This window comes from Choloepus didactylus, chromosome 5 (assembly GCF_015220235.1).
Source record: "Choloepus didactylus isolate mChoDid1 chromosome 5, mChoDid1.pri, whole genome shotgun sequence".
NCBI lineage: Eukaryota > Metazoa > Chordata > Mammalia > Pilosa > Megalonychidae > Choloepus > Choloepus didactylus.
The window spans coordinates 51393637-51537266 of NC_051311.1; the positions used below are offsets into that span (position 1 = coordinate 51393637).

The 143630-nt window shown below is 37.8% G+C and overlaps 2 protein-coding genes, 1 non-coding gene and 1 pseudogene across 12 annotated transcripts; 1 reads left to right on the forward strand and 3 right to left on the reverse strand.

Annotated features, from left to right (window-relative positions):
* Positions 1-32371: 32371 nt before the first annotated feature.
* Positions 32372-33098, forward strand: LOC119535297 (annotated as a pseudogene).
* A 5388-nt stretch (positions 33099-38486) lies between these two features.
* Positions 38487-112034, reverse strand: LOC119534028 (putative RNA-binding protein Luc7-like 2). Of its 10 annotated transcripts, XM_037836049.1 has the most exons (13): positions 112016-112034; positions 111577-111882; positions 108544-108627; positions 97677-97747; positions 95993-96087; positions 77374-77472; positions 73868-73978; positions 66330-66473; positions 53756-53932; positions 51783-51874; positions 48482-48511; positions 43481-43672; positions 38487-39799 (listed from the first exon to the last, which is right to left on the reverse strand). In XM_037836049.1, the coding sequence occupies exons 3-13, from the start codon at positions 108579-108581 to the stop codon at positions 39622-39624; spliced, it is 1227 nt and encodes a 408-aa protein (XP_037691977.1). In that variant the 5' UTR covers positions 108582-108627; positions 111577-111882; positions 112016-112034; the 3' UTR covers positions 38487-39621. The 10 variants fall into 10 exon arrangements, with proteins under 10 accessions (XP_037691977.1, XP_037691976.1, XP_037691980.1 ...); XM_037836048.1 differs by lacking the exon at positions 112016-112034 and having other exon boundaries at positions 111577-111987; XM_037836052.1 differs by lacking the exons at positions 108544-108627; positions 112016-112034 and having other exon boundaries at positions 111577-111987.
* Positions 112035-116263: 4229 nt separating this feature from the next.
* On the reverse strand, positions 116264-119789 carry FMC1 (formation of mitochondrial complex V assembly factor 1 homolog). Its single transcript, XM_037836058.1, has 2 exons — positions 119594-119789; positions 116264-116625 (listed from the first exon to the last, which is right to left on the reverse strand). The coding sequence occupies exons 1-2, from the start codon at positions 119729-119731 to the stop codon at positions 116422-116424; spliced, it is 342 nt and encodes a 113-aa protein (XP_037691986.1). The 5' UTR covers positions 119732-119789; the 3' UTR covers positions 116264-116421.
* Positions 119790-120333: 544 nt separating this feature from the next.
* On the reverse strand, positions 120334-120406 carry TRNAR-CCU. Its single transcript has one exon. It is a non-coding gene; the product is annotated as a tRNA-Arg (tRNA).
* Positions 120407-143630: the final 23224 nt, after the last annotated feature.

Below are 143630 nucleotides of genomic sequence, written 5' to 3' on the forward strand. Positions count from 1 at the left end.
AATGTCCACGCCCAGTTTTGTGGTGTGTGCCTGTTATTTGTGAAGCACTTCCGTCACACTGGGTTGTCTGGGGCAGTTCTGGGCTATGGGGCTGGCGATGGGCAGGAGTGTTTCCTGTCCACCAGGATGGTGGCTGTGAGCGGACACCCCCCTTTTCTTGGGAAGTTGTGGTGTTTAGTGAATTTTCTCAGCCACTGGATTATTGCGTTTTGTCTCAGAGCTCTCCTAGTTCTGCTCTTGACTTGACCTGCCCAAATAGTAAGTCTTTGAAGCTTTCTGTATTGGCTTCTTAGAGTAATTGTTGTAGAAAAAGAAAAAAGGATTAAAAAAAAAAAAAAAAAAACGGGCCCTCCTCAGAGATCTAATGGGTTATTGAAATGCTAATAGACAAAGCAACCAGGGCCATTAAGGAAAGGTCCACAGGGCAGAGAGATCAGCTTTTCTTCGGGATTTGCATATGCGCCTCAGGGCCCTTCCCCTTTCTATGTTCACCAGAACTCCAAAAATCCTCCGCTTTTATTTTGGAGTTTTTCGTGTTGTTTTTTTTCTATGCCTGTCTCCTCTCTGCTGGGCTGGCTGCTCTCAGATTCTCTGGTGTCTGGTCTCAGTCTATCTATGGTTGGAGTCTGTATCAGTAGAATGAGTTTCCGATAAGGGCTGCCACTGCACTTCTCCCTTCTCCTTCCCGGAGCTGACAGCCCCTCCTCCCACGGGACTGAGCCTGGCAGGGAGGGGCGCGGGTCCCCTGGCCGCAAAAACTTACAGATTTCGCTGATCTCAGCAGTTCCACGTTTTCATGAGTGTTGTATGAAGTATGCCCAAAGTCAGATTGCTCTGTGGTGTCCAGTCCACGCAGTTCCTGGCTTTCTACCTACTTTCCTGGAGGAGTAACTAAAACATACAGCTCACCAGTCTGCCATCTTGCCCCGCCTCCCCATTTGTTTTTTCAAGCTTACGAATTCTTCCTTATGATCACCTAGTGTGTTCTCTATATCCTTTATCTCTTTTGTCATATTCTCTCTCACCTCGTTTATTCGATTTAAAAGATCTGTTTGAATATCTATAATTAGTTATTTCAAGTCCTGAATCTTGGTTGAAATGTTAGTTTCTTCCTTTGGCTGGGCCTTATCTTCCCATTTCCTGATGTGGCTTGTGATTTTTTGGCTGGTGTCTAGGCATCTGATTTTCTTGACTGGTTTAGTCTGGAGGTTGTTGTCTCTCTTTTGCCTAAGTTTTTCTTGTTGGTTGACTTTGATCTCTACCTTTTCTTTTTTCTCTCCTTGGCCAGTTGTCAGATTGGCTCTGCCCCCAGTCTTCTCCCCCAAATCAGGCACCCACTCTTGCCTGCCACAGGGATGGGAGGTAGGCACTGGGCACCTCAGCAGGTTCACTGAGTGTGGTAATACAAACCTACTGGCTTCCAGTGATGCTGTGTTTTCCACTGGCTAGCAAGACAAGGGTTTGATTTGGGTCCCTGCTTTAATCATTGGGTCTTCCCTATTTCTTGGCCAAAACAGGGCAGGGTTTCCATACAGGGCATATAGGCCTGCTTCTCTGTTCCTAAGGGATGTCCAGCAAATGGCATTGTTCCAGTCCTCAGAGGCTGGTCTGCCTTGGAACTAGGTCACTGACTGCTGCCTCTTTTGGGAATGGGGGAAGGGCTTTTGGACCCAGGGCTGGAAACACGTCTCTGTCCATGTTTTCTCAGTCTCTTTATCCCTCTGTGATCTGGGCCTTGAAATATCATCCCCTGTCCATCAGGTCTTCAAACAGTGAGGGTATTTTTCACTGCTGTGAGATTTTAAAATCTGTATCTCTGGTGGGAGGGGTCCTGTCTGTCGCTTCTGTGCCTTTCTCGCACAGAGACCGAGTGAGGGGGAGGGGAGAGGACCAGCAAGTCTGGGACAGAAATTTCTTCTCTTTCTTTAATTTGGCATTTGCAAGGTGTTACTCCAATCTGTATCCTCCTCCAGTGTTTTAAACAATTCAGAATTGTCCCTTTTTTTCATGGAATCTCTGGAGAGAAGTTTTCAGTAGCTGTTTACGTCACCATGATGATATCACTCTTATGATTTTTTATATTTCTTCAGGATTCATGGTAATGACCCCTCTCTGATTTTGTTTATTCGGATCTTCTCTTCTTGACTTTGTCATTCTAGCTAAGGGTTTGTCAATCTTGTTGATCTCAAAGAACCAACTTTTGATTTTATTTATTCTCTCTTTTTTTTTTTTTTTCCTGTTCTCTAGCTCATTTATTTCTGCTTTAATCTTTGTTATTTCTTTTCTTCTACTTGCTTTAGGGTTGGTTTGCTGTTAATTCTCTAGCATCTTCAGTTGTTCTGGTAGGTCTTAAATGGTTTTAGCTCTTCATTTTTAATGTATGCGTTTAGAGCTATAAATTTTCCTCTCTGCACCACCTTCACTGCATCTCATAGGTTTTGATATGTTGTGTTCTCATTTTCATTTGTCTCCAAGTATTTGCTGATTTCTCTTGCAGTTTCTTATTTGACCCACTGATTGTTTAAGAGTGTGTTGTTTAATCTCCATACATTTGTGAAAGATCTGGTTCTTTGGTGGTTGTTGATTTCCAGTTTTATTCCATTATGTTCAGAGAAAGTGCCTCGAGTAATTTCAGTCTTTTAAAGTTCATTTAAACTTTGTTTTTGCCCCAGCGTATGATCTTTCCTGAAGAATGTTCCATGAGCACTAGAGAAGAATATATAGCCTTGTTTTTGGGGATGCAATGATCTATATATGTCTTTTAGGTCTAATTCATTTATCACAGTGTTTAGGTTCTCTATTTCCTTATTGGTCCTCTGTCTGGTTGTTCTATCTATGGAGGAGAGTGGTGTGTTGAAGTCTCCAAATTGTTATTGTAGAAACATCTATTTCTTCCTTCGGTTTGCCAATGTTTGTGTCATATACTTTGTAGCTTCTTGATTGGGTGCATAAACATTATGATTGTTATTTCTTCTTGCTTAATTGTCCCTTTTATTAATATATAGTGTCCTTCCTTGTCTCTTATGACATCATTGCCTTTAAAGTCTATTTTGTCTGATGTTAGTATAGCTACCCTTGCTTTCTTTTGGTTGCAGCTTGTGTGGAATATTTTTTCCATCCTTTCACTTTCAATCTATTTGTATCCTTGGGTCTAAGATGAGTCTCTTGTAAACAGCATATTGATGGATCATACTTTTGATCCATTCTGTTTCTTTTAATTCAGGAGTTTAGTCCATTCACATTCACAGTTATTACTGTAAAGGCAGTACTTAAACCAACCATCTTATCCTTTGGTTTTTGTTTGACAGATCTATTTTTCCCTCTCTTTTTATCGTTTAAATTACCTTTACTAATACTCTTCAACTCTGTGCCACTCTCCAGACCTCTCTCTCCACTTTTTTAAATTCACCCAACAGAATTCCCTTTAGTATTTCTTGCAGGGCAGGGCTCTTTTTAACAAATTCTCTCAGCATTTGTTTGCATGTAAAAATTTTAAATTCTTCCTCATTTTTTTTTTAACTTTTATGATTTTTGTTGTTTTTTTAAACAATAAATTAAATTCAGTTTTATTGAGATATATTCACATACCATACAGTCATCCATGGTTTACAATCAGCTGTGCACAGTGCCATCATATAGTTGTGCATTCATCACCCCAATCTGTTTTTGAACATTTTCCTTACACCAGAAAGAATCAGAATAAGAATAAAAAATAAAAGGAAAAAAGAACACCCAAATCATCACCCCCATCCCACCCTATTTTTCATTTAGTTTTTGTCCCCATTTTTCTACTTATCCATCCATACACTGGATAAAGGGAGTGTGATCCACAAGGTTTTTACAATCATACTGTCGCCCCTTGTAAGCTACATTGTTATATAATTGTCTGCAAGAGTCAAGGCTACTGGGTTGGAGTTGGATAGTTTCAGGTATTTACTTCTAGCTACTCCAATACATTAAAACCTCAAACGGATTATCTATATAGTGTGTAAGAATGCCCACCAGAGTGACCTCTCGACTCCATTTGAAATCTCTCAGCCACTGAAACTTTATTTGTTTCATTTTGCATCCCCATTTGGGTCAAGAAGATGTTCTCAGTCCCATGATGCTATGTCCAGATTCATCTCCAAGAGTCATATCCTGCATTGCCAAGGAGATTTACACCCCTGGGAGTCAGGTCCCACATAGAGGGGATGACAGTGAGTTCACCTGCCGAGGTGGCTTAGTTAGAGAGGGCCACATCTGAGCAACAAAGAGGCACTCGGGGAGATTCTTAGGCACAGTTATAAGCAGGTTTAGCCTCTCCTTTGCAGTAATGAGCTTCATAAGGGCAAGCCCCAAGATAGAGGGCTTGGCACATCAACCCACCAGTCCTCAATGTTTGTGAGAACATCAGCAACAATCCAAGTGAGGAAGTCCAAGACTTCCTCATCCCAGCTCCTCAGGGGGGCCCTGCATATATATTTTTATTCTCCCCTAAATTACTTTGGGATGTTTCGCTATTTCACTCTAACCTATACAAACCTACATATCTCACTTCCTATTCAAAGTTCATGTAATTGTGGCGTTTGAACAAACTGACTGTAGAAGTTATATTGTTTAGAAAATATAGATCCTGCACCAAATAAAGATCTCTTCCCTTGGTCTCACATGGAAGTTGAAGTTTTAACACACAGTCAGTTTCAACCTTTACACTTTGGCGATATTTGCCCTAGTCCTAACCAGATCTGCTTCATTCATATTTCTAATTGAAGTCTGGGCTCTTTTTCAGCTTTTTTTATTTTAACAGTTGCTGTAAGTGCTAATACTGACATTCATATCTTCTGAGCTGTAGCTCTGAGTTTCAGTTGTCACACAGATACCCAGTGTTCCAGAGACCAATCCAGTTATACACAAAAGGATCAGCGTCTCAGAGTTTGGAGATAGCCATTACAATTCAGGAACAGATTTGACTGCTATAAGAGCTTACAATCTAGAGACCATTATAATAATCATTCCCCTGTTAGGCTGTGCCCTAAGATTCAATTCTGAGTTTACACATTGTAGTTAGTCCATATTGATGAGATATGAAAGTGTTTGCCTTTGTTTCTGGAGAACTTCACTCAAAATGCTGTCTTTAGGATCCATTCACCTTGTTGAGTGTATCACAGCTTCACCCCTTCTCGTAGTTGCTCAATATTCCATTGCATGCATACACCACAGTTCACCATTCTGTTCCTCAGTCAATGTACCCTTAGGCCACCTCCACCCATTGCAAATCATGAATACTGCCTCCATAAACACCAGCGTGCAAATGTTCATTCATGTCTCTGCTTTCAGATCTTCCAAGTACATACCCCATAATGAGGCTGTAGGACCTTATGGCCCTGTGCCAGTTTGAATGTATTGTGTCCCCCAGAATGCCATTATCTTTGATGTAATCTTGTGTGGGCAGACGTATCAGTGTTGATTAGATTGTAATTTTTTTTAATTTTTTTTTATTTTGAAATAAATTCAAAGTTACATGAATAGTTGCAAAAACAATACTAGCCCCATACACAGAATTCCATCATACCCTGACCCCCCCCAATAGCTCAATCCACCAACTTTAACATGCTGTCACATCGCTATTTCTTTCCCTCCCTCCCTCCCCCCCATCTATTATCCATCATATATTTCTCTGTCTTCTGAACATATGAGAGTTAGCTGCACACATCCTTGAACATACACTATAATTCACGTATACACTTCCCATGAACAAGAACATTCTTTTATGTAATTCCATTAAGCGCAGCTAAGAAGTTTAAGAGATTCAACAATGATACAATGCTTACGTTCTATATTTCCTTTTCCTTATGTCTCAACTGTGTCCCTTCGAGCCACCTTCCTCCACCCTCCAATCCCATCCAAGTTCATCCTTAGCATTCAATTGTCGTCTAGTTAGACTGTCTTTTTTTTTCTTTTTTCAACTGTGGAATCATATATACAGCCTAAATCTTCCCATTCCACCCCCTCCCTAGCCTTCCATTAGTGGGATTAATCACATTTAGAATGTTGTAATGCTCTTTCCCACCATCCATTGCTAGAAATTTCCCTTCACCTCAAACAGCAACCCTACACTCCTTTCTTAACTCCCCATTGCCCCTTCCCCCATTTCTCTTAACCCATACTCTACTTTTCATCTCTATATTTATATTCTCTGATAATTTCTTTGTGTTTACTGTGGGGCTTTAAAATTAACCTCTTAAATCCCTATCAATCTTGTTTTTCTTTGATACCACCTTCACTTCAATAGGGCACATGAACTATGTTCCTATACTCCTTCATTCCCCCACCTTAGTTGTCTAAAATTACATATTTTACATTGAGTTCAAAACCACTGATTTGTCCTTAGAGTTTGTGTATTTTTTATCATGTAGGAAGTAAATAGTGGAGATATAGTTCAAAAATTATTGACTTCTATTTGTATTCCATTGTGTTTGGAGAATGTTCTTTGGGTATATTCATTTTTTTTTTTTTTTTTTTTTTATTTCTTGAGGCTTGTTTTATGTCCCAGCTTATGGTCCCTCCTGGAGAAAGATCTGTGATCACTAGAGAAAGATGAGTGTCCTGGTGATTTGGGATGTAAGGTACTATATATGTCTGTTAAAATTCTCTATATCTCTTTCTCCTTTCTTTGTCTCTCTGTTGGTAGGGCTTCCTTTAGAATCTGATGTAGGGCAGGTCTTTTATTGGCAAAATCTCTCAGCATTTGTTTGTGAAAAATTTAAGCTCTCCCTCAAATTTGGAGGAGAGTTTTGCTGGATAAAGTATTCTTGGCTGGAAATTTTTCTCTCTCAGGATTTTAAATACGTCATGCCAACGTCTTCTCGCCTCCATAGTGGCCACTGAGTAGTCACTACTTAGTCTTATGTTGTTTCCTTTGTATGTAGTGAATTGCTTTTCTCTTGCTGCTTTCAGAACTTGCTCCTTCTTTTCAGTATTTGACAGTCTGATCAGAATATGTCTTGGGGTGGGTTTATTTGGATTTATTCTTTTTGGAGTTCGCTGGGCATTTTTGCTTTGTGTGTTTATATTGTGTAGAAGGTTGGGGAAGTTTTCCCCAATAATTTCTTTGAATACTCTTTCTAGACCTTTACCTTTCTCTCTTCCCTTTCTGGGACACCAATCAGTCTTAAGTTTGGATGTTTTATTTTATCTATCATATCCCTGAGATCCATTTCAATTTTTTCGATTTTTTCCTCCATTCTTTCTTTTGTTCTTTCATTTTCTGTTCTGTGGATTTCTAGGACACTGAGATGTTGTTCAGCTTCCTCTAGTCTTGTATTGTGAATATCCAGAATCATTTTAATTTGGCCAACATTTTCTTTTATTTCCATAAGATCTTCTATTTTTTTATTTTCTCTTGCAATGTCTTCTTTATGCTCTTATAGGGTCTTCTTTATGGCACTTATGTCCTGGGCCATGGTCCTCTTGATGTCCTTTAAATCCTTTGCCATGTTTTTGTTCTTCGATTGTAGTTCTTTGATTAATTGTGCAAGATACAATGTTTCTTCCAAAATCCTGATTTGTGTGTTGGGAGCTGGATTCTCCATATCATCTGGTTTTATCATATGCATTAAGATTTTCTGTTGTTTTTGGCCTCTTGGCATTTGTTTTGCTTGATAGGGTTTGTATTAGTTAGGGTTCTCCTTGGAAACAGAATCAATGAGAGATGTCTCTGATTATCAAATTGTAAAAGTGACTCACGCAACTGCGGGAGCGCACGAGTCCAAATTCTGCAGAGCCGTCAACAAGCTGTCAACTCCAAGGAAGACATCCGACGAACTCCTCGGGAAATGAACCGACAACTTTGACGAACTCCTCAGGAAACGAACCGGCAACTTCGACGAGCTCCCCAGGAAATGCTTCACTGAGCAGCCGAAGAAGAAGTGAAGGTTCTCTAACCGTCCGGCTTATAAGCCTCCAACTGATCACCCGGACCAAATCCAGCCAATTGCATTCTCTCACTGTGGAAGCACACCCCTTGATGAGTCATCAGTCAGCTGCAGTCAATCGACTGATGATCTGACAAACCAGCCTGTTGGTTTATTAACCAGCCTCAAATATCCTCACAGCAATCGTCAGGCCAGTGCCCGCTTGACCAGACAGCTAGGCCACCTAGCCAAGTTGACACATGAACCCAACCATCACAGGGTTCTTTCAAGTTGTATCAAAAAAAAAGGATATTGATCTAATTTTTCAGAGACACAGTTTGGTGACGTACACTTTCTCTAACTAACCAGCAGATGGCGTCTGTGAGTCACCTATATCCCTCAAGTCAGTTCTTAACCTTTTTTCTGCGGTGTGGGGAAATGATTCTTGTGGGTTCAGTTGGAGAGCTCAGTTTGGGTGTGTTGCTTGTGCCATCCGCCCTGACTGTGGGGCGTGTGTACGGGTGGCCAGGGAGGAAGGGCAGTTCTACTGTTCAAATCTCCCAGGTTCCAGGAGATTCAAGGCCTCCGCAAGAGTCTAAGCCTTCATTTCAGTTCAGCCCCAGACCCTCTCTCTCTCACTGTCCCACAAACCACCAGACTTGGCATAGTGCCCCTGGGTTCTCTGAGTAGGTCCCCCCTCCCAGCCGCGATCCTCCCTCAGCCGAGGGAATACCGTGCTATGTCATCAGTATGCACCGTCCCTCAAGGGAAGCCCTGGGCCACCAGGCTGTGCCGCAGGGCTCTCAGCTCGTTTCAGAATGCAGACTGTCTGAGGCTGTCTTTACTGCAACGCCTTGCAGGCTGACAACAGCTGAGGTTTTCTCCACAGAGAGAGAACGAGGGACAGAAAAACTCCCAGGTTCACCCGTCAGCCAGGGATAGTACCCAATTGTCTGGGCTCCCTATCCTGAGACAGATATGTCCCCCAATTCTCCCGAGGTCAGTTGTCACCAAAAGCCTCTGTCTGCTTGTTGAGGATTCGCTGTCTGTATTGAGCAGTTAATATTAAAACCTCACTTGGAGCTAGGCTGAGAGAGTGCACGGCGTGGCTTCCATGAGGGAGGGGCTCTTGGCTCTAAGTTCTCAGCTCTCAGCGTGGGTCCGCAGTTTTACTTACAGATTTTATGCTGTGATCTTGGGCATTCCTCCCAATTCATGACGGTGGATGTTTAGTGTACAGTCACGTTTGTCTCCCCACTACCATTCCAGGTTATTTACTGGTTTTTTGTTCATTTATGAATTGTTCTGGGGGAGACTGTCTTCCACTTCTTTCTATGACGCCGTCTTCCCAGAATCCTCTAGATTGTAATTCTTTGAGTGTTTCCATGGAGATGTAACTTGCCCAACTGTAGGTGATAACTTTGGATAATTTCCATGGAGGCATGGTCCCGGCCCATGCTTGATTGGTTTACTAGAGCACTATATAAGCTCAGACAGAAGGAGCAAGCTTGCTACAGCCAAGAGGGACACTTTGAAGAATGCACAGGAGCTGAGAGAGAAGCTGCAGCTGAGAGACAGTTTGAAGATAGCCGTTGAAAGCAGACTTTCGCTCTGGAGAAGCCAAGAGAGGAAAAATACCCCAAGAGCAACTAAGTGACATTTTTGAGGAACTGCAGCCTAGAGAGGAACGTCCTGGGAGAAAGCCATTTTGAAACTGGAACTCTGGAGCAGACACCAGCCACGTGCCTTCCCAGCTAACAGAGGTTTTCCAGACACCATTGTCCATCCTCCAGTGAAGGTACCTGATTGTTGATTACTTACCTTGGACACTTTGTGGCCTTCAGACTGTAACTGTGTAACCAAATAAACCCCCTTTATAAAAGCCAATCCATTTCTGGTGTTTTGCATCCTGGCAGCATTAGCAAACTAGAACAGGCCCCCACATACTTAGCTTCTTGTGAAACCACCACACTGACCTCCAGAAAGGGTACACTATTCTGCCTCCTCATCAACAGTAAATGGTACATCCCTCTCTCCATGTTTTCTCCAGCACTTTTACCTCTATTTATATATTTTCCTATAATTTTATAGAGATATATTCGCATACCATACAATTATTCACAGTGTACAGTCAGTTAACAGTATCATCATATAGTTGTACATTCATCACCACAGTCAGCACTTGAACATATTGATTACCACAAAAAAGAGGTTTTTTTTAAGCGAATAATAAAAAAAAAAATGTTATAAAATACGCTACAACAGTAAGGATAGAAAACAACACCACTACCAAGAATCTCATATACCTCCCTTATATCCCTCTCTCATACACTCTTAGCTTTGGTATATCACCTTTGTTACATTTAATGGAAGCATATTAAAATGTTACTGTTGACCATAGACTCCAGTTTGCTTTGATTGTTTTTTCCCAAATACCATCCCTTTTTCAACACTCTACATGGTTGACATTCATTTGTTCTCCCGCATGAAAAAACATTTTTGTATGTGTACGTTTAGTGACAGTCATTGGCCACTCCAGTTTTTGCCAAGTTATATTATCCTAGTCTTTATTATCTGTCTTTACCTCTGGTGTCATTCATTCCCCTATCCTACCTCTTTCGGCTTTACTCACAGACATCTTTGTTCAATGTACTCACAATACTGTGCTACCACCACACAGCATTATGCTATCTATTTCTGGATCTATACAGTCAATCCTGCTGAACATTCTGTAGTCCTTCAGCATCAAATGCCCAATCTCTACCCTCTTTCTATCTCCTGGTAGCCTGTGTTATCGGCTTTTAACTCTCAAAGTTTGCTCATTATTGTTAGTTCATATTAGTGAGACCGTACAGTATTTTTTTCTGGCTAACTTCACAGAACATAATGTCCTCAAGGTTCATCCATGTTATTATATGTTCCATGTTTTGTTCTGTCTTACAGCTGCATAATATTCCATCATGTGTGTATACCAGTTTGTTTGTCCACTCATCCGTTGATGGGCATTTGGGCTGTTTCCATCTCTTGGCAATTGTGAATAATGCCACAATAAATATCAGTTTACAAATGTCTGTTTGTGTCTTAACTTTCAGTTCCTCTGAGTATATACCTAGCAATGGAATAGCTATGTCATATAGCAAATCTATACTTAGCTTCTTAAGGAACTGTCACACTGTCTTCCAGAGTCGTTGCACCATTCTACATTCCCACCAACAATGAATAAGTGTGCCTCTTTCTCCACATCCTCTCCAGCACTTGTAATTTTCTGTTTTTTGAATAATGGCCATTCTGGTAGGTGTGAGATGATATCACGTTGTAGTTTTGATTTGCATTGCCCTAATAGCTGGGGAAGTTGAACATTTTTTCATGTTTTTGAGTCATTTGTGTTTCCTCTTCAGGAAAGTATCAGTCCAAGTTTTTTGCCCATTTTTTAATTGGACTGTCTTTTTGTTGTTGAGTTGTAGGATCCCTTTATATATTTGGGATATTAAACTCTTATCTGATATTTGGTTTCCAAATATCATCTCCCATTGCGTAGGCTGCCTTTTACTTTTCTGACAAAATTTTGAGGAGATCCCATTTGTGTCTTTGTTCTTTGGTTGCTCGCGTCTTGGGTGTGAGGTTTAGGAAACCACTTCTTATCACAAGATCTTTACGATATTGCCCTACATTTTCTTCTAAGAGTCTTATGGTCTTAGAGCTAACATTTAGGTCTTTGATCCATTTTGAGTTAATTTTTATATAAGTTATGAGATAGGAGTCCTCTTTCATTCTTTTGGAAATGGATATTCAGTTCTCCAAACACCATTTATTGAAGAGGCTACTCTGTCCCAGTTGATTTGGCTTTACTGCCTTATGAAAGATCAATTGTCCATAGATGCAAGGGTCTATTTCTGAACACTGAATTCAATTCCATTGCTCGGTATATCTATCCTTATGCCAGTACATTGCTGTTTTGACCACTATAGCTTGTAATATGTTTCAAAGTCAGGTAGTGTGAGACCTCCCACTTTGTTCCTCTTTCTCAAGATATTTTTGGCTATTTGGGACACCTTGCCCTTCCAAATAAATTTGATTATTCGTTTTTCTATTTCTGCAAAGTCAGTTGGGATTTCAATTGGTATTACATTGACTCTATAAATCAGTTCAGGTAAAATTGCCACCTTAACTATAGTCTTCCAATCCATGAACATGGTATGTTCTTCCATTTTGTCAGGTCCTGTTTGATTTCTTTTAGCAATTTCTTGTGGTTTTCTGTGTATAGATCTTTCATGGTCTTGGTTAAGTTTATTCCTAAGTGCTTTATTCTTTTGGTTGCTATTGAAAATGGAATTTTTTTCTTGATTTCCTCCTCTTGTCGCACATCACCTGTGTACAGAAACACTACAGATTTTTGCATGTTGACCTTGTAGCCTGCCACTTTGCTGTATTCATTGACTAGTTCTAGTAGCTTTGGTGTAGATTTTTCTGGATTTTCTACACATAGAGTCATGTCATCTGCAAACAGTGAAAGTTTTATATCTTCCTCTCCAATATGGATGCCTTTTATTTCTTTTTCTTGCCTAATTGCTATAGCTAGAACTTCCAGCACAATACTGAATAACAATGGTGACAGTGGGCATCCCTGTCTTCTTCCTGATCCTAGAAGGAAAGCTTTCAGTCCTTCCCCATTGAGGATGATGTTAGCTGTGAGTTTTTCACAATTGCCTTTTTCATATTGAGAAAGTTCCCTTCTATTCCTATACTTTGAAGTGTTTTCATCAAGAAAGGATATTGAATTTTGTCAAGTGCCTTTTCTATATTGATCAAGATGATCATGTGGTTCTTCCACTTTGATTTATTAGTGTGGTGTATTACATCAATTGATTTTCTTGTGTTGAAACAGCTTTGCATACCTGCAACAAACCCCACCCGGTCGTGGTGTATAATTCTTCCAGTGTGCTGCTGGATTCGATTTGCAAGTATTTTGTTGAAGATTTTTGCATCTATATTCACTAAAGAGATTGTTCTGTAATTTTCTTTTTTTGTAGTATCTTTGTTTGATTTTGGTATTAGGGTGATGTTGGCTTCATAGAATGAGTTAGGTAGCTTTCCCTCTTCAATTTTTTGGACAAGTTTGAGCAGGCTTGGTACTAATTCTTTCTTGAATGCTTGGTAGAATTCACATGTGAAGCTATCTGGTCCTGGACTTTTCTTTTTTGGGAGTTTTTTGATGACTGACTCAATCTCTTTACTTTGATTGGTTTGTTGAGATCATCTGTTTCTTCTTGAATCAATGTTGGTTTTTTATGCTTTTCTAGGAAGTTGTCCATTTCATCTAAGTTGTCTAGTTTATTAACATATAGTTGCTCATAGTATCTTCTCATTATCTCCTTTATTTCTGCAGGGTCAGTAGGTATGTCTCCTTTCCCAATTCTGATTGTATTTATTTGCATCCACTCTTTTTCTTTTTGTTAACCTAGCTAGCAGGCCATCAAGTTTTATTGATTTTCTCAAGAAACTGACTTCTGGTTTTGTTGATTCTCTCTGTTGTTTTCCTGTCCTCAATTTCATTTGTTTCTGCTCTAATCTTTGTTATTTCTTCCCTCCTGTTTGCTTTAGAGTTAGTTTGCTGTTCTTTCTCTAGTTCCTCCAGGTGAGCAGTTAATTCTTCAATTTTTGCTCTCTCTTCTCTTTTAATATAGGCATTTAGAGCAATAAATTTCCCTCTCAACACCACCTTTGCTACATCCCATAAGTTTTTTTATCTGTATGATTCATTCTTTTTTTTTAATTTAATAAATTTTATTTTGAAATAAATTCAATCTTACAGGAACAGTTGCAAAAACAGTACAAACCCCATACATAGAACTCCATCATACCCCAACCCCCTCCCCTGATACCCCAATCCACCACCTTTAACATCCTGTCACACCACCGTTTCTTTCTTTCCCTCCCTTGCTCCCTCCCTCCCTCCCTCCCTATCTATCATCCATCATCTATTGCTCTGTACTCTGAACATATGAGAGCAAGCTGCACATATCTTTGAACAAACAATATAATTCACATATACCTTTCCCATGGACAAGAACATTCTTTTATGCAATCTCATTAAGCGCAGCTAAGTTCAAGAAATTCAACATTGATATAAAGCTTACATTCTATATTTGCTTTTTTTTTTTTTCTTGTGTCCCATCTGTGTCCCTTTGAGCCTCCTCTCCTCCATCCTCAGATTCCATCCAGGATCATCCTTGGCATTTAATTGTCATCTATTTAACTGTCTTCTTCTTTTTTTTTTTTTTTAATTGTAGAAACATTTATATAGCCTAAATATTCCCATTTCACCCCCTCCCTAGCATTCCATTAGTGGAATTAATCACATTTAGAATGTTGCAATGCTATCACCTTCCCACCATCCATTTCTAGAAGTTTCCCTTCACCCCAAACAGAAACCCTACTCTTATTTCTTAACTCCCCATTGCCCCTTCCCCCACTTCTCAGAACCCCTACTCTACTTTTCATCTCTATGGTCATATTTTCTGATACTTTCTTTGTGTTTACCATGGGGCTTAAATTTAACATCTTAAATCTATAACAATCTTGTTTTTCTTTGATACCAACTTAACTTCAATAGGACACATAAACTATGTTCCTATACTCCATCATTCCCCCACCTTTATGTAGTTCTTGTCAAAAATTACATATTTTACATTGAGTCCAAAACCACTGATTTATCATTACAGTTTATGTATTTTAGTTCCTGTAGGAAGTAAATAGTGGAGTTATAAGTCAAAAATACAGTAGTATTGGTATTTATATTTACCATGTGATCTTTATTGGAAATCTTTATTTCTTCATGTAGTTTCAGTCAACTGTTTAGTGTCCCTTCCTTTCAGCCTGCTCAACTCCCTTTAGTATTTCTTATAGGACTGATTACTGGTGATGAAGTCCCTCAGCTTTTGAATATCTGGGAATGTTTTCATCTCCCCCTCATTTTTAATCTCCAGGTGTTTGTGAATTCTCCAAGTCTCTGATGGTTATTGACTTCTATTTGTATTCCATTGTGGTCAGAGAATGTGCTTCAAACAAATTCATTTTTTTTATTTTATTTTATTGAGGCTTGTTTTTATGTCCCAGCATACAATCCATTCTGGAGAAAGATCCGTGATCACTAGAGAAGAATGTGTGTCCCGGTAACCTGGGATGTAATATTCTATATATGTCTGTTAAAATCCTCAATATCTCTCTCTCTTTTCTTTGTTTCTCTGTTGGTAGGGCTCCCTTTAGTATCTGAAGTAGGGCAGGTCTTTTATTAGCAAAGTCTCTCGGAATTTGTTTGTGAAAAATTTAAGCTCTCAAATTTGAAGGAGAGTTTTGCTGGATAAAGTATTCTTGGCTGGAAATTTTTCTCTCTCAGAATTTTAAATATGTCATGCCACTGCCTTCTTGCCTCCATGGTGGCCACTGAGTAGTCACTACTTAGCCTTATATTGTTTCCTTTGTGGTGAATTGCTTTTCTCTCGCTGCTTTCAGAACTTGCTCCTTCTCTTCAGTATTTGACAGTCTGATCAGAATATGTCTTGGAGTGGGTTTATTTGGATTTATTCTATTTGGAGTTTGCTGGGCATTTATGCTTTGTGTATTTATATTGTGTAGAAGGTTTGGGAAGTTTTCCCCAACAATTTGTTTGAATACTCTTTCTAGACCTTTATCCTTCTCTTCCCCTTCTGGGACACCAATGAGTCTTAAATTTGGATGTTTTATTTTATCTATCATATCCCTGAGATCCATTTTGATTTTTTTTTATTTTTTTCCCCACTCTTTCTTTTGTTCTTTCATTTTCTGTTCTGTGGTCCTCAAGGAGGCTGAGTTGTTGTTCAGCTTCCTCTAATCTTGTATTATGAGTATCCAGAGTCTTTTTAATTTGGCCTACAGTTTCTTTAATTTCCATAAGATCTTCTATTTTTTTTATTTATTCTTGCAATATCTTCTTTATGCTCTTCTAGGGTCTTTATGTCTTTTATATCCTATGCCATGCTCTTCTTCATGTCCTTTATATCCTGTGCCATGCTCTCATTGCATGTCTGCAGTTCTTTGATTAATTGTGCCAAGTATTGTGTGTCTTCTGATCTTTTGATTTGGGTGTTTGGGTTTGGGTTCTCCATATTGTCTGGTTTTATCATATGCTTTCAGATTTTCTGTTGTTTTTGGCCTCTTGGCATCTGCTTTACTTGATCTTTAATTTGTCAAAATTGCAGCTTGGTGGCCTACACTTTCTCTAACTAACCAGCAGATGGCATCCATGAGTCACCTATTCCCCTCAAGTCAGTTCTTCCCAACTTTGTCTTTGTGGTGTGTGGGATCTGATACTTGTGGGGTCCGATTGGTGCACTTAATTTGGATGTGTTGTCGGTACTGTCCACCCTGAATGAGGGGTGTGTGTCTGAGCAGTTAGGGAGGAAGGGTAGCTTTAATAATCAAACCTCCCAGGTGTTCCCGGAGATTTAAGGCTGTTCTCTGCCGCTGCTGACCCAAAAGTCCTTGGTATTGATGTAGGTTCCCTGGGATTTCCGAGTGGAACCCCCTTCCCTGCTGTGCTCTTCCAGGACCTCTGCTGAGGGAAGAAGGTTGTGCCACATCACAAGTGCACGCCAGCCTCCAGGGAAGCCCTGGGACGCTGGGCTGTGCAGGGGCGTTCCCAGCCCACTTCAAAGAAGGTTGAATGGGACATGTTAACTTCCCCCTTTCCACACAGCTCCACCCTCCCAGCTCTGGGACAATCAGCCGTGGGTGTATTAAAGGCCACTGTCCATGGCGGATATTGTGGCATGTGTGCGATGCTGTGGGAAAGACTCCCTGTCACACTGGGTTTCTTGGTGCAGCTCTGTGCTGTGGGTTCGGCCCCGGGCAGGAGTGCCCCCGCCTGCCGGGGAGATGGCTGGAAGTCATGCGTTTTTTTCTCCTTTTGGCTCCTCTTTACTCCCCTGGGCCCGAGACAATCAGCAGTGGGTGTGGGAGGGGGTATCCTCCACGCCGGACACCGAGGTGTTAGCAAAGCCCACTCCCAACGTATCTGCAGCTGCTCCCGGGCTTTTTTTTTTTTTTTTTTTTAAAGAACTAGTCCATCTCCAAATGTCAACCCACCGTTTCCCCATACTGCAGCATGACCGAGGGACTTTCAGCCGACTCACTCACTCGTTTCAGAATGCAGACTCCTGGTTTCACCAAATGCATGGTCTCTGTAGATTTAGCAGACCTTGTCTGGCTGGTGCTACTCTGAAAGTGGTGTTCTGGGCCACTTTCTGGTTTTTACCTAGTATTTTTCATGGAGGTATTTTTTTGCCCTGTCTCACCTAGCCGCCATCTTAGGTTCTCCTCCCATAAGTTTTGATATGTTGTGTTTTCATTGTCATTTGCCTCAAGGTATTTACTAAATTCTCTTGTAATCTCTTCCTTTACCCACTGGTTTTCTAAAAGGGTGTTGTTTAGCCTCTACATATTTGTGAATTTTCCAACCTTCTGCCTGTTATTATTTATTTCCAACTTCATTCTGTTATGTTCTGAGAAAGTGTTTTGTATCTTATCAGTATTTTTAAATTTGTTGAGACTTGCTTTGTGACCCAATATGTGGTCTGTCCTAGAGAATGTTCCATGAGCACTTGAGAAAAAAGTGTATCCTGCTGTTGTTGAGTGTAGTGTTCTATAAATCTCTGTCAAGTCTAGTTCATTTATTGTACTATTCAGCATCTCCATTTCTTTATTGATTCTCTGTCTATATGTTCTCTCCATTGATGAGAGTGGTGTATTGAGGTCTCTGTTCTAGTTTGCTAATGCTGCCAGAAATAATTTGGCTTTTATAAAGGGGGTTTATTTGGTTACACAGTTACAGTCTTAAGGCCATAAGGTGTCCAAGGTAACACATCAACAATTGGGTACCTTCACTGGGGGATGGCCAGTGGCATCTGGAAAACCTCTGTTAGCTGGAAAGGCACGTGGCTAGTGTCTGCTCCGGAGTTCTGGTATCAAAATGGCATTCCCCAAAATGTCAGTGTCATCTTCCAACGACTGTCTTCAAAATGTGTCTATCAGCTGCACTACTCTCTCGGCTCCTGTGCATTCTTCAAAGTGCCCTGTTGGCTGTAGCAAGCTCACTTCTTCTGTCTGAGCTTATATAGTGCTCTAGTAAACTAATGAAGGCCCACACTGAAATGGTGGGGCCACACCTCCATGGAAATTATCTAATCAGAGTTATCACCTGCAGTTGGGTGGGGCACATCTCCATGGGAACACTCAAAAGAATTACAATCTAATCAACACTAATATGTCTGCCCACACAAGATTGCATCAAAGATAATGGTGTTTAGGAGGACATAATACCTTCAAACTGGCATAGTCTCCAACTATTATTGTAAAGGTATCTACTTCTCTTTTCAATGTTCTCAGTGTTTGCCTCATGAATTTTGGGGCACTCTGGCTTGATGCATAAATATTTATGATTGTTACCTTTTCTTGATGAATTGACCCTTTTATTAATATATAGTGTCCTTCTTTGTCTCTTTTAATTGTTTTACTTTTGAAGTCTAATTTGTATGATATTAATGTAGCTACTCCCACTTTTTTCTGGTTATTGTTTGCATGAAATATCTTTTCCCAACCTTTCACTTTGAGTCTGTTTTTGTCCTTGTGTCTAAATTGAGTTTCTTGTAGACAGCATATAGATGGGTCCTGTTTTTTTAATCCATTCTGCCAGCCTGTGTCTTTTATTGGGGAGTTTAATCCATTAACATTTAGTAGTAGTACTGTAAGAGCAGAACTTTCTTCTACCATTGTCTTTGGATTTTATATGTCATATCTTATTTTTTCCTCTCTCTCCTTTTCCCCTTCCTGATAATCTTCATCTCTACAATCTTCTCCATCCCTCTCTCTCCTGTCTTTTCCTATCAGTCTGTAGCACTTCTTTAGTATTTCTTGTAAGTGCTGACCTCTTATTCACAAACTCTCTCAGTGTCTTTTTGTCTGAAAATATTTTAATCTCATCCTCTTTTTTTTTAAATTCAGTTTTATTGAGATATATTCACATACCCTACAGTCATCCATGGTGTACAATCAGCTGTTCACAGTACTATACTATAGTTGTGCATTCATCACCCTCATCCATTTTTGAACATTTTCCTTACACTAGAAAGAATCAGAATCAAAATAAAAAATAAAAATAAAACACCCAAATCACCCTCCCCATGCAACCCTATTTTTCATTCAGGTTTTTTCCTCATTTTTCTACTCATCTATCCATAACACTGGATAAAGGGAGTTCTATCCACAGGGTTTTCACAGTCACTCTGTCACCCCTTGTATGCTACATTGCTATGCAATCATCTTCAAGAGTCGAGGCTACTGGGTTGGAGTTTGGTAGTTTCAGATATTAACTTCTAGCTATTCAAATATATTAAAACCTAAAAAGTGTTATCTATATAGTGTATAAGAATGTCCACCAGAGTGACCTCTCGACTTGTTTGAAATCTCTCAGCCACTGAAGCTTTATTTCGTTTCATTTTACATCCCCCTTTTGGTCAATAAGATGTTCTCAAGCCCACAATGCCAGGTCCAGATTCATCCCTGGGAGTCATATCCTGTGTTGCCAGGGAGATTTACACCCTTGGGAGTCAGGTCCCACCTAGAGGAGAGGACAGCAAGATCACCTGCCAAGGTGGCTTAGTTAGAGAGAGAGTCACCCTCATTTTTGTAGGACAGTTTTGCCTGATATAGAATTCTTGTTGGCAGTTTTTCTCTTTCAGTATCTTAAATATATCATGCCACTGTCTTCTCACCTCCCTGGTTTCTGCAGAGAAATCTGTACATAGGCTTATTGAGCTTCTCTTATATGTGATGGATTGCTTTTTTCTTGCTGCTTTCAGAATTCTCTCTTTGTCTTTGACATTGGACAGTCTGATCAGTAAGTGTCTTGGAATCAGTCTATTGGGATCTATTCTGTTCGGGGTATATTGTACTTCTTGAATCTGTAATTTTCTTTGTTTCATAAAAGTTGGGAAATTTTCAGTGAATATTTCTTCTGTTATTATTTCTGCCCCTTTCCCCCTCTCTTCTCCTTCTGGGATACCCATAACATGTATATTCATGCACTTCATGTTGTTACTCAGCTCCCTAAGACCCTCCTCATATTTTTCCATTTTTTTCACCATATGTTCTTTTGTGTGTATGAATTCAAATGTCTTGTCTTCCAGTTCACTGATCCTTTCTTTTGCCTGTTCAAGTCTACTGTTGGGTCTCTCCATTGTGTTTTTCATTCCCCTAAGTTCTGCCAGTTGTTTTTTCAAGTTTACAAATTCTTCTCTATGGTCATCCAGTGTCTTCTTTATATCCTTCATCTCTTTTGCCATATCTTCCCTCAGCTCATTGACTTGATTTAACATTAGTTGCCTCAACTCCTGTATCTTGGTTGAACTATTAGTTTGTTCCTTTGGCTGATACATATTTTATTTCCTAGTATGGCTCGTTATCTTAAGTTGTCTAGACATCTGATTTTCTTGATTAGTTTATTCTGGAGCTCATTTTCACTCTTTTACCTAGGTGTTTCTTGTTGGTTGGCTTTGTTCTCTAAGCTTTATTGTTCAGTTCAACTTATTCTAGAGCTCTAACTTAGGTTCTATTTAGGTGGTCAGAATTTTTTACCACTTGTTTTTCTGTTTCTTGCCCTGTCTCTATGTAGCCATTTTGTTAGAGGATCTCCTCAGATATGGTTGATCCCAGTCAGGTTTACCCAGTCTAGAGAGGCCCAGGACTCATGAGGAGGATATGGAGTTTCCGTGAGAATGAGATCCCCCTGTGAGGCCTCTAGACTTAGTGCTTTTCCTAACCTGTCCAGCAGGTGGCACTTGCCAGTCTGCAGTTCCCCCACAAGTGTAAGGCGTGAAGTGCCTTTAATTCTCTGCAGACTCTGAGCCTGTCAGAGGTATGGCTGGCTGAAGCTGGTTTCTGAATTCCAGCCCCTGGGGTCTGAGTTCCAGAAGCAGGGCTGCCAATTGAGCTGGACCTTCCTCCACTCTCCCAATCCTAGGAATTCCGGCTGTCTCCCAGGGGTTCTATTCCCTTCTCCCCTCTCCTCTTTGGGGGAACTCCAGCTTAATTCCTTTTTCAGCCTGAATTGCCAATTAAAGACTAGGGTGGAGACTTTCTTCAGAAGTGAATCTGAAATTCACAGGAGTTCTGGGTAATATGTCTCCCCCCAAGACTAGCCTAGACCTTCAACTTGGGCTGTCTGATAGAAAATAACCACGTATTTTACTTTTAAATTAGAAAAAGAAAAGAAAAAAAAAAAAGAAAAAAGGAAAAATAGTCCCTTTTTAAAATCTTTCCCCAGCCTGGAAGTTTTGTCAGTGTCAGAATAGAGTATTTAAAGCTGTGCTTTGGGCTATTATCTTGATAATTACTCTCTAACAGCTTCAATTCCACCCTTGTGGGGGGGGGCAGGGGCTATAGAAGTGTAAAAAGTTAAGGATTCAGTGAGAAAGGAGAAGGGACAAGATGTAGGAAAGAAAAAAAAAAAGAGCATTTTCAGAGCCAGGGAATGGGTGCCCACTTTTATGTGCCCCCCCCATTCCCAGAGCCCAGCCCTTCTCTGGCACCCCCAGCTCCAAAAATTAGTTAATTAATTTGTTAATTAATTCTGCAGTTGAGGCTGGGTTGAGCCCCCCTTCTTGCCCTCAGCAGATTGTTGGTTTTTTTTTTTTTTTCCCTTTCAGGAAGCCACCTGTAAGACAGTCTGTGAGGTCTGGGTGAGGAGAGGCTCCAGAAGCCTGGTCAGAGGAACTTACAAAGTTTGCTGCAATCTCAGCTTTTCCACTAGTTCCAAACTTGTGTATGATGTGTGACTGGTCCCTGGAGACCCTGAAAACCCTCCCTCATTTTTGAAGGATAGCTTTGCTGGATAAAGAAATCTTAGTTGGCAATTTTTCTCTCTCAGAATCTTAAATATGTCATACTCCTGCCTTCTTGCCTCCATGGTGCCTGTTGAGTAGTCAGTACTTAGTCTTATGTGGTTTCCCTTGTATGTGGTGAATCTCTTCTCTCTTGCTGGACTTTCTCCTTCTCTTCAGCATTTTACTATCTGATTAGTATATGTCTCAGTGGGTCTATTTTGATTTGTTCTATTTGGAGTTCATTGTGCTTCTTTGATGTGCATATTTATGTCTTTCATAAGGATTGGAAAATTTTCCCTATCTCCTCAAATATTTTCCTAGCCCTTTGCTCTTCTCTTCCCCTTATGGGACAGCAATGATTCTTGTATTTTTCCACTGCATGTTGTCCATTATTTCCCTGAGATCCATTTCACATTTTTTTATCTTTTTCACCACTGTTCTTTTGTGCATTTGCATTCAATTGCTTATTCCTCTAGTTCATTTATTCTTTCTTCTGCCTTTTCAAATCTGCTGTTGTGTGTCTCTAGTACTTTTTTAATGTGATCTACAGTATCTTCTTTATGCTCTTCTAGTGTCTTCTTGATGTCCTTTATGTCTTCAGCCAACCCATTGAAGTTGTTCTGGAGATTTGTAAGTCCTTTGATTAGTTGTTCCTAGTTTTGTGTCTCCTCCAGCTTTTTAATCTGGTCATTTGGCTTGGCTGTATCTTCTTGGATCTTCAAATGCTTTGTGATTTTCTGTTGATTTCATTGCATCTGCTTATCTTAATAAGGTTGTTTTGGAAGACGCAAGTGTATTTTGACATCTGTATAAAATTTGGCAGAACTGCTATTTGCCAGGGTGCACTTTTCCTGTCTCCCCAGAAGATGGCACTCTTGGGTCACCTCTTCCCCTCTAGCCTGCTTTTCCCTGCCTGCAGCTGCATGCTGGGCTGGGTCAAAACCAGGTGGCAGTCCAGTCAGCCCAGCAGTTCTTCATAAGTACTGGAGACTTCCAGCCCCAGGGGTTGGGGTGAGTGGTGGGCACTGTGCAGTTCAGCAAAGAATCACTTAAGGACACAATGGGTCTGGTGATTCCCAGGGCCCCAAGTGGATCAGTCTTGGGCTTTGGGGCTGCGAGTTTCACCTTCTCTGGCCTTAGCCAGCTCAGAGGTGTGTTTTAGTTGGCCCACAAGGTCCCTGCCTGCCATGTGCCTGCAGCCTTGGGGTTGGGGAGGGGGCTTCTGGTACTTCCATGTGGCACCCACCCTTATCCCTGCCTCTCCACCCGTGTACACTGCAGGCCTCGATTGAGAAGGGAGATAGCCAGCTTAACGTAGATGTCTCTCTAACCTGCTGATTGTTGAGTTGGCTCTGCTCAGCTCTGCTTCTCCTCTTCTCCCTTTGGGAGGGCCCCCCAGTCCTTCCCAAAGCTAGGCCCATGCAGTGGCTTGCCTCAGAACTGAGGGGTTCAGGTACTGCATGCTGCTCTTCCATGGCCAACCCAAGTCCTCTGGCTCCCGAGTTCCCTCACGGAAGCTTCCAGCTGTAGGGCTGAGAAGGGTTATCACCCCAGCTGGATGATGAACTGGGAGTACGGGAATGCAGAGCTCCTCCCTCTTTTACTCTGGACTGCACGTAGCTTCCAGTCCTGGCGGCAGTCCCTGTTGAATAAACTACCCCACCTTGTCAGTCATAATTTATCTGCTTTTTCATCCAGGTCCCCACTATTTATTGTCGAGATCCTTCTCTGGCCACTCATATTCCTAGAACCATTGTGCCAGTTGTTTTCTGCTCCCTAGTTATTCCACCAGGGAGAAGTTTGCTCTGCCTCTCCTATTCTGCTATCTTCTGCATTTAATTTTATGTATTTAAAAATGGTATTCTGAGATCACCAGACTGCCCTTGGTCCACATTTGCTCTCTTGGAGATTTCATCCCATCTCATGGCTTTAAATACAATCAATAAGCAAATAATTCTAGAAATGCTATATTTGGCCTGGACCTGTCTCCTGAACAGCAGATTTTCATGTCCATCTATGTATTCAGCATTTCCACTTGAATATTTAATAGCTATCTCAAATTTAAAATGTGCAAAGCTGCATTCCTAATTTCATGTCCACTCGCTGCAAGGCTGCTACCATCACTTCTCACTGGACTTACTGCAGCAGCCTCTCTCTCCTCCCTTCCGCCCTATCCCTCTACAGTCTCATTTCAGCATCCAGAGTGATCCTGGTAAAATACATGTCAAATCATGTCTCCTCCTTCAAACCTCCCAGTGTTTTCCTTTCTTGGAGCAAAATGCGAAGTCCTTACGTTGACCTACAAATCCCTGTAGGATCTAGTCCTGCTGCTACATGTCTGATCTCATGTCCTCCCACTCTTCCCTGTCATCACTCCTCTTCAGGTGTTTTTCAAACACAGGAAGCACATGCCTAACTTGGGGCTTTTGTACCTGCTGTTCCACTTACTGGAATGCTCTCCGGTTATATGTGCACATGCCTCCCTCCCTCACTTCCTTAGATACGCACTCAGAACTGCTACTTTCTTAGTGAGGCCTTCCCTGGTCATCCTTCCTAAAATAGTGTCCCAACCCCATCCTGGCACTTCCTGTCCTTACCCTGCTTCATTCTCCTCCATCCCCCTCATGACCCTCTTTAAAACTATATGTGTTAGGAGTTCCCCCAGAGAACCTCTTGTTGCTCAGAAGTGGCCTCTCTCTATATAAGCCCACTCGGCAGGTGAACTCACTGCCCTCCCCCCGACGTGTATCCCCCCGGCAACACGGAAAATGATTCTTGGAGATGAGCCTAGACCCAACACTGTGGGATTGAGAGGATCTTCTTGACCAAAAAGAGGAGGAGAGATGAAACAAAATAAGGTTCCAGTGGCTGAGAGATTCCAAATGGAGTCAAGAGGTCACTCTGGAGGGTATTCTTATGCACTATATAGATATCACCTTTTAGTTTTTAGTGTTTGAATGGCTACAGAGAAATACCTGAGGCTGTCAAACTGCAATCCAGTGACCTTGATTCTTGAAGACTATTGTATAACTATGTAGCTTGCACAGTGTGACTGTGTGACTGAAAACCTTGTGGCTCACACTCCCTTTATCCAGTGTATGGACAGATGTGGAAAAATGGGGACAAAAATTAGATGAAGAATAGGGTGGGATGGAGGGGATGGAAAGATTTAGGTGTTCTTTTTTGCTTTTATTTTTATTTTGGAGTAAGGAAAAGGTTCAAAAATTGATTCTGGTGATGAACACACAGCTGTATGATGGTGCTGTGAATGGACTGTACACTGTGGATGACTGTAGAATGTGTGAATATATCTCAATTAAACAGTATTTAAAAAAAGTAAATGAACAATGGGAGGAGAAGGGGAATGGGATGTTTTGAATGTTCTTTTTGTACTTTAATTTTTATTTTACTTTTGGAGTAATTAAAATGTTCAGGTTTGTTTATGGTGATGAAAGCACAACTATATGACAATACTGTGAACAACTGATTGTACACTTTGAATGATTGTATGTTATGTGATTATATCTCAATAAAATTGCATAAAAAACCATATGCATGCTTGTTCATTTGCAAGCTCCGTGAGGACAGGATTTGTCTGCAAACTGCTCCATCCTTAGTGCCTCTAATAGTGCCTGGTCCGTAGGAAGTGTGTCATTAGTATTAGCGGAGAGAGAGAGAGAGAGAAGGAAGAAAGCTTCTGGAATCACTTTATTTTAGAAGAATTGGGCCTCTTGTGTACAGTGTTTTACTTTGTGATTCAATCTAAAATTTAATAAGGGAGTTTTACCCATTTACATTTATGTTTTGAGATAAACTATGTTTTGTTTTAGTTCTGTCTTCATGTTTTATGTTATACATGATGTTTTTATAGCTTCAAATATTTCACTTTTTGGTCTGTGTTTTCTTTGTGGTGATATGTCTTATAATTTGGAAGTTTTCTGTCACTGTAGTAGTGGTTGCTTTTATGTTTATGCAATTCCAAAGTCTAATCCTTTAAGCAGTATCTTTTAACTCCTTACTATTAGGAATGATGAAATGAGCATAATTCTACTTCCTCCTCTACGCCTTGTTTTTTGCTACTTAATTTTATTTGGTTGTATTATTTTTCTTATTAATCTTTATAACTACACTGCTAGTACTTAATTTATCAGTTTTAAATGATTTCTTTTGATCCCTGGCTATAAAAAATGAGACTGTGCATACTTACAGTACCTGTCACCTTTTTTCCCCTTCCTACCATTATTTATACCATTTCTATATTGCCAGAGTTTGTGACTTTTAACTTCTGTCTGTAACAATAATCCTCATGTTTGTTTTCATCTAAGTCCTTCAGTGAATAGATCCATTGGTCACCTACAATCCTTTTCCTGTAGTTTCTCCATTTTATCTCCTGCTTACCTGAAGTTCATTCTTGGATAGCTTATTCTGGAAGGTCTCATGAAAACTGTATTCTCTGAGTTTGCACATAATACATTTGTGTTTGTATGTGTTCACACATACATGTATTTTTACATTTGTCAGAAAAATACTTGAACTATAATTGGCTGTGTATAACATTCTTGGGTTATACTTCCTTTCCTTGAGGAATTTGGGGCCAATGCTCTACTATCTTCTAGCTACTGTATAAAAGTCTGAGGGTAGCCCAATTATTTTTTCCTTTAGAGATGACTTGATGTCTGGATGTCTGAAGGCTTCTTTTCTTTACTGTGAATTCTAATAACTTCATTGGACTATGTCACAGTGTTGATCATACCTTGTCATTTTTCCTGGGCCTTCATGTACACCTTTCTGGTATGTAGATTCAAGTCCTTTTATTTTTAGAAAGCTCTCTTGGCGTATTTCTTTAACTCTTTTCTTCTGTTACATTGTTTTTATTTTCCTCTCCAGGAATAGTAATTAGATGTATGTTTTACTTCTTTGATCTTTCATGTCTACCATTTTCTCTCAACTCTTTTAAAACTTTTCTTTGTTCATTTTTATCACTTTTCTCAGTCCTGGTGTATTTTGTTTTTGTTGCTCTTCCTTTTTATGGCTTCAGTATTACTTATTTTCAGTTGTGCTGCATCCATCATGGACTTGGTTCCTCTGATAGTTTTATTTCCATCTTCATGTTCGCCTCCTTACCTTGTCTCACTTTTTCTTTTCTGAGTTCTTGTACTTCTGCCTTGATTTCATTTTTTTAAATTTTTAAGTAACTTTTTAATTGATGTATAACATACATGCAGAGAAGTTACAAATCATAAATGCACAGCTCAATGAATTTTCATCCATGTAACCAGCCACTAGATCAAGAAATAAACTAACCAGCACCCCAGAAAGTCCCCCTTGTGCTGCCTCTCATTCACTGCTTCCCTCCAAGGATAACCATTATCTTGAATTCTAACACCATAGATTAGTTTTGCTTTTTCTTGAGTGTATAAATGGAATTATATAGTACATGTTCTTTTGTGCCTGGCTTCTTTTACTCAGCAGAATGTTTTCAAGATTCTTTCCTGTTGTTGCATGTATCTGTAATTTGCTCTTTGTTATTGTTGAATTTTATGTTGTATGAATATGACACAATTTATTCACCCGCTCTGCTGTTGATGGAGATTTGGTTTGTTTCCAGTTCAGTTATTATGAAAGTGCTGTGATGGACATGTCTTTTGGTGAACATATCTGTGCATTTTAGCTGGGTATATACAGAGGAGTGGAATTTTTGGGTCATAGGATGTGTGTAGGTTGAAGTTTAGTAAAGTGTTAAATGATTTTCCAATGTGGATATACCAACTTACGCTCACACTAGCAGTGCGTGAGTGTTCCAGTTGCACCACATCCTCACCAACACTTGGTGCTTTTTCAATTAGCCATCCTGATGAGTGTATAGTGGTATTGCATTGTGATTTGCATTTTCCTGATGGCCAGCCAGTGAGATTGCTTTTTAAACTTTTTCATAACAGTTGATTGCTTAGTGTGTGTTTTGACTTCCTGACCATGTTGGGTAAAAATTTTTACCTCCTTCTAGGCAGCATTTTACTGATGGTGTGCACTTAAGATTTGGCTTTGAGTGAGGTGAGTGGATCACCTATTTGTATGGAATTGATGGTGAGAAGAGGCCAGGGCCACCTTCCAGGCAGCAGAAATTCTTAAGACAGAGATTTGTGTGAGTGGATTCCTTTAGCCTTCACTTCTCCCCAGCAACAGAGTTCACCAGGTGCAGGGCTGCTCCTGAGGGACAGTTGCTCCCTCCCCTAGCCTCACCAGCAGATTGTGTCCTGCTAATAAAGCTGGTCTGTGCATTGTTCACTGTTCAGCCTTATCTCCTCTGCTCATTTCTGCTGCCTACCTGGATCTGGGCAAGTCTACACCTCAGCAGCCTGTTATGGTTTGTTCCCTCAGATGTGGCACTTAACTCTGCAGAACTATGTTCCACTGCACTGGCTTTGTCTCAGCTCTAACCATCTCCCTCGCCCCTGTTTAATGTTTACATCATTTGGCATCCCTTCCTCATATTTGGTGATTATGGGTTTCACATGTCTTCTAGTTTCATCAGTGCTAGAGTTTGCATTTCTATTTCTTATTCTCCTTGCTGCTTTTGGGTAGTATTGGAGAGGAGAAGCAGAGAAAGCTGCTTTACTCTGACATTTTTAAACTGGAAGTCATCTACAGTGCACTTCAGCCTGTCTGACCAGACAGCATCAGTTTGGAGAGCAGTAGACAGGAGAGAGACCTATCAGTAGATAAATCTAGAGATGCTGATATACTTGTAAACAAATCTGGATAGTTCACAGTTTTCAGTAGAGAAGTATACAGACTGCAAGATGAGAGCCACTAAATAAAGGTAGCAGTATTAAAATAGAACCTGTCACAGTGCCTGCTATCCCCAACATCAACATCCCTTCCCTGGGTCGAGGCATGGATCCTGAGGGTGCCAGCTGTTCACATGCTACCCCTCAGGGACTACTTCAGAATTGCCACAATGCCTGGAATTGGGAAGAAGGCAGGGAACTACTCAGTGTCTGCAGGAAGGGTGCTTGAGCAAAGACAGGAAAAGGGAATCTCGGGCACAGTTTGGGGTCTCCAGGAGTGTCTCTTTGCTGCCCTCAGGATGACAACAGAATCCCAACATGGCCACAAGGCATCCTTACCATATGGCCTCATCCACATTTCAAACGTCATCTCTCCCTACTCTGCCCGCTGTCCCCTCTGGCTCACTCCCCTCAGGTCCATGTGGAATTATGTCTGTTCAGTGGTCAAGTTGTGTGTTTCCCTCCTCTAGCCATGGTGAGGCCTCTGTCTGACACCCCAGAAAGTTCCCTGAGACTCCTTCCCCATCAAAGTCCTTCATGTCTCTTAGGACTGACCAGCTTTATCTGCTCCTCAGCCACCTGGTGGCATATGGCCACCAACAGCTCTCAACTTACATGTCCTTTAGTCAAGAACAGCCAACCCAAGCTGGAAATTCCTAGTCACAAGGAAGGATTTCTGATTGTCCTAGGTGGGCTCAGGTGTCCATCTCTGGACCAATGAACTATAGACAGGAGTGGGCTCATTGTTATTAATATGGAAATGTACATATTGCACTAAAATATGACTGTGGGGCAGGGGGGGGGGGGTCCCCTGAAAAGGACAATCAGTGAAGGGTAGGAAAAACAAGAGGAGTCAGATGTGTATTCTTATCCCCGTTTGATAGGTGAGACTCAAAGAAGATAAGAAATTTGCATTATAGAGTTGTGATTAAAATAGCAGGTCCTGCAAAAGGTTTGCACAGAAATTTCACCAAAAAATGTACAAAAAGCAAATAAGTAAATGAAAAAATGTTCATCATTTTCAGTTGTTAGGAAATGCAAATTTAAACCACCGTGGCATACCCACTAGCTTGTCTGAAAGTAAAAAGATTGATAATGAAAAATATTGTTGTGCCAGTTTGGATATATTATGTCCCCCCAAACGCCATGTACTTTGATGCAATCTTGTGGGGGCAGATGTATTTGTGTTGATTAGATTGGAATCCTATGATTGAGTGTTTCTATGGAGATGTGACTCAATCAACCGTGAGTGAAACATTTGATTGGATAATTTCCATGGAGGTGTTACCGTGGGTGTTAATTGGATCACTGGAGTCGTATAAAGGAGTTCACAGACAGAAAGACTGCAGAGCAACTGAGAGTGACATTTTGGAGAGAGCTGGAGCCAAGAGAGACATTTTGAAGAATGTACAGGAGCTGAGAGAGGAGCTGAAATGCAACCTGGGAGCAAGCAGATGCCAGCCACGTGCCTTCCGAGCTAATAGAGATTTTCCGGATGCCAATGGCCTTTCTCCAGTGAAGGTACCCTATTGTTGATGCCTTACTTTGGACGCTAGGGCCTTAAGATCGTAACTTTGTAACCAGATAACACCCCTTTATAAAAGCCAATCCATTTCTGGTATTTTGCATAAATGGCAGCATTAGCAAACCGGAACAATCAGTGAAGCTGTGGAACAACTGGAACTCTTACACGTCACTGGTGGGAATGCAAAATGGCACATCCTCTTTGGAAAACAGTTTGATAAGTTCTTATAAAGTTAAACATATGCTTACCATACAACCTACCAGTCCTGCTCCTAGGTATTTACCTAAAAGAAATGAAAACACACACCTACTCCAATACTGGTACTTGAATGTTCATAGCAGCCTTATTCAGTTGCCAAACCTGGACACAACCCAAATGTTCATCAGTTGATGAATAAACAAACTGTGGTCCATTCTTACAGTGGATTACTGCTGACAAAAATCTGCATATTTGTCGTTCCATTTTTATAACATTCTAGAAAAGACAAAACTAGTGATAGAAGGTAGAAGAGTGGTTGCCAGGAGCCAGAAGTGTGAGGGGAGGATTGACTGGGAAGGGGGACAGGAGAACTGTTTGGGAGATAGAACTGTTCTATATCATGATTGTGGTGGTGGTTACACAACTGTGTATTTGTCATAACTTGTACACTTAAAACTGGTGAATTTTACAGCATGCAATTTATACCTTAATAAAGCAACTCTTTAAAAAAGAGGAAGCCATTGTCATTTTTAGGCACATCTCCTATAAGTTTGCCTTTGAATCAACTAAAAAAAATAAGGTTGCAAGCCCTGGATCAGACCTGCATTCAAATTCCCACCCCATCATGTCCTTGAGTACATTTTTGACATCTTTAAACCTCAGCAGTCTCATCTCAACATCTACCTCATAGGATTGTTGGGAAGGTTAAGAGACAATGAAGATGGTCCCTTAGCACTGGGACAATCACTTAGTGTGCCCTCAGTAAATATTGGTTATTCTTACTGCCCAAGGTCACACAACTGATAAGTGGCAGGGCTCAAACCGAGGTCTGTCTGCCCCCCAGCCCTAGGTCCTCCACAACAGTATATTGCCTTGCTAATGCCCCCTTGCTCTAATCCTATGCTCCCCAAGCAAACGTGTGATGATAATTTGGCTTCCCTTGTAGGAACACAATGTGCTGATCAACAAACAAGTATATTTGGTTCTATTTATAATTCAGGTAGAAAATTGACATTTGATTTTATATGTGTGTGTGTGTGTGTGTGTGTGTGTGTGTGTGTGTGTGTTTGTGTTTGTATGGACAACCACCAAGAAAACCAGAAATAGACGGCAAGTCTGTTTTGATAGGCAGACCAAGTGAGCAGCGAGCAGAAGGGCACAGATGCAGGCAAGGGATCCAGGTGGCTCAGTGAGTGAGGGAAAGCATTGCTCACCACAGCAGGCAGTTCGCTAGGATAAGTGGCCTGCAAAGGGGGTCTGGCTGCTTACACTCCCAGCCAGGGAAGAAGGATGGCCCAGTGGCTGGGCCTGCAATTATGAGCAGAAGTGCATATCACTAGTAGAGGACCAAAAAGAGAGAGAACCGTGATCATAAACTGGTTCTGTATCTGATCAGGCAAAGGACCAGGGAACTGTGGCCACATCTAACCTCTGATAAGGGCAAAGCGTGAATACTAAACATTTAGGTCCTGAGTTGTAAGGAGCACACCTGACAAGCACTAACAGTCTTAGAAACACTCTGGTGTTTCTCCTGGCTGTCATCTTATGCCAACTCTAAAATTAACCACAGATCTCAATGGTATGTTTGACTCACTTCAAAGCCTTTCTCAGACAGGCTGGATTCACATCAGGAGCCCTTCAGCTCCTCCCAGTTTCAGGGCCCTGTATCGGGTGCACTACACATGTGAAGGTTAGTACCCCAGCTCCAGGTGCTCCTTAGAATTGCCTGCGGAAGTTAAAAAATATCGATGCCCAGTCTCCTTCCTAGATGCAAGAATCAGAATCTTGGTAAGGGAAGGGTAAGGAGTGGTGAGTGTGGTACTGGGGCCTGGAAATCCACAAATTTTTAGCTTCACTTGGTGAGAAAGGGGAATGAGAGCAAACTTTTAAACTGCCATACTAGGAAGCTTTTACTGTCCAAAGTTAGCAAACCAAGAATAGCAGTATAAACATATTATTTAGAAATATGAAGAGAAATACTAGAAGCAGCAGCAAAAACATTTGAAGTGGTTGCCTTAAAACTAACAGATGGTGGATGGGAGGCGGAACATGGGGGGCGGCCCACAGCACCTGCCCGTCCGTTACCCGACCAGGACCGAGTGGCACCCAGCGTGGCACCCAGCTTCACAGTGGGCAGATGACCACCTGCGCCTTGTCCAGAACATCAGCACTGGAACAGCCGTAGCTGGAATAATGTTCCTTCTAAGTGTTCGAATGATAAGCCACGTGGTGGTGTGCTGGTTAAGTTGGCCGGAGTAGAACTCACTGACGCTGGGAAGGTATGGTTACAAAATGAGTAAAACTTTCCCAACTGCTGTGGTTCCAACTTCTTGGAAAGGAGAACTCAACACTCTTTTGCTACCTTTTAGTGAAAAGGGGTAAATATTTTAATGTGAATCTGAATGAAGAAATTTTGAGAAGGGGCCTGGGCAAAACTGTTCTTGTTAAAGGGCTAAATTATGATTCTGAAATCTGTTGGACAATTCAAAGAAACTTACTTACAGCTGAATTAAACAGCCTTAAAAAAAGGAGAAGGAATATGGAAGGAAGAATCTGAAAAAAAATTTTTTTGAAGAAATTCAAAGATATCTGGAAAGAAATACTGAAAAAAGACAGTTATATAATAAAAGCTGGATCAGATTTCAACTTGAATAAAGAAAGGCATTATGACAGATTTAAAAGGACTTACAAAACACTGAAAGACAACATGAATTAATTCTTAATACCGAAGTTCAGAGAATGTAAGAATCATGTACACTTTCGTAGAAAAGTGTAAAATGTTCTGAGGTCTGGAAGTGACTTAGTCTGAAAAGAATCAAGTATTTAAATATATGGATATTTTTTATTGAGCCAGAATGGACATTTCCTCAGATGATCAAAGTTGTGTTCTAATGATGTTTAAATATTTAAAAGATTATTATAAGTAACATAAGCCTTTACATATTGTGGTTAATGTAAATTTTCTATGCTTTTAGGAAAAAAGAGATAGTATAAAAGTTACCAAGTTGAAGGACTTACATATGTACTCCTAATGTTTTGAACAGAGAGTATAAACATTGGCCATTATGTTATTTTAGTTATTTTGGGCAGCCGTGTTATTTTTTGTTTACAGAGTTTTTTATTTTTACAGTTATATTGAGTATTTATAATAAAGTTACTCTTTATACTTCATGTCTGAGGCCTCATCTCTCCCAACTGCTTATCTGCTTGTGAATTTGAGACAATGCTGTAAGAGAAGGGCACCTTAAACCATTCTTAGTAATAAAGTAATAAAGCAGAGACGCTGAAATGTTTGTGTGGTATGAAATTGCTGACTTCGCTCTCTCAAACTGGTATCATTCTAGGTTTACACACACACACACACACATATATATAGATGTAGAGAGAGAGAGGTATGATTTTTCTCTACATGGAAGCAATATTATAAAAAACATATCCTTAATTTATTTTTATTAAAAATAAGATATCTGAAATATAAAAAACAAGAAAACTAATGGTAAAAGAAGTTGGAATAGTGATTTGGGGGAGGGGAATATTAACTGGGAAGGGATTCCAGGGGGGGTTCTAGGGTGCTGGAAATGGTCTGTATCTTGATCTGGGTGGTAGATGGGATGTATATATACATATGTAAAAATTCATTAAGCTTTACAGTTAAGACTGTGTACTTTATGGTATATATAATTCAAAAATTCTAAAAATGTTTACCCCTGTGGAACAGGAATAGGTTATAGAGGACTTTTTAAAATATACACATACACCCTTTAATACCATTAACTTGAAACTGTATTTACATACTCTTTTGATAAAAATAGAAATTAGATTTTTTTTAAATGGTCCACAATAGATTTTCATGTACAGCATGGGTTGAGAACTACTAACTTCAGAAATTATTCCTGTGACTGTCTTTGTTTAGGTTAAATCCTCACAAGTTTCAGCCTATCTTTCAGAGTACGTCTTTACCTATCTACAAAACCGAAGTTGGAAGAGATAAGTTACACAGCAGGTGATTGATTCTGCATGGAATTCCTCTGGGTAATTTTTCTAGTCTCTTTTCCCACCAGGCACTGCCAGCTGTTATTATTTGAAAATCCCATCTAATAATGTTGCCACCAGCAATGGCTTGTTTCCTGGAGCTTTTGAGACCAGCCCTCTGATGCAGGCTGCCTCATTGCCCAGCAGCTCAGAACAGGCTTCAGAGCAGCACTTCTGGAGATTTTGTTTCTAGTAGAATCCCCTGTGCCAAGCACACACAACCCACCCTCCACCTGAGATTCTGATTCAGTAGGTGTGAGGTTGGGGACCCAAGTTAGGTTTTACCAGCTTTCCTAGTGATTCTGATCCAGAAGCCACATTTTGGGATATTGCCACTAGGTAAATAACTTTTAAAAAGAAAAATCAACCTATTGAAGTATAATTTGCACAAAATAAAATGCACCCACGTCAAGAGTGCCTTTTGATAAATGGGGGCACCTGTGTACCACTGCCAACAAGAAATAATATGGATTATTTCCAACACCTAGCTCTCATGTCCCTTTGAGACCAAGCCTCCCTCCTCCGAGACCTCCAGCTTTGTGTCTCTATAGTCTTACTGTTCAGGATTCCATGTACTTTTGTGTTTGTTTTTTTTTTTGTTGTTTAGTGTTTTAAAATTTGTTCATGTTGCTGTATGTATCAGCAGTTCCTTCCTTTGCAGGGCTCTATCACATTGATCTACACTCTAGTTGATTTATTTCTGCTGTCTCCAGTTTTTGTCTATTATGAAGAAAGCTGCTATGAATATTCAAATACAAGTCTTTGGGCAGATTTTAAATTTTTAGGGACTAGGAGTGGCATTACTGGGTCATATGGTAAGAATGTTTCCTTTACAAGAAACTGCCGAACTGTTTTCCAAAGCAGCAATCCTATTTTATAACTGCACCAGCCAAGTATGAGTTCCAGTTGCTCCACATCAACCTTTTTACCTTTAGCAAATCTAGTGGTTGTATAGTGGTATCTCAGTGTGGTTTCATTTGCATTTTCCTCATGACTAATGATGTCATTCATCTTTTTATGTCCTCTTTGGCTGTTCATATAGTGACTTTGTAATTCTGATACAGATGGTTCAGAGGCCATACTTTGAGAAGCCCTGCTGAAAAAGACCCATATTCCACCAGGATAGAGCATTTTACTGACGATTTAAATGGAAAAATTTAAGAAACCTTCCAGCTTTATTTTATGGCAAATTTCAAAATAGAGGAAAGTTGAATGACACAATGAACATCCATATGCCCTCTACCTAGATATAACAGTTGTTAACATTTTGCCACATTTGTTCTTTATTTATATGTCATGTATATAGTCGTTGAACTATTTGAAAATGTTGCAGACATCAAGACACCTTACTCCTAAATACTTCAAGATGCATCACCTAGTCATAAGGATATTCTTCTGAGTAATTGCAGTTCCACCATTACACTTAATAATTTCATACTCAGTTCATATTCTAATTTCCCCAGTTGTTCCACTAATATCTTTTAAACAAAGATGTATTCAATGCTCAAGCAAGCATTGTACGGATTCTCTCTTTAGTCTCTTAACTTACAATGTTTTTTGCTTCATGACATTGACTTTTTGGAGACCAGGTCAGTTGTACTGTAGAATGCCACATATTCTAGATGTCTCACACTATGCATAAACACTTTTGACAGGAATACTTCCTGAGTGATACTGGGAACTCTGTATTTCATCACCTACTAGATTTCAAGTAAAATTTATCAAATTTTCTGAAAAATTCTCAGGGAACAAAAAACTATGACTCATATAACCCCAATTTGGATAAATATGGGCTTCTTATGTGTTATTCTCAGCTTTAGGGATAGTGTAAAAATAAAACGAGACTATATGAAAGAGTTTGGAAACAGTGCACTACTATACAAAGGCCAAGTTATTCTATCTTCATTCATTTGGGCCTTTCATTTTGTTCCCTTTATGGACATTTCTGCTGGTCCCTCTTTGACTTTCCCAGCCCAGAACATACCTGTCACAGTATGCCATGCCAGGAAGAACCTCAGACTTACGAGATGTAGGCTGACTCACTCATGACTTCTGGTTAGTTACCTGGCATCACCCAGTTTCCTCCTCTGTAAATGGATGTGATGCTGATGGGATGTCTTCCTTGCCAGTACTACAGGATTGTTGTTCAAATCAATTCCAAGAGTCTCAAAACCTTATTTTCAGCTAAGCCCTACTATACCATGCAAGCCATTAGCTTGGTCTTATCCCCAGATGTACCTGGAGGCTCAGAACCTCCAATTCCCTGATGTCTCTGCTGCTACCTAGAGAACATGCAGAGGCACCTCACAGTTCAGAGACATCTCCTCATGCTGGCCTCGGTGCTCCACAAGCCCCGGCTCACACTGGACTTGAGTACTGCTCTTCTGGTAGACCCCTGCCAGGTCTTCCCCAAGTGGTTCCTGCCATCAAAAGCCTCTTCTCTTAGACCTCTCCAAGAGTCTCCAGTCTTCCATAATCAGCTAATTACTGAATAAGGACATGTTTAAATATTTTAACAACTGGTGTAGTCATACTAGTACACATTAACTGAATATCTACCTTGGATGTATTTTGGTATTTTTAAAATTATGTAATATTTACTCAGGTTTTAAAAATTGAGAAATCTATCAACATTTCTCATTTTAATAACTGTCACCAGCATTAAAAAAAAACTTATACAATGAAACAAGGGCCATTATTTAAAATTACCATTTCAAAAGGAGAATTTACCACAGTGATAAGTGTTCATTTAAATTTGGCTCTCTCTGGCTTAAAGGACTAATGCTGAAAGCTACTTTTAAATATTCTGTAAAAATGGAATTTGGATTCTCTTAAAATGCACCTTGGAAAAGAAAAAGATAAATAAACCTTGGTTTTAGGCTTAATAATCAGAGTTGGAAAGTCTCTCTAAAGATTTAAAGAACTCAGAAACAAAGTTTTTTTTTTAGTTTCAGTTGAACAGGTCAGCAAAATTATCTTTAGGGGGTAATGGCTGGTGAAAGCAAAATGAAGGGCTTGTTGAAGGGAAATACTCAGCATGGCATCTTCAATCTATCTCCAGAGGATCAAATAATGTTTTTGCAAACACATGACTAAGCTTGCGTATACTTTCTAGCAGTCACCACATAACACCAAAGTACCAAAAACTGTGTGTGTAGGAGAGAGAGATTGAGATATTTAGGGTTATTCTAACACAACGGTTAGCCCTGTCACAAGGATAATTTAAAAATGGAGATTTACTCCAAAATTTAAATACTAAAAGCAATACATGTGAGAGCATTCATTTAAAGCACCATGCAGTGGAAGTGGTCTACTGTGGTGGTCTTGGAAAGATGGTCCACACTGGCTATCAATAACTTGGCTGGTAGTCAGGCAGCCTATACTACCTGCATATCACAACTGCAATAACAACTAATAATACAGACACTGTGATTTTTCTCATTTATATATTAGGCAGAGAATATTCAGTTATAATTGTACACTTATAATGCTAGGATGTATTTTTCAATCATGATCTGGAACTAGAACTCTAAACCAGCTGTATCACTAACTATAATGGGTCAGCTCCCAGGTATCTTCCCTGCATTTCCCTGATCTTACCCTCTCCCCGTGTATCCCACCCACGGTATTAAATCCAAAATGCTTGTAATTTTCATTTCTAGGAGAACAGACCACCAGGAACAAAGTGTATACAAAAAAGTTTTTCAGCAACCAAAAGTAAAGGAAGGGAGAAGGTTAATAGGCCACTAACAAACACAGATGAGTCTCTTAAACTCTGTATAAACTAGACTGTATAGAACCAAATATGGCAGAAAATCTTCAGTTAATGAGGCATAACTTACTAAACTGGGAAATTAATAACTGTCCCTTTTAGGTGTAAATCTGATGTGAGTTTCCCTTTCTCTCTGAGGTCCGCATTCCACATTCCTTTGGCATGTCAAATGTGTCAAATTTTGGGAAGCAGAGACAGAAATCGCTGTTGAAAAGTGATCTTAGTTCATTATACTCACAGACACTAATTTCACTACTGAATGTATTTTTGTTCTCAACATTATTTTATAGTCACATGTGATACCTGCCAACTACTGTTTAAAACGTTAGTCGGTAGACAGCTCTTGCAGAAACAGTCTCATTCTGTTGGTTACACTGTTTTTATTGCAGTGTGCTGAAAGAGAAGAAAAACAAAACAAAAACCCAAAGTCTTCAACAGGTCCAGTCCTAGCAGTTGTTAGACAGCCTTGAAGCAGCCGGAACATGGTCAGTATAGGGCCCAGACAGAGCAAGAGTTCATCTGGAATCTTTGCATGTATATATTTATTTCCTTTGGTGCCTTGCACATTAAGGCACTATTAATGATATAACAGAATAGAGGAAATGCCCACAGCAAACAGTTCTAGTCACAATTTACTAGACAGTTACAGTTTAATGATGGTGATGGTGATTGTTTCATTTTATTATTATTTTTTACAATAAGGGTGTAGCCTTTATACTCCACACACACAAAATATAACAAGTGCTTATGAAAGCCCCTGCCCCCACCCCCTCAAAACATCCTGAACATAGCAATTCTATAGAACAGAAAAAATCAAGACGTTTGATTTCAAAATGCCAATAAAAAAGCAAAATATGTAATACAACAGCTTTTTGACTTTTAACTCTAAAGAGGCACCATTAAACAAAAAAGAAAAAAATTATCCAACACAAATTTCTCCAGCACACATTCCAGTATAAATGCTTTGAACTGTAATCAGCTAGTAATTAATAATGGGAATAGGACCTTAGAACAGAAGTTATATTGCTTCCCTGCCCCCTTCCTCTTAAAATTGGAGGGTGGAGGTATTAGGGATATACAAGTCAAAGGAAAAAAGAATTAAAAAGAAAAATTCCCAAAGCTACTGCTGTTTGGACTAGAAAGGAAGACAGCATTTTACAAATATTCATAAAAACCCAAGGCAAGTAACACAATTCATTCACTATCACTACTACTAGAAAGAATAATCAGAGATCGGCATCTTATTATATAAAACTGTACTTGTGAACAGAGACTCCTTTCAGAATTGTATTACAAGGTCACCAGACACTATGGATGTAGTTTTAGGCTTCATCAAGGAAAACAGGTTCAGTTCAGATCAAGTTAGATTTTGTGTATTTAGCCTAGCTGGATCGTGTCTGGAACTGCTCACTGTGTCACCCTGAACAGCTGTAAACTAAACAATAGTATGTATCTCCATAGGAAGCTTAAGGATTGAGGATATGCACATGGCTAATTAGATCTCCCCTGCTTCGCGCTCTTCAGAGCTCCTCCTGTCTTCTGATCTGCCATTAGCGCTCTCATAGGACCGCTTCTTATCTTTTCGATCTCTGTCACGAGGTGATCTGTCTCTTGAACTCCTGTCTCTGTCACGTGATGCTAAGTCTTGGTCTCTGAATCTTTCTTTTGAGGATCTGAAAAATATTAATTTGAGGAGCAAAATATGTTGGGAAACCCAAAATCTAAATGAAAGAATAGGATAAATATCAAGTTACTGGTAGCTGAAGATACAGAGAGGATACAGCCAAGAAAGAGAAGATTCAATTTTCTAACAGAAAAGAGCCCTAACATATTTGATAAGGCACTAAAACAAGGAGATGGGTGAAAACAAATAGCTAAGGGTGAAAATGCAACAAGCTAAAATGATGATTTATAGGATAATCCTGATTATCTCACAGGCAACTATAAAACAACTCCAATTCATAAAAATATATTTAATAGAAAATAATATATAGTCAATAACTTAAAAAAGTGAAAAGTATCAAATAGAATGTCAATTCCAAGTTGGACAGAAATCAATGACTTAGAACAGGGGTCAGCAAACTGGGTCAGATAGTAAATACTTCAGGTGTTACAGGTCACTTACAGCCTTTATGGCTGGCATATTCTTCTTTGTTCTTTTTCTCTTTTTTTAACAACTCTTTGAAAAATGGAAAAACCATCTACAGCTCATTCGCTGTACAAAAACAGACCGCTGGCTGGATTTGGCCTACTGGCAATAGTTTGGCAACACCTGACTTAAAGAACTACTCTATTTAATGATAGAGCTTTAAATAATCATTATTCAATAATCTGCTTTACTTCTCCTGTGTTAGCTCACCCAACCAACAGGAAAAAAAAAAAAAAAAATCAGAATGGGAGACAGAGAAGGATGACCACACTATAATAAATCTCAATTAACCATAACTATTTCCTAATTCTGCCTTCTCAATTCCCAAACCTGACTTCAATAAAAAAGGCAAATAACAAAACAAACTCATATTAAAAATTCAGTCAGAAGGCATACCAGAGAACATTATGAGATAAGAATAAATATGGAATCTTCTGTACTTTCAGCATCTAAAATGAATGAGTAACATGTTACATGTATTTGATTCTTTACAGGTGACACAGTACTTTTACATAATTAACTCACTTAACCCATGGTCAAATTTAGGATCTGCAGCACTGCCAAGAACTTGAATAAATAATGCTCTCATCTTCTAAGACAGGAAATCATACTACTGCACTGTTTTATAAGTACAGTTATGGCAGGTTAAAACCAAAATAATTGTCATATTTTGAGCATTCCAGTTAATTAAGTAATTAAGTTATTCTAGTTAACTAACAGACTTAATTTAAAAGAATCAACCAGTGGAAGTCTGGTTACACTAGCCCTATCTGTAGGCTCTGTAGGGATGGAATACGAAGAGACGATACAGATGATACCTAAGAATAAGTACACTAAATACTAAGTCCCAAAGGTTGGTTGTTTTTCAGTTAATATAATATGAGATGAGCATCAACCAATATTTTATAAGGGATTACAAGATCTGATATATTATGCTAAGCAGTTTCCATGTACTATTTCATATTTCAAACTATCCATAATCTAATGAAGTGAAAGGTGGGATAATTAAAATAATTGGTCAAGGCCACTGAATCCAAGTATACTGAAGTCTGCAATATACATGTCTGAATAGAGCAAAAGGTAGGAAAATAAAAATGGTTCTCATTAACCAATAGTAACTGTTGCCACAGAAAGGTCACAAAGACAATCTACTTATATCAAAGACTGGTAATTTCAAAGCAGGGGCAGGAAAACAAGAAAACATAATTATAAGCCAAATTGGAACTTTTACCTTGAAAAATTAAACCCAAATATGCAGAAGTAACGACTTCATGTGTAATAAAATGTAGGCTGTAACAGCAATTATGTGCTAATTTTTGGTAAAACTAAAAAGAATGATGCTTTAAAAGAGAATAATCTAAAAATCAAAAGATGAGAAATGCTCGAGTAAAACGAAACTTTTAATAGTTTTACAAAAATAATCCCCATTAAGAACATGCTAAAAAATCAGATGTTATGGTTGTCACATTTATGGTGGAAAAATTTCCTATGCGACTTTATAAATGCAGAACGAGGCATCAGAGACTAAGACTAAGATAACAGAATCTCAGAAGATGAGGGGACTTGACCACCCCCCCATCCGTTCATCCCCACCAGCAGTAAAGACATGTAAGAGTTCACAGATAGCAGAAACAATGACAGTTGGGCAGGCAAGAGAAACTGTCCAGACCTTCCATCACCATAGCATGATGATTCTCAAATTTATTGTGCATGTAACACTCAGGAAGAACTTCTTAAAAATGCATTTTTCTATGTAATTTATTGAGGGCGACCTCCAAAATTTGCAGTTTTAAGAGTGTGTAGCAAGTGGCCTATAAACCACTTCGAGGAACTCTGTCCCTTACAATTTCTCTCGTTCTCTGGTTTTGCTTAAGATACTCACTCTATCTGGGATATCTTTTTCCTACCTGTTTTTACCTATGCAAATTATACCCATTTTATTCAAATTTTGTCTACTACTGAAACCATTTTTTATTACGCTGGTGTTTCCCTCATCTAAACAAACAGCTCTATCATTTATAAAATACAGTTCAGCATTATAATATGTGGTATTACACCAATCTAATTATTGTCAGAGGTGTATGTTAGTCTTGTGTTCTAACTCATACAGTAAACTCCTTGGAGCAACTTGAGTAAGTTCGCTCAAACATGTTACACTTCTTTATTTTTCATGAGTCCTAATACAATAGAAAATTCTTACTGATTTAAGTCACCTTAAAGACTATTTTGAACAAGGTAAGAATATAAGAAATAAATAAAATATTGACTAAGTGCCTATGAACCAACTAAATTGTGAATGATTTCAGGGAATGGCTATTTCAGGGTCAAAAAAGAAAAAAGGTTTTTAACAGTTTTCTGTGTATTCTACTGTGGGCTTTATATGGTAGGTAATATATAAAAAATGTAAGAAAAACAGATAGTAGGTACTCAAAAAAAAAAAAGTTTACCATTTATATTCTTGAGATATGCTTGAGAAGAGTTGTCAAGAAAAAAAACAATTTATCCATGGTTTACATTCCATAGAAAGTATCTGGCTTCAGGGCTATCATGTGACCTGAGAAGTTTTGGGAGCGTGGTCTCTACACATTGAGTGTAACATGCCACCATATTCAAATCCTTTGTCTATTCTGAGTACATATTCAGGTCCCTAAAAATATCTCCCCCTGTGTCTGTCCTGTTTGCACCTTTAAGTCCTCTCTCTCATCATGTCAAGGAAGCATGTAGCTTCCTTAATATTCTGAATCTGCCCTACACCAAGCTAATGGTATGTAACAATGCATACAAGAATATGCTAGAACTAGAATGTGTCTGCTCTGAAAAAGTGCACCAGTTCAAATAAGTTTGGAGAAAAATAAGTCAAACAAAGATAAACAGTTAATGAAAGGACTTCTCAGAACCCTTCATTTGCTTATACTGAAAAACCTCTAAGAGTACTGTTATTTAGAATTATTTGCCCATAGAGCACTTTTTCCCAAGAAACACCAAGCAGAGAAAAGCAGCAATAACCTTTACACATAACGATTCCATCATCTTACTCTGACTCATGGGTATCTTATTTCTGAGGTACCTATACAATCAGGGGAACAAACATCACACGCACAAATGTGTACATTATTACTAGACGCAAGTTTCAAACCAGTAATATTCCAACTCTAAAATATATTATAAAAGTAGTTTCACATCCTTTCAATCGATACATCAATACCTCCTCTTGGATCGTTCTCTGCTCCTATCTCTAGAACTATGCCGACTTCTCTGGTGGCTGCGGCTACGGCTGCGACTGCTAGAGCGGGATCTGTGACGATGACGTTTCTCACGAGATTTGGATCGAGTTCTTCTCTTCCGTTCCCGTGACATGGAGCGAGACCGATGTCTACGGTGCTCTCTGGACCTGGATCTAAAAAAAAGACAAAGATTTGATTTGAATGAATGCCCAGTTTTGTTTTAAGCTTTTTCAGCACTACATTTCTCATTTAGTAAAGCCTTTTCTTTAGAAAGAAATTATCTCTTGGTTGGTTTACTTAATGCAAACTCTATACCATATTAGCTAAATCTACACTAAAATAAATGGCTGGTACATAATTACATACTCAAATTTCAAACTAGAAACTAAATACTTATTCTTACAGGTCCATCAGTACACTGTATAAATTTGTATCAGGAATTTTAAAGGAAGTGAAGGAAACAATCTGTACCACTACTATATGCCAGGCATTACCTAGACACTTTATGAATTTGATTTCATCTAAATGTATCAGATTTTTAGCATCACATACTTGAGAAATAAAGCATGCCCCGACAGACACTGACAGAAGGGAGGAGAGGGATGAGAAAGAATACTGTTTAGGAGAGGACTGTTCCTTCCATTGGAACAACTGTTAAACAGGCAGCAACTGTCTCAAACAGCTACTTGGAAACTCTGGAGGCCAGAAGAACACTGTACAAACACACCTAGGGAACAGCATGAGGAAGAGGCTGATAAATTACAGTGAAGTTCAGTAACTGCTCGTTCTGCCTGGTGGCTACCGACATCTGTCCCCCACTCTTGTGGCAGGCCACCATGGGGTCCAGTACCTGGCTAGCTTGCTGTGACAAAAAGGCACATAAACATCCTCTTCAACAAAGACCGGGGGGGGCGCACGGCTGGTCTCTGATCACAGCTTTTTATTAGTGAATTCAGGTCTGGTGGGGGAGCTCTGAGAGCAGCCATTGTTTCAAACTGTTCAGAGAAGGGCAGTGACAGTGGAGACTCAAGGACCCTGCACTTCTTCAGGTCTGTGGAGGACAGTTAGCTGAAGAGCTGCATTTGCTGGGCAGACCAAGAAAGCTCAGCTTTAAAGTCCTTGATTTTCTTCCTCCTCAAGTACTATGGAGCCAGTCTGCAACCCCGTTTTGGCTGGAAAGTCCTCTTTAGTGTGCTGCTTCTCCCAGAATTTGCCCTCCAGGCAAGAACAGCTTGAGACAATGAAAGGAGTGTAAAAAAGTATAGTGGCTGAAAATTAGGGGCAAAGGATTGCCAGCTTCCAAAACCCAGAAGAGGGAGGTCTGTCTTCTGAGAAAGAGCAGGAACAACCAAACTCTGGTACGCAGGGGAACTCCAAAACAATTAACAAGCAAAAGCCCATAGAACTACCAAATAACCTGGCAATCCCACTACTAGCTATCTGCACACTTATGTTCATAGTGGCATTTTTCAAAACTGCCAAAAAGATGGCATCAACCCCAGTGCCCATCAACCAATGAATGGATAAAATGTGGTAAATACAATGGAATTCTTACTCAGCTGTGAAAAGAAATGAAGTCCTGATACATGAGACAACATGGATGAACTTTGAAAACATCATGTTGTGTGAAATAAGCCAGATACTAAAGGATAAATATTGTATTATCTCACTGACTTGAAATAATTAGATTTAGCACACCCACAGAGTCAGAATAAAGAATAAAGGTTACCTGGGGATGGGGTGGGGATAAGGAATGTGAAGTTATTAAAATGTACAGGATTATCCTATTTGGAATGATGGAAACTTTTTGGTAATGAATGGAAGTGACTGTAGCACAATATTGGGAATGTTATGTACCGAAATATATATCTGAACATGATTAAAAGGGGAAATGTTAGATTGTATATATGGTAACATAACAGTTTGGCAGTTCCTCAGAAAGCTAACTATAGAACTGCTGTAAGACCTGACAATCCCACTACTAGGTACATACCCAAAAGAACTGAAAGCAGGGATTCAAACAGATACTTGCACATCGATGTTCATAAGGGCATTATTCACAATTGCCAAAAGATGGAATCAACACAACTGTCTATCAGCTGATGAATGGATAAACAAAATGTGGCATATACATACAGTGGAATATTATTCAGCATTAAAAAGGAATGAAGTTCTGATTCATTTATGTGACAACATGGATGAACTTCGAAGACATTATGTTAAGTGAAATAAGCCAGACACAAAAAGACAAATATTGTATGATCCTACTGATATGAAGTAATTTGAATAGGCAAACTCAGAGTCAGAATCTAGAATATAGGTTTCTAGGGGCTGTGTTGGGGGTGTAGAATATGTAGTTAATGCTTAATTTGTACAGAATTTCTCTTTAGGTTGATTGTAAAGTTTTGGAAATGGACGGTGGTGATGGTAGCACAACATCTTGAGTGTAATTAACAGCACTGAATTATACATGTGAATTTGGCTAAAAGGGGTAAATTTTAGGTCATATATATGTTACTTGAATAAAAGTTAAAAGCTAAAACATAGGACTACACAACACAGTGAACCCTATTGCAAATGATGGACAAATATAAAAATGTTCCTTCACAAATAATGACAAATTACCACACTAATGCAAGTTATTAATAATAGGGTGGTATACCGGGGTGTGTGTGTGTGTGATAATAATACACTCTAAACTATGGACTACAGTTATTAGTACAATTATAATATTCTTTTACCAATTATAACAAAGGTACCACACTAATGCTAAGTGTTAATAATAGAAGGGATAAATGGGACTCTATTAAAATATTTTTGCATGATTTTTCTGTTTTGTAAGCCAACAACTTCTCTAATTAAAAATAAATAAATAAAATAAATAAAAAGGGGTAGGCTCTTGTGGCCCCCTAGCCAGCCACTCCACTACCCCCACTCACCAGCTCGGTGCAGAGCTAGCTACACTCCTAGTGTGGATCCCTGGTACCAGCTCTGGGGGCAGCAAGTAACCCTTGTGCACGTAGGTCTGGACCAATCCATTTGGTGGTAGCCTGAGGGTCTTGCATGTAGAAGACGGCTCACTGAGCTCTCCTACAGTATGCTACAGAAGAGCAGTCAAGCCATGCTGCCTGGGGCAAGGGACTGTTGACTGTACGACATAAAGTGCAGTATCTGGGATGGTGAGGAAACTGTTTCTTAGGGAAGAGGAAACATTCAGAACCAAGGAAACAGGAATTCCTAGGGCCACACAAAAATGCCCAAGACAAGACCAGTGCGCACAAAGGATCAGGGAGGCCCCTAGTGTGTGGGCCAGAAGCTATTCTCTAAACATATTATATGGATAAGCTCTGAAGCAACTGCACTCACACAAGTCAATCTGCAAAGACTGGTAAAGCTGTTTTCTTTTTTTCCTCTCTCTTTTTGGTTAGCCCTTGGCATTCAAGGAAAGCTACATACAACTTAAGAACAGATGCCTCAGATTCCAAATTCTAGCAGTAACACATTAGAATATCAAAATGCCCAGTTTCAACAAAAAGTTTCAAGACATACAAAGAATCAGGACACTAAGGCTCAGACAAACAAGAATAAAGCATCAGAAACCATCAATTAGTAGGGTCAGACCTAGGACATTCCAGACAAAGATCTTAAAAAATGTTCCTAAATATGGTCAAAGAGCTAAAGGAAAACATGGACAAAGAATGAAAGGAAATGAGGAAAACACAAAGAGAATATCAAAAGAGATGGAAATTATGAAAACAGAGCTGAAGACCACAATAATAAAAATTAAACACTCCCTAGATGGGTTCAACAGCAGATTGAAAAAGTCAGAAAAAAAGATAAAACAATTGAAATCATCCAGTCTGAGGAGCAGAAAGAAGAAAAAATGAAGAAAAGTGAACAGAGCCTGAGGAACTCGTGAAACACCATCAGTGTACCAATATATGCGTTATGGGAGTCCCAGAAGGAGAAGAGAGAAATAAAGGCTAAAAACTTCCCAAATTTAACAAAAGACATGACTATCCACATCCAAGATGTTCAATGAACTCCAAAGCAGATAAACTCAAACAGATCCCTGTTATAATCAAATTGCCAAAGGCCAAAGATAAAGAAGGAATTCTGAAAGCAGCAAGAAAAAATTAACATGTCATGTACAAGGAAACCTCAGTAAGATTAAGTGCTGATTTCTCAGAAACCATGTAGGCAAGAAAGCAGTGGGAAGACATTTAAAGCAAAAAAACAGGGATGAGCATGGCATGTAAAGAATTGAAAAAGGATGGCCAAGTATCCCCGCCTTTCATGGAAAGAAAGAAATTACTAGTAAAATTTGTAAAGAAAGCCTTCAAAAACCCTACAAATATTAATGTCAAAAGAAAGAATTAAAAGAGCATACAGTCTTTTACTACATCCTTGCTATGTTTTGTTCTTATTCTTTAAGGCTATAAGTGCTACTTTGAAAGCGTTTTTAAATAATTAAATAAGAAGTACAAAGAGATAGGACAGTAATAAACACATAGAAAATCAAGATTGGGGCATATACTAAAATATTTCTGTTTCCATTAACAACCCACCATGGATCTGTCATTCATAAATCCATCCAACTAATTTAACCTACTTATATTTTTAGCAGGTACAATCTCTTAGAATTTGTTCCTGACATCTACCACCCCAAAATAAATAATCCTGTCACATATTTACACTGAACTTCCAAAAAAGGATTTTACAAAATATTTTGAAATATTCTTAATGTTTTCTTTATACCACCCAGGACATACCTGTATATAACTTTACTGGTAAAACTAAATTGAGGTTCACAAGTCCCTTCTGAACAGTTTCTCCTAAAAGGACATTGCTCAAACTTGAACTGTAAAAGAAATGAGTACTAATCTATTAATACTCATTAATTTTAAAAATATTTAATCTATAAAAACTACCTTTAGCAAACACTACTTCACTACTTATACCTATCTTGGATAAAGCCTTACCTTTTGGGATTCTTGCTATGTGATCGGGACCTAAAAAAGGAATAATATCTATTTTTAAAAAGGTGAGAAAACTGTAACGTGCTGTTAAAATTTAATTCTTCCTGGTTTTTTATTTTATATTAATTTTATAAATATAAGGCACAAATTCTACAGACTTCCCCACATTAGGTCCTTCTCTTTGGCGTATGAGTTTCCTTAGGATATATGACTCTCAAAAAAGAATATGCTCCCAGGAAACAAAAACATAGTTCATCATCATTCACTAATTCTCCAGAAACATACTGCCAACCTGGTTAAATCCTGTTATTCATTTCTCTGTCATTTTTTACATTCCCTTCTGGGAACAGTGTGACTAGCCTCTTAGTTGCATGCACTTGGGAACTTAACTCCATACTACACTCCCTAGAACATCCACCTCAATCTTTTTTTTTTAACACTATTTATTTATGATTAGCACGTTTACAGTCTAGAATTTTGTATTTTGTAAAAACATCCCATGTGGGTTTTTTTTTGTTTTGTTTTTATCTAGAGAAGTTGTATGTTTACAGAAAAATCATGCATGAAATACAGTTACTGTATACCACCCTATAGTTAACACCTTTCATTAGTGTAGTACATTTGTACAATTTATGAAAGTACATTTGTATAATGACACTATTAACTATGGCCCATCATTTACAATAGGGTTTATTGTGTTGTATGGTCCTATGCCAACTCAATCTTACAACATCTATGTTGTAACATGAAATGCAACACTCTTATATAAAAGCTCTCTGCACATATTCCAGTACATAGTTAATGCTTAATAAATGGTTACAGTTAATGTTACCGTTACTGGGAAGCAATACAGATTTTTTTGTGGAGACTACATAATAGCATGGCCGAAAGCAGTTTTAGACTCAGCCAAATAAGAGTTTTAACTCTGGCTTGCCACTCACTACCTGTCTGACCTGGGTAGGTTACATACCCTCTCCTCAGCTTAGTCATTTGTGAAAGAGGGATAGTAATATAAATTTCACAAGGGTGCTATAAGGATTAGATGAACTAAATAGGCAATTTCCTTAGCACAGTGCCTGGTACATAATAAGCATTCAGTAAGGGATGATAATTTTCATTATCCTTTTTGATACCACAGTTGGAATCCCATCTTGTATAATTTTGTATAGTTTGTAATTTCATCTTCCATACTTAGTTACATTTCCACAAGTTCAAAGGCAGATAAAAAAATAGATTAAAAAATGTTTTTAAACATTTCTGAAATAGGACTACATCTTATAACCAATGTTAAAAGATATTTGCCAATTGGCAAGCAGAGTAAGATATGATGTACCTTCTCATCACCTACCAATGCAAACAAACTCCAGCAAAATTTTTTTTTCTCATTTGTCGTTTCAGTTGAATAGGTTGTATTATGTAATCAAGGCACTACATGTAGTTGAATTTTCATGTAAATTTCATTTATATTGTCTTTAATGTTAACAATACTTGGCAGTATTCCCAATGTACACAAAAGAGCATGGAGATGAAGTGCAGAGGTAAAAGTTTATGATAAATAAAGTACATATATATCAATGGAGGAATACTAGCACTTCCCCTAAAAAGGGAAGATATCCACATGAAGCTATAACTCATTTTGTCACTGACAATGCAAAAAGATTATCTATTACAAACCATGCAATACAAATGAACTGAGTTTAAACTTCTTGAAATAGAGTGAGCATAACACATTTAAGCTTAAAGAAGTTGACAAAACCATATTGGTAAAGGGCTTCAATTAACTGAGGCACAACATCTGCTAACTCTGAATAGAAAGTATTTATATTTCAGAGATGTATAATACGATCAAGGGAACACTAGATATAACAAATATGGGAGCTGTATATATGTTACTAGAATAAAAACATAAAACAAAAACATACAACTGCCAACACAGTGGGCCCTAATATAAATGATGAACTATAGTTAATAATACAATTATAAAATGTTTCATGAATTATAAAAAATAACCACAATGTTTCATGAATTATAACAAATGACCACACTAATGCAAATACAGAGTGGGAACTCTGTATTTTATATATGATTTTTCTATAAACCTAAAACTAAAATAAAAAAAAAAAAACAAAAAACAAATACAGGTAAACCCTTTGCAGCATGCCTGTCCATCCTAAAGTTGCTAAAATAAAGTTACGACAAGTCATAAAGTATGCTGCCACCACGATGCTATGTAATTTTAGTTGCCAATGGGTTAAAGCAACTAGGAAGCTTCAAACATTCTAAATATGAAGAAATATGATTTTATTAAGTGATGAGTACTAATGTATAAAGAAAAAAAATTTTATACATTTAGCTATTCTTAAATTAACAATTTCTTATGACTGGTAGATCCTAGAATTGAGGAAATATAAAATTAAAGTTCAATGTAAAATAACCTTTTTATCGCAAGCATAAAACATCATAAAATAAAAACAGTTCTATGCTAACTTGGTACAAATCTAGCTCATTATAAAAATAAGACTAAAAAAGGGTGTGCCAGTTTGTATACTTATGTCCCCCAGAAAAGCCACATGCTTTAATGCATTCTTGTGGGGGCAGAGGTATTAGGGTGGACTGGGCTGGAACCTATTGGTTCAGTGGCCATGGAGATGTGACCCACCCAACTGTAGGTGATAACTGTGATTGGATAACTTCCATGGAGTGTGGCCCCGCCCAGTGTGGGCTCTCTCATAGGGAGCTGGATCTGAGACAGACATTTTCAAAACGGCCATTGGAAGCTGATGTAGACATTTTGGAAAATGCCATTTTGAAACACCACCTGGGAGCAAGCAGACACCAACCACATGCCTTCCCAGCTAACAAAGGTTTTCCGGGTGCCAATGGCTCGTCTCCAGTGACGGTACCCTTTGTTGATGGACACTATGGCCTTAAGACTGTAACTGTGTAACCAAATAAATCCCCTTTTACAAAAGCCAATCCATTTCTAGTGTTTTGCATTCTGGCAGCATTAGCAAACTAGAACAAAGGGCCTTGTTAAAAATCTTGAAAGACATAAAGATATGAAGCCATCTTTATTCAATCTTCCACAAATTTGAACAACTTTGAGCTAAATGACCTTAAGTGAATAATAATTCTTTAAGCATTGTTTCACGTTAATCTTTTAAACAAGTAAACAGAAATTTCCCATGTCCCACAACAGACTGATTAACACGTAAAATCTCCTATCAATCATATCCTTTAACCGTCTTAGAACCGGGATTATTCAACTGCAAATACCTGGACTACTCAATTAATTATGCCATACCTTCTCAACTTCTCCCTTTCTTCTCTTTCCCTTTCTTCTCTTCGTTTCAGACGTTCCTGGTTTCTTTTCTCCTGCTTCTCAGCTACAACTCTCTTAAAAAACAAAAACAGTCCAAATAACAGATGAGGAGCAAATTTCTTAGATCCATTCTCAAAGAGACCTACCCTAAACTTTATATCTCATATTGCCAATATAGTACAAGAATCACTAATATTTAATAATAATTCAATTTGAAACTGTGCCAGGAATAATCATCAGATTTACAAGTCTGTGGTTTCCAAAATCTTTCTTTTTTGAAAAATTTGTAAATCATCATGTTTCTCCATGATTTCTTTCTTCTTCTTTTTTTTAATTGAATATCTTTACATTACTCATCAAACCATACACTGGATAAAGGGGGTGTCAGTCACAAGGTTATTACAATTATACATCACAAGATAAAAGCCATCTAGTTATACAACCATTACCAAAGGTGAAGGCTACTGGATTACCGTTCAACAATTACAAACATGTCTTTCTGGCTAATCTAATATACTAGAAACTAAGAAGAAATATAGTATATAATGATTCCGTAGTCATAATCATTTGTTAAATCCTAACTTCTCAGTTACAACTCTTCCCTCATTCAGGGATATCTGGGCAATGACCAGTCTAGGTTCTTCATGCTGAAAAGGGGTGTCGACATTAAGGGATAGAGGAATGAAACTACTTGATGTTCTTGGAGAGACTGGTACCTTTGGGTTTCAGGGCTCATTCTCCATAATTCCCTAATATTTCAAATCACTTCTAGATTTTCCTCCCCTGAATGTTTTTTAGTATTGTTCTGTATTTTTAAAAGAACATCAGCCATTATAAATCACTACAAATTCCAATACCCTATGATCTTTAATATGGAAATATCCGTCACTTTCAATTACTGTCCTGATGCTGCTTTAAAAAAAGCCAATAAAATGCTAAAGAGTTGTTACTAGGTCTTTAGCTGCAAACATTCTTTTTTGGTTTTAAGTTAAAGCCCAACAACCATTTGCTATAGCGAAACTCATTTTGCCATTTTTAAAAAACCTACTCAAGCTCATTCTAGCAAATCAGGGACTAGGCATTATAAAACTGAGAACTCACTGTTAACTGCAAATATGGAGATGAACCTGGATGTTTCTGCTTCCACATTATTTTAAATGTCAAATTATGGATCTTGGGTTTAGTCCAGTGATGATAATTGCATTAAAAAATGACAATTTATCCAGTGTTTCCCATCTGTAAACCAGTCCTCAATTCATGACAAAAGTCTGGAGTACCATACTTTTCAAACTAGTTCAAACTATTTAAAGGTAAATTGATTATATCCACTTACTCTGCCTTATGTTATCTCTTCAAAAATGCCCTCATATTTTTTTGTTTATCCCCACAAAAAAAACTCAGCAGATAAGTAAGAACTTCTGTGTTGCCCTTCTCACAGTGGCCTATATATTTGTGACAGTGATTTTCCTTTTTTTATAGGTTTCATCTTAAGTCCTTCATGAAATGAGTATAGGAACATAAAATTAAACTAGAGGTTCCATGAGCCTGCTATTTAGAGAAAAATAGTAGAATATTTCAAATGACTCAACATGTCAAATAAATAGGAATAGTGATATTAACTTTATTGAAAATATAACAATGGGAATTTTAGGGAACTTTGTATGAAAGATTTAGTTTAAAATCCAGTTTGATGGATTCCTAATTCAATATCATATCCAACATAAAATGCTACCTGCTAAAACAAGAGGACAGTATTTAAAAGTCTACTTTCTCTGACATCCACTGAACCAGCTGGCATATCCATCTGCAATCCAATAGTATTCGGTATAAAGAGTTAAAAGATACTAAATATAACTGAGTAAGTCAAGAATACTGTACAAAAACAAAATTAATAAAGATTGAAAGAACAAGTGATTAAATAGGATAAAGCAAGGACTAGAAATTTACCAATGTACCTTTAGTTCTTCAAGTTTCTCTCTTATTTCAATAAATCCCAGGTGCAGTTTACCCCCAAAATGATCAGCCAGTCGCCTATCATTATCATGAAGACCTAAATAGGCAGAGCACACTTCACAGACTCGAAGTTTCTGCTGTTGGAAACTGGAAGCTGGCATAGAATTCCGATAGACTTCCTAGACAAGTGAAAAGTGAGAAAAATATTGATCACATAAACCTCATCAAAAACCACACAATTAAGCAAAATACACTATGTTTATAGCAAAATTGTTTTCTAATGAATATACAAAAGCATGACTATATTTGTCATAAAAATTACAATATCCCTTCACTCCCACTGTCTATCCTTGGGACCGTTACACTAGAAGGGAAAGATCATAGCCTCAAATATCTTTTGCTGACAAAGTACCATAACAATTCTGTGACACAGAACATAACTTTCTGAAAAGTTTTTCTCAGGGCTATAAAGTGTTCAGTTTCTTGTAAGTTTTGTTAAAAATGAGGTGCAGTAGCCCCCCATATTATATATCCGTGAAGGATAATGGAATAAAAAATCACCCATGCTCGCAGAGAAAGAATGCCTTTCTTCTGTACACAAATAAGACAAGAGATAGGTAAGTGCTTTACTGAGTACTCAACCATTTTATTTATGTTAACTTCATTAATACAACAATAAAAATGCATGGTTATGCCTACTGTCCCCTTTTTCCTTACTATCAGATTCCTGATTTTTAAAGCAACAACATGCCCAGTTAAAACAGTACATTTCCAAGCTCCTGGTAGCTTCAGCTAAGAGCAAGTGGAAATTATGGGATATAATTGTTATTTCTCCTTTTTTTTCATTTAACTTTTCTTTCTTTTTTAATTTGTTTTCTTTATATTTTCATATTTTGTTTTTGGATATAATTTACTAGAAAGTTCTTTAAAAGGGAGTCAACAGACTCAGACAAAAGTCACCAATATAACTTGTGGGACAAAGTTTGATGAGAAACAGACTATTTCCATAGCCTCAAAGAGTTGATACCAATATACTTATTAAACTTCACAGTGGAAAAATAGGCAACATTACCAGATATGGGATAAACCAATATTATGTGCCTCCTGATAAGACACAACATCACTTCTGTGGCATTCCTGCCAAAAATCTGAGAGGAAATATCAAACAAATCAAAACTCAATGACATTCTCAAGATAACTAGCATATAATACTTTTCAAAGCCGTCAAGGTCATGTCAGACAAACACAGACTGAGGAATAGTCCCAAATTAAAGGAGACTAAGGACCCACAGATGCTGAAAGAACCAGAACCTGAAAGCAACGAAACCTGGGAGAGAAGGACCAGCAGACCCTGGCCATGTGCCTTCCCATGTGACAAAGGAACCCCAGATGCTAGAGGCCTTTCTTCAGAGAAGGTATCATCCTGTTGATGACTTAACTGGGACATGTGCATGGCCTTAGAACTGTAAATTTATAAACTAATAAAACCCCATTGTAAAAGCCAACCCATTTCTAGTATACTGAATTCCAGCAGCTTTAGCAAATCAAAACAATGAGTCAACTAAATTTTTGCTTTTTATTCTTCCTGTTCTTCCTATCTTTGCAGAGAGGTAAGGCTTAAGGCTGAGCAGCAGTATTAGTACTATGAATTGATAAGTATAAAGACGAAATCACACAGTAAGGATGGATTAATGTAAAGCTAGAAGTAACCTGTATCCTAGATGGCACCATAGAGCTGATGAACCAGCCCAGGGCTCCTTATTCATGATTATTTATTAAATGAGAAAGCAAAACTCTTTTTTGGTTAAGCCATTATAAGATAGATACACCATTATCGGCAGGTGAATACAATCGGTAATGACCAAATAAATTTTTTAATGCACAGTCCAAAGTAAGAATCCCTAAGTTAATATCCCATGATGATACATGACAAGCTACAGATATTAAGCTAGTGTGTAATATTAGTAAATCTTTAAGTACACATATATAAAGACTCATGAAAACTGCAAATAAATGGAAAAAAAGTTAACAATGCTCACTGACCATACCTGAAAGTCTAGGGGAGAAATAAAGTACTTTGCATTTTAAATTCTTAGTGTTTTTATTTCTGGGTTGACATGAATGACTACATGGTATACCTTGTACCAACCTATTACTCTTCTTATAGACAGGCATGCAGTTAAATTTTGCTCTCTTATTTTTTTGAATCTGCCTTTTAACTGGAACATGTAGATAATTTACATCTAACATGATTACTGATAAACTGAATTTAAATCTAGAAAACTGCTATTTGTTTTCTATCTGTCCCATCTCTTTTTCTCCCGCCTATTTTTTGGACTGAATTATTTTTAGGATTCCTTTTTTTTCCTATAATTAGTACACCTCTGTTTTTTCTCTAGTGACTTATCTAGGGTTTACAGTTTACAGCTTTAACCTGGAATGACACTTCCTGATTTTAAAACTTATTACAAAGCTACAGTAATCAAAACAGCCTGGTACTGGCAAAAGGACAGCTATACACACAGACACAGCAATGGAATCAAAATGAATGTTCAGAAATAAACCTTCACATCTATGGCCAGTTTATGTTTGACAAGGGTGTCAAGTCTACTCAGTGGAGAAAGAATAGTCTCATCAAGAAATGTTGCTGGGGAAATTGGCTATCCACATGGAAAAGAATGAAGGTGGACCCCTACTTCACACCATATAAAGAAACCAACTCAAAATGATCAAAGAGCTCAATATAAGAGCCAGATATATAAAACTCCTAGAAGAAAAAACAGGGAAACATGTTCAGGACCTTATTTTAGGCAACGGTTTCTGAGACTTTACATCAAAAGCACGAGTAACAAAAAACTTCATCAAAATTAAAACCTGTGCATCAAAGGATAAGTAAAAAGACACCCTACAGAAAGGAGAAAATATGTGGAAACCACATTTTTGCTCAAGGTTTAATACGTAAAATATATAAAGAAATTCTACAACTCAAGAACAAAGACAATTCAATTTTTAAAATGGTCAAAATATTTGAACATAAATTTCTCCAAAGAAGACATACAAATGGCCAATAAGCACACGGAAAGACCCGTGACATTAGCCATTAAGGAAATGCAAATTAAAACCACAATGAGGGCTCCTTGCTCCTCTCCGTTTCCATCTGCTTGTGCAGTGCCAGCCACATTCCTGAGATACAATGGTAAATAAAAGTGAGGGTAAATGAATTTAGCTGTATTGGGTGCCTGGTAACCAGGGCTGCTTTTCAGTCCAGCAAAATGTCGCTATTGCTATCAAAGAGTCCTTCACTGACTTCAACTGCATGGTCTCTACATGTTCATTACGATTCCACAATGGCAAGTTCACAGACATCATCAAGGCTGAAAATGGGAAGCTTGTCCTCCACGGGAAGCCCATCTCCATTCTCCAGGAGATCTCACCAACATCAAATAGAGTGTAGAGTGATGCTGGTGTTGAATATGTTGTGGAGCCCACTGGTAATCTTCGTTACCTTGGAGAAGGTTGGGCTCATTTGAAGGGTGGAGCCAAGAGGCATCATTTTTGCCCCTTCTTCGTATGTCCCCATGTTTGTGATGGGCATGACTCGTGACTCATGAATCATGAGTAGTATGCAATATCCTCAAGATTGTCACGAATGCTTCCTGCGCCACAAAGTGCCTAGCCCTCCTGGCCAAAGTCATTCATGACAACTTTGGCATTTTGGAGGGATTCATAGCAACAGTCCACACCATCACTACCACTCAAAAGACTCTGTATGGCCCCTCCAGAAAACTGGTTTGACAGCCATGGAGCTTCTTAGAACATCAATGCTACATCTACTGGTGCTGCCAAAGCAGTGGGCAAGGACATATCTGAGCTAAATGGGAACATCACTGGCATGGCCTTCCGTGTCCCCATCCCCAATGTGTCTGTCATGGATCTGACCTGTCATTTGGAGAAAATGGCCAAATAAAATGACATCAAAAAAGTGGTGAAGCAGGCATCAGTGGGCCCCTTAATGGGCATCTCTGACAGCAGTGAGGACCAGGTTGTCTCCTGCAACTTTAATAGTGACACCCATTCTTCCACTCATTTCCTGGTATTTGGCTACAGCAACAGGGTAGTGGATCTTATGGGCCACATGAATTCCAAAGAGTGAGAGTCCCCTGGGCCACCAGTCTCAGCAAGAGCACAAGAGGAAGAGAGAGGCACTCAGCTGCTGGGGAGCCCTTGCCTCAACTCTATTACCTAACAATGAGAATCTCCCCTGATACAGTTTTCATCTCAGGTACCTAAAGAAGGTAATGGCCTTAGAAAGCAAAGAAGTGGAAAATTCATAAATATATGGAGGTTGAACAACACATTCTTAATCAGTGGGTCAAAGAAAATTGCAAGATAAATCAATAAATATCTAGAGACAAATGAAAATGAGAACACAACATATCAAAATTTATGGGATGCAGCAAAGGCAGTGCTGAAAGGGAAATCTGTAGTCCTCAACACCTACAAAAAATTGTTCATAAGATTAAAAGTGGTAAAGACAATGTAAAAATTAACATTTTAAAACTGACATACACCATTTTACAATATTTTGAGTAGTTAACTGCCTCTGATTTCAACTCAAGAAAATAAATTTTTCTTGTTGTTTTTGCTAATGTAATCAGTTTTTGTAATGGCACCAACAGAAGAAAGGATGCTTATTATTCAAATAAAAACAAAAACAAAAGAGATGAGAGGGAAGACACTACTACTGACCCCACACAAATAAAAAAAGATCTTAACAGGATACTATTAACTGTGTGCCAACAAATTAGACAACTTAGCTGAAATGGACAATTTCCTAGAGACACACTGTAGAAGAAACAGAAGACCTCAACAAACCAATCACAAGTAAACACATTGAATCTGTCATCAAAAACCTCCCAACAAAGGAAAGACAAGGACCATACATACGGCTTCACAAGAAGTATGAATACCAATCCTGCTCAAACTCTTCCAAAAAACAGAAGAGGAGGGAACACTACCTCATTGATTCTACGAAGCCAACATTACCTAATACCAAAGCCAGATAAAGATACTATGCCAAAAGAAAATTACAGACCAATTTCTCTAACGATATAGATGCACAAAATCCTCAAGAAAATACTAGCAAATCAAATCCAACAGCACATTAATAAACTTATACACCATGATGAAGTGAGTTTTATTCCAGGTGTGAAAGCATGGTTCAAAACAAGAAAATCAGTTAATGTAATATACCACATTAACAAATTAAATGGAAAAAAACAGATGATCATCTCAATTGATGCAGAAAAGGCATCTGACAAAATCCAGCATCCTTTCCCGATAAAAACACTGCAAAAGATAGGAATAGAAGGAAACTTCTTCAACATGATAAAGGGCATTTATGAAAAACCCATAGCTAACATCATACTCAATGGTTAAAGACTGAAACCTTTGCGTCTAAGATTGGGAACAAAGCAAGGATGCCCAATGTCACCACTGCTATTCAACATTGTGCTAGAGCAATCAGGCAAGAAAAAGAAAAGGCATCCTAATTGGAAAAGAAAAAATAAAACTTCCACTATTTGCAGATGACATGATCCTATATTGACAAAATCTCAAAAAATCTACAACAATGCTAGCTAGAACTAATGAATGAGTTCAGCAAACTGGCCAGATAGAAGACCAACATGCAAAAATCAGTAGAGTTTGTATACGCTAGAAATGAGCAATCTCATTTGCACACTGACGTTCACAGCAGCATTATTCACAATTGCCAAAAGAAGGAAACAACCACAAGTGTCCATCAACCGATGAATGGCTAAACAAAATGTAGTATATACACATGATGGAAAATTATGCAGCTGTAAGAAGAAATGAAGTCAAGAAGCATGTGACTACATGGATGAACCTTGAGGATATATGTTGAGTGATATTAAGTCAGATACAAAAGGACAAATATTGTATGACCTCACTAATATGAGCTAAATATAACTAGCAAACTCATGGTGTTAATATCAACAACACAGGTCACCAGAAGAGAGAATGAGGGCAGAGAAAGGGGAGCTGATGCTTAATTTGTGCAGATTATGTAATAAGGCTGATTGTAAATGTTTGGAAAAGGATAGACGTGATGGTGGCACATTATAATGAACGTAATTAACAGTCATGACATGTGGGTGCAACTGTGGTTGAAATGGTTAAGTTTAGCGTCATCTATATGACTAGAAGGAAAGCCAGAGGGTGAAACATGGGACTATGTATCATTTGAACCCTCTGTACTCTAGGAAAAAATGTTCTAGAATTGACTGTGGTGATAAATGCAGAATTCTGTGAATTTACTAGAAGACACTGGTTGTACACTTTAGATAGACTGTACGGTATGTGAATTTACCTCAATAAAACTGCTTTAAAAAACACACACACAAACGAGCTATCATTTTACACGTACTAGAATAGCCATTATTAAACAAAGAGAAAACTACAAGTGTTGGAGAGGATATGGAGAAACAGGAACACTTATTCACTGCTGGTGGGAATGTAGAATGGTACAGCCACTGTGGAAGACAGTTTGGCTTTTCCTCAGGAAGCTAAGTATAGAACTGCCATATGATCCGGTGATCCTGCTACTAGGTATATACTCAGAACTGAAAGCAGGGACGTGAACAGACATTTGCACAACGATGCTCATAGCGGCATTATTCACAATTGTGAAAGGATGGAAACAACTCAAGTTTTCATTAATGGATGAATGGATAAACAAAATGTGATATATACATATGATGGAATATTATTCAGCTGTATGAAGGAATGAAGTCCTGATGTAAATGACAACATGAATGAAACCTGAGGACATTATGTTGAGTGAAATAAACCAGATACAAAAGGACAAATCCTTATATGAACTAATTTTAATGAGCAAATTCCAGTTAAGATCCAGAGTATAGGTTACCAAGAGATAGAATGAGAGGAGAGAACTGGGAGCTGATGCGTAATTTGTGCAGAATTTTTAATTAGGCTAAATGTAAATGTATGGAAATAGACAGAGGTGATGACAGTATATGATGAGTGTAACTAACAGCACTGAATTATGGGAATATGCTAAAAGGGGAAGTTTAAGGTCATGTATGTCACTAGCAGGGAAGCTAGAGGATGAAACATGGTACTTTATAACACAGTGAATAGTATAAATATAAGAATAGTATAAATATAAGAATAGTCTTCCACAAACTAGAACAAATACATGTCACTATTATGGGCTGTTAATAATGTGGTAAATGGGAAAAAATACATCTAATGCAAACTATGGATTATAGCTAACAGTAATAGAATATTCTTCCATCAACTGTAACAAACATACCACACAAATGCCAAGTGTCAACAGTAGTGGGGTATAAGGATGTGCTGGTTTGAATGTTATGTATCCCAAAAAAGACTATGTTCTTTTAATCCACTCTTGTGGGGACAGACCTATTGTGGGTGGAACCTTTTGATCAGATTGCATCTGTGCAGGTGTGACCCTGCCCACTCAAGGTGGGTCTTAATAGCCTTGCTGGAGTCCTCTATGAGATGATAAAAAGCAGAGACATTTTGAAGATAGCTGAGAGAAGCAGCTAAGATATGTAATCCAGAGTTTGCCCCCAGGAAAAGCTAAGAAAGAAGATAAGACAGAAGCCCAGAAACATTTTGGAGAAAGCCCCCAGAAACCAGAAGCTAAACCTGGGAGAAGACCAGCAGACTTCGGCCATGTGCCTTCCCATGAGACAGAGGAACCCCAGATGCGATTGGCCTTTCTTCAGAGAAGGTATCATCCTGTTTATGTCTTAACTGGGACATTTTCATGGCCTTACAACTGTAAATTTGTGAACTAATAAACCCCCATTGTAAAAGCCAATCCATCTCTGATACACTGCATTTCAACAGCTTTAGCAAACCAAAACAAAGGGGTATGGTGCTTTCCTTTTCGGAGTAATGAAAATATTCTAAAATCGACTGTGGTGATGAAAGCACAACTCTGTGATTATACTGAGAGCCAATGATTGTACACACTGGATGGATTGTATGGTGAGTGAATAAAACTACTTTTTAAAAAAGGATAATCAAACACTATGAACAACTTTATGCCAATAAATTCAACAACTTACAACCTAGAGATTTTGTGAAAAACAAATTTCTAAAAGTGACTCAAAATGAAATTTAAAAAAAAACCCTATGACTATTAAAGTGACTTAATTCTTAACTAAACAACTTTCCCATAAAGAAAACTGCAGTTCTAGATGCCCCACTGGTGAATTCTATCAAACATTTAAGGAAGAAATAATACCAATCCTATTTTAAAAAAAAATTTTTTTTTTTCAGAAAAGAGAGGCAAAAAGACTTACCAACTTATTATATGAACTAGCATTATCTTGATACCAAAATCTAAGACAAAGTCCTTAGATGAGTAAGTTATTAAGAATGGCTGGGAATAACATGCACTATGTTTTCCTTCAACTTTTTTCTTTCTGTGAAAAATATCTCACATGTACCAAGTCAATCTTTTCTTTCAAAAGAAGAGAATACTCTATGGAATATAATATGTCTCAGGGTCCTCATCATAACACTGGCATTATATTGATAACTGTGAGGAACAGAAAGCATAGTGTTTTTCTGCCCCTTCTCCCTTCCTTTGCTAAAGATCAACACTAATATTAAGGGACAGTAAAAGTGGGACGATCAAAGAGGTACCAAAATGGCTTCCATCTACTTTGCTTTTCCCTACAAGTCTGAAAAACAGAAGCTGGTACCACAACATAGAGGAAGGAAAAAGAGGAGACACCCTGATGGTTAAGTTCATGTGTCAGCTTGGCCAGGTGATGGTGTCCAGTTGTTTGGTCAAGCAAGCACTGGCCTGATTGTTACTGTGAGGACATTTTTAGGCTTTAATTCTTCAATAAGTTGAATGTATCTATGGCTGACTACATCTACAATTAACTGAGGAGGCTGCCTTCAACAATAAAAAGAAGTCTCATCCAATCAGTTGAAGGCCTTAAAGGAATTGTGAGGATTTCAGCCATCAGAAGGGAGAATTTTCATCTCTTCCTCAGCCAGCCAGCTTCTGGGGAATTCATTGAAAACCTTCAACAGAGTTCCCAGATTGCAATCTGCCCTAAAGAATTTAGACTTGCCATCCCCACAATTGCATGAGACAATTTCTATTTAAAAAAATCCCAAATATTTAAGTAATATATATATCCTGTATATATATCTTGTTGGTTATGTTTCCCTAGAGAACCCCAACTAATATAGATTTTGGTACCAGGAGAGTGGGGTGCTGCTATTGCAAATACCAAAAAATGTAGAAACAGCTTTGGAATTGGATAATGGGTAGAGGCTGGAAGAATTGTCGGGTACTTGACAGAAAAAGCATAGTTTGCTTTGAAAAGACTGTTGGTAGAAACATGGATGCTAAAGGAACTTCTGATGAGGCCTTAGAAGGGAAAGATGAATGTATTATTCGAAACTGGAAAAAGGTGATCTTTGTTTTAAAGTGGCAGAGAACTTGGCAAAATTGAGTTCTGATGTTGGATGGAAGGCAGAAATTGAAAGTGATGAACTTGGCTATTTAGCTGACAAGATTTCCAAGCTAAGTGAAGAAACTGCAGCCAAGTTTCTCCTTGCAGCATATAGTAAAATGTGAGAGGAAAAAGACAAGCTGAGAACTGAACACCTGGGTACAAACAGATGAAAAGCTCAAGTTTCCAGAAAGGAAGTTCCCAGAGAATAATGATCCATGTGAGGGTTTAACTGAATATGAAACCAGTCAGCCATTTCCACAGAAGTCAAAATTGGAAATGGAGATATCTAGGAAGGATCTGTGGTAAGTTCTTTTGTCTGATGGTGTGCCGGTCTGAATGTATTATGTCCCCCAAACGCCAGTATCTTTTATGTGGGCAGACCTATCAGTGTTAATTAGATTGTAACATGGAATGTGCCCCACCCACCGGTGGGTGATAACCCTGATGAGATCATTTCCATGGAGGTGTGGCCACACCCATTCAGGGTGGGCCTTGATCAGTGCAGCCATATAAATGGGCTGACAAACAGAAGGAACTCAGTGCAGCTGCAGCTGAAAGCGACATCTTGAAGAGGAGCTACAGACAAGAGGGACATTTTGAAGAATGCACTGGAACTGAGAGGAGCTTCAGTTTACAGAGACATTTTGGAGATGGCCTTTGAAAGCCAACTTTTGCTCCAGAGAAGCTAAGAGAGGACAAATGCCCCAAGAGGAACTGAGAGTGACATTTTGGAGAGAAGCTGAAGCCTAGAGAGGAACGTCCTGGGAAAAAGCCATTTTGAAACCAGAACTCTGGAGCAGACGCCAGCCACATGCCTTCCCAGCTAAAAGAGGTTTTCCGGACACCAATGGCCATCCTCCAGTGAAGGTACCCGATTGTTGATGCATTACCTTGAATACTTCATGGCCTTAAGACTGTAACTGTGTAACCAAATAAACCCCTTTTATAAAAGCCAATCCATCTCTGGTGTTTTGCATTCCGGCAGCATTAGCAAACTAGAACAGATGGTTTGGACCCCTGTGAATTACATGTAAAGCCAACCCTTTTTGGTGTGTAATTTTTGTGAATGGAGCACCACTGCCAGCCTGGACTAAATGGGACAGAGAAGGGACAAATCAAAGGAAAAATCATTTCAAGCGCAGAACCATGGAAGCTAAGGCCTGGACCAAAGACATCTTCTTAGACTAAGAGAGCAGGTCCACCCACATGTGTGGAGAGGGTGAATCTGTCCCAGTACTCAGAGACAGTGGAGTTTCCACCCAATTGTTCAAGAAGAATGCTTTGACTCCAGTGCTCAGAGAAGTCCCCAGTGGAGCCTGCGTCCTGGGGACTGTGAAACTTCTGGCCACCATCCTGATGCTGGGAGAGGGTAGAATCTTCAACCCAGTGTTCAGGGAGAGCATGGCCACTGCTCAAGCACTTGGAAGGAGTGGGGCTACCACTCTATCAAGCCTGGAAGACAAAACACTGTTCCACAGCTGATTCTCAGATCTTGAATTTTAATGGAGTTTGCTCTGCTGGATTTTGGAATTGTCTGGGATCTGGATCCTTGTTTTCCTTCCAATTTCTCACTATGGGAATAGGAGTGTTTATCCTATGCCCTTCCCTCCATTGTATATCAGAAGCAGATAACTTGTTCTTTTAAGTTTCACAGGTCTACAGATGGAGCGGAATTGTGTCCCAGGACAGATTACAGACATAACCGATTTTGATGACACTGTACTAAGCATTGTTTCTGAAATGACTTAAGGCTATTGTGATGGAATGAATGTATTTTAGGTACAGAAAGAACATGTCTTTTTGGGGGTCCAGAGGGGAAGATGTGATGGTTTGAATCTGTACGTACCCCAGAAAACATTTCTTAAATCCAATCCATTCCTGTGGGTGTAAGCCCATTATAAGTAGGACCTTTTGATGAGGTTACCTCAAGGCCTAGCCCAATCAGGATGGGTCTTAATCCTATTACCAGAGTCATTTATAAGCAGAAAGAAATTCAGAGAAAGCCATGGAAGCAAGAAGCTGAATTTCAACAGAACTCTGAAGAGAACAGAGGCCAGGAGAGGTCACTATGTGTACTGCCATGTGACAGAGGAGCCACAGACCAAGGATCATCAGCAGCCAGCCCCAGAACACAAGTCTTTGGGGAAAAAGCATCACCTTGATGTCTTGATTTGGATTTTCTTTTTACTCTTGAAACCATAAGCTAATAAATCCCCACTGTCTAAGCCAGCCCACTGCAAGGCATTTGCTTTAGCAGCCTAGGAAACTAAAATACACTTCAAAGTAGTTTGAGTGGCAGTGCTTTCCCTCCTTGATTTGACCCTGCCACAACAGACCCTTGCCCTTTTAACAGCCAAAATACATTGGTGAGAGGTTAAAAAATACAATAATAGAAAAGGAAGGGGATACCAGGGTTGAGAGGAAAAAATGCATAACAGAATCACAAGCTGAGATAATTTCAGGAGCCTCATGTAGGTTACCATAAAGCAGGCCAGGTACGACACAGGAACATAGGAGACTAAGGCAAAGAGGAGAAAACAAACTCCTCCAAAGGCATTCAGTTTTCTAAAAAACATCAGATAGGCCAAACAAAATACGACTTTGCTCACAGCAGATCAGATTTTAACCTTTGTTGTGGAAGAACAATGAGAGGAGGTCCCCAACGTGCTAGCAAATTGTACTGAGGTTGGAAGGGAAGGGAGAATGTCATAGCTGCATGAGGGTACAGTGGGAAGTAACGTATCATAATGACCACGTATATGCTCTGTGTATGTTTATGTATGTGTAAATGACTGTTTAGTTAATATCATTTACCAGGTATACATTTCAACAGACCAATGGCTCCAAATTTCAAAAAAAACAACTAATTTTAGAACACAACTCAATTTGACAAAGACCATTTAAATATTTTTCAATTGTTTTAAAACCCCTTTAATAACTTTTCAATAACCTTGAGAGTTAAATATATTTTCAAGAAGTACAGATACTAAGACTTATATATTACCATTCAAAATGTGTTTACCTCTGCTTCTCTTTTCTTTGCCCTTGCTTTCTCTACTTCATCCATTACTTTCTGGGATTCTTCCACATTCCCTTCAGCTCCTAGTTGCTCCACTTTGGCTAATAATTTACCAATTTCTTCATTTAGCTCATGAACACGTTCTGCCTACAGAGAAACACAAAAGAAGATCATGAATAAAAACAGAATGGGTATCAAAGTTCAAAGTATTTCAGAAATGCTCAGGAAAGACTTACGTTTTCTAAGCAATATGAGAATAAATAATTCTTTCTGAACATATCCTAAATGAACTGATGTTCTGAGTCAGGCCTGACTTCATCTCAGTGAAATCAGATACTGTATACTACTGATCCCAATATAATTGTTACTTTCCAGCCTCTCCTTAGGCAGTGTATTCCAAGTGTAAAATATACTTTTTTTCCATGATCTGGTTCTCTGTATCTTTCCTCTTCTGCTGTTTCCCCAGCTCACAACATAATCTGTAGTTATATTTAGTTTCCCAAACTTACTCTGCCGTTTTTTGCCTCTGTGACTTTACATATTCTTCTTTCCTCCTGCCATCTCTTGCCTCTTCTGCCTGCCTAATAAATGTCTACTCATTCAACAAGATCCAGTTCAAGTCTTCTCTGTGAAGCACTCTTGAACAATCACATCCTATCCCCACTTTAACACATAAGTAGAGATCGTCATCCTTTGTGCCACCTCTGTATGTTTTATGACAATTATTTGCATATGTATCATGCTACTTTAAGGACTATCTACATTAGCCATCTCTGTATCTCCAAAGCCCAACAAATAGCATAAGCTCAATAAATATGAGTTAAAAGAGTGAATTGGTGGATAATCTTTAAAGCAATGACACGGCCTTGCAGTCCAACAGATCTGGTTTTAAATCAGTGCTAAACAGATTACTAGTTCTGTAACTTTGGTCAAGTTACTTACCTGAATCCATTTAATTTGAGAAGTAGGGATAATATAATACTTTTCCCACGAGGTTGTTGTGAAAAATGAAAGTCAGAACACTGATGATTTTCAGGAAATTAGCATAGCATCCCCTCTCCCTTAGTCCATGTCTTCCCACTGGGATTAATTCTTGCCTTAGGATTTGATACTACTCCTCTTCATTATTACCATTATCCTGGATGCCTAGCTCATTTCTACTGTTTTAAGGTATTTATTCAGTCTGTATGGCCAATTATCTCAGTAAAGAAGGTTCAAATTTGGTAAGGATATCCAGTCCCAATAAACTACTGGGCCAGTAAACTTTACTTTTCAAATATCCTTCTATCTAAGATATATCTTCCTCAAAGATTCTCAACTCTATTATCACTATCCTACCTCTTTACCAGAGCAATGATACTTTTTAGACATCTGTCGTTGAAAGACTGCATTAATGTCCCAAACTCTTCCACCTTCCCTGTATTCATGCCCTTTGCCATGTAACTGTATGCTATCCTGCTCTGACTCTGAACTTGACCATGTAACTTGCTTTGGCTATGGGATGGTAGCAAACATGACCCAAGGAAAGACTTAAACAGTGCTTGTATGAATGGGCATGATGCTTTTGTACCTCTGCTACCAACATGAGACCACAGCCAAGCTGGCGTTTTGCATGGCTCAGCAGCCTCCAACTGACTGCAAGACATGTGAGTGGTGCAACAGCAGTAACTGCCCAGTCAAGTTCAGCCTAAATCACTGACCTGCAGACTCAGTCTAAATAAATACTGTTTTAAGCCACTGAGTTTTGAGGTTTGTTACACAGCATTTTTATATGGATGGATACAGTCAGTACAACTTCTTTCTCTACCAAGCACCTATGGATCTTTCAACCATGAAACATTACATCCCATACTTCAAAATGTCCATCTTCATGGCCCCCATCTTCAGAGAACTTTTCAGAAAAGGCTAGCTAAAATAACACTTTTCTCGAACAGTGGAATCCATTTCCCTTTGCACATACTTATCAGTGCACCATACTTTAACATTAATGCTGGCCCTCGGCCCGAGGCGGCGGCAGAACTTTCCCGGCCGGAACCTAATGGCTGCGCGCGGGCCGCGGCCGGCCTCCACGCCCACACCTCGCCCTGATCTCGTGGCCTCGTGTGGCCCAGCTGCTCCCGGGCACCACGGGACCTCCATGTGATGTCGCCTCGCCCAGCCCTCGCAGACACCTGCTCGTTGACTGGCGCGAGGGCTTAGTGTGCCCACTGCTGTGGGGCATCCGGGCAGCCTGTCCCGGGAGAGTCCAGCACCGACCCTCGTGTCCACCCCCAGGTCAGCATGGGAGAGGGACGTGGGAGTGCGGCAACGTCACTGTAAGCCGTGGTGCATCCCCGTGGGGCCATGCCTGCGCCTGTGCCCCTGGGCACTCTCCCGGATCACAGCAAGATGGCTCGGAAGGGGACTCCTTCGGGCAAGGAACGTGCTGGCGGCAGCCGGGGAAACCCCGAGCAGGTGATGCGTGGCGCAGGCGGCAGTTGCCAGGAGGCATCGGGAGGCCGCGGCATCCAGGGTGGGAGCCGCCGCCCAAGGGGAGAGGCCGAGGCGCGCGGAGCCCCGCTGTGGACAGGTGGGGTGTCCAGCCAGAGGCGCCAGCTGTCCCGGAGGCGTCTGTGGAGCTGTGGGGCAGTGCTGGTGAGGAAACGAAGCCGAAACCTTCTCAGAGATGGACTGAATTTCAGCAAATCTACAAGGCTTTCCGTTATAAGGAAGCTGAGACTTAGAGCAGTTAATTAATGCATTTGAGTTCTCACAGCAAAGAAGCTGAGATCTGATGGAAATCTTCCTGATTCCAGAACTCTGATTTGCAGGAACATGGAAGGAATCTAGATGGTGACTGTAAAATTCTTGGCATGGGAGAGGGGCTTGAGAGATGTTTGGATGCCATCGTAATGGGCAAATGGGAAGCTTTTTGTCAACCACTTTCCTGAAATCCAGATATAAAATGACAACAACTTCTGTGGACTGCCAGTCTTGCATCGAAAATAGGAAACAAGATTTCTGCAAATGTGAAGTCAGTGAACCTATGCTGACTTTTAAGCAGAGCCTCTAAATGCTTACAAGTATCTGTTTAAGTAATTGTTGTGGAATTTGGCCCAGGATTGGATAGCTGTGGCACCCGTCTATCAATTACTCTGCTGAGGGAAATTCCACTTTGAAGGACATTAGGAAAAAGCTATTAGCAAATTGTGGACATCCTATAGGAGACATGACTTGGTTTCTCCTAGCAAGCATGAGAAAAAAAAAGGGGGAGGGGATGAAAAGTTAAAAAACAAAAAGATAAATTTTAGCCTTGTGTCCAACTCTGCTCTGAGTTTAGAGTACAGGTAGAATGGAGAAAGACTCCTACCCTAAAGAACACTTATTCATCACCAAAATCATTCATCTTATATCAAATTAGAAATTCATCTTGAAAGCTTTCCCCCACTTTTCAGCCATGCATTTTCCCTTTGGTACCTCAAGCTAAGTGATACCTATACTTACAGTAAACTTTGAAAAAAAATAGCAATTCAAAAATCTATTCATAAATAAACATTAGACAAACTCAAATTGAAGGCATTCTGGAAAAGCAACTGGGCTTTGTTCATCAAAAACATCAGTAACATTATGGGTTCAAGCATGTCCCCTAAAAAGATATGCTGCAGTCCCAACCCCAAGGACCTCAGAATAGGACCTTATTTGGAAACAGGGTCAATGCAGGTGGAATTAGTTAAGATGGTCATACTGGAGTAGGGTGGGCCCTTAATACAACATGACTGGTGTCCTTCAAAGAAGAGAAGAGACACGGAAACACATGGGAGAAGATGGTCATGTGACCTCAGGCAGAGCCTGAAGTGCTGTAGCTGCAAGCCAAGGAATGGTGGGCATGGGCAGCAAACCACCAGAGGCTGGAAGAAGCAAGGAAAGAGACTTCTCTACAGGGCTCCGAGGGAGCCTGACCCTGCCAACACCTGGATTTCAGACTTCCAACCCTCAGCAAAAATAAATTTCTCCAGACCATAAGTTTCTTCTTTCTTACGCCATCCAGTTGCTGATCTCTTGTTGCAGCCACCCTACGAAACTAATCCAGTCAGGAATTTTTGAATTTGTGTCAGGAAAGCCTTGAATTCTTCCATAGGCTTATGTATGTATATTATGGTTGGAAAACTACATCCCTTCCATTCCTGGGGCCTTGCCTGCTTACCCAAAGTTCTAAATTCTGCATTCACGTTTATGCTCATAGATTTTCATTCATCTAACCATTGTTGTAATTAAGCACAGTTCCTCCGCTTACATAGAAGGCTTGTTTCTGTTAAAGACAATCAGAACACCATGCTCTATGAATAGCGCAAACTAAGAGCCACTATTTTTTCAGAAGTGGCAAGATCATCATCTTGGCTGGCAACTACTCAGGGAAGGTGACCAGAACAAATTCTTGAAGCAGAATTTTTCACGGTGTAGTTTTCAGACCATGCATTTTAGCATTTCCTGGGTGCTGGCAGATTCCTGGCACCCAATGAAGATGTCTTGAATCATAATCTCTAGGGATTTGGCTGGGAAATGAGCATTCAAAAGATGCTGCCTGGATGACTCTTATCATTCAGTATTGAATAAACATCGATTAGTTTATTCAAAAAAAAAAAAAACATTAATGCTATCATCTGAATTCTTAGTAACTTCTTTATCTCCCATTCTGGATTTACATAAAATGTTGCAGACAGACTACAGTGAATAGTATAGAACTATGTTATACAGTAGCCAGCCATCAAATCAATTAAATGCAATATATAACTGACTGTTTGGATTCTTGTTAGAACAAATCAATTCTGTATAGGGGGAAATGAACATATTTTGGATATTAGATAATATTAAAGAATTACTGTTAACTTTATCAATGTACTAATGTTGTTATGTTTTACAAGTGAAATGATGTAACTTCTAGAATTTGCTTTAAAATAATGAAACGACAGCTTTTGAAAAGTCAGTGATGAATCCACTGGGATTCATTGTACTTTTCTCTCTACTTTCATGGATAAGTTCACAATAAAACATTTTTAAAAACTAGTGAGTCCAGGAGAACATATAAAGGATACTGAAAACTAAACATTTAATGGTTGTTTCTAAATTCTGAGATGCCGAGCTCTTTGTGTATAATCTGGTCAGTTCCTGGAACTTTGGGTATCTGGGTGACACCTGAGAATCAGAGCCAGAGTCCGGCAGCTATGAATGTCAGCATTACCCCATACAGCAAATGCTAAAGAGTCTCAAGAACGAGATCAGACTTCAATTAGAGATATGAATGAAACGGACTTGGTTAGGACTAAGGTAAATCAGACTAAAGGGTAAAGGATGATATTGACTGGGTTTTAAAGCTTCAAGTTCTGTGTGAGACCAAAGGAAGAGATTTTATAGGTGCAAAATCTATGCTGTTCGTAATGCACTATACAATTTAACTTGTATGGTCAATTTATTCAAACAACATAATTACATGGAACGTTGAATAGGGAGTGAAATCTGGTTGGTTTACACAGGTTAGTGTGAAGTACCAATACATCCCAGAGTAATGTGGGCAGACAATAAAGATGTATTTACAAAGCCTCCCTGAGGGACTGGGGTAAAATGTGGGAATCTTAAATTTCCCCACCTGGGGAATTAATGATACTCTCACAAGCACTGGAGACTACCAATTTAGAAAGCCGAGTCCTTGATCTTGCAGCTTGCTTTATGAAGCTTGTTACTGCAAAGGAGGGACTAAGACCGTTTAAAATTGTACCCAAGTCACCCCCAAAGAACCTCTTTCATTGCTCAGATGTTGGCCTCTCTCTCTAAGCCAACTCTGCAGGTAAACTCACTGCCTCCCTCCCTATGTGGGACATGACTCTCAGGGATGTAAATCTCCTTGGCAACACGGGATATGACTCCTGGGGATGAGCTTGGCCCTCACATCATGGGATTGAGAAAGCCTTCTTGGACCAAAAGTTTCAGTGGTGAGAGATCTCAAATAGAATCAAGAGGAGGTTATTCTCATGCATTATATAGATATCCCTTTTTAGTTTTTAGTGTATTGGAATAGCTAGAAGGAAATACCTGAAACTGTTGAACTGCAACCCAGTAGCCTTTATTCTTGAAGATGACTGTATAACTATATAGCTTAAACGGTGTGACTGTGAAAACTTTGAGATTCCCACTCCCTTTATACAGTGTGTTGACAGATGAATAGAAAAATGAGGGCAAAAAGTAAATGAATAATAGGGAGAGAGTGGGGCATGGGATGTTTTGGGTGTTCTTTTTTACTTTATTATTCTTATTTTTGTGTGTGTTGTAATGAAAATGTTCAAAAATTTTTTAAAAAATTGACTGTGGTGATGAATATACAACTATATAATGGTACTGTGAACAACAGATTATACACTGTTTTGTACAGCATGGATGATTGTACAGAATGTAAATATATCTCAATAAAATTGAACTTAAAACAAACAAAAACCCTCAATATTCAAAAAAAAGAACAATCCCCGTTAGAAAATGGGCAAAAGACATATATAGACATTTCACTGAAGAGGATATCCAGATAGCAAATAAGCAGGTGAAAAGATGTTCAACATGATTAGTCATTAAGGAAATGCAGACTGAAACCACAGGATATATCACTGCACACCTATTAGAACAGATAAAATGAAAAATAGTGGCAACACCAAATGCTTTAACGAATATGGAGAAATTGAAATCACTTATGTATTGCTAGTGAGAATGTAAAATCATACAGCTGCTCTAGAAAATAGTCTGGCAATTGCTTTCAAAGCTAAAAATGAACTTGCCATATGATCGAGCAATTACATTCTTGGGCATTTATCTTAGAGAAATAAAAACTTATATCCACACAAAAACTGCTACTGAGTATTTATAGCAACATTATTCATGTTAGCTAAAAGACAGAAACAACCCAAATGCCCTTCAGTGAATGAAAGGTTAAAGAAACTCTATCTATCCATCCCATGGAATACTCCTCAGAAATAAAAAGGAACGAACTATTGATACAAACAACTTGGATCAATCTCAAGGAAATTATAGTGAGTGAAAAAAGTGTACCTCAAAACGAAACATACCGCATAATTCCATTTCTGTAACTTTCCTGAAATAACATAATTATTGAGATGGGGAAAAGATTAGTGGTTGCCAAGGATTAGGAGTGGGAGAAGAGGTGGGAATGGCTATCAATACATAAGGGGTTTTTGTAATGATGGTACAGTTAGGTGTATTAATTACAGTGGTGGTTATGCAAATTACAAGTGATGAAACTGCACAGAGCTATACATAAAAACGAGTGCCTGTATAACTAGTGAAATCTGAGTAAGCCGTAAGGATTGAACCAATGTCAATTTCTTGGCTTTGATGATGTACTATAGTAGTGTGAGATGTTAATGTTAGAAGGACTAAATGAAGGGTACACAGGACTTCCCTATACATGTCTGTAACCTTTGTGAATCTATAATTATTTCAAAATAAAAAGTTAAACAAAAAAGTATTGTGTCAAAATTACACTAAATGAATGAAATTCTTACCTTTGCTGCCACTTCTGCACTGATCTCTTCTTGAGTTTCTGCTAATCTTTTCTTAGCCACTTCTGTTCTTCGATCACAATCTGCAATAAATGACTGCAGATGATCCATGGCCTAAGAAGTTTAATTAGAAGACAATTACTTTGTGATGAATGCACGACTACATGATGGTACTGTGAATAATTGATCGTACACTGTGGATGACTACAGGGTATATGAATATATCTCAATAAAACTATAAAAAAAGACAATTACTGTCAGAAAAACAACTTTGTTCAGAAATATTTTTACTCATGAATTATACTTTTTGTTTCTTAAAATGCTACCATATAACTGGTGGTTTGATGGGTTGAGCCCTCTACCATAAGTTTTACCCTTGGGAAGACGGCTGCTGCAAAGGAGAGGCTAGGCCTCCCTGTATTTGTGCCTAAGAGTCTCCTCCTGAATGCCTCTTTGTTGCTCAGATGTGGCCCTCTCTCTCTGGCTAAGCCAACTTGAAAGGTGAAATCACTGCCCTCCCCCCTACGTGGGATCAGACACCCAGGGAAGTGAATCTCCCTGGCAACGTGGAATATGACTCCCGGGGAGGAATGTAGACCCGGCATCGTGGGATGGAGAACATCTTCTTGACCAAAAGGGGGATGTGAAAGGAAATGAAATAAGCTTCAGTGGCAGAGAGATTCCAAAACGAGCCGAGAGATCACTCTGGTGGGCACTCTTACGCACACTTTAGACAACCTTTTTTAGGTTCTAAAGAATTGGGGTAGCTGGTGGTGGATACCTGAAACTATTAAACTACAACCCAGAACCCATGAATCTCGAAGACAGTTGTATAAAAATGTAGCTTATGAGGGGTGACAGTGGGATTGGGAATGCCATAAGGACCAAACTCCACTTTGTCTAGTTTATGGATGGATGTGTAGAAAAGTAGGGGAAGCAAACAAACAGACAAAGGTACCTAGTGTTCTTTTTTACTTCAATTGCTCTTTTTCACTCTAATTATTATTCTTGTTATTTTTGTGTGTGTGCTAATGAAGGTGTCAGGGATTGATTTAGGTGATGAATGTACAACTATGTAATGGTACTGTAAACAATCGAAAGTACAATTTGTTTTGTATGACTGCGTGGTATGTGAATATATCTCAATAAAATGATGATTAAAAAAAAAATAAATAAATAAAAGGAAAAAAAAAATGCTACCATATAAATAAAAAAATAACAAAAATGCAGGTTTAATTCTGAATCCAAAATGTTATTTATCATCTATCAAACTGGCAAAGAGTAAACATAAATAGTAATTGCCAGGAAAGGCAAGGGGATAGGCAACTGTCACTTTCATCCCCTGTTGAAGGGATCACAAATTGCTTTATAAAAGGGCAATGTGGTAACTGGAATAAATCAAAAGCCTAAAAATGTCCTCTAAATTAGTAATTCTGCTTCTAGAAATTTATCTTAAAGTAATCAGAGATAAATGGAGGGATTAACATTCAAAGTGAAAAGTAGAATAGAATAGTAGAATAGTAGTAGAAAAGTTGGAAATACCCTAAGTGTTCATTCAACATTAAGATTTTTGATTTGTAGTCATTTAAAGTTTTTGCCAGACAACTTAATGATATAGGGAAATATTCGTGGTTAATTTATAAATAAAAAGTCAGTTATAAAATGTTATATGCAATATCTGAATTTTGTATAATAAAGAAGCCAAAGAAAAAAATGGAAGGTCACACCCAAAATGTTCAAAATTATTTCTGAATATTTGGATTATTTTTAATAATTTGAGTTTTTCTGGGCTTTCTGTGCTAATTATTGCAATCAGGAAAATGTGCTCATTTTTCCAAAAGAATAAACCATCAAGAATTTTAGCAGTGTGTACACTGTAAATATTTGTTTCAATATTTACATAAGACATTTATCAAGTATATATTAATATATCTATAATTAAATAATAGTTAATTTAAAAGTAAATTTGTAAAATTTGTTCCCAAGTTAAGCAATACAGGCTTTCAAATCTTACCATAGGCAACTACAGCTAATCCAAAATACAAATGTTCAATTAAAAAGTAGATTTACTCAACACATGTTGAATTCTAAAAATGGTCGGTCGATCTAAGAATCTCCAAAAAAGTAAAAGCAATAAGGATCATTTAAAAGCTTTTATCTATGACGACTAAGAGATCATTATTTAATTCTTTTAATTTGAAATTTATTTTTATAAATTACAACAGAAATCTATTAACATTTCTTTATGCTAAGACAAAGGTGGCATCTCAGCAGTAAGGGAAAACATGGACTACTCAATGTTTGGCCAACTAGACAGCTATCTGGGAAAATAAGCTATACTCATACCTCAATTACAAAGGTGGATCAAGTGTATAAATAAAGCATGAAAATGCCAGAAGAAACTATGGGAGAGAACTCTTATCACCTCAGAACAGGGAAGTCCTTTTGATTTAATCCAATCAATTTTTAAAAGACTAATGAATTAGACAAAAAACATTAAAATATTCTGCAAAGCCAAAAACCACCAAAATTAAAAAAAAGAGAAAAAAATATTTGCAATGAATGTGTGAGTGAAAGGACTAATTTTCATAACATGTAGAGTTAGAAAAACACCAACATCCACAATTTGCCACTAACCAAAAAACAAAAACAAAAAAAAGCTGCAAACTGACAGTGTAACAAAAAGGAAATATGCAGATCTTACTGTATGAAATATATTCTATCTCACTCATAAGACAAATGAGAATTAAAACTAAACTTATAGTGCATCTATCAACTTTGCAAAGAAATTTAGGCAACATATTAGGTGGCTTTCACTTCCATTTGAAGAAATTCTTAGAAATTCAGAAAAGAAATTCTTGGAAGTACAGGGCTTATTTACTGTTTTATTCACCAAACCAAATGAAAATATCTACCATCTCCTCACTGATGAAAAGTATCATAAAACTTACGCTCATCAGTATGTTATATGTAAATGTCAACATTTCCCAATTTTAATACCAACAATTCTTGTGTAAAAAGCAACAATACAAAGTCAGATTTGGGGCCTAAAGTATATTCAGATATCTAAAAAGCGTTTTCTATTTCTTCTATTAGTTTTATGTAAAAGGTAACACTGTCCTTAATACCCTCTATTTTTAGATACAAACATAAGTATAAAAATTCAGTAATTATTAAAAAAAGGCCCTTTATACACTAGAAATTAGTTGCATACATTTGCTAATATGGATAGTTTCCTAATCATTACTGTCTTATCAGGGAGTATATGCTTAATTTTCAAAAGAATATATGAATTACATGACTTTACAACATATTCTTAAAAGTCACATCTCTTATTTCAAAAAATGTTAGTAAAGAAAGTACATATCTTATTTCAGTTAGTAGTAACCTTCACATAGCCACGAAGAGGATAATTTGCTAACAGTTTTATCCTAATAAGAGAGAGTAAACCATATTCAAAAATTTTACTTCAAAAGTTAAAAATATAATACATTAAGCAAATTACGTACATCAAGCTCAAAGAAAAAATCTTGTTCTTTGGACGCAATTTCATAATCCGCTCTTAAAGCCAGGTCATGGACTTTCAGACATTCTCCAAGATCCATTCTCTGGGGGTGGGGAGAGAAAGACACATAATATTGAAAAAGAAACACATTTTCAAAAATGCATTATCCCAGTCACAGTCCTCTCCAAAGCATATATTAAAAGTCATACAAATACTTCTTTATTTATAAACTTCCAGATTACAAAATTTCACAGGCATTAATAAAACTTGGTGTCAGAAAAAAACTGCATTAGTTCTGTCTACCAATAGATAGAAACAGTGATCATTTTTGTAATTAAGAACAAATAGACAAGGAAAAGCCTTTCAGAATCTGAAGAGCTTCTAGCTTCTATATCACAACGTATTTCACTTAGCAAAAAAATTTTAATTTAAAATTTAAAATGATGTTAATTTAAAATTTAAAAAGAATGTGTAAAACAGACTGCTGAATTATGGTTAAGGTTCTGAACATTCTGATTTTCAAATAAAGACGGGGTCTTCAAACAACAGATTGTTAACCTTGAAACTGATCCCAGATAAGATTCCACATGAACTATTAAAGAGAAAATTTATTAATAAGACCTGGTATGAGTTTACAAAGAACAAGTATCTAAACCCATCTTTGATGAGCGAATACCTGGGAAATAAAATAAATAGTCTTTCTGAACCTAGGATCCTTCTATTTAGAATTTGCAATTAGGCATGATTTACCAAACCAGAGGCTTTTCTCACATCTCAGGCAAAACCTCTTAACTGTCCATTCATTTTCATATATATCTGAGCAACTTATAAAACCTTATGTGAAATCCTCTGGGGGGGGGGGGGGAATGGGCTAAATGCAAAGATAATTACAGATGTTGACTAACGGATGACCAAACAAAAGGGGCAATTTTTCTGATTGGACATATGCGACCTCCCTCCCGAATGTATCAGAATCTCTGGAGGGCTGGTGGAAATGTAGGGTAATCTTTAAAAATTCCTTTTGTGTAAACTAATTTGAAAAGGTATAGTAAATATTCCTCTTGTTTTCTTTCGTTACATAAATTATACATAAAGTCAAAGTACAATAAAACACCGAGTAGCAGTAAAGTCACCCACTCCCCTTCAACTAATAACTGACTACCCATTTGCCACAATCACTATGCTAGGTGCCAAGGAATATAGCGATATGTAAGACAGATACACTCTTTGACCTCTTGAGCTTACATTCTAAAAGAGAAAAAAAATAATAAATGAGAATTGTGTCTATGAATAAGCTTTAAGGTGATCCAATAAACAGCAATGCTCCATGGGTGGCTACTTGGGATGGGGTGATCAGAGAAGACCTTTCTTAAGAGGAGAAACTTAAACTGAACCTAGAGACTGAGAAGCAGCAAAACATCCTTCAGAAAATCTAAGGAAAGAATGTTCTTGGTTTTGCAAAAGATTTAGAAGGCAGATTTTTAAAATAAAATATTCCAGTGTGAATCAGAGAGGTTTCTAAAGGCAGGCAACAGGAATACAGTATTTACATCACATATGTCTGAGTCTTAGCTTTGTACAGTCTCTAGAAATGGCTTGCCTATTTAACATTCTTATCAACAACCTGGATGTGTATAACAAAATATTTAATCATCAACTTTGTATTATACAAGCTAAAAAGGATAGGGATTCACTGGATCAAGATTCAAAAGGATCGATAGAACAGGTAAAATTTAACAGAAATACATATGAAGTCCTACAGTTATACCTAAGAAAACAAATTTACAAGTAACTGGGTATCAGCTGAGAATCAGATAAATTTAAAGAGACTTAAAAGTTCTAGTCAAAACTAAGGGCTACAGTGTGACATGACTGAGATAAAATTTATGTGATCTAAAGCTAACTTAAAGAGGATATAGTATGATATGAGCAAAGTGAGAAATCCCTACCTACTCCCTCACACACAAAATACGTACATATACATACAGTTTGCTGATCAACACACTTCAAAAAGGATATGAACAAATAAGACGAAGTGTCTCAAAACCTAGTTATACAAAAAGCCAAGGAACAGACGTATTTAGATGCAGAAGAAAAGAATCAAGTAGGATGTGAACCTAGTCATCAATCAATTAAAGAACTTTTAAGAAGCAGAAATAGATTGGTTTTATTATGGCTCAAAGGGACATAAATATGAATAATGTACAGAAGCTCCAGAGCCAGATTTTAACTCTCTAAATATAAGACAATATTTTCTAATGATCGGAGCTTTCCAAAAATTTAATAAGCTTCCTTAGGAGTTAGTGAGTTCTCAGACGAGAAGTTCAAATACAATTCTGACAACCAATTATCTAGGACACTGAGGAAACAATTCAACCGTCATATAGCTTTTATTCTGTCTTCCAACTTAGAGGTTTTATGACTATTTAAAGAACTATGTTTCTCTGTAAAACAGTATTACACTCAGTTTTTAATTACATAAAGGAAATAATGGATAGTCAATGCCCTCAAGTTATCCTTTAGGAAATAAAAAGGAATATTCATTACTGTTATAAAAATCATCACTATTCTATGGTTCTCAAGTACATTTGTCACTGAGCACGATGAGATTTTTCCAGACCCCACTGCTTTTAGCTGCAATCCACTCCCCAATTTGTTAGTCTATGGTTTAGCAAACTAAGGAGTTTTCCAGTGCTAATAGGCAGCATCTGAAACTTTCTGTGGACATGCAGAAATTCAAAGCTTCTGATAAGCAACATTTATTAAGGAAAAAGCAACAGAAAAAATTTGAATGCTCTTAAAAAAAAAAAAAAAAAACCCACATAAAGGAACATAAGACAGGAATGAAAGAAACTCGTGGCAAAAGAATGTTCTGTCTTTGCTATGCCCAATCCAGCCAGTCTGTTCCTGATTTAACAATTCCTTAACATTAGTCACTCCAACAACTCTCTTCACATTTACATGTATTTCCATAAGTCATGTTATAAATATTTCATAAAATGAAAGATGTTATAGTTGGAAGGGCCATTGATCCAGTGCAGTGATTCTCAACCTGAACCTGGGGAGCTTTTAAAATACTGATGGGAGCTCTTCAAAAATAGTTGAAGTTCTTACCTCCCTACCCCCACCCCCCAAAGACTGAACTGTAAAAGCCTGCTGGATATTTTTAATGTAAAGTGGTGAGAACTACTCACAGATCTAGTTTTACTCCCATTCTACGGATAAAGGAAGTGAAAGACTTGACTTGCTCAGGTTAACCTATTATGCAACCTAATGAGACTGCGTCTTAGTCTAACACCTCTTCCACTTTACCAGGCTGGTTCCAATTAATTCAATACTACCTCATCTTTAAGCATTTTTAGAGAGCAATCAATTATCTCCCCATAACATCTAATAAGAGCTCTACACAGAGTAGATGTCCGAAGTAGTTGTATACTGCCTTTTCCCCAGTTATCTCCCCTATATTTATCCCGATTAACTACATTTTCTGTCTCTTCTCAACAAAGACTTAAAAGTAAAATATAACCCTTGATTCACTGTATTTCACCTAAACATCTCTGTTGTCTACCCATACTCCCCTTTGGCAGGAATTCTAGGCTTCCTTTTCCAATCTATCTTTAAAATTACATCACACAATCAACCAAGGGAAAAAAAAAGCAACTCTCAGGGTCAAGAACAAAATGAACACAATAAAGGACATATTATGCCCCTGCAGTAAGAGTGGAGTTTTTGGTGAGAAGAGTAGAGAAGCAAGGAGGATGTGTGGGGGTGGGGGGGGTTAACTCACTAGAATGTTAACTACACAAGGACAAGGATTTTTTGTTTTATTAACTATGTAACTATTTGTTCAACAATCTGAATTGGGAAAAGAGTACAGGGAAGACAACTGGCACATAACAAGCAAAGGTTGAAACATTACATTGCCATTTAAAATGATGTTCCTGATATATATTACACGGGGGAAAGAGGTGGTGACAAAGAAAAAAGAAATATAAGACGTCGTTTTTGGAAAATAAAAACTGCTGTGAAGTAAGTCTGTTCCAACATTTTGGCTGAATTATATACAATAAATATGTGCTATTCTTATAATCAGAAAAATCAAAACAGTTACCTTAATTTTGGAGAAAATTGTTTCAAGTAATGGTATGTGGAATCTCAAAAATCAACAAATAAAAATTGCACTAAGGCGAATTAAAGGGTTTATTATACATTTCAGAGTACTGTCAAGTGTCAACTAATGGCATTAACACATTAATGACTACCTCAGTGATACTAGGCACAATTATACCTCCAGGTAACTGCAAGAATACACTTGCTTTGTTACATGTTAGTACATTTGCTCAGAGCTAGACCCTGAGGGTACGAAAATTTAATTCCTATGTTATCAATGAAAAAAACAAGACAATAACCTAAAGCAAGAGTTGTAAAGGTACAGGAAGAAGTAGAAAGAAGGGATATGTTGCCACATTTTATGCCAGAAACAAAACCGGAAACTATTAACAGGTCACTGAATAAATAATTTAGCGGACATCCATACCACAGAATATTGCACAGGCATTCAAAAAATAATAATAATGAAGTAGGCCACTGATAATGTAAACTTCTCCAAGACAGGTCAAGTGACCAAGGGCAGGAGAGGCTATTACAATATCCCAGGAATAAGGCCACAAGAGTCAAATTAGAAGAGGAAAGGAAAAGGGGTGATGGAGGCAAAATAGTGCTAAAGAAAAATAAAAGCTAGGAAGAATCTCTGAAATCATCAATTCCATCACCACCTTTCTACAAATACAGAAAACAAGACTCAGAGATGTCAAATGAAGCCAGACCATAAACTAGTGGCAGCAGAACAAAAATTTGAACCCAAGCCTTTAATATAGCTCAATATTCTTTCAGTAACACTATACTGACAATCAACAGGTTTAACTAAATGGAAATGAAGTATAGAGGAAAAAAAAAATCAGCAGTCTTTTCAAGACTTCAAGTGTTTCAAGCATGAGAAAAAACAATGATGCCATCAAGAGAACCAACTAATCAAACGGGAGAATTGATTTATGAAAGAAAATGTTTCACTTTGGACAAGCTGAATTTGATGTAACAGCAAGAAATTTAGTTAGCAGTGTCCAGTATGGTACGTATGTTAAGACTACATTCACTACAGGTTTTCCTTAACTAACTAGTAAGTTTTCCAAGTGGAAAGTTTTACACATTCCTCCTTGGCACTGCAGCTCAATAATTTTTCCAGGACACACTCATTAACAAAATTATATAATTATAAATTATATAAGAACACAGTATCTGACCTCCCAGATCATTTTAGTAACAATGCAGATACTGACAAGTATTTCTAAATAACAGAGTCACCCGCAGGATCAAAATAAATTACCATAGGAAATTTAATGGGGGGGAGGAAGAGTGCTTGGGAATAACGGTGCAAATTTCTATAAAATTTTTGTTAATAATGTTAACAAGAACTTCTACCATACTTAGATTATAAAATAAACCACCATTCCTTGGTAATTTTATTTAACTACAACACTTTTTTTAAAAAACACTTCTTTTAGAGCAATAGTTCAATTTTCATCTAATCCAGCTTTAATTCTTCCATTTATTTATTTCTGCTGCTTAATTTAAAATAATAACTCTTCTCATTTGTGTTTTATTATGTTGTCTTATACTATTTTAAGAGTCTCAAAGAAAAGACATAGGCAAAAGACCCAAAATGTGAAAAATATTAATAATTTTAATATAGTAGAAACACAGCAAAGAATTTAAGAACAGATAGTAACACTGGTAAAGTACTAAAAGAAATACATACCAGCATAAGAAAAAGTGAAGTAAAACCATGACAACAGGACAGAAAGCACAGGAAATACATGTATCTGGGCCAAGTATTTGAATCCTTCCATTTTCTACACCAATCCCAATGCTATAGTCTTCTAAACTGTTATCTCATCTACGCTTTAATCCTCACCTCTTGGATCTTCACTTTCTTCCTTCCTCATATTTGTAAAATCTTTCTTCTATCATGTTCAATGCTTCCTTCAAGACCCAGCTCAAGAACAGAAAGCCTTGAAATGATGAGACCCAGATATGAGTTTCCATTATGCCATTATAGTTTTTAAATTTTAAGAAGTTTTTATTTGCTAATTTAAATTCTGGTGCTCAAAACTATAAGTCTTAAACATGAGTACTGCATGAAGTGGAATGGGGCACACTGTGCATGGAGAAAGCAGTTCCTGCTTTCTTAACTGCCCATCCCACTCCTATGTTCTACCTCCAAGCCCATCTTTCCCTGAGCAGAAAAAGAAAAATATGGAGTCCTTTCACACCTTTTCTTAGTTTATATTTAAAGAATATAGCAGGAAACACCTTTTTTAAAAAAAATCTATTTCTGACCCTAGATATGCAAATAACAGATAAAATTAAAACAAGAGTCCTTGTCCACAAAGACTCTACTATATAATTGGGAAGACACAACATATACATAAACAAGATAAATAAGTCCCTAATGAGAAGTATAAAGAGGAGGTGCTATAATGGAAGTTCAGAGGCCAAACAGCTATAGGTTAAGGCAAGCGTGTTGTAAAACAGGATTAAAACCTGTAAAGAGGAGAAAAGGTATTCCAAGCAGTGAAAAAAGGTAATTAAAAATGAGATGCATGCTGGGGAGAAGAAGTAGTGAGACAACAATGAATAAATCAGTTTGGTCAAAAGGCTTTGGGACAGGTAGACTGAGTTAAGGATTTTAAACTTTTGACTTGTAAACAGGGAACCACCGAAAGATTTTGTGCAGGAGCAACATACGGCAAGTTCATTCCCACTCAGGAATAAATGGCTTCTTAATCCAGATCTCTTCAAATCTCTTCAAACGTCATTTCATCAAAAAGGGTTTTCCCAAATACCCTGCAATAGTCCCTGTCCCCAGAACCCATACAACTTTAAATTCCCTGACCATGCTTTTCTGTCATAGCATTTATCACTACCTGAAATCACACTTCTTTACATACTTGGTTGTGTGCCCATTACATTAAATGTAAGATTCCTCCACTAAAGCAGAGACCCACGTCCACGTCTGTATTCACAGCACCTAGCAAAGCACCTGGCACACAGCAGGTACCCAGTAAGTATTTAAGTGAATGAATGAATGAATACTGATCTCAGCTATCAGCACCACTCCCAGACAGATGAAAACATTAATTATTTCTTGGAAGGAAATTTTTTAACTTTTACATTTAAAATTGTTTTTACTCAGCTATACAGTCACATTAGCTGTTATCTGCTTGTGATATCGACTTCGGAAAAAAATAGCTCGAAAAACAAGGACTGCGAATTTTCTTTCTCCTCTTGGCCCTCGTTAAATTTATTCTCATCTTTCATCCCTTTCTATTTTTCTTTGCTTAATTCCAAGCTTACTTAAATTTCATCATGCAAAACACTATTATGGAATATATAATAAAGGCAGTAAAATATAGGAACGTATCTCAACTTGGAAACTTTACAAATTATCCAAACACTATCAATATACATGATAGTGTTTTTTTTTTTATCATATAGACCAAAAGAGTTTAGGAAATAATATATATTCCAAGTGTCCTAATTCTTTACATCACAGTAAAACATGAAATGCTTTTAAAAGTTCCCTTAATGAGTAAGAATCAAACTAGAAAGGATTTTACCAAATCTTTTGGTCTTGCCACCTGTGTATCAAGATAGTACTCATCACATTTAAAAAAAATATTTCCAGTTAAAAAGCATCCAAGACTTCTTTTGATGTTTGTGGTTAAACACCTGTTACAATAAATACATTTGTTTCAATTTCTCATGTATTTATTCTATTTTGTGCTCAATGATCTGTGTCCTCCAAATGATGCATTCATATTCCATTCTCTCTTTCTCAATGAACAGCCTCAGAAAACACAATAGTTTCTTCAAACGTTAAAATGCAGTTTACCAAACCATATTTCTCTAACAAAGTTCTGAAGGATTCAAGGAATAGTGAGAGGATAATTCCTGGCTCTTATTTATTAAGAATTAACTGAGAATCATGATACTGAAAACACAAGTATGACAATGGAATATATTAACCAAGTACCAGACGATGAAGCAAATCTGCCTCAACAATGACTTCCATACCTCCTTCTGCTTTGTACAGGAACAATCTATCTTTGCTACTTTCTATCTACACACATGTCTGTACACTGAATATTGTATATACATACAATACTTGTTAAAGAAACAAACACTTTTACAATAAATGGAGAAGAATAAAATATAAACAGTAAATCTACATAAAACAAGAAAATAATAAACTTCAAAAGCCAAATCTGGTAAAACCTAGGTTTTATCTGGCATTGTGCCCACTGGAAGTGCTAGAAATTAGCTGTGAAATAAATCATTAAAAAAAAAAAAAAAAAAAAAAAGCCAGTAATCTGGGCTAATCTCAAAAAACACCTTTAAATAATACCAAACTAGCCCAAAACAAATCATTTCTGGTTTGTGCTTAAAGAATCTACAGACTAATTATTTTCACATTTGCATGTGTAACCACTGCTGTCTTATGTAATAAACAACTCAACAAAAACAAGATGCTCTCAGGCTCTTTATCTGTTAAAGGTAACACCTTTGCTATTAACAACTGTTAATATTTGAAACGTAAAATTTGAAGCCTACTTATTTATGTAGCTTTTTACTTTTGGGTGGATCAATTATTCATTCAACACAAGGAAGAGGTATACTGTTCCAGATGCTAGGTTTATAGCACTGAACAAAACAAGGTCCCTGCCCTCAGGAAACTTACATTCTAATGGATGGTTGAGAAAATTCTGTATAGGTCTATTTATTCATTTATCTGCTTCTCCATATTTTCATAGCTCTTTACAGTATGTACTATTATCAAGGATACTACAGGAGTTTTAATATTCAGGTTTATATGTACCCAATTATCTGTTCTGAGACCAGGCCCTAACAGAAGGAGTCAGAGAAGCAATAAAGAGAGTTTCAATTAGTAAAAACTGCACTTTGGATACAACCCAGAACCTTCTGGGACACTATAAAATCAACTCAGAATTTTTAACCAACCAGAAAATACTGCCATCCAATCCATTCAAAAAAGCAGATAAACTTTTACTTTAATAATGACTTTGACAATTTCAGAGTCCCTAATCTTGTTCTTAAGTATTTCTCAAGATCAGTTCTTTTCAAATCCCTTTTAGCAGCAAAGCTTTTTCAAGTAAAATTTCACGGAAAATCTCTATCTTTAAAGTATGTAAATTTTTAGTTGAAACAGGAGAAATTGGCATACCCTCATGTTTAGAATGCTTGAGATATCTCCGAGGAGCCAGAACAGTCTAAAAGTCACTGCCCTAGGTAACTGTGTTATCTAAAAAACTAACAACAAAAAAACAACAAAAATCTTAAGGTATTTAGATATAAGTGAATCTGAGATTCCTGCATGCTATACAATACTCTGTGATTCTGTGATTGTGAGACATCTGACAAGCACAATTTCTCTGAGCCTTAATCACTATTACTACAAAATGGTGACCTTTGACTAGAAGATATGAGTGTCTGTCAACACTAAAATTATATTCTATGATGAAGGCTAAATTTAGTAGTGCCATCTATGAATTTTGGGCAGGCACTTTTAGAGCATACATTTTCATGCCTGCAGATCTTAATTTCAAACTTCTGTTTCTAGCTCTAGTTTCAATGCCTTCTCTGAATTATTATTATCACACGTTTGTTTTCAAGATCACTAGGAACTAGATGGAAAGATTTTAAGTATTTTAATATCTTTATCTTTCCTCAGAGAAGAAATGTACCAGAAATAAAGTGTGGGAAAAAAAAGTGACAACACTGATTAGGTTTGTGTTTTACCTAAATCTGAAAGGGGAAGCTGCCTACTGTCTGTATGGAAGTAGAACAGGGAGAAACAGAGTATGCCAAAATGGGGAAGAGTGGGAATAGAATAAGAAAATATTCTAGGTGAATAAGAATATAATCCAGGGCTTTGAAGTACAGTAACTTCTTAAACTATAATATTCATTTTCCTTATAAAAATCACAATTGGAAATTATATATAATTATTTTGATTCTCTGTTCTACATTTTACCTCCTCTGATTAATTTATTAGCTTAAGAACTAGTTCTACCAGATTAATGTAAGGTAAAATGTTATAGGGACATTTTTATCAAACTGAACTCCAAAAAAAATTCCATACTAACTGTCAGTTATGAGTACCTTTATAGAAGTCACATTCTCCCTCTCCAAGTGTTAATATATAAAGTCTAATGAAAAAGCCAGGAAATACATTTCTATGTATTCTTTTATTAAACAATCTAGAATATTAGTAAGTCATATTCTTCTAGAAGTGACAGATCTGAGGAACAAGATCAGCAAAACTAAAAGACAACTCTATACAACAATGAAAAAGCATAAAATCAACAGTTACAATTTAATCATTTTCATTCTTCATCTAAAAGAATGTATAAATAAAATAGGCATCTTAACCATAAAGACACATGAAAAGCATTTGCTCTACAGAGATTCATTGCTAAAGAAGTCACAGCTTTGTTATTACAAGCCATTTTGTACAGAAAATGAACTCATATAAATAGCCTTTTTTAGTAAAAAGGGTCATAAGGAAATCATACTATGGACGGTCTTAAGTTCCCAAGGGCACCACTCTATGACAACCCTAGAGTCTCATAAAGCCAGTCATCAAAACTCGGCTTAAAGTCTAAAAGAGGATCACAACTATTTGATCCCATTCTTAAATGTGACAAAGTCTTATCATACTGACAAAAGGCAATGACTTCTCCCCTGCAAGCGCCTTTAAAAGTACTTTCCGTAACTGTTTTTCATCTACTCCAAGACATCAACAATTTTAATCCTCACCATTATTTTCTTTACCATAAGAAAACTGCTACCAGTTAAATTAAGCTACAATACTTTTCTATTAATTTTAAGATGCGTATCTCAGAAATCTTCAAATGTGAAAAAAAATCAAGAATTTTACAAGAGAAATCCAAAACCAACCATACACCTTTTTTACTTAAGCGATAAAGGATAAAATATTTCCCGCAGAGTAGAAAACATGCTGGACAAGACTAAAGATAAGAAAATTAGGGTTTGGTCAGTTTTTTTTTTGTTTTTTTTTTAATTTTTAAATCTTTTTATTTTGAAATGCTTTCAAACTTACAGAACAGTTACAAAAATAAGACACACACACACGCAAAAATACACACCCCATACACAGAACTGCAATATACCCTTCTCCCCAGGTACCCAGATCCACCAATTTTAACATTTTGCCACATTTGCCGTATCATTCCACCTATATATCCATCAACCTATCAGTCCATCTATCTATCCATTTATCTATCAATCCATTTTTTGAACTCTTGGGTATAGACTGAATACATCATATTCCTTGTACACTTAATACTGCCATGTACATTTCTTAGGAACAAGGACATTCACTTATGTATCATCCACCTTAAATGCAGTTACCAAGTTCAAGAAACTTAACAATGATATAAAGTTTACAGTCTGTATTCCAATTTTTAATAATGTCCTTTTGGGCCTTTTTCTCCTCCCTTGTTAGATCCTGTCCCACATCACATACTGCATTTAATTGTCATTGTCTCTTTAGTTGAACTTGCCTTTTTTTTTTTTTATTGTGAGAACATATATACAACATAAACTTTCCCAACTTAACCACTCCCACACATATGATTCAGTGCGATTATCACATTCACTATGTTGAGGAATCCTCACCACCTTCCACTATTAAAACTTTCCCATCTTCCCAAACAGAAACCCTACAACTCATTTTGCATTAATTCCCCATTTCCGCTCCCCTCTGCTCCTAGCAACCTGTACTCTAATTTCTGTCTCTATGAACTTGCATATTCTGATAATTTCTTTGTAGTTATACTCTGGGGCTTAAATTTAACATGCTAAATTTGTAACAATCTTGTTCGCTCTGATATACCTTTGCAATAGCTTCAACAGCCTACACAAACTATGTTTCTACACCCCTCTGTCCTCCCATCTTTATGTAATTGTCACAAATAACATTTATACATTGAGTCCAAAACTGATTTATCATTGCATTTTACTTTTAGATCCTGTAGGAAGTAAAATGTGGGGTGACAAACCAAAAACACAATAGTATTGGCATTTATATTTACCTGTGTAATTACCCTTACTAGAGATCTTTATTTCTTTATGCGGCTTTGATCTATTGTCCTTTCCTTTCAACTTACAGAGCTCTCTTCAGCATCTCTTATAGGGCCAGTCTAGTGGTGACAAACTTCAGCTTTTGTTTATCTGGGAATGTCTGACTCTCTCCCTCATTTTTAAAAGATAGTTTTGCCAGATACAGAATTCTTGGTTGGCACTTTTTCGCTTTCAGCACTTTAAATACGTCATCCCTCTGCCTTCTTGCCTCCATGGTTATTGATGAGAATTTGGCACTTAGTCTTATTGAGGCTCCCTTGTATGTGACTGGTTTCATGGCTTTCAGATTTCCCTATCTTTGGTGTTGGACAGTTTGACTATAATATGCCGTGACATGTGTCTATCTGGGTTTATCCTGTTGAGGTTCGTTGAGCGTCTTGGATGTGTATATTCATGTCTCTCGTTAAATTTGGGCTGTGTTCAGCCATTGTGTCTTTGAATATTATCTCTGCCCCTTTCTCTCTTCTCTTTCTGGTACTCCCACAATGCATATATTGGTATGCTTGATAGTGTCCCACAGGTTCCTCTGGCTCTGTTTACTTTTCTCCACTCTTTCTTCCTTCTCAGATTGATTTCAATTGTCTTATCTTCAAGTACACTGATTCATTCTTCAGCCAGCTCCACTCTGCTGTTGAACTCCTCTAGGGAATTTTTAATTTCTGTTACTGTGATCTTCAGCTGTTTGGTTCCTTTTCATAATTTCCATCTCTATATTGATATTCTCTTTGTTTCATCTATTGTTTTCCTTTAGTTCTTTGTCCATGTTTTCCTTTAGCTCTTTAAGCATATTTAAGACCATTTTTTAAAAAGTCTGGTTATTCAAGGTCTGGTCCTCATTGATGGTTTCTAATGCTTTAATTTTATTCTTTGCCTGGGCCATCTCCTGATTGTTTCTATGTTTTGTAGTCTTCTGTTGAAACCTGGATATTTTGATAATTTGATGGTGTTGCTGCTACAATTTAGACTTACGAGGCTTCTGTTCTTTAAGCTTGTATCCAGCTAGTGTTATGAAAAAGAAAACACATTTCCTATTCTTTTCAGATTGACCTTGGCAAGTGTTCTTATTCAGGGCTTACCCATACAAGGAGTTGAGAGCCTCCCTGATCCATTCTGTGCATGCATTTTGTCTTGGGCATATGCATGTGGTCCTAGGAATTCCCTTGTTTACACAGTTACCAATGTCCCATCTTCCCTAGGAAAGTTTCCTCACAGTCCCACCGCTGCAATCAATGTCCTACAGCCAGCAATCCCTTGTCCCAGTCAGCACTTGATTACTCTCCCAGTGTTCTATAAGAGCATTCTGTGAGCTACCGTCTATATGCTTGGCAAGTTCTAGGATGGCAAGTTCCTCAGGCCACAACCAGATTGGGTCAGACATACATGCTTCCAATATGTGTACAACAGACCTGCACCCATAGAACCATGGCATCCTACCACTTTATAAAAAATTGTTTTTATCCTACCATTTTAAGTAGCCTTTTTCTTGACTTGGCACTCACCCTGTTACGGCAGTCCTTCAACTGTTTTCTGGAGCGCATTGAGAAAGATGTTTCTGCCAGTTCTTGTTGGTTGTTCAAAGCTTCGGGGGGAGTGGGCAGAGCCCTAAAGCATCTCATTCTGCCATCTTCATAGGGACAGAGCCACATGGCAACAAATTTGATGATTGTTGTAGGTGGGAAATGGATACATGGGGTTCATTATACTATTTTCTCTAGTTTTACAAATGTTTTAAAGTTTCCATAATGGTGTGAAAAAAAATACGTTTTTATAGAAAAATATGCAGCAGAGAGTCTCATTCTAGGATGATTCCTACACTTTGCAAGTAAAGTAATTTATGTTGCCTTCTAATATTGTATTGTATTAAGGAGAAAATGTTATTTCATACTAACAGGATAAAGAAATACTGGAATTGGTACAAGGAGCTATGGCTACCCCTAATGTGCTGACAAGAGATAAAGAAAACTTTAAATTTCAAAGCCTAAATCCTTTTTCATGAAATATAAAACTGAGAGCATCTTCCCATCCCTACCTAAAGTCACTTGTTTTGCCATTAATAAATCACTTCTGAAACTGCCATGAAGTTCATTATCCTGTGTGCCGGTTTGGATATATTGTGTCCCCCAGAAAAATCATGTTCTTTGATGCAATCTTGTGAGGGCAGAGTTATTAGTCTTGTGATTAGGTTGGAACCTTTTGATTGAGTATTTCCATGGAGATGTGACTCACCCAACTGTGGGTGAGACCTTTGATTGGGTTATTTCCATGGAGGTGTGACCCCACCCATTCAGTGTGGGTCTTGACTGGTTCACTGCAGTACTTAAGAGAGCTCAGGAGCCAGCACAGACACTGATTCCTGGAGACGTAGGCAGAAGGATGTTTGGAGATGCTAGGCTAAGAGATGAAGCCCAGAGTTTGACTCAGAGAAACTAAAAGAGGACCCCCCAGATGCTTAGAGAGAAACACCCTGGGAGAAAGAAGCAAGGACGCACAGGAGCTGAGATAGAGAAGCTAAGAGAGACAGAAGCCCAGAGACATTTTGGAGAAAGCCATTTTGAAATGCAACCCAGGAGCAAAGGACCAGCAGACGCCAGCCATGTGCCTTCCCAGCTAACAGAGGTTTTCCATATGCCATCAGCTGTTCTTCAGTAAAGGTATCCTCTTGTTGATGCCTTAGTTTGAACACTTTTATGGCCTTAGAACTGTAACTTTGTAACCTAATAAATCCCCTTTATAAAAGTCAATCCATTTCTGGTATTTTGCATAATGGCAGAATTAGCAAACTGGAACATCCTGTGTGGAGGAAAACATCCTGTGAACAGTATCTTCATGCCCCTCAATGATTCCCTAAGTCTGTCCATTCCACAATGCATTTCTGTAGGTTGGCTTCCTAAACCCCTTTACATCAACTACAATACCTTCAGCACAGGCTCATTCTATTTTCAAATTTTTCAATTACAGCACTCATGCTGTCATTTTTGTTAGGATAATAATAACAAGTATGAATAGTTCTCTTTCTGTAGTCTAAAACCAACCAAGTAAAGAACAAAATAGACACAGATATACCAAGACATTTCATGCTTAAAAGCAAATGTATTCAGTTTCTTTCCAAACAACCCATAACAACAAGGTATCTATGTCCTTGCTATTTCTTTTTCCAAACCAACAGTTTGGGACAACCTTTCAGGATCCATTCATCCTCCACGGTGAGCCATCTTGTGATGTGTTCTGATAAGTATCTTATATAGGGAGGAAAGAAACATTCTTGCTGACCTACAAATTAGCCAAGTAGGGAGTGTACAGTAATGTCTATAGTGTCTTCCATCACCATCAAGCTCAAGTTAGGGCCAATAGTTAAGTTGTACTGAAAGATGCCTACAGAAAACCATTCAGTCCAGCCACTGCAGGGAGGAAGGCATGAGAGAAGAGGAGAAGGGGAGGAGGAGGCTCAGTGTTCTATGACGGAGTGTAGAGGCTGCTGGCTGCAAAAACACAACTGATACTTTCTGATGAATGATGGAAGAAAAACAAAAAATAGGAACAATGCAAATGAAGTCGTCCTCCTTAGGATACCATGCCAAGCAGAAAGCCTCCAAAAAATCCCCCTGTCACGAGAACATTTTTCTTCACAAATGATACCACCTCCTCAGCTTTGCTTCTGACTTCAGTAGGTATCTGGTTGCTCTTATGGATTTTCAGCTGCTCCTTGGCTTTCTTCATGTCCTTCTCTACTCGCTGCCAGTCAACTTTGATGTACCCAGTATGGTTTGCAAGCTGAAGGAGAAAAAATCCACCTCCCACAGCTGTTGCAGCCAACTTTCCAACTTTCTGGAATATGAAACCTGTGCACCTTGACTGGACGAGGCCATTTCGGCGAGCTCGTCTCGCGAGGACACCCTCACAGGCTCGGCATGGAAGCCTGCGACAAGGCGCCCCGTAGCCGCCGCCGTCAGGTTGCTTCGGGTTTGGTCAGTTTTACATTGAATCAACACAGCTGAATGATTCTGAATAAGTTACTTAATAACACTGAGTCTAATTTCTTATCTATCAACTGGGGATAAAATACCTCACAGAACTGTTTTAAGAGTAAGATGAGAATGAACACAGAAGATATATTATGAAATGTAAAGCACAATTGTGATGTCAGATTTTTATCATTACTAATACCAGACTTGAATAAAATCAACTCTTGATCAAAATAAGTCAAAGTCTCATTATGGCTGGTTTTAATGTTTAAAAAACAAAAACTAAAAATTATTAAAAAAAAACCAAAACAACAACCCATGGAAGTTCACAACACAAACCATGAACCCCAAGTTAAACCAGGGACTACAGTTAATAGTCTAATTATAAAAATGTGCTTTCATCAATTGCAGGTGTTCAGCACCAATGCAAGCGTTAATAATAGGGTGGCAAAGAAACCTGTATTTTATGCATGATTGTTTCGTAGACCCACAGGTTATCTAATTTAAATAACAATTAAAAAAACCAAAGCATTAAATTCTGCCATCTTATTCATTAATCTATACACTATCTTGTTCTCAAAATTATATGTAGTAATTTAGTTACTAAATAAAATGACTGTTAAATTCTGTACAATCATAAATGTAGTATAAATCAAATGTAATATAATCATAAATCAAAGCATACTACAGATAATTAAGTATTTTATAAAATGATTTTTATTACTAATGTCAGGCTTGAATAAACTCTTGGTCAAATTAGTAAGTCTTGTTATAGGTGGTTTCAAAAGTATTAAAAAACAAAAACTAAATTCTTCCATTTTATTAATTAATTTATATCCTATCTTGTTCCTAAAGTTATTTGAAGTGGTAATTTAGTCATTAAATAAAATGACTGTTATATTTGACACAATCATAAATGAGGTAAATCAAAGTATACTACAGATAATATTACACAGATTTCAAATGTATTATAGCACAGTAGAAAATGCTTTACTATGAAAACTCTAAAGAGTAGACAAGAGAATTTATTATCTGTCATAGTCATAATTCAAATGCTCAAAAACTGCAGTTCTTACCCTACAGGACTGTGCTTAAAAACATATTGGGTCTCTTTTTCTTTTTAAGATAATATAGTTACAACTGTCTATCCTACTAGAAAAAGACAGAGGTGTTTCCTATTTGTACATGCCTTGATACCTACTTATTCTGGGTATGTCCTTAATTTAACTCCTATTATCAAAGAAGAAACCACTCATTTAAACATTTAGACATCTTTAGCAATATGAACTTATCACTTCTGAAAAGAGAGGTCAGAAATCTTTTCTTTATTTCAGTCATTTCTGGCAAATGAGAAATGAAGCCTGCTCAAGTTTCATCCCTTCTAACCCCTCCACTATCAGATGCAGCCAGCTAAAGGGCAGCTACTTACAGGGAGTAGTCATTTCAACCAAATCCAAAGTCAGGGAATCTAATCCTTTGTTCCATTTAAAGAGATTCATCATCATGTGATTTATCTTCCAAATTAAAATTATACTCTAGAATTAACCAGTATCTCTGAAGATATGGCACGTAAATTAAGTGAGCTTTACATTATCAGAAATCAGCAATAAGTGAATTTTAAGTGACAACACTGCTTGCAAATTAAGCTATGTGAATCTAAGTAGTTATTAACATTTCCCCTCTACAATCCCACATATAAATGTGCACAAATATCATCAAAATATATATACTATTTTGGATTTAAAAAGTCTACTTTGCTTAACATAGCAAAAGAAAGTACTTTAAAAATCAATTGTATCAGCAATGCAGCTTACAAGGGGTGACAGTGGGATTGTGAAAGCCTTGTGGACTGCAGTCCTTTCATCCAGTATATGGATGGATGACTACAAAAATGGCAACAAAAAATAAAGTGAAAAATAGGATTGGGGGTGGGGGATGATTTGGGTGTTCTTTTTTACTTCTATTTCTTATTCTTTTTTTTCACTTTTTCTGGTACACGGAAAATGTTCAAAAAATAGATTGGGGTGATGAATGCACAACTGTATGATGGTACTGTGAACAACTGATTGTACACTTTGGATGACTGTAGGTATGTGAACATATTTCAATAAAAATGAATTAAAAAAAACAATTATATTATTTCTGAACCACAAAGTCCAAGTGCTGTATACATCATAACTGCCTCTGCATTCCAAATAAGAAATGCTTTTAAGTTGCTCTGTAGAATGGAAAAAATTATAAAGCAAAACAGCAATTCCTTTTGAATGGAAACTCATTATTGCAGATTTAAATCATCCTGAATAAACAAACAATATAACAGACAGTTTAAAAAAAAAACCTGTAAAGGGTTTAGGTTTTATCAAGTAGTTCATTTTGGTAGTATACTAGTAGCAAACATTAGATTTAGTGAATGCATACCGTTCCAGAGAGGACATCATGGGGGCAACAGTTGAGAAGGTGACTCTTACATACTCTGTCATCACTGAATTTGATTCGTTGACGAGTAGTATCACCTATAATATAAAAAAGTTAATAACATTCAAGGTTAGACAACTGGCCAGTATTTATCTTTTGAGAGCCTACTATCACTAGCCTTTTATGTGTGGCTACATACACACACATTTAGAAATCAGTTCAAGAGGGATTAGTTTTTTAAATAACATCCTATATAAACTATTTTAGACAACATGCAGTTGCAGTATGCACTCTACATATGTAATTCAAAAAGTCAAAGTGGGAAAGCAATGCATTCTTTAAACAGAGTACTTCAGAAAAGCATGGGATTTCAGAACAGGAATGGACCTTAAAGTTTATCAAGTCCAACTCCTTCATATTGCAATTGAGGAAACCGAGGCCCCAAGAAGAGGTTAAACAACTTGCAGCAGACCCACTAGGAGTTTTTACTTATTGGTATATGACAATCCCTTCGTGACACTAAGCAATGATTTATTTTGTAATTATTTACATTAATTAAAAATAAAAAGTAATCTTTCAAATATTGCATACACACTGTGAATCCCCACTGAACCCCAGACGCCATTTCTTCCACTACTTTTTTTCCAGCTGAAGTGTCTCCCTTTTGCTGCTGGGAGGAGTTAGGGTAGAATAACGTGTTTTAGAGCTTACAAACCTGGAAGAAGGACTTACACACCAGTCAATCAAAGGCACACTGGCCTAAATGAAATGTTAACTTTAATGCTTCCAAAGGTCTCATACCTCCAACTTTTTTGTCGTCTCTGCTATATAATACCCAAACTGTGTTCATTTAAAATTCATTCTGTCTTCCTATTAACATGATCCACCTCCTACACAACAGAAGCATCCATTCTGCTTATCAAATTTGGCTATCTGTTCAAAACTCTAAACAACCCAAGAACAGGAAGGTAATCAGTTCTAATAACAAAATATAGATATTACAATTTTTTTGTATTGAACCTCTTTGGAGAAACAAAAGGAAAAACTCATAAGGATGTTTCCTCCATGTATGAAAATGATACGCCTGAAGAAATGTGGGTGTTTTATTTTAGCCTTAAATTGTAGTAACCTTGGTATCATCGATGAATGAAAACCTACTGGTGAATTACTGAAGCGAGAACAACTGTTGGTACCAAAATAAACTGTAAATACCTCTGTACTTCACATAATGCCTGGAGCACTCAAAAAACTTTCAAGGAGGTAACTCAATGATTTATATTAATTTTTGTATTTTCCCATGTGAATAACAAAAGAGGTTAAAACTTTACCCCTTCACATGGTCTTATTTTGAAGAACTTAAACTAAATACTGCCATTTTTAAGTGGGGTAAGATTTTGTTCAAATTGTTTTAACTTGGTTAAAAAGACTTAAAGAACATTGTACTTTGCAACCAGGGTATATAAAATTAATTTATAGCTAAAATGATAGCTTCAGAGCAGTTCAACAATAGGTTTTCTAGAGGCTAGTAGTCTCTAGTTTAATCAGATTATTTTTGATACCACAATTTGGAATTGCGTTCACGCCTGCTACTATAAAAAGGCTATTCTGATGGTCTTCCTTTTCTTTTAAACACAACTGCTTTTGTTCCACATTCATTAACACATCTGAAAAGTTAGTGATAACTCACGGCTCGGAGAATGCGGGGCCTTTCTGACACTCCCTTGCAGACTGAAGTAGGCAGGCATAGATACATTGAACCTTTACAAATAAAACAAGGGGCCAGATTGTTCAGTTTGTATAGAATAGACCCTGCCAGCAATTTCAATACAGCATCTAGAAGTACATGTAAATATTGTTGTATAAGAAAACAAAAGTGAACAAAATCAGGGTGTTTTACTTTTTAAAACACTAATTTAACAAGTGTAACCCCAGAGAACAATACGATTGACCATAAGTAACAGTCCAAGAATGGAGCTCTGGAAAATGGTCCTTGGGCCAACTGGGGTTAAAAAAAAGTTTTTTTTTGTTTTAAAAAAGTGTATTTCACCAAGGCTTTGGTGAGGGCCTTAAGCTCATGTTAGAATGATACTGTGATTAGCTCACACAAGAATGGCAATGCTGTATTAAGAGGCTTTTTGTTTCCTACTATAAAAGAAAAAAAATATTTCAAATCTGTACCCTAGTTATGCTGAAGAATTTAAAGATTATATAAATTTTTAAAGTGTATCTGGGGGGAAGCACCTTACTTATCTGGGAATATCCCTGATAGAAGTACCTAAGCTTTTTGAGGATGAGAAAGCATTTTTTCAGTTCTTTGTTAAACTAATGTTCAAGGGTATTATAAGCCAGGCTTTACAGTCAAATCAAGATCATGGAAGTTTTACTAATCAAACATTTCATCAACTAGAGTGACTTTTTACTTAAGAAGTCAGAATAGTTAAGTCTAATATTAAGATACATGTGCTCTGAAGAGACAGTGATCAGATAAAATTTGAACAATTCCAAATATAATATCCCTGGTGAGCTTTTAAAAAAAGAACCAGTTTATATAAATGCCAAAAAAAGCATTTAAAAATAACTACTCAATGCATATGAATGGGTGCTTTATAAACATTTGATAACTGTAGCCAACACAATAAATACAGCCATCAAATATTAGCCTATAAATTAAAGAAATATTTAATAAAACAATGAAATAATAAATCTAATAATTTGAAATACAGAAATACCCTGAGAGGAATTAGCAACTGAGTACCTACCTATTATTATTTTTAAAGCTTTACTTAAGGAACTTTAAGGATAACATTTTAAAACAATTTGGCTAGATTACCATGCAGTACTTAATAATTTGCTTGGGCTTATGCCATAAAAGTGTAATATGGCTAAGCCAATAAAGAATTGTAAAATAAAATTACTAGTAGTTTCAGTTTCTGTAATATATCTGGCCCAAACCATGTTTTTCAAAAGAAACTAGGTAAAATAGCACCCATTAAAAAATAAAACAAAAAAGACTACAAATAATAGGGAACAAATATGAACCAAATCGCCTTACAATTCAAGGGATTGCTTTATGAATTTGATGTACTCTATCTTTGGGTTTTCTGGGCATACATTCAAATAAAAACTAACCTAAATTAAGAAAAAAAAAAAAACTGCCCTGTTACACTAAGGTTGGATCCAAACCACAGAATGAAATCTATTATTGAACATATCCTTTGTGCTAAGCAATAAGAGTTACAAAAAGGAATATGAAACAAGGTCTCCATCCTCAAGATTTTGCTAGAAATAGGACATTTAAATGAATTAACAATTATTAACAACACAAGGTAGCAAGATTCCAAGTGCCCAATGGGTGTTTCAAATAAACAGCACTTCAGAAATTCTAAGACTAGAATGACCAGCAAGGAATGGAGAATTAGAAAAGGTTTCATGCTATAAGCAGAAGCCAAAATTTGAAGGAAAGATAAGTTTAAACCAAAGGAAATGAGAAAGGAGAGCATGCCAAACTGGAGTAATATCTTTGACAAAGCTTTTAGAGATAGAAAGGTTTGGAGAACTGTAAGTAGACCATATTTAGCTTTGGCAAACAGCTTTGTGTAAAGGAATAGCAAAGCTGGAGCCGGAATAATATTTTTTGGGTAAAATCTTGATTTCTTAAAAAAAAATTTTTTTTCCATTTTTAAATCCAGATTTTTAGCTGCAAAGTAAAATAAAAAGTTTTAAAATGATGGGACAGAGATTAGACCAAGTTATTTGAGTCAACAACAATAGAACACAAAGCCCTTCCCATAAGAATATGGAGGTCTCTCTCCCCTATAAAATCCACAATAAAATTAATTAGATTTTGCACATGACTACAATGCCAAGTTTTCAGAATTAGATTCTTGATTTAGAACTTGGCAGACAAAGTGTTTTTCATTTGAATGGAAGTAGCAAATTTTCTATTAATATTTCCCACCAAGCAACTATGTTCCAAGTAACAACTATCTTACCTCCCTCTTTTCTTTAACCCCTTCATGAGTTATATGAATTATAACTTTTAGTTGAGAACACCTGAGTCATAGTTATATAATAAAATCTCTTAAGCTTATTATTCCTCTCTTGGTCTTTCAGCAATCTATTAGAGCTTAAGGTGTTACTGAGGCAGATCGTTTTACTCAGGGAATATGGGCAAGAGACTTCTTTAAAAGGATTCCTGTCCAAACTATATTCAAATACTGCTATTCTCAAAATACCCTACAATCTGTTGGAAGGAAAAACATCCCACTGTAATTCCCTATACTGCCATTTTATGTTCCTGCCTTCTCTGAAACTGATGGAGACTTAGATTTTAGTAGTAACACAACAGCCTACATGGTATCTGACATTTTAGGTGGTGCATGCTATTTTCCCGATACCCACCCCCTCCCACTCCAATGCTACCCACCCTCTCCCTCCCATACAAACAATAAACCAAATCAACTTTCATAGATTTAGGTGCTATTTTAAAAACATCAAAATTTTACTTTACCCATTCTCTCCGATGCTCCCTGTATTTTTTTAAGCTGTGAGTGGATGACCATGCTATGTGATCAACAACTGTGAAGGCTAAGCAAAAGTGAACCGAGTTTAGTATTGTGATTTCAAAAGAATCTTAAAGTTTGCAATATTTGACATTTTAATGGTATGCAGAATCCTTATTTTACTGCATATTATCAGACATTAATGGCAAGCAATTTATAAAAACAACTAATTAATATTTCTTTTGTACAGCATTCATTTACAGCTTAGCTTGGGAAAAGAAAGATAAAGGAGAAAACTCAATAGCACACAGAGCAAATCTAACTATCACCTAGTGGAGAAACGGGGGTAGAAGATGGGAAGTGTTCCCACAGGTACACATGTTAGAGGTCATGTGTCACAAGTGGATTGGAAAAGGAAGGGCCCCTTCCTCTGATGTAAGATCCATACTCCTTCAGTGAAGGGAAACCTAGAGCTATACGGAGAGACACAAAACTGAAATCTCAAACCTTAAAGTTTCCCTGTACCCTGTACTCCCAAATACAGAGAAATTTTTTTCCCTCTTGTTACCATTTCTTCCAATATAAGCTGCTGAGTATCCGCAACATAGTAATATTACACATATAATATAGTAATGTGGGAACTACATAAAGACTTAGGGTTAATTTCTAGTCTAGTACAGGAAAGGAAGAGAACTTAAGAAGTGCTCAACTAAACCCTCTGTCTTCAAGTAGAACCAAGGTAAAAGATGATGATTATTGCAGCACAGGCACTATTATACTGAGGAACATGTGAACATTTTAACACCCTCTTCAAACTTTCTCATCAACTCTACACTTCTCCCACCTACCTTTATTGTTCCTTTAGAATCTAGCGTAAAAATCACTTACATGAACATTTTTGTAATTAACTTTTTAAAATAACTCTTATTACTCCTTCATTCTATGTTCCCTTAAGAAATACACTGTTTAACTCAATGTATATTTGTATTTATTTGACAACTTACTTTTTAAACTTAAACAGTTCAAAGTATAGTGTCCACTTTTCAAAAGGACTCACCACCAGGTCTGACATAATATGATTATAGATGTTAATGACTCGATTATATGTTAAACTTATGTTTAACATTATATGTTAGACTCAATATATGTTACACCTTTTAGGAATATATTTATTACATAAGGAAAGGAGAGAAATACTAAGCCAAAGATGGCAGCAGGAAAAAACAATTATGGTGATGCCCATTCCAGACATAATAAAGACATTTCTTTCCAATAGAACTTTTCATACTGGAGTAGTAGAAGGAGCTTTCCTTTCCTCCAGAAAATATAAAAATAAAGGTAATACACAGTTCAGAAAGGCTATCCCTCCTACTCCTTTGGTTTATATGGTATAAGTTGATAATTACAAACAGGTACAAGTATCACTCCCACCATAATCCCATGACAAGCCCAGGAATTTAAAAAATACAATGTCTTTGTAAAAGTTTCCAGAATAAGTTCATTCTTCTGCATACAATCAAAGATAATGTTAAAAAATTTTTTTCAAATCCACCAGCCCACTTGTACATGAAAATCATGTAACAAGATTATAAAAAATGGGACTGGGGAGCTAACAGAATAGTGCTGATGGAAATGTGAGACCAGAAATACTAAAGGAGCTATGTTCCAAGAACTCTATTCTGCCATCCCTCCACCTTCCTCTTCTCTCATACAAGCAAAGTGTCGTGACCACTTGCAGGGGTCAATGCCATCATACATTTCTGAGGATACATGCTTTAGGAAATAAGGGTATTTCTTTTCTTAGACTTAAGAGATACATTCGAAAAGCTCGAATAAACATTTACTTAAAAATTAAGTTCTAAAAGTGGGCTATATATAATTTGTTTGTTTTATGATATATGTCATAAATCAGTCATTAAAAAGTTGCAGCCTGCTAAATTTTGTATTTTGATACTTACTTGCAGAGCTGCAATTCTGATACAGTGACAACCGCACTCTGGAAATTTGGAGCCTTCTATCATCCAGAACTTTCTATACACAAAATTAGAAGTAATGAGAGCTATCTCTGGCTATGAAGAAATAGCTGGAAAGAATCAAAGGAAAAGTGATTGACTGATTTACATATTTAAAAAAAAGACAAATTCTCATTGTTGGTTCATAGCTATAAAGCCAAGAAGAACCTCTCCAAATCTAAAACCAACAGGCCAAGGAAAACAATGAAAAGGGAAAAGAAATGAGAATATCAAAGGACAGAGGTGACAGAAAAAGACCCAATAATAAAGGAAGAAAGTTAAGATGTAAAACAGAGATTACCATGAAGGAGACGTGAGCCTTAAAACTACTGAAACACAGCAGAAATACTATGTCATAAGGTCTACCTCTGGGGAAAACACTGAGACTGTGAAAGTGAACATAAGGGACCTTTATTTGTAACACCTTTTTTTTTTTAATTTGAGGGAAATATACAAAATAACATTTGTTCATTCATATAAGTGTCCTTTGTACTTCAACATTTTTTTCAAAAGGAGACACCTATATGCAGGATCTATATTTTCTAAACAGTATAACTCTACAGTCAGTTTTTTCAAACACCACAATTACATGGAACTTTGAATAGGAAGTGAGATATGGTAGGTTAGTATTGGTTAGAGTGAAATAGCGATGCATCCCAAAGTAATTTGAGCAGAGAAAAAAAATATATTTGCAAGACCCCCCTGAGGAGCTGGGGGAAAATGCGGAAGTGTTGGATTTCCTCACCTGGACTGATGCTGATGTTGCCACAAATACTGAGGACTGGTGGTTTTATGTGCCGAGCCCTCTATCATGGGACTTGCCCTTATGAAGCTCGTGACTGCAAAGGAGAGGCTAAACTTGTATACAATTGTACCTAAGAGTCTCCCCCTGAATACCTCTTTGTTGCTCAGATGTGGTCCTCTCTCTCTCTAACTAAGCCACCTCTGCAGGTGAACCCATTGCCCTCCCCCCATGGGACCTGATTCCCAGGGGTGCAAATCTCCTTGGCAATGCAGGATATGACTCCCGGGGATGAATCTGGACCCGGCATCGTGGGATTGAGAACATCTTGACCAAAAGGGGGATGTGAAATGAAACAAAATAAAGCTTCAGTGGCTGAGAGATTTAAAATGGAGTTGAGAGATCACTCTGGTGGACATTCTTATATAGATAACACTTTTTAGATTTTATCATAATGGAATAGCTAGAAGTAAATACGTGAAACTACCCAACTCCAACCCAGTGGCCTTGACTCTTGAAGAAGATTGCTTAACAATGTAGATTACAAGGGGTAACAGTGTGATTGTGAAAACCTTGTGGATCGCACTCTCTTTGTCCAGTGTATGGATGGATGAGTAGATAAAATGGGGACAAAAACTAAATGAAAAAATAGGGTGGGATGGGGGGGAGTGATTTGGGTGTTCTGATTTTTATTTTTTATTCTTATTTTGATTCTTTCTGGTATAAGGAAAATGTTCAAAAATAGATTGGGGTGATGAATGCATAACTATATGATGGTACTGTGAACAGCTGATTGTATACCATGGATGATTGTATGGTATGTGACTATATCTCAATAAAACTGAATTTAATTAAAAAAAAAAAGAGACGCCTATAATTAGTACCACAGAATTTGTAATTTAACAATAAACATAAAGGTTCATGTATTAATCTTCTCTTCCGCTAGACTTTAAGTGGATTAGAGTCCTATGCCACTATTTTATTACAGAGTCAAAATATGATATGGACAAATATGTCCATAATCTCTAAGAAAAGGAAAGGAAGAAATAACAAACGCAACTCAGCAACCTGGGGACACTCAAGAACATAAGATTCTATTCCTATCAATAATTACTATACCCTAGAGCACATCAACCAATATATACAACACCAGGTGTGGGGAGGCATTCCCTCTAACTCCATGTAGCAAATTATAACAAAGGCATTTCCCAAAATGCTTATACATGGTTTCTAGAATATGAGGTTAATCGTTTTCCTAGCAAGTTCACCTGTCCATAATGCAGCACTATCCCCCTAAAGATTCTCTTCAAAGGGCTATCTTTGATAAACAGCTTTTCTCATAGCAAGACACCCACTGTGAAATGGGTTTGTGAAATCGTGTAATAACTGTTGGCCCCCATAGACCAAAACACTAAAGGAGAAGTAAGAAATTGAGCTGAGGTAATTTCATCCTGGTGGTCTAGAGGGACCTCTCTACAGACCTCCTCAGTTTCTCCATGTCACAGGCTTGTATTTCTGGCCAGTCACTTCTCCTCTCGGGCTTGGATATACAGCACACCACAGTTCAAGCAGCTTTCCTTTCACAGGACTATCTAGCATAGTATTTTCCAAAGTATGGGATTTGTACAAAAAATTATTTTAGGTGGTATATGATTTGATCAATATAATATTTTAACCACCAATGAATCACTTAGTAAGAAAGTTATTTATCATGATTAAGTAATGAAGAAAAAGTTTCCATTTGGTGCTAGTATGTATTTAACACATCTAACAAGTTATACTTTTTAACCTAGGGAACCCTAAATAGCAACAGGGTCTAGTTATATCTTTGTAATACCACTTTGTTTTTACTGTATTTATCTTTATAGTGCTAAACTCTCATTTTAAAATTAATATTTAAGAAGTGAATTGATATAAAGATAAAATGTTAAACAGAAAATAGGGTAAAAAATATAGGTTATATGTTGTGACTAACACTGGAGAAATATTGATCTAGAATGTGGTTCTCGAACTTTTAATGTACATCAGCATCACTTGGAAGGAGTCTTAAAACACAGACTTTGCTGGCCTCTTCCCCCAAATTTCTGATTCAGTAGGTCTGGGGTGGGCCCAAGAATTTACATTTCTAACAAGTTACCAGGTGATAGTACGGATCCTGGACTGGTGACCACACTTTGAAAATCAACGATCTAGAACAGGATCAACAAGTTTTTTCTTAATGGGTCAGACAGTAGATTTCAGGTTGGTTTTGATGGCCATATGTCTCTGTTGCCACTACTCAACTATGCTTGCTTTAAGGCAAAACAGCCAGAGACAATTCATACAATATTGGCATGGCTGTGTTCCAATCAAAGTTTACTTACAAAAGGCAGGTGGGTTATGATGCCAACCCCTCACCTAGAACATAAATTTAAATAACTGAAATGGAATGCAGAAACAGAACAGCTAGGTATACTGTAGATACTATCTAATAAACAAATATTCAACACAATCTATTGAAAGGCAAAAGTTTGAAAAATTTAATTTTAAAAGAGAAAACTGAAGTTGTAAGAGGATAAAAATAAAATCTACTGAACATTCAGAAGACATGGCACAAGGGCAGGTTAAATTCTTTGCACGGTGAGTCAAATATGTCAAACATCATTGCCCATGGTTCACAATTAAATGGCAACATATGGGTCATTATCTAATGAGTGTTTAAAAAATGTTTTCAAAGCTGTAAGTTATATTCAGTTAAAATAAAAACATGAAGCTGCAGACAATTTCAGAGTTTTTAGAAACTACTTTTTTATATACTCTCAATAATCTTACAAAATTGATGAACCGATCTGTTTTAGACCTTGCCTTTAAAATTCTACCCTAGTGGCTTCTAGTACATGAGGACTTAAACCAAAAAGAAAATGACTTTTCTGGAGGTGCTAAAGCTACAAGATTCCTGTCAGAAACATACCCTCTGTCTAGCCTATTACTCCTTCTCCAGCAAGATGTTTCAACTTCCTGAATCACTTTAGTCTACAATTTCTTTGGAGACTAATGAAGTTGAGTAGAATTACCTATGCTTTCTTAAGAACCATAGAAATGCCTTCTGCCTTAAAGATTTATTCCCTTTTAAGAAGCACCTTTCTGGAATTCCATTCTTGAGGAGCATCTGCCTCATTTATTCCAATCTTGCTCACACTGGTTGACTCAGTTGTAAGCCATCTGCCTAACTCCTCATTCCCACTACCTGCTTCAACCTCAGCAACTCAAAGCTTCAATGCTTGCATGAACCACCTGGTAATAAATACTAGCTGACTCACTAAGCTTGACCCTGACCCATGACACCTACTTGTTTTTTAATTCCTCCTACCTATCTTGAACATGCAGCCTGCTACCATTTATCCTTATATGACATCCTACCCAAATCAAAGCCTTTACTGATTTACTTGTTTATAAACCTTATGCAGAAATGGACAAGACGGTTTTTCTTTGGTTTTATTTATTTATTTTACCCGAAGTAAAAGAGCATCTCAGAAGCACAGGCTTACTTAAGAAGAGCTAAACTGCAGAGAATCCAGGGAAAATGAAGGATTATATGAGGTGATACTTTTATTGTTTTTGAGGCTGCAGTGTAGATAGAAATAGTATTCAAAATGAGGAAAATTTTTCTAATCAATTCATCAGGCAGCTACCAGAGCTTTCAGTGTTTTGGATATGCCTGGACTCTGATCAAGTCAAATGTTTACTAATACTCAGAGAAACTGATTAGCCTTATGTTTCTTGAAATGTCTTAATATGGAAAAGAATTTAGAAGCTTATATTTATTTTAAAAATTTGTGCTGTACATTAAGGGCTACGCCTCCTTCACTTAAAATGAACAATCCAAGTGAAATAGAAGAATGACTTACAACTGACCAAGAAATGAATATGGTTCATTATGTTAATGAGAGAAACTTAAGAGAAAATGCTCTCAATGTTGATGATAAGTCAAGGAACACAGATTATAGTAAAGATGATTTTATAAAGAAGAAGAAAAGCCACTGAAGAAAACACTACTTCAATTTGTGATTCAGTAATTAATTTTGCAGAAAGGCAGCAATGTCACATTGCCCTATAAAGTATATAATTATGTATCACTAAACTTAGATGCGAAACAGGTAAATTATTTTCTGAACTGCATTTTCCTGGACATCCCCTAGGATGGGTAACCTCTAAATTTTATATCACACAGACTGTAACTATAGCACAATATAACTCATCAACAGAAATATTAAATTATGATTAATATACTCTATTAACTGAGGACATACATCACACAGTTTAGAAAGATTACCAACAAAAATAGCTAAATTAGCTGAAACCTTTAACTTGCCCAAATACATTCCCTAATCCTAATGGACAACTAAAGATGCTATAAAATTCTTATCACATTCTATTAGACTACTTGGTTGTTTTTGAGGGCAGACTGCCATAATGACCTTTCAGAGATGGCCTCTGCTCTCATTTAAACAATTAAGAGGAATGTAACTCTCAGGACCACACTCTGTAACTTTTTCTACAGTCTCTAAACTTACGGTGCAATCTAAATCTACACACACTATTTTAACTCCTATCTCTTGCACCTTTTCCAGGCCTTTCTGGGGTCAAGAACAGAGACTTAACCAAACTGCCAATGTTGGCAAAAGGACTTTAGCTAAGTTTCATCCTCGCAATTAATGCAACCTAGCAAAAATGACTATAGGCTTCAGGTTGTATATATGTTATTAGAATTAAAAAAAAAAAAAAATGAATAGTCTTGAAGACAATGGGTTCCTCCAACCGATCATAAACAAACCTAAAAGTTCTTGAATTTTCCTGTGCTGCTCCTCTCTGCTTTCAAATGAAATGTGTTCAGAGAAAAGAAATTATCCCTTGTCCCTCTATTAATGCTATAAAATATTTATAAAATTTAATGTAACTTGGACTTGAGATATAGATACTACTAACTTCCATTTATGATTCCTTCCTTCTAAAAAACTTAAAATATATGTATTTTTCAACATTTTTTTAGTAACACATAGGAAAATTGTTTTCCCATTTAACATATCACAGATTTAACTTGAGGGGAAAAAAGGTTAGGTGACTTACCCAAGGTTACAATTAGAGGTACAGCTGGGGCTAGAAACCAGGTTCCTGAGTCTCAGCCCAGTGCTCTTTTCCTTAGCTCATGATGCCTTATCAGAAAAATCCAAATACAGTCAGACCCCCAGTTACATGGGTACGAGTTACACTGATTCACATATACAAACTTTATATAGTGTGACCAATGTTTCAACTCACGCGGTACCCTGCTTCCATTTATGCAGTATGCCAGGCATCGGCACGATTTTCAGTGGCACACAGGCGGTTGCCACCACCAGGGCCCTAGGCAAAATTGCAAAGAAGGCAAAGTTTGTCTTTGGCCCTCCCACCTCCCTTATGCATTCCTCTCCCACCTTCTAATTATCCCCTTGCCCAGCCTCCCAGTGCCATCATGCTGCCCTCTGGTTGTCCAAAACCCCCCACTTTCACCACTCACCAAGGTCTGTCCTTTCTTGAAGTGCCCACTGATCCAAAATTACCTCTCCATTTCTCCACCAACAAAATTTCTACTACTGAAGATTTTCGTGAAGTTTAAGTAATCTAAGTGATTGACTTAAGTAATTCAAAATAAGGTATACTTAACTAATAAGACTTAAATCTCCAAGAATTTTACAAAGGAAAGAACTAAAAACTGATTGCTGGGAGAGGTAGCAGGGAAAGATATTTTTCATTAGGGAGAGTGAACGAGAAAAGGAAGCAAAGTTTTCCCAGTGCCCTGGACCAACGGGAGCCTGATAACTCCTGAACCATTTCAGAACCCCTCAGATGGGACATTAAGGTTGTCAAGGAGCTTATTACCACCTTTAGCCCCACTACCCAAAAAGAGGGGGGTAGCTTTATATTTAGTCTCTGGGATTTATAAAAAAAAAAGGTCAAGAGCTGCCTTAGATACCCTCCTACCTACCTTTTCCATCTTTTTCCCCACCTTCTGGATCTCAATTTCCACATCTATACCAAAGGCACCCAACAGTGTTCTCTGTTAACTGTTCTTGTGTCCAATAGAAAGTTCTCCATTATATGGTTTCAAATTATTCAGTAAAGTATCCATGTTCCCCTATATCTGGATAACTTGAAGTTGACTGCATGCTAATCACTTAAAGGTCCTGAATCATAAAATGAAATATGTAAACTCATTAAATCCTAATCCTAATTACTTAAAGGTCCTGAATCATAAAATGAAATATGTAAACTCATTAAATATCTGGAAGGTAGGAAAAGAATGTCCTGACATCTTGTATACATAAAAGGACTAATTTGGATATCTAAAAAAACATTCAATTCTTTTCCTTCAAAGTAGTACATTTCTTACTTCTGGCCCAATACAGCAGTTAAAATCCAGTCATTTCAGCTAAGTGATATCGTGGATTCCTGAACATGAGTTCATGAATAAATCCTCTAAGGCCGGAGGCAAAAAAAAAAAAAAAAAAAAAAATCCAGTAACAGAAACATTAAAAAAAGTAAGTTTATTTGTATACAAAGCAGAGTGGATTTTAAGAAATCCATGTTTCTGCCATCTATAGACTAAGGAGAATATATATATGTATTTTTTTATTTAGTGATGCAATACTAGATGGGCCACCTGTTTCAAAAATTTATCAGGTGATGGGAATTACCTTGATTCAACTACCCTCTCAGTAACATTAGGAAAGCCAGTTCATGTAGAAGGTTCCAAAACTGGTATCCATCAAGAATTAAAAGGATCATGTAAAGTAAGCCTTAAATGATTTCTATAACTTTAACATGTAAATTAGTTTATCCTGTTAGCTAAGCCCCTTCCCCATACCCTCCTCATACTGGAAAAGGAGCAATGTTAAGACATGCTACAGTTATAAAGTAACCATTCCTATAAAAACATGAAAAATGATCGCTGTTAAAAGTTTCTCCAGTGGTATTTTTAATTAAAGATAATTTTCAAGAGTTTACACAAAAATAAAACCTATTTTTATTTCCTTTCCAGTCTTCCCTCCTCTCTACATAACCACAAATAAATTTGCCATCTATTCCTATTTGTCTATATGTTCCACAAAGAAAAGTTCCCAATGTGAGTTTTTATTAATTCAACGGTAAATTCTAAAAAGCCATTCTAAATATGCTTTGCTAAAAAGATGTGAATTCAGTATGTTTTTTTTCAATTATTCACATATTTTGCTGTAAAGCATTCAATAAGACCAACTGTTAAAATTAAATTCTTTTCTCTTAAATCAAGAAATTTTAATAACTTGTCAAGAAATTAAAAAAATATATAAGTGGCTTAGAAACTAAATGCCTGGAAAGCACATATAAAAATGAGCAAGGATTTTTAAGAGAAAATGCTGAACTAAACCTTTCCCCACATTAGCATGGATTTTAGCTGAAATTTACATTACTGATTATCATTAAAAAGCAACAGCATTTCATCTTTCTATTTAGAAATTCTCATTATGACAAAAAAATAACCCAGCAATTAGTGGTTTTCTAAACAGATTTTAATCTAAGTGCCTAAAAGGATCTCTGTTTCCTTCAATTCTAGTTCACTGGGCAACAAATTTTCAAAATGGTTTCATGTGGGAAACATGCAAAATCTGTCAATATTTACTGAACAAAGCCTCTATTAAACTGTTTAACAAAATGGAGGTCTCTCCGAAAAACAGACCATAACATTTTTCTTAACACAAAATGGGGCCAAGCACACCCACTTCAAGAAATCATGGTTTGGGTCAGATTTTCCCACAAGAATGGCTGTTTCCGTGGGGACAGAGAATGCTTCTACGGGACTGGGGTAACAAACCAGGGAAAGGGGGGTGGGGTGGGGGAGCGCTTCTCTTTCGGATACTCTGGAGGACGACGGCGAGCGATCATCCCAAAACTCTGGATTAAGGAATTAATTCAAGGGGCGGAAGCTTCAGCGATCTGCAGGTACCTAACCAACGTAAAAACCGGCAGCCCGACCACGCAAGATAGACGTGGGCTCTCCCGTCCCAGCCAAGTCAATATTAAATGCACAAACTCTGCTTTCTACCTCCAGGCCCCGCCTTATCCCATTGGCAGCAATTCCCGCCAATCCGCACGGTCACCGCCCCCCAAACCCGCCTGCCAAGCCCTGATTGGATGGGACGGGAGCCGGGCCCTTGTGTTACCAATCTGGGAGCCCCTTACTCAGCCACACACACATGCCCAGGTGCGCCCTCAGACCCTCTTCCCTTTTTCTTCCCCATCCCCTCCCCCACCCCCAGGGCTCTGGCAGAGTCTTACCGTCCCGGGAAGTGCCCATCAACTGGTCCAGCATTGCGCGCATCTGGGCCTGCGCCGACATGGCGGCGGCGTAGCGGGCGGACGGGAGGGGGTGGGGCACAGGCTAGGCCCTTTTGGGCACAGGGGATAAGGGAAGGGGTGGGGGAAGGTGATGTCGTCTTGCTGCTGCTGCCGCCGCCTCAAGACGTGCGGAAAGAGAGCCGACAGACTGCAGAAGAATCCAGGCTGCGCTCTTCACGACGACGCATACGTGGAAGGCAGCAGCCCCCAAAAGCTGCCCTCCTTCCCTCACTCTCCGTTCGGTTCCTGGGACAGAAGCGATATGGGATAAGCAAGATACCGCCTCCAACACCGCCACCCGCCACAAGCCGTCAACCCCCCCCTCCAAGCTCTGACGCCGCTCGCCGCCACCGTCGCCGCAACGTGTGCGCGCACGCACCTCTCGCTTATTCGTTTCCCCCGGAGGCTCCACCAACTGGCGTTCAACTGCATTTACTCCGCCCACCCCGCCTAGGAGGTGTTCCACTCCAACGGCTGTCAAGCGCGTGCACGCATGCTTCCCCCGCCCCGTTCCTCTCAGATATCGCGAGATTCTGGTTTCTCAATCGCCTCTAGAGCCAGATCTGCCTTTAAGCTTAGGGCGTTAGTCTTCCGGCTGCAGGTTGGCTAGGGCTGTATGGTACACTGTGCTTGTGAACCAGACCTAAATTAGCAAAATATGCCAAGTCGAAAGTAAGTAGAAATCATGCCCGTTCGATTGGGGTTAACAGTCTTAGTAGCTATTGTGGGAGTATCCCTCATTACGAACATTAACTAACAGTTTATCAGAGACTCACCCTTATTCTTACTGCTGCCTTACCCTCTCTACAAGAGAAACCCTGGAGATCTGACTACTGAGTCATTTTCTTTCCTCTATGAATAGAGGACATTAAGCCCCCCCAAACTGGGATATGCCAAGTTCAGCAAATAGCATCTGAAATTAATACAATAAAAAGCAGGGTAAATCATCATTACTTGTGACATAGCAGGAACTGTTAGTCTAAATTTGAAACTGCAAAATTTAAGCAGTATTCTGAGAAATTGTAAGGATTCTTGTAGAGAATTTTTTTTTTCCTACTTGAAAAGATAAATTTGGAGAATCAGGCCTTTCTAGTATGAGCAGCAATGACAACGGGAAAGAAAACCATGGGTTCATTCATTAGCTTGCCATCACCCTGAATTCAAAATCTTACTCTACTAATTATTGACTGGAACCTTCAACAATTATTAACATACAGTGCTGTTGTGAGGAATAAATGAGCTAATAGAAAATGCCTTGCTCAGGGCCTTTCCCTGGTGGGGTTTGTGTGTGTATGTATGTGTGTTTTAAAATTAGTTCCTTAAGATAAGATATAGGAACTTTCTAGGTATTTTGAAACAATGGCAAAAAAAATTTTTTTCATTAAAATTGTATTTGTATTGCCTTGATCTTATAATTTATTAGCAGGTTTAATAAAAAGTTAACATGAAATAGCAGGCAGTCCCAAGATCCCTTTAAACACATTTAAAACAAAAATTTTAGAACTACATTATCTTTAGTATTTCACAAAACAGTTTCCCTCTGGTTATGGTTCTTCAGAGAACTCAAAATTTAAAACAACTCCAAATATTAGGAATACCATCCTTTGAAAACTGATTAAAGGTAAAAAAAAAAAAAAAAAAAAAAGTAAAAATGAGTGAGTCCTTGAGGGATACACTGTTATATGTACAGTTTATCTTACCTTGAAAAATAATAGGTAAGGAAATTCACTAAAATGTTAAAACAGTTATTATCTTAGCGATGAGGTTTCAGTTATCTTTCTTTCACTTTACCTTTTCTGGGTGTTTACATTTTAGATGTATCTTATAAGCAGCATATAGTTGACTTTGTTTTTTAATTAGTCTGGTACTATCTTTTGATTGAAGCATTTAATGATTTATATTCATGTAATTACTAATATGTTTGGATTTAAAGCTCTTATTTTGTCTAGTTATCTCACCTGTTTCATATTAATTTTTCCACTTTCTTCTGTGCTTTTTTTTTAGATTAAGCTCTTTAATTTTTTAGGGGGACAAAATTGGTCAAAAATTTTTGTATTTAGAAATTATCAATTGTGTGTGTGTGATGACAATGACAATGAGGGTTTCTCATATTCTTTTTGGCTTTCCTATCTAGTCACTGTTACTGAGAATTTTTATTCTTTCTCATTTGATGCCCACAGAAAGCATACCTGAGGGATAATAGTCAGACTAATATATGGATTGTTATGGCAAAGCAGTTTTGCTAATGTATTTTTCCTAATTGGAGTTTGCAACCTGAGAACAGGATTGTTCAAGAAGATAAGGTAACTTTTGGGGGACTACATAAGAGGAATATATAAGGGGATTCCAGTAAAAGGTAAGGTGGGAAAAGAAGAGTACAGAAAATTATATTGTATTCTAAGCCTCTCATCTCTGTGAAAATAAATGTTAATTTAAGTTTTAAAAATCTCAAAAATGAATGTCATTCAATGTAATTCATTCAGTTTGTAAAGAGGAATGAGAGAAGGCAGTAGCCTAAGACACTTGGGATAGAGCAGAGTAGTTGTTTTTTAGATGGAAAAGTCCTGAGCATATTTTAATACAAATAGGAAGAATCCAGTGAGAGGGAGAAGTTGAAGATAAAGGAGAGAGGATAAAGAGACAGCAAAGGGAAGGAGTGAGGTAAAGCATTTACCACATCAAAAACTTAAAAGGGTAGTAAGTCAACATAGTGCCAGAACTTTAGGATTCCCTAGGACCTTCCCAGAATAGAAAATTTACTATTAATGCAGTTTGTGTTCCAGAATCAATTTCTCTCATTTCTAACATTGAGTTCAACTAATTCTTGATGGTCAGACTATTAATAGGATGTATTGATTAATTACAGATAGACAGAAATGGCCTGAGCAAATTATTTAAACTGAAGAAATAATTTATGATTCTGAAGACTGCTGGCAGTAGGACTTAGAGAAGCGTTAATGATAAAAGGGAAAATGGAATGAGAGTAAAGTAAAATGATGAAAACAGTAAGGTTTTCTTTTTATCACGTACTGTGCAAGCATTTTATATATACATTATTCTCATTTATTACAACCACCTTGTGAGATAGACATCCCCATTTTACAGAAAAGGGAACAAGCTTAGGCCAACTAATCTACCCAAGATCACACAGCCAGTAAATTGTAAAGCTGAGATTAAAACCTAGGTCTGTGTAACTCCAAACTAATATTTTTTACCATGTTATGCAATTCTGCCTGAAATGTCTTTCTTAGAAAGTATTATCATATGTACAATATTATAACAACAAAGGAAATCAAACATCAATCTATCCTATGCATTTTGCTTTATTCACTCCTGCCAAAGTAAAATATTTTCAGACAATATTACTAATAACCCGTACCCATGAAATAAAGTGGAGAACAAAAAATTATGTTAAATATTTCTATTTTTTTAGATCTGTTTAATTGAATAAATGGTTGTTTGACCTCTTGATAAGATTACTTCAATGTTAATCTCTTAGAAAAGGTGGTATTTTAACATACTGTATGAATAGTTCTGTTATTCACATTGTAAATCTCCAAATAAGTACAGCTAACTGACCCATGCATTCAGAAACATGTATTGAATACATGCTACGGATAAGTTACTGCAGAATGTGCTTAGGAGACTCCAATGATGAATGAGATATGGTCCATGGTCCAGGGGAAAGAAGGATATAAGACACAATTATAATAGCAGAAGAAACTGACATATACCATAAAGAGAACATAGGTAAAGAACTGTTGTTAGTTCACAGGAAGAGAATAAATTTGATAGAATAATTACAGGCATTTCAAGCAAGAGGATCATTTAGGAGACTTTTAGTAGTTCAACCAAAAGATTATCAGTGCTTGAACTAGGGCAGAGGCAGTGAGGATACACAGGAAGAAAAGTATATTAGATCTACTACAGAAGCAAAGATTGGTGACTGATTGATGTGGAGAGTGTGGAGAGAAAGGAAAGTGGAATGAAGCCCATGTTTTTGACTTGGTCAGCCAACTACATGGTAGAACCATTTGCCCAGAAAGAAAATTCAAAAGGAAAAGTAATTTGACAGGGAGATCTAAAGGCAGGAGAGATATGTGTGCCGATCTCACTGCCTCCCCACAAGCTGCAGTTAGTCTTGGCTCTGTTCCTTTAACAGCCAGCTCCTGTCAGACCTAGGGGAAGTAATAATTCCTCCCTGTTGCTAGCCCCTAAAAACTTCACATCTAGTTGATTTACCTTAATTCAGCCCACATATTTATATATATATAGTCCTTTCATTAACTCTCCTCAAAATAAATGCCATCAGTCTCCTGCCAGGACCCTAACACATCACATTTCAGTGTTTTTAATAAAGTATATATGTATTAATTGTATGTTTGTATATGCATAGGAAATATTTGAAAAATGTATACCAAACATTGGTAATGGTTACCACTTGGTAATGGGGATGGGAGAAGGGTAAGGGAAAAGCAAAGAGGGCTTTTATTGTTTATACCTATACCATTTTAATTCCTTTAAACAGGGACATATGACTTTTGAAATTAAAAAAAATCTAATAAAGTTTTTAAAAAGGTCAAGATCAGTCAGTCTAATGTAAGAAGTTCAGTAAATTCACTGACAGTAAAGATAAAATGTTCTCCAGTTTATTCCTCTAAGAACCATCCAGTCAACAAAATTACAAAGAAAACCCCTAAACTTTAAAAAAAATTTAATAAATACATATATTGACAGAAACGATTAAATTCTTGTATGAAGGCAGCATCCAAGGACTCTCCATTTTCATGGCTCCCAGCCCTTCCCTCCAGGCTGACGGGGCAACTTGAGACCCACCAAGCCTGCAGACTCTTCCACTGAACGCTCACCCAGGCCATGAAATTCCTGATGAAGGGCCACATGTTCCCGGATGCTTCGCAGGAGGCAGAGATAGGTGGCAGCTTGGAAATGAAGTTCATGTTGGGCTCTGCACAACTTTTCACTAGTGACCTAGAGAAGTAGCAGGATCAGATATACTATTTAAATACCTTGGCTACAGATAAAGCTCCACAGAGAATTTAATAAACAAGCATCATCTAGAGTGCAAGTAAATTGCACAGAGGAAATACAAATATGTATATGTATCTACTTAATACATATATAGAGACACTCTATAACTGTTTATGATTAGGAAAGATGACCTCCAGTTATCAAATAGGAATTTTAAGAGTAGTTGCATTAAGGATAGTGTCCCCAAATTTTAATACTGGAAGAAATCATCTAGTTTCAACCCCCTCATGTTAAAAATGAGGAAACTAAAATCAAGAGAGGCTCAGTGATGGTTAATAGCAGAGATGGAAACTGTAATCAGCTCATTAATGTCTCCTAAGAAATATAATAAGAGAATTTTTTCCCCTTTGGTTAATGTGGTTAATTTTCACTGAAAATTAAAAACTTATTTTGTCTAAAAGAGAACAGCTTTTTCCTCAACAGGAACAAAATGAAAGCTTTATATATGAAATAATATGCATAGATTTGTATTATTTAATTATACTTGCTCTCACAATTTACTTATCCGTCTGTAAGATCTGGATTCTGATAACCTTCTGAAGCTAGCAACTCCATTCCATTCCAAAAGTCCCCAATGATTCCAAACCTTGTTTTTCTCTTTATCATACTTAGTTTTCAGATTAAATAAATTATTATGCTGTCCCTTACTTGTCTAGTTTTGTGTTCTGAGGTTATGAGAAAGGGGCTGGAAAGGTGAGTCAGGGATCTGGGCATGGCCTGAAATGGCTTCAGCAGCCCTATACAAAAATGGATTAGTCCCTGGGCACAAATGCTTACATAATCCCATTTATTTGACCTTTCTTTCTCTATTTGAATATCTAGGATTGGAATCAGAGGATTAGAATGCATGGTTTAAGATCTTCAGAACATGGGTGAAAGTGGCACTCATCTGCAGAAAACAATTTAATCTGCTTTAACCAAATATCCCTTTTTAATAACAAAAATGCATAAGTGATCAACGCCAATCTCAAGCATCAACAAAGGACAACATCCATTTCTACTATGTAAGCCAAAATTTGTAGGACTTGAATCAGGAATTCTGCATTAGTGCAGGACAGAATACTGATATTGCATCCACTAAGCCTGAATCTTAAGGAGTCAGGAGAGGAGAGCCAGCAATATACACAGTAAATGAATCACAAGAGACCAAAAGAGATCATGAAATCCAAAACTGCATCTTCTCTAAGAAAAAGCAGATTCCTCCCTAACCTCTTTTCTGCCAAGAAAAAGGAGAGAGAAAATGGGCATAGATGGTTTTTAGTCAGCTTTTAGCCAAAAGGAAATAGAAACTTTTCCCTATATCTTCATCTGCAATTCCATAAAGTGGTGTTTCTGGAATTTTTTGCATAAACTTCAGAGCCATTGTCAAGCCTTTCTCAAGGTCAGTCATGCTGCCTCCATATGGTATGACTATAATCATGCCACCTCCTTAAAAATCTTAGAATGGCCTCCCATACAATAAGGATAAAGCTTAAATTCCTGCCTACCACCTACTTCCTCCACTCACCCACCATACCCTAAGCTTCAGGCATTTTAAATTGTCATTCTTCTCATGTCTGGGCTTTCAGTTGTGCAGCCTCTTTACCTGGATCCTCATTTTACCCAATCCCCCATTTGCTTGCTAAACTCTAATTTAACCTTCAGGTCCCTGCTTAATTTCCTTCTGAAAGCATTTCCTAACTATACCCCTTCTTTATACTTGTCTAGTCCCTCAGCACTCAATTATTCTCAGTACTTCATTCCATGGCTTTTCAGGTGGACTGTAACATTATAAAAAGACAGGACCCCTGTGTATCTTATTCACCATTTTTTAGCCTAAGTTCCTAGCACAGTCACTGAACACTATGGCTTTTAAAAAAATTAGGTGAAGTTTAGGTCAAAGATTTTCCATTTGAATCTCCATGGCTCAGAATTCCAACAGTAAGGATGATGGTTCTCTCTCTTCCCACAATGCTCAAAGGACAGAAAGTTTTCTTCCCTAAAGTCCAAGTCAATTCTCCTAATTATTTCCGAGACAAGTTGCAAATTCTTTCCAATTCAGATCTGTAACTTTGAAGGCAGCAAATAAGGGTATTATCCTATTCGGGTGCGAGGTAACCTAGGTTCTACTTGTTCTTCTACATATCTTTGTACAGTGCACTGTCCCTGAGTCTCAGCTGCCCCATTTGAAAAACGATATTATCTTCCACTTGCTCGTGCCTCAGGGGGACAAAGATTGTGGATTTCACAAAGGAATTTCCCAAGGATGGTCTCCCATATGTTTATATTTATCTGCCACACACACACACACAAAAAAGTATCTAGTCAGATAACCAAGCTAATGTTGTAACACAGTATAATTATAACCTAGTAGACCTCATTAACAGCTTTTTAATACAATTCTTAAGTGGTGCAGAGGATACAAGGAAAGTAAAACAGTTCCTTCTTTTCAAGAAGCTCCCAATATTCCTCACCTTATTAAAGTTGTCTTTTCTGCCTCAAAAATTGCTTCTCAGAGAAGTTCTACTAGGGGAAGGGACAAAGGAGTGTTGGACAGATGCTGTGCCTTTAAGGCCAGTGACTACACCCTTGTACAACTCCCCCCCACCCCCGTCATTATCTCCACTCCACTTTTCCACTGGCCTTTCCCGTCGCACACGCAAACGAACAGCCAATGAAATCTTCGGGGATGGTTACACATCTCTGGAGAACGGAAACGATGTCCCCAGTGGTACTTAGCGCCCGTGCAGTTACCTTGGTTGTTCCCCAGGCTTAAAGCACAGACCAGCGGAGCTGGGTTTGGACGCAACTCAGCCTCGGTGGGAGGATCGGCCTCAAAATTACTATCGCTAAAACCATATGCTCCTTGCCCCACCTACACCCGACTCTTCCTCTCGTCTAGAGTACCCGGAACCCTGGACTTCCGTACCCGATGTGCACGGAAAGCCTTCACCAGGTATCGATAGGCCGCGGTGTCACGATAGGGTCGGCCGGTGGCCGCGCTCAAATAGCGCAACTCCCGCAGAAGGCCTCGCAAAGTGCTCGACGGGGACCCTAAAGCCGCCATTTTCCTGTCCTTCCAGGAGCCTGGTGACCGATAACGCCCTACGCCACTTCCAACGCCCACGCCCCGCCCCCAACTGCCGGCTCCCCCTATTACTGAAAAGCAGTGGACTGTCTCACTTCCCTGCTCTGCGGAGCCGTATTAATCGAACACCGAGCGGCGCTCTATCGAGTTAGATAAAAGCAAACGAAAGCTGAGTGTAGCGAAGTAACCTGACAAAGGCCGGGCGAGGAAGAAAAAGGAGGTCGTTTCTGTACTGCGAGTCTAGACGCTGCTAGCTAACCGACCGATGAGTCTCAGGGGAAAAAGCGAGCCTAGCCAGAGTGAATGTGGATTTGATATGGAATACTCTGAGACGGTATTTTTAAATAATTTCTAGAAAGAATACAAAAATTCAATGTATTTACAAACTTCCTCAGAAATCTTCCAGGACCAACGGCTCAAAAGAAAGACATGGTGTATGCTGACTCTCACCAACTGCAGCACAACAGCTAATAAAACTACATATACAGTCTTCTGGCCCCCAAAATAAAAGTAAGTTAGCGATCTTGTTAAAATTGCTTAAGAAAGGAAAAAGGTACCGTAATAAATCTAAAATGGAAAGCCACCCCAGATGGGACTCGAACCCACAATCCCTGGCTTAGGAGGCCAATGCCTTATCCATTAGGCCACTGGGGCTTCTTAAAGAGAGGCGCCTTCCATCAACGTATTCAATTTTATTACTCTTCGGTGCGTCATCGACTTTTATAAGGCATTCAAACCTATCCAGCGAGCCGATACCAAGTACCAATGCGAAGAACTCGGCATGCTGGGAGTTGTAGTTCAGAGAACAAAAGCCTGCGTTCCAACTGCAAAAGATTTACCCACGAAACAACACCGTCGCGCCGGTCGAAGAACCAGCACGCGTGTTTCCCTACACGGTAGTCACCGCGCCTGCGCACGGGCTAGCAAGCACCGTCGCGTAGCTGAGCACGCTAGGCACAGTGGCCGAATCTCTGAGACTTGCCCTTTGAGCTTCCGCTCTGTCGTGTTTGTTTTTATTTAAAACCGGAAATAGCCAGGCCCCTTCCGGCGTTGCGGGTTTCCTGATTTAACTTCGCAGTAGCTGGCCGTTAGGTGGCTTCCACAACCGCCATTTTCTGTTTCCGGTTGAACAGCTGTGGTCATTTCCGCAGATCCATTGGCGTTCTGGGAACTTGTGCATTATATTCTGACTGTCCGGTACCACGATAAACGTGGGACAGCGGGGAATTAGGAGTTGGTTCATTGAGAATTAGTTAATTAGAAATAAATTAACTAGAAGTAATTAGGAGTTAGATCATTTTCTATTTCTGTCCCTAATTGTATAACAGACAATTCACTTCTCCGAGTTTCAGCGACCTTACCCCTTGTTTAAAGCCAATGGAGTGGCTCTCCACTGCTCCTAAGATAAAGTTCAGACTACGTAAATTGACCTTCGCCTGCTATATCTTATCCTTCATCTCTCAAGATTCGTTTCTTCTCACCCTTTGCTCTGGCTAGCTGATTTTTCACTTTCTCTGTCTCCCTTACACACGTTATAGATTATTCCCTTTGCCTGAAACGTAATCATTTATATTACTATGTCCCATTTATCCTTTACCTTTCTGCTTACTCTTGAAGTCTAGGTTAGAAGCTTCTCTAGCCCTTGTATTCAGCATGACAAGGTCAAAATGGTTCACTTCCTCTGGGCTCCCTGTATTTACCGTATTCTATATAACTCTCCACACCATATTGTAGTTGTCTGTCCTCCCTATCAAAGTTGGAAATGAATCAGCTCTCAAACCCCTGTGTCAAAAAGGAATCTGTTCCTTCAACAGGCTGACTACCCTTAGTGATAGTCATGACAGCTTACACTGAAGCTACAGAAGGGACTGGCAATGTTTTAGCCCCAATGGCTAGGAGACATAAACAATCAAGGAGGAATGACAACCCCAAATGGCATATTAATGGTACAGTAAAGTAGGCTTGATGGGATCCCTAGTGAACTGCAGAGTACTTATCTAGGGTCAGCCTCTACTCACCTCCAGCAGTTGATGCCATTTAGGGAAGCAAGTGTGTGTGTGTGCGTTTTCCAAGAAAAGATGGAAATCCATTAATTTATCTTTCCCTTTAAATATGAGTGACTAAAGCTAAGAAGTAGTATAGGTCAAACAAACACTTCTGTAGACCATGTTCAGACCACAGGCCTCTAGTTTACGAAGAAAAAAGGAAAGGAATGAGGTGACAGAAAGTTGAGAGAAAGTAAAAACCGATTGTGTGTCTTCTTCTTGGGGAAAGAAGTTGCTTTGATCACCTGCCTTAACTTTAGGGAAAAAAAAGTACTTAAGTATAAATATAAGCATAGTAAACTCAGTTTTAGTGTCTTAACATGTTAGTTAGATTCCAAAACCCAGTCTCATTATAGGCCTTCTCTTTTCAGCACCATCCCTTCCACACAAAAAGGTGAGACCTCAACTGGGTACCACACTGGCTAAATGAACTCGGAAGCACAACATCTTAAACAGCTTTGTGAAGTTTGTTTGCTTTTTCAGATATTCCCTACTCTTTATGTATTTTCAAACACTGAGTATTTCAGACAGCACTTCTCCTTAGCCGGACACTCCAGCTAACTTTTTTCAGATGAGTCTGTAGTAATAGAATTAAGTTGCCTGGGGAGTCTAGTACCTACTTGGTTTTCATGATGATCTAACATAGCTCACTAGGACCTTCAAAACCTATGCAAATCTGCTGTGATCTTTGTGGCTAACTCTGGAACAGATCTCTGGAATAGAACCTGTAGGTGCTATTAACCTTATTTAAAAATGGGAAACCATTAATAGGGTGTGGACTCCTGAAGCATCTCTCTCAGTTGTCACAGTATTTCTAATGATTGTATAAAGGAGATTCAAGGAGAAGCCTCTAAGGAGGACGATGTTTTCCCAAGACCCTTGGAAACCTAAATACAGTATTCATCCACAACACTTGTTATTTTCCATTTTTTAAATAGTAACCATTTCACTGGGTGTGAAATGGTAACTCACTGTGGTTTTTATTTCCATTTCCCTAACGGCTAATGATGCTGAGCATCTTTTCATGTGCTGATTGGCCATTTGGATGTCTTCATTGGAGAAACATCTATTCAAGTCTTTTGCCAATTTTTAAATTGGGTTGTTTGTCTTTTCTGTTGTTGAATTACAGGAGTTCTTTATATATTCTGGATATTAAACCCTATCAGATTTGTGGTTTCCAAATATTTTCTCCCATTCCAGAGGTTGTCTTTTCACTTCATGTTAAAGTCCTTTCATGCACAAAAGTTTTAATTTTAAAGATGTTCCATTTATCAATTTTTTCTTTTGTTGCTCATGCTTTAGGAATAATCACTTCCTTAGCTCCTATTAGCTATGTTGTTTATAACAACACTGTTAAATGATATGTTATTTATTGAGGTGAGACCTAATATCAGGCTGTATCTACCTAGCATCATCAATTTAATGAAAATCATTTGGTAAAGTCTACAATTCTGAATTGATTCAAATGAAATAGAAGTGGCCTTGGCATTCATTTACTACTCCTAAGGAACTATACTTATTTTATGTGTGAGGAATCTTAAGCTCAATGAATTACATGAATTCATTTTGCCAGTCACTTGACTAACCAATGCTTTTTTTTTTTTTTCTTTTTGTGCAGCAAGTGACTTTAGATGTCACTATAGCATAAGGTGAGTATAGGGGAACATCTCTGCCATGGCATCCTGGCAACCCTGCAAGCCTCCACATAAGTCATGTAGACTGTGGTTAAGCATCCCCAGCATCTATTTCCCCTCTTCCTGGTAGAATACCCTGTGATTCCTCCTGGTACAAAAGGAGACAAGCCTCGTTAGTAGCTACCATGAAACATTTTTCTCATCAATCTCCCTATTTTCAGTTGACCATAGAATTTTCCATCTCACCTGTAAGTTACAGCTGCAGTCTTCTGGCAAGTCTATAAAACTGCTTGGCAGTAGTTTAGAGTTGGCTCCTCCATGGCAGAGCAATCCACCACTTGTGCCATATATCATCTGACCTTTCCGGTTCAGTGTCATTGTGAGACTAGGGACATGGGAAGCTGGCCCCATGCTATTCTTGCTTTTGATGTCTGTATAAGTAATAAACTATCTGATTGCATTTGGGCCCCATTGTGTCTTTATCAACTGAATCTGTGAAAGTGTGTGTGGCAAGCCAACCTAACAAGTGCTGCAGTGTTAGGCACGGCACTCTTGCTTAGGGACTACTTGACTACTTGACATTGCGAATGAATGCAAAGGAAATGACATCACATTTGGATTCATCCTTGATGCATGAATAATAGTTAAAATAGACTGGTTAAAATGTCTGTCAACACAGTGTGATTGTGAAAGCCTTGTGGATCACACTCCCTTTATCCTGTGTATGGATGGATGAGTAGAAAAATGAGGACAAAGAACTAGGTGAAAAATAAGGTGGGAGGGGGGGATGATTTGGGTGTTCTTTTTTACTTTTATTTTTTACTCTTATTTTCACTTTTTCTGGTACAAGGAAAATGTTCAAGAAATGGATTGGGTGATGAATGCACAACTATATGATGGTACTGTGAACATTTGATTGTACACTTTGGATGATTGTATAGTATGTGAATATATCTCAATAAAATTGAATTTTCAAAATGTGGTACATCTATACAATGCTCAGCAATAAAAAGGAACAAACTACTGATATATGCAATAATATGGGTCAGTCTCAAAGTCATTATGCTGAGTGAAAGAAGCCAAATACAAAAGCATACATACTCTGTGATCCGTTTATATAAAATGCAAATTAATTTATAATGACAAAAAGAGGATCTTGGTTGTGATGGTGGTTTCACAGTTGTACAACTTTCAAAACCTATCAAAGTATGTACTTTAAACAGATGAAGTCTGTACCTAAATTATTCCTTGATGGAGTTGATAAGGAAAAAAATGGACTTGTGGAAACTCACGTTTTAAAAATATTTACTTTTATTAGCAAATTTTAATTCTCTTCTAGGGGTGCATTCCAAAAGAGTCCCAGGAAAGGGGTAGAAGTGGGCTGCACCACTGACCACACCCACTAATGTTTAGAATTCAAAATCTGCCACTCAGTACAATGTCTGAATGGTGACCCAGCCCCACAGCCTCAGTGTTGAGAGTGTGTCTGGAATGCCAAAAAGAAAAGAAAAGTGTGTTGGAATGGTTACCCATTCCAACCTTAATATCTTTAATTATAAAGTGGGATACCCCATGAGACAAACTGAGAAAATGGGAGGGGAAAAAAAATCCTCCAATACAATTAAAAATTAGCTAACCTATAACACTTTTAAAAAGCAAAAATTTAAAATATTCTAGTCAAGAACTTTTTTATTTAACAAGTAACATAAAACTCCAAAAATACAGTAAATAGAATCTGTGTTTATATAAAATGACCATTTACAGGAAGCGAGAGTCAGAAAAAGAGGGAGAAAAGAACAGAGGAGAGGAATATAGAGGCACAGATACATAAACGGCTCTTTAAAAGGAAGGAAACAGAATTGGGGGAGGACACTCAGTGGATGGAGTTAACTATAAGTTGTAATTTTACTATCCCAGTCACACACTGTGCCTGGGCTCTGATATAGCAGTGATCCCCGGCTCTTTCTGACCTGATTTCCCATGTTTCCATTAAAGGCTAAGTTGCTGTAATAAAGAAACCTCAAATATAGTGGCTTGAATAATGCATTTGTTTCTTATATGATAGTCTAGAAGTGGTTATACCAGGCTAGTAGGTCAACTCTGTTCTAAAAAGTCATCAAGGGATGCAGCTTTCTTTCACCTTATTTCCCTTGATGTTCCCACGGTGCTGTCCTTATCAGTATGGTCAGAATTGTATGACTGCGGTGTCCACGTTCCACCTCAGGGAAAGTGATTTCCTCTTAAGCCAGGTATTCAGAATTACACAAATCATTTCTACCCTTGCTACTTTTGTGAGAATGAAGTCATACTACCACACTTAGCTGTAAGACAGCCCGGGAAATATAATCTCTAGTTAGGTGCCCCTGTGCCCCAGCCGAAATGCTATTACTTTGGGAGAAAATGTGAATATAGTTGGGGAAACAATCAGCAGTCTGCTATAACATCTCTTCCCCAGGATCCTTCCTCAGCCTTTCTGTACCTGCCTACCCCATTATAAGTTCACATTCTTTAATTTTGGTTGGAACCCTTTGTTGTCCCTGATCCTTTAAGACTTTTTTATCCTTTCACTCTCCAGCACACTACCTGTTTTTCCGACTGTTGTTCTTTCCCTCTAGGCCCATATTCCATCAGACACACTTTATAACAGATTAGCTCACTTAGGTGAAAATGAATATTATCAAGATTGGCCATAGGCCTCTCATCCATCATTCTAGCCTCTTTAGAATATTTTTGTCTCTACACTAGCCCTCTCCTTCTTCCACCACTACTCTTCTTCTTGAGTGACTGGGTTTCAGTGGAGGAAGATTTCCTCATCCTGAAAGCTATGTTTTTTCCCACTTGTTGCATCCTGAAAGATAGTCTTCTCACACTTACTCCTATCCTCTCTTGACCTCTTGAGTGCCCCTCTGCCTAAAAACACATTGAAGTCTTGCATTAAAAAAAAATTGTTTGAAGAATAATTGGGTTAAACATTTCAGCATCTGATTTCCTTGAAGAAAAAACTTCATTGGCTGTAGAATTAAGTCTGCACTCTAAAGCCTGGTAACCAGGATACTACATAGTCTTGATGCAGTTTAGACATAGGAAAAACATCTTGCGAGCTCTGAGGCACCTTTGGACTCAGTGCAGAGAGTGGGGGAATCTGGTGAGAATAGTCAGGCTCCTGAAATCCGGGGAGGGTGAACAAATAGGATACATGGTTCAACATGTTGCACTGACCAATCACGATAACCTACCTGTTCACAATCCTTAATTTGAATGTTTATTCAGCCTATTGCAATAGCTTACTTACAAACCTTAATTTACATGTTTATTAACCAATCACAAAAATGTATAGACAACAAATCACAATAGCCTACTTACAATACTTAATTTGAATGCTTACTCACCCATCACATCGTACTAACAACTCAAACCTCATCTCCTTTTGTTTGCTTTGTTAAAAACCCTTGTGCCAAACAACTTGCAGTGCGTCTCTCTCAAGCACTCCCCACACTCGTCCCTTGGAGCCTGTACTTTCTTTTTCCTCAATAAACTTTCTCACTTTCTTATACCTATTTGTCTCATCCTTGAATTCCTTCTTGCGACAAGCAGGCGAGCCTGGAATGGAGCTCCAGTAACATCTTTCTCGGTGAAAGGGAGCTCCGCTAGCAGACTGATTGTTCTCTCCTCCTTGTTCAACCCCACCTCCACTTCTCTTCAAGATGGACACGTTCTCTGGTCAGGTCTTTATCCTTGTATCCCTGAACATCCTTGAATATGCCTTTATAATCCAACTCCCAATCTTTGCTCATGATGTTCTCCCTGTCCTGAAGCCTTCCCCTTTTCTCTCTCTACGTGCACAAATTTTACACAAACATGAAGGTCTCATTCAATCCACTACTAGGTAGATTTTTCCTGACAGCTCTAGGCCACAGAGATCTCCATTGTCTCTGAACCTCTACAACAAGGGTCCATACTGCAGTCCACTTGCCAAATAACTGCATGTTTTTGTAAATAAAGTTTTATTGGAACCCAGCCACTCGTTTGTTTACATATTTTCTGTGGCTGCTTTGGAACTAAAACAGAAGAGGTGAATAGTCAGTTGCAGCAGAGACTGTATGGCCTGCAAAGCCTAAAATACTTATCTGGCCCCTTAGGATAAAGTGTGCCAACCCCTGTTCTAGAGCACTGACAGAATACACTTAATCATGGACTATTTTACATTGTTAAATCATTATTTTTACATGTATGCCTTTCCTTCCTGTTGTAGTTCCTAAATGCTGAATGATGTCTTTTGTTTTTAAAATTTTATTTAAAATTTAAATACAATAAAATTCACTTTTTTTGGTATGTGAACAGTTCTATGAGCTTTAACACATGAATTTATATAAACACCACTATAATCCAGTGCAGAATAGTTTTATCATCCTAAAAAATTCCCCTGTGCTGCCCCTTTGTAGTCAAACCATTCTTTTCCCTTCCCAAATCTCTACTCCTCACATTCACTAATATATTTTCTGTCATTATATTACTTTGTCCAGAATGTCATATAAATGGAATCATACAGTATGTAGATTTTTGAGATTAGCATTTTCTCTCAGCATAATGCATTTGAGGTTCAACCATGTAGTTGCGTGTTATCAATAGTTGGCTCTCATTTATCTCTTGGTACTCTATTGTATGGATGAACCACAGCTAACTTATCTGTTAAAGGACATTTGGACTGTTTCCAGTTTTGGGCAATTATGAATAGAACCGCTATAAATATTCATGAAAAGGTACTTACGTAAACACAAGTCTTCATTTATCTAGAGTAAATACCTAGAAGTAAGACTGCTGGATCATGTGGAAAGTGTATGTTTAACTTTATAAAGAACTACTGACTTCTATTTTTAAAAATAATCTTTTGTGCTTACCTAAACACATAGCACCATAAAAATAATGATAATGATACCAATAATTTATCCAACACTTACTCTGTGCCAAGCACTATGCCAGTTGCTTTATACATATTATCTTATTTAACCTCATAGTGATCCTGCAAAGTAAGTATTATCATTTTTCCAATTTTACAAATGAAGAAATCCAGGCTTAGGTTAAGTACCATATTTGCTCAAATATAGTATGATCTCAAACATAAGACAATCCTTCCTTTTTCTCAAGGACATTTTTTAAAAAAGGATTTGGGACAACTCAAATATATAAATAGGGATGTAAATGAAATAGCCAATTGCCTACTTGTACTAATTAATCAATTTAATTAGACATATCTTTAAATACTATTATAAAATATGCTAATTTAGAAGCACACTTTGGATCTATACTTCATGTTGCACGAAAAATGTTGTTCCTTAGTATATACCCCAAAGAATTGAAAGCAGGGACTCGAGAAGATATTTGCACACTGATATACACAGTGGCATTGTTCACAATTGCCAAAAGATGGCAGCAACCAAAGTGTCTAACAAATGAAGAATAGATAAATAAAATGTGGTATATACATACCTTTGAATATTATTCAGCCATAAGAAGGAATGAATGAAGTTCTGATAAATGCAACAACATGAAGGAACCTTGAAGACATCATGTTGAATGAAATAAGCCAGATGCAAAAGGACAAATATTGTATGAAACAATTAGAATAAGCAAACTCATCAAGTCAGAATCTAGAATATAGGTTACCAGGGGATGGGGTGAGGATAGGGAATGGGAAGTTAAGGCTTAAAATGTACAGGATTCCTATTTGAAATGACAGAAATGTTTTGGTAATGGATGGTGGTGATGGTAGCAAAACATTGTGAATACAATTAACAGCACTGAAATACATATCTGAATGTGATTAAAGGGGGAAATATTAGAGACTATATATGGTAAAACAATAAAAATTTTAAAAAGAATCCATGGAACTACACTACACAAACAGTGAACTCTAATTTAAACCATGGACTTTACTTAATAGTACAAGTATAAAAATGTGCTATCATCAATTGTAACAAATGTTACACAATGATGCAAAGTGCTGGAGGTGGGGTAATGTTTGGGAATCCTGTATTTAATGCATGCTTGTTCTGTAAACCTACAAATTCTCTAATAAAAAAATTATAGTAAAGGCAAGGTAAAAAAAAAAAATGTTGTTCCAAGTAAAAATTACCTATTCACATAACTTTAGAACAGGCTTTCATTTTTAATTCTTGGTCTCCCCTAGCACTCAGCATATTGATATTTTCTTCTTTTATATATTTTTTTTATTAAAGAAGTTGTAGGCTCCCAGAAAAATTATGCATAAAATACAGAATTCCCATATACCACTCTATTAATAACAACTTGCATTAGCGTGGTACATGTGTTACAGTTCATGAAAGAACATTTTTATAATTGTACTATCATATTGATTTTTAAATGAATTTTTAAAAAGTTTCTTTGCAACATCAAGTGCTTGCAAGTGTGTGGTCATTCCACACATTCACACAAAGGATACATTTGTGTAAAGATTTCTCTGTGACTTTTTTTTTAACTGATATGGTCATCCCCAAATTGAATTAATTGATGTTACCTAAGGCCAACGTGCATTTGAAGCAAATACTACTTTTTCAAAATAAAGTAATTGAGAGGGCACCCAATATAATATGAGAGACTTTGTGAGAGCTCAGCTATAAGCATTGCTTTTCTGGGGATTTTGAGTGGGGAGGAAATACATGTTATAGCAAGCATTATATCATTGCCCCTTAGTACCTTTGCAACCATGGGCAGTTATTTGTTGAATTAATTGAACATGATTTGGGAGATGTTTTTTGCTTTTATAATTTCAAATTATGCTAGTAGCCTAGTTCCCCTCTCATTAATGCTAAATTCTGGTCTGTTGGTAGCCAGCCATCGTAGAGCAGAGTTAGATTACAAGGCACGGTTTGGCCCTCATTTTGAACAACTGTGCAAACAGGAACATATTGGGGGAAGAAGATGTTCTGAGGACTCCAGAAGCGCCTACATCCACCAACCATGTGGCAGTGCTCTCTCACTGGTTTCTGCCAGTTTGGAGTTATGGTCACTGAGGATTCAGGAGGCTTAGGGTGGAATAATCCCCTCTTCTCTGCAGTGGATTTGCCTCTGTTTCCCTGATGGTGAAGGTGTCAGGCAATTGGTCTTAATTCTGGCTACACATTAGAATTACCCAGCGGAAGTTTTTTTTAGAAAATACCAATATCTGGGACCTACTCTCTACAAATTCTGAGTCATAGTTTGGGAAGGATCCAGAAAACAGTATATATATTTTAAGCTTGATGTATATCCAGGGTCAAAAACTGCTGTCTCATGCAGATGAGCAATTGGAGCAATGGTTGACCACAGGGAGTCACAGTAAGTATCCCTCTAACCTGTCAAGGTCCAAACTGCTCAGAGATATCTCTAGGGCAAGACCCCTTTAAGAAAAGGAAGAGCAGGTTTGTCTTTGAAAAAAAAATCTTTTACTCTTAGTACAGAATTCACAGCAACTTTCCACATTGACCTCCATATCCTGCCCTGGTTCGATTTCACTCTAGTTTCTGCCCTGGGCTTTGAAATTTATAGTTTGTCATTGCTGCTGAACACCCCTGCATTAATTTAGAGTACACACTCATCTTTAGTTTCTACCCATGGCTTGGGACTTCTGAGTTAACATATTCCTCTCAGTTCCATAATGCTGATGCTGGGGAATCTTTGGCTTGACTCAGCATTTACCTGTTACTTCCCATGTAATTTATTACTTATGTCTCAGCCCCATCATCTTCCACAGGATGCAACTGCTCAGATTCAGAACTTCCCATACTAACAGTTCTCCCCTCCTAAGTCCCTGTCAGGGTCCACTGGCTCCAACTGTGGCCACCTTTGGTATAAAGCTTTCATACACTGGCTAGAATCTTGACACTTCCAGAGTCAACAGATACACAAACTAGCATGACAAGGGTAAAATTAATCTCTTCCTGTCACACTTATATTCATTTTCTCAACCTGTAGTTCACAGGTATCTGATTTAAAAAGGCAAATAGGAAGAATGCTGTTACTATTCTTTTAATATAAATTTTTAATCACCTTGCTAAGATGCAGCAAATTTGGCCACCCCTGAGGAAGTGGGAGAATTTATGGGAAGTAGGTCTTCAATAATTATTGAATTGTTGTGGTAAGGAGCAATAAGAAGTAATTCTGGAATTCCTTTTTATTGAACTGTGAAGGGACTCTTCCACTATAAGTAATCTTACACTAGGCAGAGTAAATAATCATAAATGTTGGCTCTATGTGGTCACTAGTCTCCAAAGATGGCCTCCCAACAGTCCTGAGTTGGCCTTTGACTAGCTTTGATGAATAGCAGCAGTGACACTCTGGGACTTCCAAACGCAGAAATAAGGACACTGGCAACTTTCTCATCCTGCTTCTTATCCAGCCACTGTGCTGTGACAAGCCCAAGGTAAATGGAGGACCACTGAGACAGACCCAGATGAGCCTTCTGCTGACAGCAAGCACCAACTGCCAACATGTGACTCATTTTGAATGTTCCAGCCCAGTGGAGGCCCAGGATGACTGAAGTCCCAGCCAATATCATATGGAGCAGAACTGCCCAGATGGATCCAGTCAACCCAAAGAAATATTGAGATAATAAAATGGCTGCTGTTTTAAGCCAGTAGGCTTTGGAATTATTCATTGCACAGCAATAGAAAACCAAATCAGTCTGAAAAAGTTTCTAGAGATAATTTAGCTAAACTTTAAAGTTTTGCAGCTTTAGAAAATTTTTACATCCCTAGAGCAGGAGTGCAAGCTCAAAAACAGGCAGGTAACATTGGGAGTATGTCAGGCCAGGTAGGTTCCTCCAAAGGAAGCAGACTCTTTTCAGCTTGATCTCACTGTCCCAAAGTGGGAATGTGATCCCAGTGTTGCCAGAGCCTCTTTTAAATGTTAACAATCAGTTAAAAACAACAACACCTATCTGTCAAACAAACACTTCCGCTGACCTTATGTAACCCAGGGTTGCAAGTTTGTGAACTATATCCTACAGCACTTTAGAGGCAATATCTCATTTGACCCTTATCATCACAATCCTAAGAGGTAATACTTTGGTTTTATCCACTTACAGATGTGGAAAGAGGCTCGGAGCAGTTACATGATCTGTCCAGTATTACTAACTGGTTGGTGGTGACGCACAGGCAATCTAACTCCAAAGTAAAAAAATTTGTACAGCAGAAAAAGGATATTTATTAAAAGGATGCTAGGTGACTCTCAAAACTTCTTGGTAAGGCTACAGAACTGGGTCTGGAAGCTACACAGCTAAGGACCCCACCCACAATCCTGCCACAGATCTGGTCCAGTAAAAACTCCATGAGGCACAAGCACCACAGCTTGCAGTGCTTACACAGTGACTCCGGGCAGCTACCGGACACTGGCATCAAAGCCGCCGTAGCAGGACACAGGGCTGGAGCTCGATTTCCTGCTTACACTTGCACCAGGATGGATGTAAGTCATTACTCAACAGTCTCTTCTTGGGAGGGTGCATCTAACTGGCAGAGCCCAGATCATGGTCTTGTGCCATGGCTTCAAAGGAGGTTGGGAAAGCAAGTATGTTACCATTCAGCAATTTTTACTGAGCACCTGCTGTGGATCTGCCCCTCTTCTAAACGCTAGGGAAACAAAAGCAAGCAAAATAGGTAAAGCTTCCTGTATTCATAAGACTTCTATTCTAGAAGAGGAAAAAACAGACAGCAATCAACCAACCAAGTAAAATAAAGTTTTGTCAAATGGTGACAAGTGCTATGGAGAAAATTTAAGCAGGGAAGGGAATTGGGGGGCCTGCTATTTTATAATGTGTTTAGAGAAGTCCTCACTGATAAAGTGATAATTAAGCAGAAACCCAAATGATATGAGCCATCTGGCGTTTTTAGCTTGTGTGTGTGCGTGCACGCATGTGTTGGGGTGTGACAAAACACAGATTTTTAACTAGAGAGGCCTTATCTCCACTCCCCAACCCTCTTAAGGTCACCTTTATCTTGTCCTGTAAGTTCTGGGTGAGGGTGAAGGAGGAATTCTGGGAAAATAGTTTTCTCTGCTCAGTGAAACTGTGGGAACAGACCTCCTAGGGTCCAATCTTTACTCTTTGCAACTATAGCAGAGACTCACTACCTGGCCATGCATACAGGAATCTGGGTCAAATTTTGGTGGGAAAGAGACAGGATTAATGAAAAGGGGTGTATACAAGAGAGGGTGTATGTGTACACACTTGCTTCTGTCAGTTGTGATACTGGAGATGTGTATCTTAAGCAGTAGTTTCCAAACTTTTTTGATTGTGTACCCACATTGGCAAAAATCTTTTGCCCCCCCCCATAAGTCTTTGCATTAGTTAAAAATTATATACATGTACTACTGAACAAAGGGACATAGCAACACTGTAAAACATACATAAAAATAGAAATTAAAAGTATGTCATAAAGATGAAATAAACAGTATTTTGAAAATATTTTTACTTTATTTAGTAATAGTAAAAAGTCTTAATTTCTCCCAGTAAACAAAGATTATTATTGTTTATTTTAGTGAAAACAATGTAATTCAGTATGTTTCATTATTTTGAAAATCTTGGTTTAACACATTGTTTTGGACAACAAAATCACATAGTGATAGACACTTCTTAACATCCGTTTTCAATTTCTCTCTCCATAGCATGAATTTCTTTTAAAAGGCAGTCAATTTCCCACTTACAGCTTTAAAAGAAAAATCACTTTTAACTTAGAAGGACCAATTAAGTCATTTCTTTCAAAATATCAGCTTGGTAAGTCAGGGTTAAGTCAGAAAAACAGAAAGCACTAAAGGCATGACAAGCAGAAAGGAACTGAATGCAAGACATTTAGATGCTTATAACACTACTAGAAAGAACATAGGAGTTAAGTGTTAGGGTAAAAGAAGTTACCACTAACTTTCAGGTTTGCCACCGTGAAGTAGTTCAGAGTATTAGGATGTTGTTGCTGTCACCCAGGTCAGAACCATGCAGGAAAACCTCTGTTGTTGATCACAGCTGCCCCAAAATATTGCGATACGTGGCTGATAGGAGATCACTTGAAGGCTGCTGCAGAACTTGAAGTCTACCATGGCCTACACAATTGCTAGGTGCTGCCAGAGGAAAAAAATACATTTCCTCCCACCTAGAAAATCTCATGTGGGTATATACTGGCAGAAATAAATCACATCCAGAAACTTGAAAGCAAGGGAGTTCAGGAAATCTGGTTTCCATAATTCTGGTAACTATAATACAGGGAGTAGCATATAAGGATGTGTGGCTGAATGCTGATTGCCAAAAACACATGCTAGACCACACAGCACCATCCTCCTGATAGCTCCTTGTCATCCCAGAAAAGATCAGCAAATTAGAAAATATAGGTGATTAATTAAGTTTGATAACTCTTTTAAATAATTTTCATCAAGATAACCAGTAAATCTCTGTGTGGCATACACAGCTTTCATGGTTACCACCCACCTCTTTACAAAGAAGTAGAGTTTCTGCTCTTCAGAGGTCTTACTTTTAATCACATTAACCACACTGATAACATCCTGTAGCACACAGACTGCAGTACATCATAATACGCAAATGTAAATATGACTATTGACAAACAAGTTGGAAGTGGTAGGTGCAAGTAGAGAGTAATTTATTCCTTCTCACCACTGCTGCTTGCGAACCCCCTGGGTGACTTCTTCCTCTCCTGTGTGAAATCCCGGGTGCTTCACACGGCTTTTCCCGGAAATATCAGGACAATCATAAATAACAAATAAAACAGGACAATTTCTTTGGTTTTAAAAAATCCAGTCTGTAGAACATTAAACCAAACTTCATCCCATCAAACTTCTCTCCATTGCCAGTTTAGGCTGCTCGGCTGAAAAACCAGCAGTGAGGGCAGCGGGACAAGGTCAGCCTCTCTGTCTCCCTAACTTGCTCTTCTACTCCTCAAATGCACAAGCTAGATGTGGTAAGGTACAAACAGAAAGCAATTTTGTTTTCTCATGAGTGCCCCTACAAACCCACTGTAATGATTTGTTCTTTAATATGCCTGGACAAAATGTATAGCTTTTCCAAACTCTTTCAGGTAACAAACAGGTTAAATAGTTTTACTATTATTAAAAGAATTGTCTCTTTTTCTAAGTTTTAACAAGTCTCACCCAGTGTAATATTAAAACTTCTCCCCTCCTCCAGTATGGAAATATGTGGCAGAGAAGGGGATGGTCAAGATCATTTTCATTTCTATTTATCACACCACCTCCTCCCCCACTTGATAGTTGCTGTTCTGGGCCTGCCCTGCAGTTGTAGCAGGGAAAGGAAGGAGAGGTAAGATCTTACTTATTTGGGACAGTTGAAAACAGGTGTTAGTGTCCTCTGGGTGTAGCCGATTCCAAACGTTGCTTCTTTGTCACGGGTTCTCAAGATATTCTCCATCATGCAGGATCTCTCACCTGTGGTCCCCTTTTAGCCAATGCCTTCTCTAGTTGGACACTTTGGATTCCTGCCTCAGCCCTCTTAGTTTCCAGCAGTCTTCCCCTCCATTGAGGTCACCTCATACCTCCAGGTTGGATTTAGCTGTATGTTTTCTTAAAATAACCAAATCTGGCTCCCTTTCTCAAGAACCACATCAGGCCCACAGGAACTCATGAACTCTGGGAGTCCAAGTCATTCCAAATGTAGCCATTTGTCCACTTCTGTTTCCTCAAGGAGCTAGCCATCTGCAATTTGTCCTTGGGCTTTTTAGGAGTGAGTCAATGCCAGTCCCTGCGTCCCTCAAATTCGACAGGATGTGTCAAGCTCCCCAACCGGTTCTCTTGAAGTTGCCTCATTTGGCATGAGTTGAGGAGGAAACACCCCCACCCAATCCTGCTTGGGGAGATGGGAAGTGTCCAGCATACTGACAAATGCTTCCAAAGAAATCCTCTCACATTCTCTTACATAGCCTGGAGGTGGATGGCAAGTTAATGTTTCCCAAAATCGAGCTAATGCTTCCCAATATTGGTTTCAGAATTTCTTAGCACGTGGTGCATAGGTGATCTAGCTCCTCCTCCCTTTAGAATGTGGAAGTGCTTGGCACCTATTGTTTTGTTCTCAGCCTTTGGGGTCTCTGGTGAAACTGACACAGAAAGAGTCCCATTTTAGTAAATGCAGTTATCACTGGCAACCCTCCTCTTTATGGAACTCCCTGTCTTCCATCAGGATACCTGATGTATAGTAGGTCACATGTGAGTCTGACTGATGAATGTGAATGCACAGTCTCACTCCATATATTAAAAAAGTTATAATAACTTTATATATATAACATAGAGGACATTTGTTTTTAGCATTATGGAAGAGTAGAAGTGCAGAGAAATCTTTCCTAATATAGAATACCTTAAAATGTGAGATGAAATTTTAATAAACAGAAATAATTTTTAAAGCATGTCTAAGCTATCAGGAAAGTAAAGGAGATTAGAATAACCAGAGGTCAGAGAGGCACAGAAATGGGCAAGTGAGCACTGGAAGCAGCATTTGCCCAGATGGTATGGACTGATTCTTGGTGTCCTGAAGTCTGCATTTTAATTTGTCTCAGGCAGTCAAAAGGAAAGAGACCCTGGGCCTAGCAAGGTGGAAGGTTAGATTAGTATCATTGCCGGGAATTAAAAAAAAAAAAAAAAAAAAATCCCTGATCTAGCCAGGAAGAGACTTTTCTATCTCAACCTTAGCTCTGGTTTGGTTGTGGGGTGGGGAACTTCCTATAAGAATTCTTAACCACAAGTTTCGACTCACATGCCTTTGTGGATAAAATTCATACTTCATGACTACCAAAATCCTTAAGCTGAAAATTTAGTTTGAAGTGTTCTTGGGTTGGTAATGTCCTAAGGAGCCTGCAACAAGAAACTCAAATATTCTTTGGAAGAACACACTTTAATGCCAGGTCTCAAAGAACGCCCACAGCTAAAGTTCCAAAGAGCACAGCTATATAACAAAAAATCACACACACAGAAATAAGTTACCATGTGCAAGTTAGTAGAAGCAATAAACTTGAGAATCAGATTCACAGTTTGATTCAAAGTCTGACACTGGCGCCTGGGACTTTGCTCTGGGAAATGCTCCTGATGCTCCCAAACCCCTTCATACAGCACATGCTAGGGCCTGGACATTGGCCTCTCCCCTTAGTGTACATCAGCAGCTAAGAAAGCCAGTAAACCCAGGGAAAGATAAACTCACAGACTGAAATAACCAGGTATTTGAAGAGTACAACCACAATAAGAGAGAGAAACTAAACAACCTGCACTAGACAGAGCAGAATGGAACAAAACAGATCAAAAATTTAAATAAGCAGAATAAAGATTTTCCCCCCAAAAAGGAGGATAACAATTAGAAGGGAGAAGAGTCGTACAGAACCACATCAAAATACTGGGTATGAAATTCGTAATGGTTAAACAAGCCCAATAGATTGGATAAAATAAGAATGGCAATAGAGCTGAACAATGAATAGTGACCTGGATGAGCTCAAGGAATTTCCCAGAAGGTGCTGGGAACTAATAAAGAGAGGAAAAATATGAAAGAACATTTAAGAGATATGGAGAATAGCAGTATCAATATCTGCAAAGTATGAGTCTCAGAGAGAAGAAAAATGAATGGAGGAAGAAAATATTTAAAGAAATTTTAAATGAGAGCTTTCATAAAATAAGGATAATAAGGATTCCAGTTGAAAGGTTTCATGGAACACCAAACACTAGATAAGGAAAAACCTAAACTTTGACATAGTATAATAAAATTTTAAAACAAAAACAAAGAAAAAATATTAAAAGCTTCTAGAGAGTAGGAGCAGATAGTACTCAAAGGAATAAGAATGAAATTGACATGGTCTTCTTAAAAGAGACACCGGAGACAAAAAGCCAATAAGGTTAAATTTCCTATGTGATAAAGGTAAAGAAAATTGAACTTAGAATATTATATCCAGTTAAACTATTATTTAAATGTGAGAATGCAAAGGAGGTACTTTCAAACATATAAAGCCTTAGAAAGCTTATACCACAAAGACCCTCTTCGAAAGTACTTTTAAAAAAGAGGAATAAAACCAAGAGGACTTTAAGGCATATAGAGAAAGTTAGAATGAATGAATAACTTGATGTAAGTTTAGTGTGGTCTAAAAAAAGTGTGAACCTAAAGAAAGAGTGAAAATATATGTATGAAGTCAATAAGCCTTTAGCTAGACTGACCAAGAAAAGAGAGAAGATTCAAATTATTAAACTCACAATGAAAGTGAGGACATTACTACTGACCTTATGCATATAAGAAGGATTATAAGGGAATACTATGAACAACTGTATTTCAAAAAATTAAATAACCTAGAGGAAATGGACAAAGTTCACAGAAACATGCAAACTACTGAAACTTACAAAGAAATAGAAAATCTGAATAGACCTAAAACAAGTAAAGAAATTAAATTAGTAATTAAAAACTTCCCACAAAGTAAAGCTCAGGCCTAGATTGCTTCACCGGTGAATTCTACCAAATGTTTAAAGAAGAATTAATATCAATCTTTCATAAAGCATTCCAAAAAATAGAAAAGGAGAAAACACTTCTCAACTCATTCTAGGAGGCCAGTGTTACCCTGATACCAAAATCAAACAAAAACATTACAAGATACATCAACCTGTATGTATATAGATGCAAAAATCCTCAACAAAATACTAGCAAACTGAATCCAGCAACATATAAAAAGGATTATATACCATGACCAAGTGAGATATATCCCAGGAATGCAAGGTTGGTTGAACATAAGAAAATCAACCAATGTGATACACTATATTAATTTAATAAAGGACTAAAAACCACATGATCATCTCAATTTATATAGGAAAAACATTTAATATAATCTAACACCCTTTCATAATAACACTTAACAAACTTCCTCAACCTGATAAAGTTCATCTATGAAAATCCCACAGCTACTTAATGGTGAAACCTAAAAGTTAGCCCTTAAGATCAGCAATAAGATAAGGATGGTCACTCTTGCCATTTCCATTCAATATTGTACTGGAGATCTCAGTCGGGGCAACTGGGAAAGGAAATGAAATAAAAGGCATCCAGCTTGGAAATGAAAGAGTAAAAGTATTTCTATTCACAGATGATATGATCTGGTACATAGAAAATCCCAAGGAATCCACACAAAAAATATTAGAACTAATAAACAAATTCAGCATGGTTGCAGGATACAGGATCAATTTACAACAATCAATTGTATTTCTACATGCTAGCAAGGGACAATATGAAAATGAAATTAAAAAGCAATTCCTTTTACAATAGTATGTAAAGAATATACATAAAAAATAATTTTAACAAAAGGATTAAAAACTAATACCCTGAAAACTATAAAATATGGTTGAAAGAAATTAAAGACCTAAATAAACAGAACAACATCCTATGTTCATGGATTAGAGGATTTAAGATTGTTAAAATGACAATATTCCCCAAATTGATGTATAGACTCAACTCAATCCCAATCAAAATCCAAGCTGAACTTTTTTCAGAAATAGATAAAGCTGATCCTAACATTCATTTGGAAATGCAAGGAACCCAAAATAACCTAAACAATCTTGAAAAAGAAGAACAAAGTAGGATTACTCGCACTTCCTGATTCCAAAATTTACTGCAATACTACAGTAATCAAGACAGTGTGGTACAGGCATGAGGATTTAGATCAATGGAATAGAATCAAGAGTGCAGAAATAAGTCCTTATATTTATGGTCAATTGATTTTTGACAAGGGTGCCAAGACAAGTCAATGGAGAAAAATAATAGTTTTTTCAACAAATGGTGCTGGGACCACCAGATATCCATATACAAAAGAATGAAGGTGAACCCCTACCTGGCACCATATAAAGAATTTAACACAAAAGTGATCAAAGATCTAAATGTAAGAGCTAAACTATAAAACTCTTAAAAGAAAATATGGGGGTAAATCTTCATGACCTTGAATTAGGCAATGATTTCTTAGAGATGAGCTTGAAAGCACAGGAAAGAAAAAATAGATAATTTGGACTTCATCAAAATTTAAAAAAACTTTTGCACTTTGAAGGATACCATCAAAAAAGTGAAAAGATAACCCACAGAATGGGAGGAAATATTTGTAAATCATATATCTGATAAGAAACTTGTAACAGGAATATATAAAGAACCCTTGCAAGTCAACAATAAAAAGACAACTAATCTTATTTTAAAATGGGCAAAAATTTGGATAGACATTTCTCCAAAGAAGATACACAAATGGCCAATCAGGATGAAAAGATACTCAATACCATTAGTCACTAGGGGAATGCAAATCAAAAACACAATGAGATACCAGTTTACACCTTTTAGGATTGGCTAAATTAAATAAGACAAACAATTTAACAAGTGTTGGGGAGGATTTAGAGAAACTGGAGCCCTACATTGCTGGTGGGGATGTTAAATGGTGCAGCAGCTTTGGAAAAACAGCTTGGCAGTTCCTCAAAAGGTTGAAAATAGAATTATCATGACCTAGCAATTCTACTCCTAGGTAGGTAAATATCCAAGAGAAATGAAAGCTTATATACACACCAAAACGTGAACCTGGTTGTTCAACTGACTAAGCCACACAGGTATTCACACAAAAACTTCACACTAATGCTAAGTATCAATAAATAGGGGGGGTAAATGGGAACACTGTATTTTTTTAAATTAAATTCAGCTTTATTGAGATATATTCACATACCATACAATCATCCACAGTGTACAAAACACTATTTTTTACATGATTTTTCTATAAGCCTATAACTTCTCTAATTAAAAAAGTAAAAACAAATAGTATGCATTTCACAGGTTTATGTATTGGGTGTTTTGAATGAAGTAATCTAAGTAAACTGCTTCACACAGTGGCTAGAACATAGAATCTCTCAATAAATGCTGACTACAACTGTTAGAGAAAAAAGTATGATTTTACACTGTTGGTTAGTAAGTAGAATGGTGCAGCCCATCTGGAGGGCAGTGTGATGGTTCCACAGGAAGCTAAGTATGGGGTTGCCATATGGTTCTACAACCTGGCATTGGGTATATACTTGGAAGAACTGAGAGCAGGGACACGAATGGACATTTGCACACTGGTGTTTATGGTGGCAGTATTCATGATTCACAATGGATGGAGGTGGCCTAAGGGTACATCGAATAATGAATGGAATAGTAAACTGTGATGTATACATACAATGGATTACTGAGCAGCTACAAGAAGGAATGAAGTTGTGAGGTATGCAACTAGGTAAATGGTCCTTGAGGACAGTATGTTAAGTGATAAACCAGAAATGAAAATACATTACAATGCCTCACTAATATGGACTAACTATAATGTACAAACTCTGATAATTGAATCTGAGGGCATAGGTTATCAGGGGAAGACTTAAAGTTAACTAGATTGTAATCTCTTACAGCAGTTGCATCTATTCCTGAGTTGTAATGGCTATTTCTAAATTCTGAGATGCTGAGCTCTTTGTGTATAACCTGGTTGGTCCCTGAAATTTTGGGTATCTGTTGATACCTGAGACTCAGAACCAGAGTACGGCAGCTATAAATGTCAGCATTACCACATACAGCAAATGTTAAAGAAGCTGAAAAAGAGTTCAGACATCAATTAGAGATATGAATGAAGCTGATCTGGTTAGGACTAAGGCAAATCAGACTAAAGGGAAAAGGACAATATTGACAGTGGTATAAAACTTTAACTTCTGTGTAAGACCAAAGGAAGAAATGTTTATTTGGTGCAAAATCTGTATTTTCTGTAACACACTATATAATTGAAGTCGTATGGTCGGTTTATTCAAACACCATAATTACATGGATCTTTGAATAGGCAGTGAGATCTGGTTGGTTTGTACATTAGTGTGAAACTCCAATACACCCCAGAGTAATTTGCAGAGAATAAAAATGTATTTGTAAAGCCCCCTTGAGGGACTCGGAAAAATGCAGAAACATTAAACTTCCCCACCTGGGGAATTACTGATATTCTTACAAGCATTGGGGACTACCAATTTAGAAGGCCAAGTCCTCCATCAAAGTTCTCGATCAAGTCCTCAATCAAAGGAGAGGCTAAGCCTACTTATAATTGTGCCTAACAGTCACCTCCAGAGAACCTCTTTTGTTGCTTAGATGTGGCCTCTGTCTCTAAGCCAACTCTGCAGGTAAACTCACTGTCCTCCCTGCTATGTGGGACATGACTCCCAGAGGCCTAAATCTCCCTGGCAACATGGGACAAGCCTCCTAGGGATGACCCTGGACCCAGCATCGTGGGATTGAGAAAGTCTTCTTGACCAAGAGTGGGAAGAGAAATGAAACAAAATAAAACTTTCAGTGGCTGAGAGATTTCAAATGGAGTTGACAGGTCATTCTGGAGGTTATTCTTATGCATTACATAACATATCCTTTTTTAGTTTTTAGTGTATTGGAACAGCTGGAAGGAAATACCTGAAACTGTTGAACTGCAACCCAGTAGCCTTGCTTCATGAAGATGACTGCATAACTATATAGCTTACACAGTGTAACCATGTTATTGTGAAAACCTTGTGGCTCATGCTCCCTTTATCTAGTGTATTGACAGATGAGTAGAAAAATGGGGACAAAAACTAAATGAATAGGGGGGATGGAGGGATGGGATGTTTTTGGTATTCTTTTTTACTTTTACTTTATTCTTATTTTTAATTTCTTTGGAGTAACGAAAATGTTCAAAAATTGATCATGGTGATGAATGTACAAATATATGATGGTACTGTGAACAGCTGATTGTACACTTTGGATGACTGTATGATATGTGACTATATCTCAATAAAATTGAGTAAAAAAGAAAGTATGATTATAAAAAAGTGCTATCATCAATTGTAACAAACATTCTACACCAGGACAAGGTGTTGGTGTGGTGGTGTATAGGAATCCTGTATTTTATGCATGATTGTTCTGTAAACCTATAATTTCTCTAATAAAAATAATTTTTAAGCAAAAGAAAAAAAACAAAAAATCTTGTATACAATGTTCACAGTAGCATTTTCTTAATAGTCAAAAAGTGGAAACAGTCCAAATGTCCATCAACTGATGAATGGATAAATAAAATATGCTATATTCATATAATGTAATATTATTTGGCAATAAAAGGGAATGAATTACTGATACATGCTACAACATTGATGACCTTGACAACATTACGTTAAGTAAAAAAGTCAGAC

What these genes read in the sequence shown, in the direction of transcription:
- LOC119534028 (XM_037836049.1), bottom strand. Translation starts at nt 108,581, where the DNA reads ATGCCTGGCATACTGCATAAATGGAAGCAGGGTACCGC. An exon ending in AAATGGAAGCAGGGTACCGC is followed by an intron (nt 97,748 to 108,543) that starts GTGAGTTGAAAC and finishes TTATTTGTAAAG; the next exon opens with GTTCAATGTATCTATGCCTG. An exon ending in GAAAGGGAGAAGTTGAGAAG is followed by an intron (nt 48,512 to 51,782) that starts GTATGGCATAAT and finishes TTCCTTTTTTAG; the next exon opens with GTCCCGATCACATAGCAAGA.
- FMC1 (XM_037836058.1), bottom strand. Translation starts at nt 119,731, where the DNA reads ATGGCGGCTTTAGGGTCCCCGTCGAGCACTTTGCGAGGCCTTCTGCGG. An exon ending in AGGCTTTCCGTGCACATCGG is followed by an intron (nt 116,626 to 119,593) that starts GTACGGAAGTCC and finishes CTACTTCTCTAG; the next exon opens with GTCACTAGTGAAAAGTTGTG.